General features: G+C 42.2%; 2 protein-coding genes across 2 annotated transcripts; both read right to left on the reverse strand.

The window, feature by feature from the left end:
* Window positions 1–18,414: 18,414 nt before the first annotated feature.
* Window positions 18,415–26,118, reverse strand: CAVIN4 (caveolae associated protein 4). Its single transcript, XM_040963331.1, has 2 exons — window positions 25,653–26,118; window positions 18,415–20,001 (listed from the first exon to the last, which is right to left on the reverse strand). Exons 1-2 carry the CDS (start codon window positions 26,058–26,060, stop codon window positions 19,321–19,323), a joined length of 1,089 nt encoding a protein of 362 aa, XP_040819265.1. The 5' UTR covers window positions 26,061–26,118; the 3' UTR covers window positions 18,415–19,320.
* A 446-nt stretch (window positions 26,119–26,564) lies between these two features.
* Window positions 26,565–111,491, reverse strand: LOC121172496 (tomoregulin-1). Its single transcript, XM_041004532.1, has 10 exons — window positions 110,862–111,491; window positions 87,055–87,164; window positions 77,463–77,592; window positions 73,354–73,380; window positions 70,877–70,973; window positions 56,329–56,477; window positions 54,343–54,408; window positions 42,122–42,245; window positions 32,366–32,524; window positions 26,565–27,668 (listed from the first exon to the last, which is right to left on the reverse strand). The coding sequence occupies exons 1-10, from the start codon at window positions 111,067–111,069 to the stop codon at window positions 27,584–27,586; spliced, it is 1,155 nt and encodes a 384-aa protein (XP_040860466.1). The 5' UTR covers window positions 111,070–111,491; the 3' UTR covers window positions 26,565–27,583.
* Between the last annotated feature and the right edge of the window lie 10,405 nt (window positions 111,492–121,896).

The raw sequence follows: 121,896 nt of genomic DNA on the forward strand, positions 1-121,896 counted from the left end.
CTGAAATTTTGTCCCAGTTGCGTCCAATCTGGCAACACTGTGGGCTCTTGTTTCAGTTTTCATGCTGTAAACAAATGTCTCTTCATATTGCATCTACTTCTACATTTGTCCACATGCTCTGTGACCCTTTGTTAGCCATTGCCAATATCTGGCAAATAAGCCAGAGGTGCAAGATCCCTTTCTCTCTCTCTCCCCTCCCTCTGACTCTGACTTTCAAAATCAATCTTTGAGAAATACATATACAAAACAATCCCAAACACAGTGCAGGGAGACACTCTGCTATTCTTAAATGGAAGGCTATGGTATGCCTTACAGAGGACACACTACTGGTGCACAATGAGGGGTAGTGCTGTTGGCCATGAGTTTAACATGAATAAATCAGTAGAGATATGAAATAAGCAGAAACACATAAGGTTCTACAGTGACTTGTTAGGGCTTGGTGGTCCTGTGCTCACTTAGTATTTGCAACAACTTTCTAGAGAACAACTATTGCAAATCACAAAGATGAATCAAGCTATAGGAACTTTCGATTTTTTTTTTTTAGTTGAAGAAATGAGGCCAGATTAGAGTCATCTCTGGTAGTCCTTCATTTATTCAGGCAATAAACATCCATTGTGTCCTTACTGAACATAAATGACATGCTTTGTTCCTACTATCTGGAAGTTTGTGGTTTAGCCAGAGAAATCGTAACGTATAACCTGGGTGGAAAAATAGACTTAATCAAATAACCACATTAATAGAGTAATAAGAGCAAACCTGGGTGTTTAGGGAGAAAAGAACTTGATTCTCCACCATGAAGCCTGGCATCTTAGACGGCAGCTGGGGGATGGTGAGGGTATCCATTGAGAACTAAGTATTTTCCACAAAGGAGGCTTGTCATTCTGTAGAAAGTGGGGCGAGATCATCACATCTGAAGCAGGGCAAAGAAAAGAAAAACGATCCCACTGTCCGAGAGACAGAGGAGGAACAAGCTAAGACACTACGAGCCAATCAGAGGCAAAAACCACTAATAATTAGATTATGTATCTAAAAAGGTAAATCACTGACCACAGCATTTCACCAAAAGGCCAAAAGTGGAGTAAGAATCAATATGGTTAGACCAAACTAGCATAACCTCCCTCAAGTATGTCTGCAGGACTGTTACAACAGATGCCTAGCCATCCACCTGCAGGTTTGACTTTGCACGAAGGCGAAAATGATGAGAAAGTCAGCATGGCCATAAGCAGGAGCATCACATCCCTTCTAAGTACTGACTACAGGAACACGGGGACTTCTCCTCTCAGACTCACCCTTAATCTTCTTTGCAGAGCTTTCCCTGGTTTTCATAAGGCCTACTGGAGTCCCCCTTCTACGTACATCATCTTGCTTTTCATTATTCCTTATCTTCACAAGGAACTTCAGTCAATCTGTACAATATGTATATTTTAACTAAAAATGTTAAGAGATATGTATTCTTCAGGATTACAAAGATTTGCTGGGGATCTCCCAACAAGTTCTGGAAAGGAAGGAGTGAACTTGCTATGAATGCCAGGGATTCCTCACAGCACCGGGTTGAAGACACTGAACATTTGGTTACGAATGGTCTCACCGTCACTCTTTGCTGTGTGCAGACGTCTACATCAATGGTAAAATCTGCATTTCAAAGGAGGAGATGAGAGAACTGGCATGTGGATTAAGCTCCTGCCTGCAACATGAGCATGCAATATGAGTGCATGCCTTATAGGTGCCAGTTCCTGCCCCAGGTGTCCCACTTCCAATCTAGCTTCCTGCTAATGTGCTTCTAATGCGAGGGGGGGGGCAGAAGATGACTCAGTTGAGCCCCTGCCACCCATAAGATAGAGCCACGGGAAATTCCCGGCTCAGCCTGGGTCTTGCTGCTACGTGGGGAGTGAACCAGAGGATAGAAGATGTCCCATCCTGTCTCTCGAGCTCTCCCTCTCTCTGTAACTCTGCTTTTCAAATTAACACAAAAATCTTTTACAAAAGGAAAAAGGAAAGGGAAATAACTGGAGCAGAAGAAGGGAAAACAAAGAAAACTTAACCAACTGTTGTAAAGATGTTCTTATGAAAGGAGAGAAATCTGAATGGAAATTAAGACCCCATTATTTTGAACTAACATTTGTGCATGTGTGTCTACGCACATACACACACACACACAACTTTAACACACAGAATAGCATGTGTATAATTTTCAAATTTGGCCTGTTTCAATTTACTGTGAGCCAATTAAAATCACTGCTTCCATTTTTCCATCTCTCAAATGAAGATGATTTGGTGGAAGTTTATTGAGTTCAGGTATATAGGGTATTTATAATTTTACTAGACATACCAAACATAAGGTCACTGTTAAAGAGTTGTTAAAATGTAGAAATTAACCGAAGAAATGACTGAGTGTCTGTCAGCACCCTTACAGGTTACATTAACTTGTCATTGTCTTTGAGCTATTCTACACCTGTGTAAATTACAGACAATTGGAAATAAATTATTTTTGTCCATAAAAATGCAAATTAATTGCATCTAGATGAATAAAACTGATTATTGCATCACAGATGGACCTATTTTGCATCTGTTTGGGAATTCACTCCGATGCTGTCTATAATGTGAGCCTCCAATGTGTGACTTTGAATTCCCCTTTGAAGGGATTGTAACATATTACTGCTTCCTCGATTAATGAGTTCAAAATACACACGTATTCAATCTCTATTTGTATGACAGTCATGATTTCATGTTTTAAAATATCCTTCAGCATTATAATTATAGTGCTTTTTCAATGTAAAAAAAAATGGATATGGTGAAAAATGTTATACCAAACACTCTTTTATGTGTGAAAACAACATATGTTCTTACACAAGCAAGTGAACGGAAAGCATAAAAAAACACACACGCGCTCATAATTAAAAGGACTCGAAGAGGTTGCCACACTGCAGCTTAAACTGACCTTAAGAACTAGGGAACAGCAACAAACTGAAGCTAAAACGTAAATCCTTAAATATAAATCATAAACATAGCTGGATTGTAAAATGCATAGTAAAAGAGTATTTTTTAAACACAGTATTTTTAACTAATTTAAGCACAATAAGACAGGGGAGAGCAATGTGGATAGACCTGACTAAGCTTTTACATCTTTGACACAATTGCTGATGCATTGCCCTTTCTGGTAGACAGAAAAATCTGATTCCATAATTACCTTGGAATCTAAAGAGTTTCTCTGAATGCCTAAAATCTTCCTGTAAAAAATGGAACCATTAAGAAGAGGGTAGCCGTCAGACCTGCTTTGTTCTCTGTCAATACTCAGAACTAAGAGACCTCCCTCCTGGGATCAGCAGCTGGCCAGAAACTGAGCTGCCGGCAGGCCATGGTCATCACATGTCTAGACAAAGGGGATCCAACAGTGCTCCACTAATCTCTCTGTGTGTGCTCAGAAACGATGAAGTTGGTTCTGATTTCCTTGTTTTATGGACATCAGTAAGAAACTGTGAGGGATCCCATTATCTTCCCTCAAAAGGTGTGGGAAGAGGAGGATCCAGGGGGTATTTTAACTGCAGGGGTCGAGCATTTGGTGTAGTGGTTAGGAGGCCGCTTCCCACAGCAGGGCAGCTGGGTTCAACTCTCAGCTCTACTTCCAGCTATGGCTTCCTGCCGATCAAGGCCAACCTGGGAGGTAGCAGGTGGTCCTCAAGAACTTGTGTCCCTGCCACCATGTGGGACACCTGAGCTGAATTCCACGGGGTCCCAGTTATGCTTGGGCTAGCCCTGGCTCTTGTGGTCATCTGGGGAATGAACGAGAAGATACCAGCATATTCGTTCTTTCTGTCTCTCTCTCCCTCCTCACGCCTTCCTTCCTCTTTCCTTTCTCTTTTGCAAATAAATACCGAAGTGTTTCAACTGTTTTAAATTCAAGATCAATTAACATGGCACCAACTCAGCAATATCTAAGCACTGATACGCATAAGCAAGCCACATCATTTATCTCAAGAATATTTCCAGAATGAAAAGTAAATTGCTATGGCACCTTTGATTGCTATCTTGACAAATGAAGTAATTAGTCTAACAGTCATGAGTCCTACTATGGGAAACCATAATAAGAAGCTGTAAAAAATTCACATCATATTGTGCCCATCTTTTCCACTTAAAAAAGGCATAACACATTTAAATATGTAATTCCTGATATAGATTGGATAATTCAGTCTTAGATTTCTAAGAAATCTCAAGAAATTTATGTTATTTTACCCAGTATTTTTGCTTCTCAAAGAAAAATTACATCTTTGCCCCCAAGAAGTTAAAACAAAATTCTACAGAGTAAGCCAGCTAAATTCTAACAAGATAGCACTGATCTAGACCAAAAGTTCCCAAAATTTCTCTCTTTTTAAGATTTAATTTATTTTCATTGGAAAGTTGATATACAGAGAGAAGGAGAGAAAGAGAAAGATTTCTCTGCTGCTGATTCACTTTCCAAGTGGCCTCAATGGCCGGAGCTCAGCCAATCCAAAGCCAGGAGCCAGGAGCCCCTTCCGGGTTTCCATGTGAGTGCAGAGTCCCAAAGCTTTGGGTCATCCTTGACTGCTTTCCCAGGCCACAAGCAGGGAGCTGGGAGGGAAGTGGGGCTGCTGGGATACAAACCAGCACCCATATAGGATCCCAGCACATGCAAGGTGAGGACAGTAGCTACTAGGCTACTGCGCTGGGCCTTCCAAAATTTCTCTTATGGTTCAGCTGGTAAAAACTTGCAGCTTTGCAGGTCATATGGTTTCTGTCACTACTACTCATAGCTGAATAAAAGACAGATGACACTCAAAAAAATGGTGCAGCTGTGTTTTGATGAAAACTACTCACACACAGTGAGCCAGACCGGGTGCCAGGAGCATGTTTTGGTAATCCCTGGCTCTAACAGTTCAAGCTTAGCCCAAGGTTAGGACACACGGGTCCCTGCATCAGAGTACTTGGCTTGGTTCCTTGCTCCAATTCTGATTCCAGCTTCCTGCCGGTACAGATTCTGGGAGGCAATGACTGATTCCTGCCACCCACGTGGGTCACGTGGACTGAGGTCCCAGCTCTTAGGCGCTGTCCTAGCCCCGTTCGTTTTTAGGAACTTGAGAATTGAACAACAGATGGGAGATCTCTTATCTGTCTGTCTACTTCTCAAGCGAGTAAATAATTTTTTAAAGAGATTTATCAACAGGTACAAGCACTTGATGTAGGCAGATGAAGTAGCTACATCTCATCCCATGTTAGAATGTCCGGTCCCAGTCGCAACTCCTCTGGGTTCCTACCAGCGTGCGCCCTGGGGGGTGACGACAGCTCACTCACATGGGGTCCTTACGTGGGGTTCTTTGGGTGGGCAACCAGATGCTGACAACTCAGCTCCAGCTGAGTCAACTGCCAGATGCAAAATGTGTCTGCCTCTCCGATAATCAAAATAAGTATCAAAAAAATAATCTCAAAAAATCAACATCTTAAAAGAAACACAAAGACTGGAAACATGAAATAAATCATCACCTCTGGTTCTGTCCCGCAGGGTGAATCAGAGCCCAGAATTCTTAGGTTTTCTGAAAAGTGCACTATTTCCTCACCCCAGCCCCGGGAAGGCAGGCAGAAGAGAAGCTCTTCTTTGTCTTGCTGGTTAATATTCCAGGCTGCTCCTTCCAATGAGTGCAGGAGTGCAGATGCGGAGGCCATTTGCAGAGACATCTGCAACACGTGACTCTCTCCCATCAAAGGGATCTTCTTCTGGCTCAAAGGCATTTTAACCTGAGGCACCATTTCTTCCTCTAAGGAAATCCAGTACCAGGGCATCTTCGCCTGCCATCTAGTGGCCAACTGGAATGCGGACAAGCAAATCCCTGGACTAAGGCAGCTGGAAGAAGCAGACAGGGCTACTTCCTAGGAGACGCTTCTAACAGGTGCAAGGCACCGGGGGCTGTACAAGCCACAGCCCCGTGTCCTGTCTGAAATCCTCGCAAGATGAGCTAACTATTACCGTGAAAACTTAAACAGACATAAGTAAAAGTACAACCGTGGAAAATGACCTGAAGGAGTCACGCCAAAGTTCTGAGTGAATAACAGGAATTCCACTCAGTCGGGGAAGGTGGAAGATTACTCTCGGAGGGCGAGAGGATTAAACTGAGGCCTGAGGAGTGCAGGGGGAAAAGTCGTAAAAATCATCCCCGGCACAGGAGCAGCAGCACCTGCCCGGGAAAACCCTGTGTGGAGGAAGAATGAGACCAGGGGGCAATCCGGGGTGAGGTGGGGCAGGGCCCCAGAAACCACAACAGTGGGAGCCTCCCTCTCCTGCTCAGACAGGCAGACTTTTCAAAAACAAAATGAGTCCAAGCAATGGGGAAGGAGGGAACCAGATGGCCATTTCCATAAAGTTCCCACCTCGGAATCCGTCAGGGTCCCACCAGAAGACAGAAACTTGACCAGAGAATGCTTCACATACATGGAAACGCAAGCAGAGCGGCTGGAAGGAACAGCCAGCACCGAAGGGAGGACTCTCCTACTGCAGATCTGAGCTCTCCTCGTGGGACAGAGAACTGCGGGCCACGGGACGGGGCAGAGAAGTGGCCAAGGGACTTTAGCTCTGAGGTCCCAGAGACAGCCAGGTGACCTTCAGGGGCACTGGGCTGTGAAGCTGCTCAAGCTAGGCAGAGACTACGAGGAGATTCTGGATAGTGGGTGCTGTTGCCCCTGGGTCCTGCAGGAGCTGGGCCCAGGATCCCGGAGCCCACGTGACGCTCAGAGAAGGTGGGCACTGGGGCAGGCAAGTCCTCTGCAGAAGCCTGCCAAGGACAGAAAACACCCCTGTCCTCTGGTGTCTCTCTAGCGCCCCCTACTGGGAAAGGCTAGTCACCTGCCCGCTGCCACAGGAGTTCAACGGGAGCTCAGCTGAGCAGACAACCTAGTGTGGAGGTGAAGCTGAGGCCCTCAGTGGGCAGTCAGCGGCACACTGGCCTCTGTGGAGAACTTTCTAGAAGAGGGAGGGTGGCTGAAAAGCCATCAGAATGATGAAAAAAGTGGAAATAACCTATAGATACTACAAAAATGTTTCAAGAAGTTCCCCCACAGTCTGCAGGACCTCAAACATGGTTCATGGTGCTGTGCTCCCTGGACATGAAAACAGAGCTGCTTGGGAGGGCAAGGCTAAGAGAGCCTTGAGACGTCTCTATGGAACTATTCCGCATTTCTCCAAAATGTGAACCTCACAAGTGGTAGAACATGAGCAGCACCCAAGAAGCCAGGGTCAAGGTAAGCAAATGTGTAAACAACTACAGAAACAAGAGGTTGAAAATGGCTCCCTCTGGCGGGTGGAATTGTGAATGGCAGGTTGTTTTGTTTTGAATCACAGAAGTGAAGGTAGAGAGTAGCTTAATAGGAGGTTTTCTAATAAGAGCACTGAAATGGAATTTGAATAACCCAAATTAAAACTTCTCTTGCAGCATCTGGCAGAGTGAGGTACCCAGGCTTAGCCTCCACCAATGGCTCTGCCATCCCATATGGGCAAAGGTTCATGACCCAGCTGCTCCAGTTCCCATTCAGCTCTCTGCTTATGGCCTGGGAAAGCAGTAGAAGATGGCCCAAAGCCTTGGGACCCTGCACCCATGTGGGAGACCCAGAAGAAGTTCCTGGCTCCCAGCTTTGGATCAGCTCAGCTCTGGCCCCTATAGCCACTTGCGGAGTAAACCAGCAAGTGGAACAAGTGTGTGTGTGTGTGTGTGTGTGTGTGTGTAAATGTGTTTTTAAAATTAATATGTCATATATACACACATAGATATATAAAGTCTGACTTTTAAATAAATTTTTAAATGAGCAATTAAATACATTCCAAATTCAAAAGAAGCCAACATATCCATGTTTACTGCTGACTTGATTTCATACTAAATACTCCATCAAAATAATGTTAGAACAAATGAATTCATTAAAGTTGAAGGATGTAAAATCAACTGTAGCTATGGAACGCACAAAATCCTTATATTCACCAAAAATAAAGTCATGAATCCATTATCTTGCCTATAAAGAGAATACAAATGCTACAAGAGCAGAAACAGGAGAGAAGTCGGGTGTGGATGTATGGGAAACCTGCTGAAAACCCAACCAAGGGTGTTGGTATGACGTCAAGCTGGACAAAGGGGCCCCTGGCAGGACCCCTGAGGGAACCTGCCCGCCTGCCCGGACAGGCCATGGACACTACTCCACCTGGGGAGCACGGAGCAACCCTGCTCCGGCGGCAGGCAAATTCTCAGGGCTAATTCTGCACGGAGCCTCTTCCGTGCCAGCCCCTGACCTCACCCCTGCAGCACCCACCTCTACCAGCGCAGTCTGCGCCCCAGGACGCCCCATCTCCAATCCTCCCACCTCCAAGAACTCTCTTCCAAGTGGACACACCACACCAGGTGCCCACCACCCACCCACCTGGCCCGGAGACAGCCCCCTCATTAATGCCCTTCCGTCATTGTTAGGATCCCTGGTTCCTAAATCCACTTCAGCGGGGGAGAAGCTGCTCTTGTCACTCCTGCAAGCTTTGATTGAGCAACCACGAATCACGTGACACTTCAAGGGCAGAATATTGGCACTTCCACTATAAAGATACCACGGGGCCAATTACAACTTCAAGGTTGATGTGAATATTCCATCCTTTGTATATAGCTATATTTTATTCCGATTTGTTGATTTATTTGAAACAGCTGGGATAGGGAGTTAGGGAGGGAAGAAAAAGAATCTGGTATCAGCTGGCTCACTCCTCAGATGGCCTCAATGGCCAGCACTGGGGCCAGGCTGAAGCCAGGAGCTGCTTCTAGGTTTCCCACATGGACACAGGGACCCAAGCACCTGGGCCATCTTCCACTGCCTTCCCAGCCCATCCCAGGGAGCTGGATAAGAAGTGGAACAGCCGGGACCCGATCCCAGCTCCCAGTGGGCAGCTTGTCACAGGAGGCAGCTTTCTTCGCTACGCCACAGCACTGCCCCCCCACTACAAAATAAGTAGTAAATCTATTCGTTAATAGCAGGATTGCAACAAGCTTTTGTTACTACTAATACAAATTCCTTAAGATCAAACTGCTGAGATTTATCGGACCAGAGTCAAAGACAGAATTCTGATTGAAGAAACGCCCCGCAGACCAGGGCGCCTGCGCAGTGCGCCTGCGCAGCACTCTTTCTGGAACACTGGCGCCCCCGGGCGTGCCTGGGACTGGGCGGGGCTCGAGCCTATCAATCAAAGCCGAGGCCCCGCCCCCGCCGCTTACGGAAAGGTCGTGAACCCTAGGCATGGCCACCTGCGGACGTGGCTGCTCACCTTCCTTCCAGGACCGGAAGTCCGCTGGCTCGGCCTCCCCGAGACTGCAGCCGTACCCTCCATCTTGCTTCTGTGGAATCTGGAGCCGACCGTCCCCTGTCCTGTCCGCCTTGCCCAGCCTCTGCAGGCGTTGCCCTGCCCTCCAAGTGCCTCGCGGCCTTGGCCTTCCTCCTTCCCTTCCCGGAGAGTGGTCCTGGCGTCCACTTGCTCCTGGTCTCGTCCTCCTCGCCCTCCAACCCGGCCGTTCCCTGGGCTCTGGGGGCTTCTCTGCCCTCCGCCAAAACTGCCTGGCCACAAGCTCTTGGGTGACCTCGTCCGTGAACATACGTGCCTGCACTCGCTGTGCTCACCTCAGCTCCTTGGGCTTGCCCTTCGTCGGCCGGGGCTCTCCTTCCATCCGCCATCCCAGGCCGCACAGGGCCGGTTCACTCGGCCTGTCCCTGGGGCACCAGTCTGCATCTCTAGCCCCCATCTCTCCTCTGGGCGTCAGTCTTGGCCATCCCACAGGCACCTCTGTGAGGTTCTCCCCAGGAAAGCTGCTTTAGTTCCTCTGCAGTCTCCTCTCCCAGGTCAAACCGGAAACTAGGGCACCGCCTCGGGTTCCTCTTCCTGGCCATCACGCCCAGCTGTGGGCTGGGTTCCTGGGACGCGGCTGCGTGGACGCGCTCAGGAGCAGCACCTGTGTGACCCTGAGTGGAAGTGAGGGAGAGCTTCCCAGCTGATGCGGCTTCAGGCGCCTGGTGAGCTCTGCTTCCCGGGAGGCTCAGACATACCGTCCCCAAACCTGTCCCGAGATGCCTTCAGGAAGGGTCCTGGCCTTAGGCGAGGTGGTCCCTCTTGCTGAGGGGCAGCTCCTGGAGAGGGACTGGCTGACGGCCCTGGATGCACATCACGTCCAGCCCCAACACCTCCGACTGTCACCAAGTGGTCTGCCTGCTTCTATGTCAAGCGACATCGCTCTATTTTCAGGCTAATCTGAGGCAGGGAGAGAGCTGAGCCTTGCAAACACGGTCCCAGCTCTCAAGATGTTCACACAGTCTGGTGAGTGAATAGTCACACCACTACGCAATTTCAAACTGCAGCTGGGCCTGCTGAGATACAACGAGGATTGTCCAGCTGAAGGCACTGTGGAAGCAGGGAAATCATCTCTAAAAGGGTACAACCCACCCAAGTTCTTTCATGCAGTAAACGGCAAAGTTGTGAAACTAGATGTCCAGTCATAAAGCAAAAAGCTCTTACCTGCTACATTCTCTCAAGGGAGGGTTCCCCCAGATCTTGAATTTCCTCAGAGCCGACTCCTGGCCAGATCTGGAAACACACCCACCCCCACCTGGTTGCTCCTAGTTGATCCCACCTGATGCCAGTTCTCTCCCACCTTAGGGGCTCATGATATTGATGCCTCCGAATGCACCAAATTGGCAGGTATATGCTAATGAACAGTAAGTGAGCCAAAGAACCACCAGGCAAATCCACCATCATCTTCAATGAAATCATCAGTTCTGTCATCCAGTCTGTGGGTTTCTACATTAACAGTCGCCCTTTTGGTTTTCAGGAGCACCTGTGTTCAGAACTGCGTTTATAAACAATTACAAAGATGTCCACTAGATGTCTGCCTTGAGCTGTGTGTCCTAAGAGATGGCAAAGAATCAAGCTATCGAAAATTGAGCCCAGGCTCCCTAATGAAAAACATTAGGGAGTTTGAATGATTTCCTTTGTCATATGAACTAAGCCAGGAACTACAGTGATTTGAGTTTTCCAATGAGTAGACATACAATAAATGAGAGCATGTCATTCCTTTGTTTCACACACCCCAATGATTCCTCTTTTTCAGTGGAAATAAAAGCCCATGTCCTATGACAGCCCATGGCTCCACACTTCTCCATCTTTATCCATTAGCCACACTGTCTCCTGAAAACACGACGCTTCACAGAAATGTTGTGTGGCTGGCTCACAGAGACCCGACTTGGGGCACCTTGTTAGCGGCCTTCTAGAGCAGCTTGTGAAAACAGCACTGGTTTGCACTGCCCTGCACTGCCACCCCCATCCTGACTCCCTCTCCTAACACTCATCTCCTCATGTTACATTACTCGTGTAGTCTCTGTTCATGTTAGCTGTGCCTTGCTCCTTGCTTCATTCCCAGGCCTAGAACAGTGTCAGATTTGTTAAGGGTGCTTAATAAATATGCAATAAACAAATGAGCTCAATTTAAAGACATTTGGAGAAAGCACTGAAGTCCAAAGAGGAGCTTTCTTGCTTCCATTCAGTAAATAGTTGTTAAACTAAGGATAATAGGAGACCTTATGTTTTCCAATTTATCAGTTAGAGACACAAAGCTCCCATCTACCTTCTCACCCCCTCCGATGCCTCCAACAGTTGGGACTGGACCAGTTAAAGGCAATATCTGGGAACTCAACCCAGGACGCTCACAAGTATGGCAACAATTTGAATCCTTGAGCCATCCCCACTCTCTCCTAGCATCTGTATTAGCAGGAAGCTGGAGTGCAGAGCTAGAGCCAGATATCAAATCCAGTTACTCCAGAGTGGGATATGGGCATCTCAACTGGTATCTTGCCATTAGGCTTGAAAACTTGCCCCCAGACCTTATCTTATTGATGAGAAACAGTCTCTTGGACTAAACTCATAGAACCTCAGAGAGAATGCATGCACAATATTATTAAAGGCATTTACAGAAACAGATTAGTGAATATGACAATCATGGCAGCACACAACTGGCAAACTGTGGAACAAAATAACTATGATGCATTCATTCATCGCCAGGGATTTCATTTGCCACCTTCCTTCCAAGTACAAGATTCCTAAATTCTTAAAATCTCTTAGGAGATGTCTCAGCAGCATAGGGACCTTTCTGTGTGGATAACCCATTTCTTCTTCCTGCACTTGAAACCAATTTTCTTTTGTTTTGCCCTCAGTCACAGGAGAGACCACTCAGCCCAGTTTACTCATGGTATACAATGTACAGTGTTCTCAGTTTGGACCCTAAACTCACACTAAGATACCCGTAATGTATGTTCCCTCACAGGTGCGGTCATTTGCACAGGAAAATTGGGAGATGCTAAAGCAGAGTGTCACTGCAAAATGACATCTTTTTTTTAATATGGGAGAAATGTAGTAAATCTTCAGTGATTTTACTCTATAACATAGAATTCCTTGAAATGCTGGCAATTCCTTTTTATGTAAGAAAGATGCAAAGGTTTCAAGGAGATGGAATTTTGGTTCATTTTTCACATGGATTTACCCATTTTTGTAGATATTTTCCCTCCTGTGAAAGAAAGCTTAATCCTATTTTTGGACAGTTGACAAGCATATGAATGTTTTCCTCTGAAATCTTTGCAATTGCTTTGAAGTGAAATCAAGCACATCCATGCATAATTCTGTTACTTTTTCTTATAGAAAATTACCAAATAGATGTGGCTACTTGAAAGGTACTAATACAATTAAATTGCTACACTCACTCATTGGATTTTTATTCTACAGCAACACATCTACATAACTATGGCTTGAGAATTTAAAGCTTATTTGGATAAAAGGCTTAATGAGAAAATGATAAATCCTATTGGCCCATGAGATTCTCAGGATAATTTGGCTGCTGTACAAGATTGTGCTGTGGGCAAGCCTCTGCTAGGAATCATACCCTGATGGACTCGGGGCAAGAAAGTGAGCCAAGCCCTGGGAGCTGTGGTACTCAAGGGAATCCTACATTTTAGCTTGGTATTTCTCCTATGTGAATTTTATCAGGAGGCTTGACAAGACAGTGTATCTCTTGGTAGAGAATTTGTGTCCTTTCAAAGCTTTCAGAGAAATCACTTAATTTAGAAGTTCTGCAACTGCCAAGATCTTTATCCAGTCCTTTCTTCAAAGTCAAACTGCCTCATTTTTATTATGAAAACCCACAATTTCATCTCTGTACTTTATCTCAAGATCCAGTACTCTCCTCTGGCCAGCTGGCCTACCTTCCCACTTAGTCCTTACTGAATATGCGGGCCACTCAACTCAGTGTCCCAAATGTGTTGAGAGCTAAGGAGTTGATTAGCATTTGTTAAGCTTGGCTCCTGCAGGAAATGGGCTTTGAGGCGAGTGGCACCTGGTCTGTTACTCATTAGCATCCGATTGTTCTGCTAGAGGCTTGGGAGATAAGTATATATGGCTGAATAAAGGGAGGCCAGAGAGACCTCTTCCACCACTACTGGTCTCCTGTCGGTGTCTGATTCCCTGACCCTCGCCATGTCCATGTTACTGGCTCTGCTGGCCGGAACACAAATGGACCTCACAAGCAGCTTCACCTGAGCTCACTGGGCTGGGTATAACCACACGTGCAAGGCTGAGGGCGCAAGCCAGCGCCTCCAGCTCAGGTGAGGTAAGTTCTCTGGATCCCGGGCCCCAGCGTCTTTGCCTCCTGCTGCTACCTGCGCCCTTAAGTGGAGGGCTACCTAGGCAGGAGGCCCTTTCTGCAGCGCTCCCTGAGTAGAGAGATAGGCAAAAAGGCTTCACTGGCAGCAGATAAAACAGACTGCTCCCCTCTAAACCATGCTCTCCCACAACACAGCATGCAGGTTCCCAAGGCAACAGGAGGCTCCATTTCTTGAGTCTGAATCACATTTGCCAATGGAATTTACCAGATGCCTGACATTTGAGGGGTTTATTGTACAATGTGCCCAGCAGTAGTAAACACGATACCTTAGCTTCCATTGTGCTGGCAACTCCTTCAGCCACAATCTTGAGGGGAAAAAATGGGCTACCATCAAAACCGTCTTGAACCCCTAACATATTTGTGATATCATGATTTAGCTCTAATGACAGACCTTACAGGACTGGATTTGAAGCCAAAGCACCCACAATGAGATGGAGGCTCTTGCTGCAAACATGGCAGCAGCCAGTGTGAACAGCTACATGAATTGAGCCCTTGGCCTTGGCCATCATGCAGATGACAGCAGCATTCATTGTGTCAGCTGGAACAAAGCACAGGTTTGGCTAGAATCCTCAGGTGCCAAACGGCAATAATTCAAGTGTGAAAAGCAAAACCCTATCAGCATTAAAAGCAGCTTTTCTTCAGAGCACACAATGGCCTTGGGCAAAGACAAAAATGGGAGAGAAGCTTGCAAGGCCGTTCTGTTTCTCAGGGACTCTACAGTCCTGGTGGAGAAGACAAGGTGCTTGCTAGAGCCAGGAAAGTATCCTTTCAAAGCACTCTTCTTTAAACGCAGGTGAGTGCCTCACTGGCTGGTAGAAGCACATTTCTGGCATGGGGGTGTCCAGAATCGAGGCATAGCTCCCTTGTTCCTCACAAGGCAAGGAGGGTTGTGTAGTCACCACCAAAGGCACATCTTCCACATGGGTTGTGCTTCCTGTCTGAAGGGCTGGCACAACCAAATCAGAAACCTTGCACCTGTTTGCTCCCCATCACCAACCACATCCAAACTTACCCCTCCATGGTTTATTTACTGCTTTTTGTGTTTGGTACTCTTCTCTCAAGGTGGGGTGATACAGCTCACAATAAGGTATCAGATATTCTGTAAAAGGAACTGAGAAGGGTGGGTGGCACCAAACACAAGGAAATGGTAAGGAAGTAAGTGGAAAATCATGCCTGGCATGACCAGTTTATGTTGCATATGTATATTGAAACACTGCACAAACATTACATGGTTAACCTCAAATTTGAAAAAAAAAATGCAAGGGTCCGACTAACTGGTGCCTGGCCTTTAGTCTGTTAACAAAGAATTCTTCCTCAAGCACACATCATTTATCGGCTCTCTCTGCATGGCTCTCTACAGTATTTGACATAAAACTCAAAGTGTCTTCATACCACCTCTCCAACAGCATCTTACCTTGGAGTCTGTTATTGAGCTGACTTGATTTGCCTTCAACTGCTACAATGATCAACACTTTCTTTCATAACTTCTCTTGAAAGCTATTGCCCAGATTACTGCTCATTCTTTATTGTATGTGGGAGTAAATGTGTATTCCTTCACTAGGGTAAATGTTTCTGAAATGTATCTCCGAATTCATAATACAGACATCACAGGGGAGGCTCTCCAAGGGTTGGAGATGAAGTAATAAGTACAAGAAAGACAGTTTAACCTAGAAGATAGGTACACAAAGAACCGCAATACAACCTAAGTGCTAGGACAGATACAGGAGCAAAATGTTATATAAACTTCCATCTCTAGAGTTCCGGTGTCCTAACACTAGTCACAGGGCTGGGTTTTTCCTTGGCTGTCTCACAGAACACTCTTTTGATATGGCTGGAAATCCAGTTCATCTTTAAGCCCTCTCTGCTTCACATGGACCATAGTACATGAAGTTGTTATGTACTGAGTATTTGCAGTCAATAATCATACCCTTCCTAGTAGAGAAATGAACAGGGAAAGCACAAACAAGGATACGGTAATCATCATTGAACTTGGAGGTCTTCTTCCAGAAAGAAAGATGGTATTCCGAGGAGCTGTTCAGCACTAGCAAAGGCATCAAGTGGCAGAGCAGCCTGGGGAGGGTTGTCCTGACAAGCACAGCTCAATTCAGGACACTGCCCAGTGTAAACTCAAAGCCCGAGGATGTCCTGTTGTCTCATCCTTTGGTCTCAGGGATCTCTGAATGCCCTAATAGTTTCAGTCTCAAAGAGCAATTATCATCGATCTCTTATACGTGACTTAAATACACTGGTGGATTCTGACCTGGGAGAAGAGTTATAAATCCTCAGACAGGACATTCCTCAGAGGGGATCACAACAACAACACACAAAATTCAGCATGAGGCCTTCTGCCTTCTCGAAAGACCCAAGACTAGCATGCTCAAATTCAAATAGTGTTGAATCTGTGACCATAATACTTATCAACACCTCTCCCCCTTTGTTTGGTATTGTGATGTGCAATTTTTAGAGGGGCTCAAGCAAAGCATAGAAGCTATAGAAAACATGTCCCACTGCAAAAAAAGAGAGAGAGAGAAAGGGGCCAATCGGTTTCATGTTGCTGATTTGTACAGTTAACAACAGTTCTATGGAATACTTTACATGAGATGACCCATCCTTTTACATGACAGAAGCACAATGACATTCAGACTTAGTTCTAAATCAAATCCTTTAATGCACAGGGAAGACACAAAATTAAGTCGAAATAATCTGTTTTTAATTTATGAACGCTTTCTCAAGGGAAAATACACACACACACACACACACCAGGCATACTCTGAGCAAGCTGAAATTTCATGCACATGATCGTTGCTCCACATTGCCGTTTCTCTAACAGATAAGCCAGAATCAGGCCATCGCCCACTCACAAAGAGAGGCACACAGACTGTGAGGTGTCAGACAGACTTGCACTTCCCTGCTCCACTCTGCTCTGCAGAAGTGCTAAGGATGGGCTCCAGGCCCTAGGCGGCTGTGGCTGCTGCACTGCGGTGCTTCCCAGGAAGAAAGGGGATAAGGCCTGCTGATGGTCTCATCCAGATAAAATATTTAAAATCTGGCATGTAAAACTTCGAACAAAATAATAAGCAATTTTTTCTGTGTTGTCTGAAATGCCAGAAACAAAGAAAATGCCTTACATTAAAAAGCACATGTGATTCCGCATCCCATTATCTTAATGCCATGTATACAGGGTAAAAAAAAGATGATAAATGTGGAGTTGAGAAATGCCCTAAATACTGAAAGAAATAACAAAAACAAAAACCCAAACAAACAAAAACCCAAACAAACAGAAACAAAACTGAGAGAAAAACCCTAGTACCAAGAAAGCAGTATAAGCCTACATGAACCTCCAGATATAAACTTTTTTCTGTATTTGGAGGTAGCACAGAGTCTACCAGAACAAAAAGCCAACTGTGTTCTCATTCCTGCCTCAGCAAAACTCCGATGCATTTATACAGCAAATGTTCAAGTTCAGTTTATACAATGGGTCAGTAAGCAAACTGACTTTATGGAGCTTCCTTGATATTTTGCAGGAAAATATTTTTAGCAAAATTAATAGTTATTTTACATCAGGCTGGAGAAGAGAAAAAGCTTCTAACTCTACATTCTCCCTAACATATAAGCACCTAATTCAAGAAGGATGAATGTATTAAACTTTGCACATTCTCATTTGCATGCATCAGTAAAAATATTTATAACTGAAACACTGGCATTAAACTTCAGAATAATGTCTTTAAGTTCAAAGGTATTATGGCTGCTAGTAAAATATGTGATTGAGTATTAAAGCTATTTCTAAACTGCAATAAAATATTTTAAGTTATTTTTTCTAAGGTTTATTCAATGTTGTATAACCTTCATTTTCAATGTAAAAAGATAATGAAATCAACAATTTATGACTTTATTATGTATGCACGCAGAGTAAAGAGGAAATGATAACCAACAAACTCTTAGGCCCTACTATCTAGTAACTGAGTCAAAGATGCTAAAATGTCTGAATCTATGAGTATATAGATACATTTTTTTATTTTTAAGTGTGACATGGCTATTCAAAATTTATCTGGAGGCCAGCCATGGCATAGTAGGCTAAGCTTCCATCTCAGCTCTGGCATCCCATATGGAAGCCAGTTTGTGTGCTAACTGCTCCACTTCCCATCCAGCTCCCTGCTCATGCCTGGGAAAGCAGCAGAGGATGGCTTGAGTCTTTGGGTCCCTATTCCCTAGAGGGAGCCCAGTCAGAAGTTCCTGGCTGCTCACTTCATATCTCAGCTCCAGCCATGCAGCCGTGTGGGTAGTGAAATAGTGGACGAGAGATTATTTCTCCATGTCTCCCCCTTCTGCCTCTAAATCTGCCTTTTAAATAAATCTTTAAAACTTATCAGAATGTGAGAAAATGAGATATCTGATTGTTATACAAACTCCTCAAATTAAATTGTTCAGAAGATCTAAACATGCTAGCCATATAGAACCAACAGGAACATGTCATTGCAACAACATCTATTTTCTGATTCCACTGATTTAAAGCTAACATATCAGTGGAATCTGACTTTGTCCCAACGTAGCACTGAAAAACTCCTCTGAAGGGTTCACTCTGGAAACAAACAACACTTGAGGTCATTTCTAAACCCACTGCATCAGGGTTGAGTTGGCAGAAGCCACCTGACAGCATGGCCAGCTTTATACCTGATGCTAGTCAAAGAAACATAGTTGTAATCTAGGACAGATCTCAATCAAATCAAAAGGTTCTTTCCAGGGAACATTTCAAGATCCGACAAAGACCATGACTTGGCTCCAATCTGATGAAAAGTTATCTAAATGTTTCTTTTTTTTCACTCCTGCTTCTGTGGGAAGGCTTCTGCAGACCTACTTTTGTTTCTGTCCAACCTCGGACCTCGGCGCTTGGTGCGGGGTTTTTCCAGCAAGGGAAATTATGTCAGACTTTTTTCTTTCTAACTTTTCTTTCTTTGCTTGCTTTCTTGTTCTCCAGGATGCATAATATTTCCTTTGATCTTCAGAGCAGGCTTCGGAAAGGGCAGAACAGGCTAACCCCCATTTTTATCGCTGAGAACAGCAGATGACTTGGCCAGTTGCCTTTACAAGAAGTAAAGCTATGATGCTATAGCCAACTGCTTAAGTCCCAAAACTTCAATTATTTTAATGCATAAGTATCAAAGGAGGGGTGTAAATGCTAATTTATTGATGCATCTGTTGATGTGAACATCTGGATGAAGTCCACACGTTATCTAGAAAGTTCACTTGCAAACAACAGCCACAGATTCGTCCCTCATTTGTTTCAGATGACCAAATACCTAATTAGCCTAAGCTAGGAAACTGGTTTTTGATGGGCAAAGGAAAGGAACTTAAAAATCCCAGCTGCCATTAGAAAGGTTGACATAAAGGGAAAAAAGCTGTTAGAATCATCTGTGCTCAGAGGGGAAGAATTCACAGGGAAATCGTAAGAAAACATACATAATAATTATACTACATTGAAGATTTTAATCCTAAGAAATGATATGCCTTCCTAAATGGCATATAAATGGAAATAACTACCCTATTCACAACCAAACTGCTGACTAGGGAGATTTATATCTGTCACAGATTTAATTCATCTTTACGATGACTTCTTTAAATCCAACAAAAGCGATTCGTCATCTTCTACTCTGACCTGAGGTTTAAAAGTAACTTTTAAAGGCTCAGGGGTTGCAGCCTCCCCTCCCTCGCTGGGAGGAAACGCAGTCCTGGCCGCCTCCTGCTCAGTTTCACTGAGCTCATCACTGTACAGCTCATGAATGGGGCTAAGAGGTTCGCTCCTGGCAAGGATGTCCACAGCCAGCTCAGGGCCATCTTCCCGACTGTCAGCCGCAATTCGGTCTTTAGCCTTTCTCAGGCTCCGCATCTTAAAAGCTTCCTTTGAGGGAGCTGCGTTGGAAATGGATTTTTTAAATCTCTCCCCTGACTGCCTTAACCTCTCTCCAGACTGTCTCAGCCTCTCCCCAGACTGCCTCAGCCTCTCTCTCCTCTCTGGCGTCACTATTCTGGTTCTAATTCTATTCACTTTCTTGTCAAGATTCTGTCGGGTCTTCTGCATGTTTTCCTTGGAAAATGCCTTCTTGATATTATCGATGTGCTCCTTGCCTGACTTTTTAAGCCTGGCAGATCTGCTTTCTTCAACAGAATATTCTTCATCCGAAGAGAGGTCTATCGGGGGATCAAAGATGTCCTCCTCCTCCTGATTCTCACTTAGGTTTGTGTCTTTAACGATAGACAAGGAGGTCGGACAACGAGTCTTCTCCTAAAGGACAGAGGAACAAAACACGTTAGCATTTCCTTTGCATTAGAGATGAACCCACGTTCATCCTACCTTGTAGGGAACACCCTGTATGTAGATCTCACCCAGGAGCTACTGATCATGACATGCTGGTGATTCTCAGGGGGTTCTCTCTCATTCTTTTCTCTTCTACAAATCCCAAGGTTCCCCTGAGCACCTCATCTATCCACTCTGTGCCTTCAGATCCAATTCTAAGCAAATTCACGCATATTTTACCTTCACCTCCTCCCACCAACCACCTCCTAAGAGGAAGACACAAATGACGGGCAGATATCTCAAATTTAGCAAGGTCTGTTCAGTACCTTCTTCAATCCGATTTCGTTCCCTGCCCCTCTCAATCCTTCCAGGAGCCACATAGCATAGAAACCTCAGCGTCATCAACCCACTTCCTCCTCTCCCTCTCATCCAAAATCCAACTGGTCCCCAATCCTGTTGGTGATACTGCTTCATAATTCATCTGTTCCCTCACAATTCTTGCCTTCTATCAATGTCTTAATCCAGATCCTCACTACCCTTGAACCTCATCAGTTCTACTCACTGATCCCTCTACCTCCAAAATATCAAGTAAGTATCCCCTGATAAGTATTTGTAAAGCACAGCTCTGACTCCATCCTTCATCCATCCTCCAGCTTCTGGGAGCTCAAAGGAAAAAGGCAAAATCCTTCAGTAGGCTTGGAAGCTTCTTTCTCCATTTGGGCTGCACTTACCTTCCCATTCCTCCAGCCTCGCAACCCATACTATGCTATCATCCCTTGATGCCTTTCTGTGTCTGAGTTCTGATACTTTAAAATGTCTCTCTACCTCATCAATTTTGTGAAGGTAATTGTCATTCTTCCACGATCAATTAAAATATCCCAATTTCCTCAAGACGCTTATTTTGTCTCTGACTGACAATGATCCCACTATTTATGACATGACAGTTTAAATAGAATCAGAACTCCACTCATTGATTTTTGACTCCTTGGAGTCTGCACAAGATGATGGCTTCCTTATTCTCGCTTTATGCACAATATCTATGTTTTCTACATAGTAGGTAGATTTCAATAAATGATTGTTGGATCAAATAACAGGTTCACATCCTCATTCAGCAAAGAGTTACTGAGCACCCACCATGTTCAGTGTTGCAGAAACTGAGAAACCTTCAAGAAAAAAAAAGGAGCATGAAAGAACTTATACTCTAGAAACTAACATGTAACATGTATAGCATACCAGAATGTGATAAGGGCAAAGGTGAAAATAAAGCAGGGAAGGGGGATACACAGCACCTAGGAAGGGCTCTAATCATAACTACATGGGTCAGAAAAGCCTCACAAATAGTAAGGAAACATCCGAGGAGCCTAGACCCAAACATATGGCGTGCAAAACAACAAAGGAAGACAGAGAAACAGCCAGGTAGGGCCATGTGGCTACAGCAGAGTGACCAAGAGGTAAGAAGAGGAGAGTGAGAATAAGAGAGACAGCAGGCAGCCTAGACCCTACACTCAATATGCAGTAATACGGACAGAAGCTGTTTTTCAAGTGAGACAGAAACCTTTTGGAGAAAAATGAATTACTCTCCTGAAAACAAGCTACAGAGGCAAGATAAAAGGCAGAGAGAACAGATGGACAGCACTGATAACAGGCAGATGAGGGATAGATTGGGATGCTGGCAGAAATAGGGTGAGAGAGGGTCTGATCCTGCAGTGTTTGCTGAGAGGTTTGGATGCAGGTGGTTGAGGGTGTCAGAGATGGTTCTTGAGCACAAGGTCTGAAAGGCAGAGTTGCAGTGACTGAGACAGGGAAGACGGCAGGAGGAAGAGACTGGAGGGAAAGGGTAGGACCACGAAGGCCATCTTTGAAATGACCGTTAATGCAAACAAGCAGGGATGAGGAACAGGCAGCTGAGTAGATGAGTCTGATATTTTGAAGACAGGTCTGAGCAAGGCACAGAAACTTAGAAGTCAATAATATAAAGATGAAATTAAGAGGCCTAAGACCAGATAAAAGAAATCAAACCAGGAAAACTGAATCGGCAATACTCTAGTACTCAAAACTCCTTGTGGCCAAAGTGTGTTTATTCAGAATATTTCAGATTTTGAAGACAGATCTATAACATTCCCTAAGGAATCTAGAAAAAAAATCTGTGATTAAAAAATACAAATATTCACATTAAGGGAAGATGTAAAGAGTAAAAACAGCCAAAGGCTAGTTCGGTGTGTTTCAGCATCAAAGGAGTTACAGTCAAACTGGGCTACTCTTATATTTTTATTTTTAGGAGTGTTTTTGTTGTTGTTGTTTTGTTTGTGTGTATGTGTGTGTGTGTGTTTTGGTACTATAGATCTTGGGTTCTGGACCAACTGACAGAAAGGGCGAGATGAAAAAGAAATTAAAAGATGGAATCTAGCCTGTGAAGACAGAAGGAAATGAAGAACAGAACTGCGGCCGGAGACACTAGCAAGGAAAACAGCTGCAGGAGGAAGGGGAAGGACGACGACCTGTGTAAAATGTGTCTAGAGAAGAAGGATGAGAATTGGGTTCTGAAACATGATAGAAAGCGGAGACCAACAGTGAGCCACGACTACAGCCATGCAAGGGAACCCAAGTCACTATTTAGATTGTTTCTAAAACCTAGCAAGCAAAACTTTAAACACCATGAGATTTTTTTTTTTTAAACTGAACCATGAGTTAAAACTTCTAAAAGGAACCATGTTCCACTCAATAGTCAGAGTAAATCTACTCACTCAAAAATATGACAAATATATAACAAACATTTAGGCATATTTTAAAACTTATCAGCCTGATAGTCAACAATCCACATTATTTCTTCGGATACTTATTTAAAATTAAAGTCTGGCGACAGGATCGGAGTGTCTAGGAGCCCAAAAAAGGCTGAAGTAGGCGTCTCATAACTCCCTGGTGAATCAGTTAGAAGTGGCAAAACTATTCCTCTCCCTTCCTGACACCTGCTGCGGGGAGTAGTTTCAGCAGTGCAGTGTGGGTTGGCATGGCTTGAGAAGGTATAATTAGAACAGGAAGAAGCCAAAGAGTAATTACTGCCTGGTAGGGGGAAAAAACCCTCACAGTCTCTCTGTGAAGACATCGCAGACTTCACACACACTTCAGCTACACAATGAAAAGTAAAGAGTCAACCTTGAAGGCTAACAGAACAGAGCTAGAGCTGGAAAGGTACTCGCTACATTGAGCTATCGGTTTCAACTCTTATGGGTCAGAGGTATTATGAGTTATTGGTGAACACACTGTCATAATCATTGAAGAGTAGAGTACTCAATTATAATTGATTTCAAAATATAAGTAGAAAGAACATTTTTTTTTGTAACAGAAGCGATGAAGTATGACTAGGGAAACTGAATATAGAGAGGTCTGGCCTCATCAGTAGGGGACGACCAAATATTTTATTTGGACAGGAATATGGTTAGTAAATAAAATTACAAGAAGATATGCTAAGATGCCTGGATTACATAATGAGAGGGGTCATCAAGATCAAAGTGTGTTCAAAGAAAAAACCAAAACTGTAGATTAAATAACAGGTGAGTTTCAGTGGCAACATCCAGGGCTTGATGACAGCTTACGCATACATAACTGTGAGAGATATAGTGTCATTAAATATAATAGCCAAAATATATAGCAAGGACTTTGAGGAAAAACTCAAGTAGAAACGAAATTCTTCGATTTGAAGCTAATTTTAGGGTTAACCATTTATAACATGAATTCAAAAATAACTATGTGAATATTATATGCATCATTTTAACATTTAGTAAGTCTCTGAATTCAAGTTCTATGACAATTTAGTTTGTTTTGCCTTTTTAAGTTTACAAAGATTGCTTTTTGGTAAACTGCTGCTTACTGAGAACAATTTAATTTCACAGGAAAGTGATTGCATTCTAACTTACAAGAGGAGAGATTTGACCTAAACTGGAACCCCAAGTTGCTTTAACTATATAGGGGGTTGAAGAAAAAAAAATAGTCATAGCTTACAGAGCATAAGCAGGTGAATACAGAAAAATTTTAATTTTACTAAAATAATAATATCAAAGGACAAACAGCATCAGCTAGGCTATCGTGCCAGGCCCAGACCTTGAAACTCTTGATTGGCTTGGTCCACTGCTTTGCACAAAGGTTGTAAGGAAAAGTGCTGGACGCCAAATGTTTCCTGGCCGGATGTACACAAGTGCAAGTTGAAATATACTCACCACTGCTTATGCCTTAGAAAGTGAACTGAAAATGGATACTATATTCTGCAAAACCAAATCCTCGTCTCTTAATACATAAAGAACTGCATACAAAGATTACATATTTAGTATTTGAAAGTAAAGCGATTGATTTTATTTTCAAGTTCTTTTTAAGGTTAGAGGGAATGACTTCCAGGAATCCACAGCAGCAGGTAAAGGATTTCCAACTGCATAGTCCTGCTTTTCTACCTTTGTAATAAGCAATTTCTCTCTCTTTCCTATTCTTTTTTCCGGAATAACCTATGTACGTTCATAAAAAGAGATGGGAAATCCCACTTTGCCTTTAGAATAATACTCCTGCAGTTAGAGTTGACTAACATGTAAGGAATGCTAGGAGTGAATTATTGGCCACATCCCTAATATCTTACAAATATCTGCCCACACCTCCCAACCGTGTTGCTGTTTCATTTTGTTTCTATTCTTCTAGGGCTTTTCCCCCCCCTAATGCGCATGAGCATTTGTTTTAAAAATACAATATGACAATACTATCCTTCGCACCAGTGAACATCTCTACACATATTCCTGACTTACATACCCAGACCAAATTTTTTGCCATGAGATTTTGCATTCAGAATGCTTACAGATCTGTAAAGTTCTTAATACACAGTATCAAAACCACACTCCAAAAGAGTGTACCAATGAATACTCTCATGAGCAGAATGCAACAGTATTGTTTTTTTCCTGCCCTTAAATTCTTAGTCCACATTTTAGTAACTGTCAATACTGAAATGGATAAAATTCAAATATTTTGTCTTTGTGAACTGCCTGGCAGTGACTTTCCTTTTTGGTTATTTTTCACTAGGAGAGGAAAATTCAGCTCTTTACTTTCAATTTGTAAATTTAAAAAATATATATGATGCATTTGCCACTGACATGTTCCTACTTCAAGAAACTCTGAGTGTCAAGTACAAATAATATAGGAACTTGGCTCAAAACCATAGCGGTCACAGCGTGGCTCTTAACTGTAAAGGCCTGGTCCCTTAACTGCCTGTTTTAGATAACAAAGATGTGTTTCAAATAAGAGGCTTCTTAGATTTCCTTGGGTTCTGACATTCTCAAAGTCTATCAGAGGACAACATGCTAAAATAAGGCCAATGGGGCTGAAAGAGCCTTATTAATATTGAGTTTCAGCAGCAAGAAATAGCCTAAGCCATGACACATAGCTCATATTACATAAAATGGTTGGGAAGCTCAGAATACCAAAATGAGATAGTGCAACAGTTAACACAGAAGTGTTTTTCATTCTGAGATCTCTGCTGATACAGAATTTCTTCGCATTAATGTGTACAACAGTTAAGAAGCAAGACTGGAAACTCCTGGTATGAGTTTGTTGACAAAGAATTCAAGACATTACGGTAATGAAGCTGAACACAAGCCCAAGCTCACCTGGAATATTACCACACGGAATCTGTTCTTCTTCATTATTTCTTCTTGTTTGGCTTCAACTTTTGTAACATGAACTTGTTGCCTCTCCACCCGGGCCTTCATGTCTTTAATGTGAGCACTGACTTTGCGGGTTTTCTCAAACAACTTGTTGATGATATAACCCGTATTGCTGTGTGACTGTGAAAACTTTAATAGGTCAATCTGGACAGACTTGATGGCATTTTCCATGTCCCTGTGTCTCTCCTCTATTCTCTTCTGGCTTGCCTGCACACTGTCCACGATGGAGGCTACTTTGTCCAGCACAGTCACGATGGTGAGCGCGGCATCTTGGTCTTCATCTTCTGAGACATCTGACAGACGGTTCTGGTGGATTTTATCAGTGTTTGAAGTAGATCCATTTTGTTCCATTTTGCTTATTTCTCAGCAAAAGATGTCCTACCACAATCGATTCTGGCACTGAGAGCAGAACGTCGGGCTGATCACAGCACCCGGGTTGTTTATAAAGGGCTGAAAACCCCACCCCTGGAGAATGGTCAAGTATTTATAACTACAAATGTCCATCTGTGACTGTTCTGCAACATGAGCCTTTGCAGAGCACTGGGCCTCGTCCCAAGCATGCTTGCTGACTGACTAAGGGACTCAAATAAGACTGTGTGGGTAGAAGAGGAAATCTTTCTCTAAAAGAAGTTCACTAAAACCACTTTGTAAATATTCAGTCTAATAGCCAAGTGACTAAAAAAGCCAACCCCAAATATTGGATGAAGCTTTTGCCTTAGTGTCAACTAGTATTCATAAGAGCACAGAGGAATCTGGAGCTGACATCTGTTTTTCTATTAATTTCACAAATGAAATGTACTGACACATCATTATCAAAGAATGTAGTTAAGAAAACACCAAAACAAAGCCATATAGTGAAAACATTATATTATAACATGCTTTTCCGAAATCAAATATTAAAATTAATATTTTAGACATATTACTTAAATTCTACATGCATTGTTTTGAATATACAAACTACAAGTTAAACAGCTGATTACATTCTACTCACACTTCAGATTTTAAACACCAACAATCTATTAATAGAGCTATTACTACAAGACAAATTTGGATAGAGGTCTTCAGTAACTGTTAAGCTCACTGTAAGAGCACCAATCATGAATAATCATTTTTGCATTTTATTCACAAACACTGATACAATTTGTTCATGTTAAACAAAGATTTTTTTAAAAATGAATGTGTATGAAAGTATTCCAACTGATGTAGTAAGCTTCACTCCCGTCTGCTTGCCAAACAGCCCATTTCCATATCTAAATCTACCATTCAATGATCAGTCCCATCATTACTACCAGATACTCTTTTAGATTATTAGAATTATTTTTTCAAAGAGCATAATCAAATTCCAGTCCATACATCTTATAAATATTTTACATCTAACACACACACAGCTCCTTAATTCATGCAATAGGCAGTGTCTAAAAAATCAGTTGCTAAATCTCAAAAACATTTAAATCTCTATTTAAACACAGTGTCCTCTAGATTTTTTTCTTTGTAAGAAAAGTAATCTGTAAACATCTTTACCTTTAGTTCATGCTTCGTCATTGGCTGTGGTCACTGTGGGAAAAGTGTATGACTTTATACCATTTGTGAAGTGGTCCATTTTTGCAAAAATATTACATTCCATGGGGGAGGAACAAGTCTTAGAATTACCATGTGGTACAAATTTGTGAAATCAATTTTCATATTTAAAAACATAAAACAAAGACTACTAAACAGTCCAAAACCTGTTATAGCAGAATATTCTAAATACAAGCCAACAGGACTACACTAAAAATGTCCAAAAATAAGGCCTCTGAAATAAATATATCCATTCTTTAAAAAAAGACATAATAAATGTATATCACATGGTCAGGGTACATATAAAAGTCATCAGTTTAAACCATCCTGGATGACGTATCTGAAGTAAAATGACCCAGGTTTTGCTTCTGCCGGCGTCCTCTATTGTTTTTGGGGCATTTTCTGTTGTGAGTAAAAGAAAGAAGGAAATAAAAAGATGTTTTATTACATGTAGGATATTTCAAATTTTTACAAAATAATAGCATCTTATACATAAAGTGGAGGATATTTCAAATTTTTACAAAATAATAGCATCTTATACATAAAGTGGCACAACAGAGGTGATTTGGTATAAGACAAGGTAAAGATGAATATAGAGGTGAGAGTTTGAGAGGATTGGTTAAAAATTCGGGCACATATACAAGCAAAACGTGCTTCCAGAGTCTGTGCCAGCAGTTCCTATGCCCCAGAGAATCTCTGTCCTTCCTTTGGCCTGGCAAACACCTTCCCACCCTGCACCCTGTCACAGCCAGTGACAGAAAGTCCAGGACACCTGTGATCACAGAAAGGCCCTTGGGCTTAGCAGCACCCTGATAGCCTTGAAACAACAGCTGAGAGACAAAGAGAGGAAGCAGAAAACCTCAGACAAGAACACATAAGCATGCTTACTGAGCTTACACAATGACTTCTAACAAGTCCTTCCACCATCTGCTGGGGTAAACCGCAGAACTCCAGATGGAACTACTATGCCAAAGAAAAGGGATTTTTCTTGACTCTGTGCTCATTCCTCCACTGGTTCTCAACAGTGAGATGAAATCTGTTCCTGATTGCCCTTGTGTCTCAGGCTGCAAACACCTAAGCTCCAATGATGCACACGGTGCTGTGCTACACAATGCACAACAGAGGGGTTAGGCAGAATCTGATCATTTCAAATTTCTACTCCGCTTATAAGTAGCTGTGCGAGCCTCCATTTTCCTATAGGTAAAATACTAAGTTGAGAGTGATCTCTGAAGTCTCTGCCAGCAAGGAATTTACAACCTAATGGAAAGATGTCTTGTAATAATGAAGATCCCTTACTATAGTATTCTTTTCATTCCATTAAAGCCTTGATGACACTTCCATTTGCAGTATGAAAATTTTATTGTGCTGATCCTCCTGAAAAGGATCTGAGTAAACAGAGCGAGAACCATCTATCTCCATTTCCCAGATGAGGAAACCTAGCTGAGAAATAAAGCAACCATCACGAACCATCACTAATTCACCAATATCCTGAAGAAGATTCAATCTCCTGGGTCATGGTTTTCTCATCTACAAAATAGTGGAGTTTGGCTGGGATGATGGTCAAGGGCCCTGTCAATCTGTCATTCTATGAGTCTAAAAACATGAAGGAAGCATCATCACCCTCATGCATATAAAAAAGAAAATGTGACTCATGGGGTCTTGATACACGGGTGAGTGGAAACACCATTTAGAGGAAAATTCCTCACATACAACAGCCGCCATGGGATCAGTGAACAGCTGCCCCATTATGAACTGTGTGGGAGAGGCACTCGTTAAACTGCAAAGGAAAAAAGTTTGAGTACATAATTAAAATGTTCTGAATCCACTGACAGCAAGACATTGTAGGAGAGGAAATACCACAACAAAAACAGGTCTCAAGAGAAAGCTATGATAAATTTAGAGAGGTTACCCTAAGCTATGCAGGCATAAGTCGTGACAACATGCCACAATTTAAAATACTTTGTGGGGCTGGGCATTTGACACACTGGTTAAGATGCTGCTTGGTTGGGATGTGACAGGTATCATGGCATAAGTGGTTAAGCTGCCACCTGGAACAATGACAACACTTATGGATGTTAGTTCAAGTCCCCGGCTGTCTCACTTTCTGATGCAGCTCCTTATTAAAACGCTTAGGAAAGCAGCAGAGGATGGCTGAGGTGCTTGGGTTTGTGCACCTGCCTGGGCTCCCTGTTTCGGGCTTACCCAGCCCTGACCATTGTGGCCATTTGGGAAATAAATCAGTAGATTCTTTCTCTGCATTTCTCCCTTTCTGTAATGCTGCCTTTTAAAAAAATAAAGGTGCTGCATGAGATGCTTGCATAGTAACTTCTTGTGCCTGTGTTCAAGTCCCAGCTCTGAGCTTCCTACTAGATTTCTGCTACTGCACAGCCTGGGAAGCAGCAGGGGATGGCTCAAGGGGTTGGCTCTATGCTACCCATATGGGTGACATGAACTGAATTCCTAGCACCTAGCTTTGGCCTGGCCCAGTACCACTTGTTGTGGGCATTTTAACTGAACAGATAGATCTCTTTGCTGCCTTTGTCTCTTTGCCTTATTTATTTTTTTTTTTAAGATTTATTTTTATTATTTTTTGATTGGAAAGGCGGATATACAGAGAGGAGAGACAGAGAGGAAGATCTTCCGTCCGATGATTCACTCCCCAAGTAAGCGCAGCGGGCCGATACTATGCCGGTCCGAAGCCAGGAGCCTCTTCCGGGTCTCCCACGCGGGTGCAGGTTCCCAAAGCTTTGGGCCGTCCTCGACTGCTTTCCCGGGCCACAAGCAGGGAGCAGGAAAGGAAGCGGGGCTGCCGGGATTAGAACCGGCGCCCATATGGGATCCCGGGCGTGCAAGGCGAGGACCTTAACCACTTGCGCCACCGCGCCGGGCCCTCTTTGCCTTATTTATAAGGTAAATATACAAGTGAAACATATTCTGATATCCAGGAGATTGTGAGGGGTACAAAGGAGTTTGGAGTACAAACTAGAGGCAATCAACTTAAATACCTGTCAGGTAATTTTACCTTAAAGCTTGAGAGTCACAGTTCACAGAGAACAGAAGCACAGAGTTGTGCAGAAAGCTCAATCAGGATTGGCAAAGTGGGTTAATCAGCACTGTGACCTGGGGCAAGGCAGTTCCTATCTCAGAGCTTCAGTGTCCTCACTTCTGTACAGGAAGGGGCTGAATTCAAGACCACTTCTACTCTAACATCCTTCGACTTCCTTAAATGACACACAACTAGGCCTGAAAAACTTGTCTCTTCTTTCTGTCTTTCATCTTATAAAGCATGCATCCATTTCTGTTTAACTGTAACAACATTTGACTATATGATCTCTACCCAACTGTACATTTTCCCTACCCCAATGGATTTTGCGTATGACTCTCAAAGTAATATTCTTTTAAAAAAAAAATTTTAAAACTGGGCCCAGTGCCTTGGCCTAGCAGCTGGGATCCTCACCTTGAACATGTGGGATCCCATATGGATGCCAGTTCTAATCCCAGAAGCCCTGCTTCCCTCATCCAGCGCCATGCAGGATGGCCCAAAGCCTTGGGGACCCTGCACCTACATGGGAGACCCGGAAGAGCTCCTGGCTCCAGGCTTCACATGGGCACAGCACCGGCCGTTGCTGTCACTTGGGAGTGAATCATCAGACAGAAGATCTTCCTCTCTGTCTCTCCTCCTCTATATATATACCTGACTTTGCAATAAAAATAAATCTTTAAAAAATAAATAAAAAGTAAAAAATTTTAAAAACAAATTTTAAAATTTGATTAATAACAAGACTCTCCCTTGCACAAAAATCCTAAGTTTTCACAATATCAAGTTTGAGCCCTGCTCCCAATGGCCATGTTTGGCCAGATGATTCAACATGGACTCTCCCCTTAATGAGGCAGCCAAAGCAATTATTTGAGAATCAAGACAACACTGAACCCAGATCAGGCATTCCACTTACAGGCGGGAGGACCCCAGGGAAATTATTTAAACTCTGGGCCTGTATTATTTGACCAGAGCCAGCTCTGCTACTAAATGATTTTTCTTCCTATCTTCTCTTTCTTGTTGGCATTATTTCTTTTATCATTTTTGCCCCTATTTTGATCTGCTGTCCAGTACTCGGTAGTCTTGCCTAACAGCAGATCATCTGTTCTATGGAATAAAGCACGATGACTTTAATGCCTGAATTTTATGAGAAATATATTGCTCAGAGGATATTTTTCATCATTCCTAGATTTATCACTTCAGCTCCAGATGGCAAAGGTCTGGCATCTACCCAGACCTTGGGATGGAAGAACGACAAACCCATCACAGCCCTCCAATATCCACAGCTGATATGCTCCATCACCCCTTTCACCCAAAATAATGCAGAGATGAAGTTTATGAGTATTGTGAACCAAAACTTTAAGGAGGCGGGAAGAGATATCAAAAAGAAAGGCTATGGGCCAAAGAGGTACAAAGACAATAAGGAACTCATTTTCCCTTACTTTTCAGAGGTCTGATTCAGTTTGACATATTTTTCTATTCAGGTTGGGGCAAAAAATACTATGGCAGTTGAATGTGTAGTAAATCTTTTAATATATGTTGAAGAGTTTTGCTTATGATTCATAATTTTTAAGTTTATTACTTATCAGTGTAATTCAGAAAACACAGTAATGTTAGTAGAATAATATAATAAAGTGCTTATCTTCACCATCTGATCTCTTCCTTTATTATATTTATTTTGGTGCAGACTATATTTTTAGGGCTTAAATGTCTTGGAGATCTACCAGAATTAAACATTTTGGCATGGCTATTTCTACAGATCATTACAGAGATTCCGCTACCACTATTGTCTATGAATGGATATTGTCAAAAATGGTACATAGCTCTAAAGGCCTAAATTCTTTTATGCTATTCACTATTGTCATTCTTCCTCTGCCTACAGTCCATACACACCTGTAACACTGGCAATGAGTTCTTGCCCACATTCTACAAAACCAAATTAAGGAGAAGTCAAAGCCCAGGTGTAGACCTCCGGCCACGGATCCCAGGTTTTGCCCAAGAGCCCAGCAGCCCTTCCCCACCTCCCAAAGCAAAGTCCATCACTTCTGTAGTCATTACCTACCTTGTTATACACATGACAATTGCTACTATAATGGCGATCTGCACAGCTCCAATAATTGCTGCGATGAGAACATGAGTGAGCTTTTGTCTACTTGGCACCACATAGAGGATGCTAAAGTCTGTCTTGTCACAGTGCTGTCCAGTGTAACCAGATTCACATCTGAAAAGTGGGGAGGAAAGTACTGTTAGGAGAATTATAAATGCTGACATTTCTAAGTTTTGAAATTAAATGACACAAAAGATTGAAATAAAACAGCAATATAAAGAAGGTACTTTCTTACCATCTGAAAAACAAGTTGTCATTTGTATACTTCCCTACAGTATTTTTGCTATGCGTATTTCAGTGCTTCTTTGTAACCTATGATGCATCACAATTTTATAGCAGCTAGATAGTCTTTATCACCATCATTTCAAAATACTAAAAAAAAGTCATCTAGTGACTATTTTATAGCTAATTTATTTGATTTCCATTCCAAGATACATCAAGTTTTCTTCAAGGCTACAAATCAGGTGTGGCAAACTTCTTGATGGATATGTATTTTTCTATACCGTCCCTTATCAACGGTTTTTGTGTTCTGCTGTTTAAAATATTAAACATAGAATTCTAGAAATAAGCAATTCATACGTTTTAATTGTATATTATTTAGAGTTGACATGATGAAATCTCATGCCTCCCCATTCTCTCTATCTGAGATATGACTCACTCCTTCGTCTAGTGTATCCATGTAATATACACTACATACCTGCCTGTTGATCCATCAGGAGCCAGCTCAGCATTCAGACTGACTGTTCTAGCACCATACTGCTCATGTTCAAGCAACATTTACTTACTTATGGTTACAAAGCACTAGAGTAAAAATGCTGGTGATTTTTTTTAATAGTATATTGTTGTAACTGCTGTGTTTCCTTAGCTATTGCTGCTGATCTCTTATTGTGCTTAATTTATAAATTATACTTTATCATAGGTGGGCATATATAGAAAAAAAAACACATGGCACATAGCATAGGCCCCTCACTGTCTGTAGTTTCAGGCATCCACAGGAGTCCAAGAAGAAATATTCCATGGATAAATGAGGAACAATAACATTTAATAACATTTAATGATTTTTCTTGGGCTACATATCTAGAAATTAAGATATTGAATAAACTGGTATAAAAATTTACAATTCTTGGGCCTGGCGTATTAGCCTAGTGGCTAAAGTCCTCACCATGAATGTCCAGGATCCCATATGAGTGCTGGTTCCAATGCCAGAGGACCCACTTCCCATCCAGCTTCCTACTTGTGGCCTAGGAAAGCAGTCAAAATGGCCCAAACCATTGGGAGCCTGCACACATGTGGGAGACTCAGAAGACTTCTGGCTTCAGATTGGCTCAGCTCCAGCCATTGCAGCCGCTTGGGGAGTGAATCATCGGACGGAAAATCCTCTCTGTCTCTCCTCCTCTCTATATATCAGACTTTGCAATAAAAATAAATAAACCTTTAAAAAAATTACAGTTCTCTAAACAGTGCTAAATTATATTCAAGACATTTTTCAGTGTACAAAATATGGGTATTTAAGATAGAGAGATGAAAACAAGTTTATGTTAATGACAGAAATGGAGTCATGCAGTCAAGTGGGTGTTAATCTTATAAATTAACTGAACTCCAATTAAAAGTAAATGAAAAGGTAACATCATCAACCAGTACTAATCTGACAGGGGGAAACATTTAAGATATTTAACAGAAAACTCACATTTTTTTTTTTAGCAGAGAGACATGGAATGTATAATTTAGCCACCTTTCAGTTCAAACTAATTAACAAAACATCAAAAATATACGGATCACGTGTGTGTTCATGAATGTCTTAAACCTTAGCTACAAGAAGGCCTTCAAATATCTTATAATAAAGCATATGTAACAATGATGTATTATTTGTTACATTACATAATGAAAGAGGGAAACGTGACTTTAGCAGTCAAATCCCTGGGGCTCCTAAGGCCCCGGCCAGGTTTCACACTGGGCTCTAAACTTTCCAAAAACTAGCAAAGCAGATACAGCTCATAGAACAGAACTAAGAGCCATACATAGAAGGCTAAATGATTTTTAACATGACTATTAAGAAACAAAACACCTGTTTCACGACAAACCAACATGCATCCCTATGTTCATAGCAGCACAATCAGTAATTGCAAAAACATGGAAGCAACCGAAATGCCCATCAGCAGAAGACTGGATAAGAAAGCTTTGGTTCATCTACTCCATGGAATACTACTCAGCTATTAAAAAAAACAAAATGCAGTTCTTTGTGGCTAAATGGGCCCAACTGGAAACTATAATGCTAAGGGAAATGAGCAAATCCCAAAAGGTTAGATACCACATGTTTGCCTTGATTTAACCTGTAATTTTTGTTTGGTTGTTTGTTATTTTTTGAACGTGTCATTGATACTGTCTCAGCCCAGATGTTTTGAAGAATTGAACTTGCATTATTTTTAACATATTGTTTACTCAATACTATGTCAATTAATTCCATAATGTTGTATATTGATGCTGAGGTTTTGTTGGGGCTTTTAACTGACCGGAACTTTACTCTGTTAGCTCTACCTTCAGACCAGAGAAGGTCTCCCCAAGAGGCCACTGAATTTATCTGGACAATAAGACGCTGGACTTTATGCTAGGTATATGCTTGCAATGAAGGAATCTCAACTGAACTTGAACTGTGGTTATGCAGCAAGGTGGAGGAATCCACCATGGGGGGAGGGGTATGGGAGGGGTGGGGGAATCCCCAGTACCTATAAAACTGTATCACATAATACAATGTTAATAACAATAAAAAAAAAGAGGAGAAAAAAAACAATTTTTTACTGACCTTTATTTATTTATTTATTATGGGGGTGGGGTAAGACTATTATTTTTTCCATATTGTTCTCTTCATGTTTAAAGGGGGTTATTAAGGGAGAAGGCCCACCCAATTTCCCACCCTCCCCAGGTCCCGGATGTAGGGTATGCTCTGAGGTTCTTGCTCAGGTGGTTTGATATTTCAACAGTTATGAATCGCTGCCAATCTTGCCACTCCAAGCACTATGAGGTCTTTGAAGAATCCACTGGTTGACATAGTCCATCATAGAGTCTCTGTTTGCCCCATATTTCGCTGCTAAGATATAGCTGAGAAGGTTGGTTGACCTATTAAGAAAACTTGATGTAGAAACAACCATCTCTTCAAGAAACACCACTGAGACAACAGAATATGTACACACAAAAGAAGGAAGCTTACCAAAAATTAGCTCAAAATGGATCACAGGTCTGAATAGATAAGCTAAAACCATAAAGCCCCCAGGAAGAAACTCAGGAGTGAATCACTGTGCCCTTAGATTAGGCAGTAATTTCTTATATATAGCATCCAAAGCAATGAGAAAAATGATTTGCATTAAAAATGAAGTCAAAATCGTATGTGCCTAGAGACACTATAAAGAAACAGTGCTGGCAATGCCATCCAGTCATAACATAGCACAAAGTATTTAGACGTGTTAACAATATAGATGGACCTTGAAAATAACATGCTAAGTGAAAGCAGCTAGACAAGGAAACACACACAGTTCAGGCTTCCATTTATGTGAAATGTCTAGAATAGAGATGGGAAAATCCATTAGTACCTGCCCAGGGGTTGGGGAAATTGGGTAGGAGAGATTTGGGTGGGAAAGGGTGTGGATCTTTTTCCTATGCTGATGAAAATGTTCTGTGACTGACTCTGCTGGTAGTTGTACAATTCTGTGAATATAAGGACACTTGAAAAGGCTGGTGGAAAAACCTAATTAAAAGACAAAAGTATGTTTTGTGGACCAGCATCCTGGTGCAGCCTATGCTACACTTGCTTTGCTGCCTTCCTGTGCTGGAGTGCCACTTCTGATTCAGCACCCCGTTAAAGCACTTGGAAAAACAGAGCAAGATGACCTAAGTGCTTGGGCCTGTGCCATTTACATGGGAGACCCAGATGGAATTCTAAGTGCTTGGCTTTTGCCTGGTCTTGCCATTGCTACTGTGCAGCCAAACCAGGAAGTGAAAGATCTCTTTCTATATTTCTGTCTCTGCCTTTCAAATAAATGAAATAATCTGGGACTGACACAATGGTTAACTGGCTGATTTTCCACCTCCAAGCACAGTATCCCATATCAGAACTCTTCATGTCTTGGCTGCTATACGTTCCATCCAGCTCCTCACTCACGGTCTGGAAAAGCAGTGGAGAATGGCATAAAGCCTTGGGACTATACACCCATGTAAGAGACCTGGGAAAAAATTACTGGATCCTGGCTTTGGACTGGCTCAGCTCCAGTCATTAGGCCCATTTGGGGAGTAACCCAATGAACAGAATATCTTTCTCTCTCTGTAAATCTGCCTTTCAAATAAAAATAATATTTTTTAAAGTAAGTGAAAAAATGTTTAAAAGATAAATTTATTTTGGTATAAAATCCATGTATAATTTTTTATAATATGCATTTCCATTAACTTTTTAAAGTTTCCTTGTATACTAAAGGATACTAAATTATAAAAATGCATTAATATGACTGACATAAAAAAAACAGGGAAAGGAAGTGGAGGAGAGGGATCAAGAAAACAACTGGAAGGGAAGGGAAGGGAAGGGAAGGGAGTTCGGGGGAAGAAAAAAATCTATATGATATATATACATAAACAAAACAAAAACCCTGCATAAAAGAAAACACCATTTCCAATAAACACAATTACTATTAAATTCAAAGGAATCTCATGTAAAGAAGGACTTTCTAAATCAGAAAACATCACCTGCAAAAACACAGCTGCAGTAAATTCAATAATAAAGCCATGTAGTATTTTAAAAACAACATCCTTCATGGTAAGTTAATGATCCAAAGTCAAAGCTCAGTAAAATCCAAGCAGCTCCACAGGGAGCTATAACCATGTCCTAGATATGCAGCACTCTGACAGTCTGGATTAATCCAAAGATTAGAATCAGAATATCAAAAAGAATTTTTAGGTCATTTATCGTGCAAGCTATCCTCCCTGAATTATTTTCTGCAAATGACTGTTGGTTATATTCTCCAAATATCTAGAGTTTTGCTTCTATGTTATTAAACCTTCTTCTGTTATCAACCAAAGACAGAACCAGGGGTTTACTTCTCTACTCTCAACTTCTTTCATCCCTCATGCCTTCTATAGGCAATGTCTTGGTTCTGCGGCCTCATGAGTTGATTTATTCACTCACTCATGCAGCATGTTTGAGTACCTGCCATGTGCCAACATGAGCATTTGGGATTTATCAATGAACAAAAGGAACAAAGATCCTGGGAGGAGGGGATCAATAAACAAAAAGTAAGCTACATGGGTATAGTGCAAGGTGATATTCAGTACAGAGGAGAGATCTGTACTATGAAAAATTATGAGTGATGTGTGTGGGCCAAGAAAACAGTAGAAAATGAGACTTTCCACTTCAAATACAGCAGTCAGAGGAAGTATTACTAAAAAGGTGATAAGTGAGTAAAGGTGTGAAGTAGGTGACAGAGTCTGCCACAAGGACAACTTGGAGGAACAAAGGAGGAGTTGGTGCAAGTCCCCTAAGAAGGAGAATTCATGTACAACAAGCCCAAGAACACAAGTTTAGCTGTAGTGGAGGGTAGGAGGCAAAAAAAAGGGGTGGGGGGAGGGTGCGGTAGGATGGAGAGGTGAAAAATTAAACCATGTAGAATTGCCTGGATTTCATGCAATGGAGTCACTGGAAACATGTGAGCAGAGGAAAAACGTGAATTTATCCTCATAAAGGTTTACTCCATCTGCACAGCTGGATATGGACGGTAAGGTTACCATGAAGGAGGCGACTGCAGTAACTCTAAAAAGGGGAAATGCTGCCCTGGGCTAGGAACAGTGCCAGTGTGAGAAGTAATCACATTCTGGAAACATTCTTAAATAAAAGCACTCATGTGATTTCCCGACTGACTGGATATGGGGTAGGAGACGGAGAAGTATGTTAGATACATCAGGGGTGTTTTATCAGAATAACCGAAAAGGTGGAAGTTGCAGGTTCAGCAGGGTTGTGGGAGGAGATCAAACTGTAAGAATCTGGGTGTCAGACATCCACAGTGAAAGAAAAAGAAGCAGATGGAACTGAGACCCACATTTAGGGAGGGAGGTCTGCGATTTATGTAAATCAGGAATCCTTAACATATGCCATGTAAAGGCCTAAGAAGAGCTGGAATCACCAGGAACAGGGTTAGGACTGAACCCTGAACCATCCACGAAGACCAGAATGCCTGGCATGGTAGAAAACTGAGAGGGTTATCTCAGCAGCCTAGAGAAGGCACAGCACACAAGAGGGAGTGATTAACTGTGTCGACAAATACCAATGATCATTTGAAAGTAATTAACACTGAGAGGGACCACTGAGTGGCGCAATCAGAATCATCTCCAGACTGTGCACAGCCCTTTGAGTTCTTCTGTAAACTAAACACACATGTCAGTAGCTGATAGGGTGGTAAGAAGTAGAGGGAGACTACCAAGATGGACAAAATTTAAATATAACTCATAAATATACCTATGAACTTACTAAATCCAGATGTGACTTGGAGAAAACAGGAGAGAACCAACAAGTGGGCAAAATAGTGAAAGCCTATGGAAATTCTTTCCACTTCAGTTTTGTGGATGAACTCGGAAAGAAGACCACCAGCCATGACTGAGGATGGGAGAGGAGGTACAATCAGAGAGAGAGATGAAGGTATAGGGTAGTCACCAAGAAGATAAGGAGAACAGATAGAGCAGTAGAGCATGAGACCTTGACCTTCAGGTCAAGTGAGTGAGACAGGTTAAGCTGGTGGTGCGCTTTCCAGCTGCAGCCACGCTCAGCTACCCGAGTACAGGTATATAGTAAGTGGGAAGCTGGTATGAACCAGGAGAGGGACAAATGCATTTGCAAGGGATTATCCACAATGAATGACCAAATAATTTGAGTACACAGGGTATGAAGATATCAAAGTAATGAAGAAAACTGACAAAATGAGAGAATCAACAAATGAAAGGTCTTCTAGAGTAAAAGGATTTCTAGGAAGACTCCAGATGATGGGATATGTCAGAAAAAAAGGAGAAATATACATCTTCAATCTACATCTCTCACAAGTTCTTAAATGAAAATTTGTTCAGCAGCCTCCTAAAGAGTGCCCCACAGGCAGCTCAACCATGTATATTAAACTGAATACTCTCACCCCTCTACCACCACCAACTGCTTCACACTTGCCAAGGTATTTCCTACTTAATTTTTCCCCGGCCAGAAACCAGAAACTCTCAACTTTTTAACCTGTCTACCCTTCACTAGTGCCAATGTTCTCATCTTCATCCAGGCAGTCACCAATGCTGGTGGATTCAATTACCTTTGTAATCCAACCATTTATCTCAACCCGACAGTGACTCCTTTACTGAATTCAGACATCACTTCTTACTAACTCTAATGTTCAGTCTTCTTATCTGTCTTCCACAATGCCATCCGAATGGCTTTCAGATCTGATTAGATCCACTGCTACTTAAAGTCCTTTTCATGGTTTCTTGTAGTCGTTCATCAGGCTAAGCTCCTGGAACAGCACAAATGCTCCCCCCACGACTTGTCTGCCTCCTCCATCAGCAATCCTCCCACCTTCTTTTCAGTTTGAGGTGCCTTTTTCTAAAGTCCCAAATCATCTAAAACACATATAGACATGACTGTATTTCTCATGTTCTATTTTATTTCAAGACTTATCATTTGTCAGCCTCTTGCAATAGACTACATACTTGCTGAAGCTGACATCCCTGTCATACTCATATTCTATACTCTAGTGTCAGAAAAATTTGGTTAAAAATAAGAAATAAATTAATAGATAGATAAACCAATTATGAGATATCATTAGAAGATTTTTACCTAGTCAAAGGTTGTCCACGCCTTCCTGTTTATTGCAGGTACATGACATGATAGCCCTACTTTTGCAGACACTGTAAATACTCAAGACAAAAGAAGAAACACAAACTGCTTTTCAGAAGTTGTAAATGTGTAGAAAAGTGAACTGTCAGCAATTACATCTCCGCTCTAGACAAGAGAGGGAAGTTTATCACTATCACGTCACTCAAAAATATTTGCTGAGTACCAAGGGTGATGTCCTGCAACAGGCACTGAGAAGACAGCAGTTAGCAAAGCCAAGAATCTCTATCATAATGAATTTACTGTCTGATAATAAATTGTTATTTACTAAATATACACAATGTGCCAGCCCTGAGCACTTTATGTATATCATCTCATTTAATTTTAACATCATGAGACAGGTGCTATTGTAATTTCGTGAAAGAGGAAAATGAGACCTTGATATTTTCAGTAACTCCTCAAGACTGTAACTAGTCAAGTCAGTGTATCCTTATACTGTCAACTAATAAAATAATAGAAAGTGATGCATAATCACAAATATTTAGGGGGGAAAAGGGTGGGGAAGTAGCTCCTTTAAAGACAAGGAGAATTTCCAATCAGAAAAAAGCAAAAGGTTTAACAAAGAACTGTTCGATCTTTGCTGTTTCACAAAGGCGACAAGAGATAAAGAAAGAGTCCAATGCTGGCAGCTAAAGAAGTAGGAGGACCCGAGGGCCCTGACGCCCAACAGTTTCTTTCTGATTTCTTAGGAAGCAGGGATTCGCTGGCTTCCAGGCTGACCAAACAAACAGCAAATAGAGTGTTTTTCTCCGTGTTTTCATGTTGTTGACTAAGAAAGGGAATGCAGGGCCCGGCGCGGTGGCGCAAGTGGTTAAAGGTCCTCGCCTTGCACGCCCGGGATCCCATATGGGCGCCGGTTCTAATCCCGGCAGCCCCGCTTCCCTTCCAGCTCCCTGCTTGTGGCCCGGGAAAGCAGTCGAGGACGGCCCAAGGCTTTGGGAACCTGCACCCGCGTGGGAGACCCGGAAGAGGCTCCTGGCTTCGGATCGGCGTAGTATCGACCCGTTGCGCTCACTTGGGGAGTGAATCATCGGATGGAAGATCTTCCTCTCTGTCTCTCCTCTCTGTATATCCGCCTTTCCAATAACAAAATAATAAAAATAAATCTTTAAAAAAAAAAAAAAGAAAGGGAATGCAAAGGGAAACTGGCCAAGCTGGAGGAGGTAGGATGGAGAATGACAGCAAGCGCCTCTTGTCTACGTGACCTGGCTAACACACCACCGGCGGCAGCGGAAGGGCTCCTCGCAGCAGCAAGGAACAATACAAACAGACACGTCCCAGGCAGCAAAAAGCACTCAGAACATTTGGTTGACTATTGAGCAATGAGAGACCCAGCTTTTCCCCAGCTCTATTTCCAATGTTGCTGACCTTGAGTAAGTTAGTTCACCTCTGTGGAATCATCTCTTAATACACACCTGGTGTTTCACCTCTAACTCCTTATTTTATAAATCTATTTTAGTACATGTTTTATTTGAGTTATACATGTTCTCTGTTCTAATAAACATTGTTTAGTCTCTCAACCGCCTTTCGATGGAACATCCGAAAAACAAGTGTTGCAAAAATTTGATTTTTATAATAAAAATATCAACATTTCAGCAAAAATGTTAAGCCTATAATTTCAAAATTCTAAGACATCTGTTTTTGTTTTGTATATTACTTGCCAATTTTTTTTTCCAAATGTCGCATTTATTTTTTAATCATCTACTGCAGACAGACACTACTTTCTGGTAACATTTAGTCTACATTCCAGTGTAAGACAGTGACCAGCAATGAAAAAAAAAAAATTCACCATTGAAATGGACACACAGACTTACCTACAAGAAGCCTTCTGAGTAGAATAAATGAATTCACATTTCCCATGGATGCAGAAACCATTCAAGTTTTCAGGGCAAGGCATGTGGTTCCCAAGATAAACATCTTCTCTCTGATCACTAGCATCTTAAAGAAAATAAAACAACTCACTAAATTATAAGAAACAAACTGAAAGTTAAAGATTGCTAAAAGTTCTGAGACAGTAAATAAATTTTCTCCTTGTCAACCACCTGTGGGGCGATCTGAAGAGTGAATGTATCAGCCAGGGGGTTGGATAAGATCCAAGATCACCTCTGATTCCCATCTTAACACAAAACAGCAGCTTTAATGTCACAACATTTAGAAATATTTGTAGGATGTGGCCACCATGTGCCACTGTTGTTTAAAAACAATATGCTTTAAAAAAAAAAAACTTAGCATCTCTGCTAAGTAAATAAATGTTAAGTTGGAAGAAAGTTCCTCTCTGTCACACAGAGATGGCATCTGCTAAGAATAGGCTTATAGAAAATAAGCTTTATCATTTACATTGCATTATGAAGTTTGGAACAAAGCAGAGGACAAGTTACGGGACTCAAAAATTTTAGGGAGAATGGTTCATTTTTTGAATGAAAATCATCAAGCATATACTTTTTCCCAATTGAAAGTAGCTTTGCTGTTCCTCTCTTTGAGGTTTCTCTTGGTACATGTTCATAGAAAAAAAAAAAAACGAGAAATTTTAAATCACCTGAGAGTCTCTATCCAAAGGAAAAAAACACTATAAATAAATATGTTGATGAACACCTGTTCAGACTCAGGTATACGGATCTGAACAGATCCGACTTGAAGCAAATGGAAGCATGGTGACTAATACCACTGACAGGAATGGAAAAGTGCTTCAGGAAGCAGAATGGGGCATGTAAGAAAGATGCCGGGTCTCAGTCTTCAAAATCAGTCACTTGTTCTCTCCCTATCCCTGCTCCCATCCAGGGCCATCCAGGCCTATCCACAGACACTCCCACGTGACGCATTTCCAGACTTCTTTCTTTGGCAGTCAGTCCTCAGCCCTGTGGACTGAATGTTTGCAGGCATGCACACTCATGGGAAAAATCCCCAGGGTTCCTGCCATTTCAACTCTACAACTCCAACCGACAGATTCTGTGCATGATAAGCTATGTGATCTTGAGTATTCCACCCTCTTAAACCTGAGATTTCATAACTGCACAATCAGGATCACAGACCTATACTTCATTTGGTTTCAAGAGGGTTCTGCAAGAAATGTGATACATGTCAATACCACCAAAGTAACTGCTATCCATGTAGTACATTCATCTTCCCTCTCCCCAATACAAATAAAACTGTTAATCAAATTTGAAGACTGGGACCTATGTTGTGGTGTAGTGGGTTAAACTGCTGCCTTCCACTGAAATCCCAAAAGGATGCCGGTGCGAGACCTGGATGTACCTGGGAAAGCAGCAAAAGATTAGCCAAGTGTTTGAGCCCATGCACCTTCATGCAAAAACAGGAAACAGATTCAGGCTCCTGCCTTCAGCGTGGCACAACCTGGCCATTATGGTCATTTGGGGAATGAAGCAGTGATGAATGATCTCTGTCTCTCATTCTCTCTGTGTAACTCTTCCTTTCAAATAGAAATTTGTTTATAAAAAAGACATTTATTTGAAAGCCAGAGTTATAGAGACACAAAGTGAGATACAGACATATATAGAGAGATCTTCCATTTATTAGTTCATTCCCCAAATGGCCACAACAGCTGGAGCTGGACCAATCCAAAGCCACAAGCCAGAAACTTCTCCTGGAACTCCTATGTGAGCGCAGGGGCCCACTTGAGCCATCTTCACTGCTTTCCCAGGCATGTAAGCAAGCAATTGGATTGAATTAGGAGTAGCAAGGACTCAAACCAGCAACTGCATGGGATGTTGGCACCAGGCAATTTTACCCACTATGCCACAGTACCAGTCCTAATAAAAATAAATAGGAAACAAAAGCTTTACAAATATTTGAGGATTGTTACCAGAAATAAATCAAGCAGAAATGAACTTAAATGAACATACACCGGGGACCATATATGCTAAAGCTATTTTGCTTTTTGTTTTCAAAGATATTAATATGAAACATAGAGTTAGAGAACCAATGGGAGAAGTAAAGATGGAGAGAGAAATTTTCCAACCACTGGCTCACTCCCCAAATGGCTACAACAGCAGGGAATGGGCCAGGCCAAAGCTAGGAGCCTGGAATTCCATTATAGTCTGCAACATAGTTTCCAGGGACCCAAGCACATGAGCCATCTTCCACTGCTTTCCAAGCACATTAGCAGGGAGCTGGATTGAAAGTGGAGCAATGGGGACTCAAACCAACACCTGCATGGGAATGCTGGTGTGGCAGGAAGCAGCTTAACACACTATACCAAAACACTGACTTCTATTTTGGTTCTCTAATTCATCCTGTACCATGAGATGGATTGTAAGCCTGAGAATATAGGTGTTTGCTGTTCATTTCTAACTCCTAACATCTAGAGCATAGTATGCACAATGGTAAGTGCACAGTACTGGAGTCAGACTGCCTTTGTAGCCCACACATGGTTACTCACTCGTTCACAGCCTTCAGTTTCCTCCCCTGGGAAACAGAGATAATAATGATGCCCATTTTTCACATGACTGTTTTGAGGGCTAGATGAGACAATGCAATTAGAGAACTAAATATATAAACTTAGAACAATGTCTAGCAGAAAATAAGCATGAAATAAGTCAGTGCTACCAAGTACTATTACCTGCTAAACAAGTACTTGTTAAATGAATAAATTTTAATCATCTTTATGCTGTACCATAAAAACTTTAGGGAAAGGCTTTTGGCCAAGAGGCTCCGATGCCACTGGCAATGCTCACAACCCCGATCAGAGTCCCAACTGGGATATTTTTCAGCTCTTACTCCTAATTTCCTGTAGGTACAAACCTTCCAGGCAGTGGTAATGACTCAGATGACTGAGTCCCTTGCACCCTTTGTAGGAGACCTTACAATGAGTTCCCAGCTCCAAGCTTTGGCCTGGTCCAGCCACTGCCAGGATTAGTGGGAAAAAACTCAAGGATGGGAGGTTTCTACCTTCAATCAACCCATAGTGAATTGAACTGCTTTTAGTAGCACTATCCTGTTTCTCAACAGAGGCGGAAAGTTAATTAACAGATCCTTTATTTAGAAATACTTGTGATCAAAGCAGAATTCCCAAAGAAATTAGCCTTGATAAGGAATGGTCTCACAGAAGCCAAGGAAGTAAAATCAAATGTACTTTTCATGGTATGACTTCAAACTAAAAATGCTAATCTATGTTCCCAGTCAAGCTATAAGTGACTCGAGGAAAGTAGTCATCTCCCACAGCACTGACTATCCTACCTCACAACACTTTTCAGAATGTAGGAATAGTAGGTTGAGCCTCCACATATGGTGTTAGTGTCCCATTGGGGCACCAATTCAAGTTCCAGCTGTTCCACTTCTGAGCCAACGCCCTACTAATGTGGTGAGGAGCGCAGCAGAGGCTAGCCCAAGTCCTTGGGCCTCTGCACCCATCTGGGAGACCCAGAGGAAACTCCAGACTCCTAGCTTCAGACTAGTCCAGCTCTGGTCATCACACAGCCACTTGGAAAACGAACCAGCAATGAAAGATCTTTGTCTGTAAATATGTCTATTAAATAAAGATAAGTCAATCTTTAAAAAATATGGGAGTATAGTCTGAAGGTATAATAAAATCACATAATTTGTATAACAACAGGACCAGATAGGTCTTGAAGTGAGGTAGTTTACTGCTATAAAAAAGTCCTATAGGGCCCGGCGCGGTGGCGCAAGTGGTTAAAGGTCCTCGCCTTGCACGCCCGGGATCCCATATGGGCGCCGGTTCTAATCCCAGCAGCCCCGCTTCCCTTCCAGCTCCCTGCCTGTGGCCTGGGAAAGCAGTCGAGGACGGCCCAAAGCTTTGGGACCCTGCACCTGCGTGGGAGACCCGGAAGAGGCTCCTGGCTTTGGATCGGCATAGTATCGACCCGTTGCGCTCACTTGGGGAGTGAACCATCGGACGGAAGATCTTCCTCTCTGTCTCTCCTCTCTGTATATCCGCCTTTCCAATGAGAAAATAATAAAAATAAATCTTTAAAAAAAAAAGTCCTATAAACAAGCAGGAGATCAGGCTAATAACACAGACCTGAGAGCTATGAGAGAATTCAGTTACATGAAAGCAGCATTCAAAAGTTAATTAAGAACAGGGTTCTAAGGCATTAATAAAGTATAACACCAACAAATATTTACTGAATTTATTAAGGAAGTTGCATATTAAACTGTAAACAAAGGGAAACTGCATAAAACACAGGCATGTCCGAGTAAGGCTTTGAAATGTATCGCTGTTACAGAGCCAAGATTTAGCATTCCGCTCAGTGCTGACACTGATTCTTTCTGTTATATTTACACAGGATCTCTGTGCATAGTCATATGCTCAACTAAGCTATCAAGGATATAAAGAAAAAAAAACTGTACAGCATCCTTGCCCTCAAGAAGCCAATAATCAACACAGGAATCAACATACACACGTGAAAAACTGAGCAACACAAGGGAAGGGATTCTACATGGCAGTTCATAAGTAAAAGTTCAAAGGTTTTATAACATTAAGCGTTACCTGGAGCTCAAATAAAAGAAAACTTAAACATAGGACTCACAAGTTGGATATGACTCAAGATGGGGATCAATGCATAAAGCTACTTAAAAGGAGCAAGAGTGGAAGGCAAAGGGAAAGCATAACACGCACAGCATCCTCAAGAACGTGGAAAGATCATCCCTGCAAGAGCAGTACATTCAGACTGGCAAAGGATGATCAAACCAGATTACAGAACAATCTGAAATCTAGGAACTCAAGGTTTTTAATCACATAGGTAAAGAAAGAAGACACTGAAGGTCTTCCAGCGGGAGATTAACCCAATGAACATCATATATTCTATAAAAACAGTGAGTGGCTGTCAAAGGTTAGAGGGTATGTGGAATGGGGAGTGACTGACAGTGGCAGTGGGTGTGAAGTTTCTTTTAGGGTTGATGAAAATGTCCTAAAATCAGATTTCATGTTGCATGTACGACTTTGTACATATGCCTAAAATCACTGAATCACACACCATAAATTGGTAAATGTAATGATAAGCAACATTTCAATAAAGCTGCGAGGATAATTAATTAGAGGGGCCCAGCATCATGGCACAGAGGGTTAAGCTGCTATCTTTAACTCTGATGGAGTAACTCTGATGGAATCCCAACCATTCCACTTCTGATCCAGCTAATGTGTCTGCAACAGTAGTGGTAAACAACCCAAGTGCATGGGCCCCTCCACCCACGTGGGAGACCTGGATAAAGTTCTAGGCTGCTGTCATCAAGCTGGCCCAGCCCCAAATGATTTCTCTCTCTCTCCTCCCCATGATCCTAACCTCCTTTTCGCTGTATAACTCTGCCTTTCAAATAGCTAAAGTAGTTTTTTTAAAAAAGATATTATCAGCATAAAAATAATAATTTGATATCAAAATGCAAGATTAAGAAGCAGGGGGACACTAAGACAGTGACAGAGTAAGTGGTGTGTAACCCAAACATGTGGCCATCAAATGTTAACCTGGAGGCCACCAGGAGAAATAGACACTAGATACACAGACACACTCAAATAAAGCTAGAAGATGCTTTGGAGAGTCAACGACCTTAGTCTTAGGGCCTGGCGTGATGGCACAATGGCTAAAGTCCTTGCCTTGAACACACTGTCCAGGATCCCATATGGGCGCTGGTTCACATGCCCACTTCCCATCCAGCTCCCTGCCTGTGGCCTGGGAACACAGTCAAGGACGGCCCAAAGCCTTGGGACCCTTCACCAGTGTGGGAGACCTGGAAGAAGCTCCTGGCTCCTGGCTTTGGATCAGATGATCTTTCTCTCTGTCTGTCCTCTCTGTAAATCTGACTTTCCAATACAAATAAAGAAATCTTTAAAAAAAAAAAAAAAGACACATAGACTTAACCCTGAGAGTCCTTTTTCTACTAGAACATTTCCAGAGATAAAGAATTCATCTTAATTCAATTTATTTCAATACAGTTAGTTTACTCTTTATGTTGAATGAATTCTTATGAACTTTGTGTAGATTTTCTCACATCCATTCGTCTGTTCCCCCAGTGTCTACCATCCTTTTATTCTCCATGCCCATCCTTATGTGAACAAGCTTAAGTTGTGACTATCTTTAAGAATTAAGTCCAGGAGCCAGTACTATGGCATAGTAAGCTAAGCCGCCACCTGCAACAGCAGCATCCCATATAGGTACTTGTTCAAGACCTAGCTGCTGCTTTTACACCTGGCTGCTCCACTTTGGTTCCAGCTCCTTGCTAGTGAGCCCCAGAAAGCAGCAGAAGATAGCCCTAGTGCTTGGGTCCCTACATTCACATGGGAAAGAAGCTCTTGGCTTTTCAGTCTGGCCCAGACAAGCTCATTGCAATCATCTGGAAAACAAAACAGGAGAGCTTTCTCTCTGCCTTTCTCTGTAACTCTTTTACATAAATAAATCTTAAAAAAAATTAAAGTAATAGGGGGACCAGCACTAAAGCCATCACTTTGCATGGGGTGGAATCCCATATGGGCACTGGTTCTAATCCGGGCCTCCCCGCTTCCCTTCTAGCTCCCTGCTTGTGGCCTGGGAAAGCAGTCAAGGATGACTCAAGGCCTTGGGATCCCACATCCATGTGGGAGACCCAGAGACAGCTCCTAGCTCCTGGCTCCTGGCTTCGGATCAGTTCAGCTCCATCCATTTAGGCCACTTAGGAGATGAATCAGCAGACAGAACATCTTTTTCTCTGTCTCTCCTCCTTATCTGTATAAACCTGATTTTCCAATGAAGATAAATCTTAAAAAAAATAAAAACAAATTTAAAAAAAGAATAGGGTACAGTACCAATCCCAGTCCATGTAAGTTTAGTAGGACAGAACTGTCCCCTTTCCGTGTGGGAGACTTGAATGGAGTTCCTGGCTCCTGGTTTGGGCCTGGCTCATTCCCCAGCCACTAATGCCTTCTAGAGAATGAATATACTTCCCCACCTCTCTCTTTCAAATAAACTTTAAAAAGTATTAGCAATTACAATAATAATTGTTATAGTAATAACAATTGGTATAATAACATGTATGCTGAGTTCAGTAATACTGTTTGATACTCAAAGTGACCTTAGGCAGTAGATACCACTGCCTCCATTTTTATAGATGTGATCAATGTGACTCAGAGAAATCATGCCTTGTAGCTTTTGCATGCAGACCAAGTCTGACTCCAGAGTGAAAGCTCTTACTCAATGATCACATCAAGCTACCCCTGCAGATGTGCATGAAATGAGCAAAATCACAATGCCCAAGCATCACTTCCTGGATCAAGGACAACACCCAAAAAGAGAGACGAAAGGGCTTTAAAGCTGTCACATAGCACAGCTTCTGAAAGAACGGCAGAGGTAGCCTCCACACAGTTAAGAACTAAGCACAAAACAATCCCCACTTAACAATGTCCTTGTGCAAGTGGTGACAGGCTCCAAGAGCAGCAACTGCACTACCGGTCTGAACAATGCTTGAGTGTATGTGTGACACAAAGTGTCCTTGGTTACCCAGTGGCTCCTGCCAGACACAGAAGCTTTCAGAGCATGCGCCAGCAGCCGCAGGGTTTTCAAATACAAAGGGTTGCATGGTTCTAAATGATGACGTGAGAAGAAAACCCAGTACCAGATGGCTTACCCACAAAGGGTTCTACAAATGTGCTATCTATAATGGTAACCACTGGTCACATAAACGACTAAATTTAAATAGGACTAGTCAGACTTCATTGTAATCAATTGAAATTCAAATACTCACATGTGACCAGTGGCTTCTAAGCAAGACAGGGCAGCTTTACAATCCTTATTCACGCTCATAGCTTCAATAATCCACATACAAGGACAGCCTGGCTCTCAAACTTACACTAACCAAAATCAGCAGAACCCTAACCCATCAATCCTTACCTTACCTCACCCTCGGACACTCCTTCCACCTCACTGCCAACAAGCTTAGTTCTATAAATAAAATCCACCACTCAAGTCATCTGAGCTTAAGCCTTAGTCATTTTTAATTCTCCACCTCTCATATCAAAGCAGATGTCTATTTGTTACGAACTGACCTAATTGACCTCCCTGGCTCCATTCCAACGTGTATAATAAGCACAGTGTTCTTTCCAGGTACCCCTCAGTCAATGGCTAACTTTGCGTCCTTGCTCTTTTAGAAGATACAAGAAGCAGGGTTTGACATATTTGTAAGTACTATCCACAAAGGACATCTACATTTCCTGGGAGAGGGCAGAGTTCCAGGTACTACACAATCTAACCCCAAGCTACCATTCAAGTCTTGTCTTCTACTTCACCATCCACGTCCCCTTCCCTCCACCAAACAATATACCTAATCACTCCCGCATCACATCTTTTGTGTTCATAACTCTGCTCAGGCTCTTTTTAAAAATTTTTTAGAATTTATTTATTTTATGATACAGTTTCATAGGTTCTCCTCTTCAAATCTGCTCCCCCCACTGATTTTTCCCAATATTATTACAATAGTACAGTCCTTCAATAACAGTCATAAGTTCACCATCCTGCTATTTAAGTGTATTGTGACATTGTAGGTATGTAGAATGGGCAGAATCTAGCATCCTACTGTCAAGATATATTTAAGAGTTTCATTGGGAGTCCCTCTTTGATTTGGAAATAGAGGTTAATGCTGTATGTATGTTCACAAATCGACAGCATAGTCTCTATTATACAGTTCCTCTTAATGACTCTATGCATGTTTACATATATATCTATTGATCTTATTTTTTGCATAAAAGTTGCCTTATATCAGAACATATGATATCTGTCCTTTTGTGATTGACTTATTTTACTGAGCATAATAGTTGGGACCTTTTGGTTGCAAATGGTAGAATTTCATTCTTTTGAATGACTGAGTAGTATTCCATGGAGTAAATGCACCACAGTTTCTTTACCCACTCTTCATGGGCATTTGGATGGCTTCCATGTCTTTGCTATTGTAAACTTTGCTGCTATAAATATTAGAATACAGGTCAATTTCTCATATAAAGAATTGATTTCCTTTGGACATATTCCCAGAAGTGAAATAGCTGGGTCATGCAGCAGATTTTCAGTTCTCTTAGCACTCTCCATGCTGATTTCCATGGTGGTTGTACTAGCTTACATTCCCACAAACAGTGAAGGAGGGTACTTTTCTCCCCACATCTATACCAGCAGGTGTTAGCAGAGGTCTGAATGTAGGCCAATCTCACCTGGAGTTAGGTGGAACCTCAATGTGGTTTTTATTTGTATTTCCCCGATAGCTAGGGAGCTGGTCAGACTCTTCTATCCTCCCTAAACATTATCTGAACTCTGGGTTCAAATCCTAACCATGCTTTAAGCTTCTCTCCATATCCACATCTTCCATGATATTTTTCAGATCCTCACTGTCCTCCAACAAAGAGGAATCTCATTCTAACAAATCACCAATACATTTTTATTGGTATGACATGCATGACAATAATAAACTTAGTCCATTTATGATTTAGATCAGAAAATTATATCCCTTTATTATTATATCAAAAACTCAAGACGCACATCATGCATTAGATAGCTCCCCACTCACAAATGGTGCCTGGTAAACCAACTAGTCTAAATTAATCACAAAATAAATTACATCCACTGATTAGGATAATTTCATTTAAGCTGCCAATCAATTTTTATGGGTAAAGAGAATTCAATATCTCATAAATGGCCTGAGCACCAATTATCAACATATAATTATATTAGTTCCTGAAATTTAATAAACAGCACACAAGTGTTTGGGGCATATGCAATTCCCTTAATTGTCTTAAGAATGAACATGGAAATAACTGAAAAATAGCCTGTCTAGTCAGATCCTGCCAGTACAGAGAATAAAACTGTGCCCATCTATGAAGATTCCTATGGGAACAAAGAAGGCTTCCTGTTTTAAATAAAGAACTTTGTAATAACAAAGGAAACTGACATGTCAGGGACTCTGATTATAATTAATTCAGATTTCATATAATTCAAATAAAGGAAGAAACCAATTAGCCAAATTGTCCTTCATGTCAGACACTCATCCAAAAAGAGGTACCTATTACTCATTAAAAAAAAATTTTTTTAAAACAGCATGGCTTTCTTTTATTTCATTTTATTGAAAAGGCAGAAAGAGAAACAGAGGGAAAATAGATGTTCCATCTGGTGGTTTATGCCTCAAATGCCTGCAATAGGCAGGACCATGCCAGGCCAAAACCAGGAGCCAGAGACTTAACTCAGGGCTTCCCACGCAGATGGCAGGGACCCAAGTATGTGAATCGTCGCTTGCTACCTCCCAGGTAGTCCATTAGCAGGAAGTCAGATCACAGGCATGGAAGCTAGGTCTCAAATTGAGCACCTTGACAGCAGATGCAGGCATCCACAGCAGCAACTTTAATGGCTATATCAAACACCCAACCCACATTTAATTATCTGTTTTACATTTTCTTTTGGAAATTGGCATAAAAAGTAGATCATGTATCTTTTTTAAAAATATTCATTGATATCAACACAAAATGGGTAGATGATACATTTGTGATAGAGCAATTATATGCAAGTCCTTATCGAACAGAACAAAGACCTAGATGTGCTTCAGTTAGCTAGACTTTGTCTTACTGAGCCTCAACATTCCCTCTGGTCGAGTACTCTTCTTCCCGGAGAAGCTACAAAAATCAAATACAACAATGTGTAGGGGGAACAAGTGTGAACCAGCAATTAACTCACTGGAACTTAAATACAGCCTATGCTCTGAATTTTACTAGAAATGAGATTTTGTGCAAATAAATCCCATAGCTTCTTTGATTCTTTTGACAAAGGACAGAGCATCTGCCTCCGTGCTAGACATTTTGCCCAGCATTATGTCTAGCATGTAAGTAGGACAGAGATGCTCTCTTCTGTCCCCACAAAATGATTAAATCAGAGGGGACACACATGGAGTAAAGTGCCCAGTAAGTGCCCAGACAGGGAAGTGTTAGAGGCACCCTATCTAGATGTAAGGGTCAAGGAACATTTCTTGAAACTAAATGACTTCTCAGTTGAGACCAAAAGGATGAGCAGGAGTTAGTGAGACAGAGGAAACACTGTTCAAACTAGGCAACAGAGGTTAAAGGCTAACAGTAGATTTTAGAAAAGAGATGCTTTTAAAAGCATATGAGGCCACCTCAGAGTTTTCACAGAAATAAAACTGAAAGATTAGAAGTATTTTAGCACCTAAAAATTTCAAAATCCACATACAGTTCTTCAAAATACATTTTCTGATTTTTAAACTATTTGACAGAGAGACAGAGCTCCCATGCATTGGTTTGCTACATGAAGTTTCCAAGAGCTGCGAGCTGAGAACTCAATCCAGCCCTCTCCGACATCGGTGGCAGTGACTCGAGCACTCGAGCTCCAAGGTTCAGCTCACAGAAGCTAGAGTTGGACTCAGCATACACTCCAGTATATGACAAACACAACTTAGTGTCTTTTTTTTTTCTTTTCAGATATATTTTATTTCATTTGAAAGGTGGAGTTAAGGGGAGGGGAGAGACAGAGTGTGAGAGAGATTTTCCATCCACTGGTTCACCCCCCAAATGGCCACAATGGCTAGAGCCAGGAGGAGTCAGGATTCAGAAGCTTCAACCAGGTCTTCTGTGTCAGTGCAGGGCCCCAAGGCCCACACTCATCTGCTGCTTTCCCAAGTGCCAGCAGCAGAAATGTAGCTTGAACTGAAGCATTTGGGACTTGAATAGTACCCACAGAAATGTTGGTACTGCAGATGGTGGCGTTACCCATTGTACCATAAAACCGCCTCCCTCCTCCTTCAGTGGTATTTTAATTGCTAAGCCAAACACCAGCCCTTCCATGACATTTTTGAAGGCACCTCTTATGAGCAGTGCTTCCACAGAATCTTTATTAACGTATGAGAACCTAAAATTACCTCAATACATTTTTTTTAACTAAAAAAAATATATGACAGCACTGTAAAAGGAAGCATCTTAGCTGTTTCAGTCATAATCAGCTGCATAGCATACATTACTACAGAGACCAAACCTAGAGAAGTTGTTAGAATGGAAACAGAAGAATGAAGTACAGTAAGGACTAGTTAGCCAAAAATCGAGAAAATTGAGTACCTTTCACATCTGGTCGATACTGCAGTCCATCATCTTTCTTTCCCAACAAACTAGTATCATCTGTCTCTATAAAAGAAAACAGTTCTCAAATTAAGACACAGACAATGTTAAAGTCACATAATGAAGCTCCCAATTATTCCACATGCTCCAGGTCTTTTATTTCCCTGTCCACCAAAGCCTCAATGCATCCTTGGTATGTAAGCTCTTTGCATGAATAACAGTTTAATTTCCCTAAGATTTCAGCTCAAAATCACCTCCTTCATAAGTTTTGTTTGTGCAAACAAGGATAACACATGCCCTGAGGAGAAAAGGTTGACCCCCTTCTCCAACAGTGGCCTCAAGATTGGCCTTTTCTCCTATGTTTGTTTGGAAACATCTGACTGAGAAACGCGAAATTACAGTTGTATTATTGAACATTCTCTATTTAAAAAAGGATCCTTCATTTGTGAATCACACCTGAGCCATAAGTGCCTTTCATCTTTGGCTTTAGTTTCTCAGCACAGTGAAAAGAGAGTAAGAGAAGGAAGAGTCAGGTGTATGCAAACTAAGATAAAACTTGAGAACCAACCACTTCAAAGGAGACTAAATCTGCATGAATTTCCATTAAAATTCTCACACTTGGAAAATTACTCTGAACTTAAAATTATAGTGAGTATGATTCAAACATGCACAAGCTCCTCAGAAAAGATATTTTTCCTCTCAGCTGTTCTTTACACCTAAGTTTCAATATCACACCACAAAACAAAACCAAGCCACACTTCTTCAACATCAAAGCTGGGCTGGGTATCTCCGTACAAGGAACACGGACACCCAGCTCCCACCTGGAAAGCCTCTGACAGGCTTCTCCAGGACTGTTTGGCAGTTCAAACCACAGGCACCTTTGTCAGCTGTCCAGTTACCAACATGTAATACCAAACTTGGCCTTACTATCTTTTTTCCCTGATCTCGGACAAAAAAAAAATCATCTATTCAAATTTTTCAAAAAAGGGAAGGAATGGGTGTGGGGACAGGTAGAAGTATTTAGCAGGAAAGTTATAAAGATTTAAAATTCCAATCCATGGGCCCGGAGCGGTGGCGCAGTGGTTAAGGTCCTCGCCTTGCACGCCCGGGATCCCATATGGGCGCCGGTTCTCGGCCCAAAGCTTTGGAACCCTGCACCTGCGTGGGAGACCCAGAAGAGGCTCCTGGCTTCGGATCAGCATAGTACTGGCCGTTGCGCTCACTTGGGGAGTGAATCATCGGACGGAAGATCTTCCTCTCTGTCTCTGCTCCTCTCTGTATATCTGCCTTTCCAATAAAAATAAATAAGTCTTTAAAAAAAAAAATTCCAATCCACGAGAATGTCCCTGGTCCTCCTGTGTCAAAGAACTGATCCATTATTCCAGTTAACCTTGAAACTGGCAAGGAGAGAAGACTGAGAGCTAACTTTAGTGACTTGATATTTCTAGTAACAAGGAAAAACAAAAACTTTCAGGGGATCATGGTTTCTTAACTATAAGAAAGAGCAAGAAGGTCAAACATGCTTCAGTTGAAGGCAGCATTTTTTTCAATTTATTCTGTAACTTCACACCAAAATCTATGATTATATATATTATGTATGGAAAAAACTACACAGAGGTAATGTAAAAATAGATCACTATGCTGTATTTTTAAAACAAAAATAAATTTAGAAATAGATGGGAACACAGTTTTATTATAATTTAAATAAGCTAAGGATTAAATATCTATAATCATTGAAAACTTGAGATCACCTTGGAATTCTACGTATAGTAGTTACTATCTATACTTGTAACTAAATTAATGATCAAAAAGCATGTTTTATGTCTTGAGATGATAAAAATAAATGAAAAATATATTCAAATTAGTAACAGAAGAAATTATGACATTCATGGTAGCAACAGAAAGTAAACATTCAGAGATTTGCCAAATGAGATCACAGAAACAAAGCATTTAAGATGCATCCTAGATGGACAGAATAGTTTTTACCTTTGCAATAGCCAAGATGCCTTATGTCAATTTGTTCTTGCTTTATACACGATGCCTCTCGAACAAAACAAGGATTGTTATATGAACTCCCATCAGAAGCACACACGGGATTAAGACTGTATCCACTGCAATCAATATTACATACACACCTGTTGGGAAAGACAACAATTACTGACATCTTTATAATACTGTGGCAGCAAAAATAAAAGCAACTATTCCTATTTTTCTGCTTTCTGTAACAGCAGACAATGCATTGTTTTTTGTTTTTTTATTGGAAAGGCGGATATACAGAGAGGAGAGACAAAGAAGATCTTCCATCCAATGATTCACTCCCCAAGTGAGCGCAACGGCCAATGCTATGCCAGTCCAAAGCCAGGAGGCTCTTCCGGGTCTCCCACACAGGTGCAGGGTCCCAAAGCTTTGGGCCGTCCTCAACTGCTTCCCTGGCCACAGGCAGGGAGCTGGAAGGGAAGCGGGGCTGCTGGGATTAGAACCGGCGCCCATATGGGATCCCGGGCGTGCAAGGCGAGGACCTTAACCACTGCGCCATTGCGCCAGGCCAGACAATGCATTGTTTTAAGTCACTGAAGAAAGCTTAACAAAAGTGAACATTAAATTAAAATTTTCTTTCAAATGAGGACTTGGAGATAATTTTAGTTAGATATTATTCCAGGGGTTTCTCTAGAATTTTTTTTATCTAGATAAAATAATCAGGATCTGTTCAAACATCAACAGCATTAATGAAAAAGCAGAATTATGGGTCAAAGGTCATGAGTTTAAATTATAGTTCTATTAAATTACCAGATTCACTAATCCATATTTTTCTTCTAAATCAAAAACAGGTAATAACAACAACAACAACATACCTCAGCAAGTGGTTGGGAAAACAAAAATATTGTGAATGCTAAATATGTGGAATAGAAATGTTAAATGTATTCTCAAGCTACAAATCCTACTTTCAAGAGTATAGCAAAGGCCAAGAAAGCATAAGGCATGGTCGTGGCATTTCCCTAAGAAATAGTAAAATCTGAGAATGGGAAAATAAAAACAATTCAGAAAAAGACTCCCCTGTTTCCAGCCCCAAAACTCTCACCAAGAACAGCAGAAAATACTAGATAAATCACCCTCTTACATGTGTTTATAACCAGTAAGATAGCCAAGAATACTCGGGACAAAGCCAAATGAAACAGGAACTAAGGACAATTGAGCTCTCTTCGGCCTCTAATATTCACCTGAAAGGCATATACCAACCCAGGTAGATTCAAATATTAAACCTATGCCTTTGCAGGTCTCTAGGAACAGGGGACCACAACACCAAGCCCTCTACAGTGTTAAGGCAGGAGAGCCCAGTGGAGGGGAACCACAAAAAGCCACAGCCGTCAACATGAAGGTAAATAGGAATGAGTGGCCACCTTCCAAAGGGACAGTCTTAAAAAAGAAAATGGCTGCTCTGAGCTATGGAAGGAAAAAAATCACCTCCTGTGAGAATTTAAAGTCACAAGCCAACCCTCACATAGGTGATTACAAGCTAAAATACTACTTGGTTGTTCAGTTAATCATCAAGGCTGAGATTCATTTTAACAGGTTAAGAACTAGAAGGGGCCCAAGACAACTGATAGAAGAAAACACAACCTTTTCCAAAGAAACTCATCTTTCTCTCAGACCTCAATGATTTCTACAGATACGGCTCTGAGCAACTTGCTCACTCTTCTCTCTCAAATACACACACAGAAGAATCACACAGAATTTTCATGAATGTACACCATGACTATCAGCAGAAAAAAATAATTCAACAGACAGATTTCATAGCAGATTAGACTAAAGGAGATGCAGTGAAGTGGAGGAGTGGAGAGGTTGCATAAGCCATAGCCTCAAGAGAAAAGGACTGGATTATGAGACAAGAAAAACAGGATCAGAAATTATAATTAAAATTGGAATGATATTCCAAAGGGTTAAGAGGATGAAGCAGGCCAATATTCTCCAAAACTTCCCTTGGAATTTTCCAAAACTTAAAAACCCACAAAACTTTGAAGAAGCCCAAATGGTATTTGAAGAACGACCACCACCCCCCACCATAGGCCCCCTGCCGCCATCACCATCAATAGACTTTTGCAACAAAAAGGAGAATATTTTAAGTAAGCAGAAAGAAGACCAAGGTCACTGTTATTGTTTAGATGTCATTTGTCCCCTCAAAGGTTCGAGTGCTGGGAGCCTGCTTCCCAAGGTGGTAGTCTTAGGAGGGGTGACAGAACCTTTAAGAGGGGTCTCATTGAGAGGTCCTTGGGTCCCTGGAGGCACAAACCTGAGAAGAGAGGGGCTCTCCAGGAGTGTTTCTCTCCCAGGCAATCTGCTTTTGAAGCTTGAACCTGCCCATCCCACCTAAAATTTCTGCCACATATTAGGCTGGGATCCTGGGCAGGAGGTGGGGCACAGAGGGTACTGATGGCCTGTGGTGTCACCACAAAGTGTCTCCCACACAAAACAATCTTCAATCTCAGGGACCAGAACTTGGGGGTGTGTGTTCTGGCATCAGAGCACACAGTGCTTGCTGTGCCACCTGCCTCCTATGCAGAGGAGAGGATGAGGGCTAGATGTGCACAAATGATGAGTCAGCCTGCTCCTGTGAACAAATCAAGGCCTTCAGATGATGCTTCAAAAAAGACAAAAATATAATGGGGCCTTTGCTTTTGCAGACGTGTTTTTTCTACCTCTTCTCTCAATCCTCTCTGGAAACCATTAAAGGTGGAAGATCTCCATTTAGGCTGCCTCTAATATAATGATAGCAGACACTGATGTGGCCTACGGACCTAAGTATAGAAAGAAGCCTAACTCTTGATTTGTGCAGCCTGTGAGGTGATTGATGGATTCTGTCATCTCCACTCTGATGGAGGAGTGTTCACAATAAAGGGCAATAATATCAGGCTTTGGACTCAAGCTGGATGATTTTTCAATCTGCACAGGGGCAGCCTGGCATCGCCCAATGTCTAGGAAACAACAGAGCACAACCTTGCTTTTCTAGGGAGCGCTCTATCAGCAATTTGTCTCTTTCCAATTTTGTGCATGCTGATTTATGAACTTGCCTGCTGTAGAGGGCAATGACTTCTTGGAGTGGCAACAATAATACACACGACGTAGCACTAGCTGGGATTTTTCTGGCTAGTAAGATGGACCCATCAGATGATATAGGGAGAGATTTTCAAGCCCAGGACCTGCAAGTCCCATACCCCTAACTAGAGGGAAGTAGCTACAGAAGACAAAAAGAACCTACGTCCTTCAGTAACTCTTACGAATAAGGGTCAGAAATCTGAGCTGGGAATGAAATGGGACAGACAGGTAGCTGGCTTAGAGTCCCAGACTGGTAGCTATACATCCCCCGCCCTATGTAATACAGCCTAACTACCTGTCAATCAAATGACTCTTTCCCCAGGATGTATTTATTATCCCTCACCCGGGACTTGGAGGTGTATCATGTAACTACCCCCTTTTCCAGGCTCTTAAGAAGCCAGGCAGCAGGAAGGGGTGCCATCTCTCTTCCTGAAGACACAAGATGAAAGTAAAAAAAATCCCTCTCCCACATTTCCCCTCCCTGCCCATTCTATACCTGAACATGGCCTACCTTATAAAGAAACTTAACCCAAAAAATCAACAAAGCAAAAGCTGATGAAAAACTGTAATGACATATCTTTCTCAGTAACTTAGATAACCAAAGCAGATAAAGAGTAAAGCTGAAATCTTCATAGACAAAATTACTTGATGCCGAGACTTGCTTTAAAAACCTCCCAGAAAAAGTAAGGAGAAAGGATGAAACAAAGTTGGACTTTTTGAAGAGGAATGATGAGTACATGGGAGGCTTTGACTTTAAACTTTTCTCTTTCCCTTCTGTTTGAAGAGTTCCTTAATCCTTGATGAGTTAAAGATATAAATGTGAATGGCACAACTCTAGCAATTTAGAAGATCAAACAAAAAAACTGAATAAATTAAACTTTGAAATCAACAGTGTCCCATAAAAGGATTAAGAGAAGCTATGAACAAAAGGATAATTACAACTCATATAATCAATATAAAGAATAAGCACCCAGATATAAAACTGAGTTTATATATTTATATATATACATACACACATAAAATAAGTATATTATATTATATATCATATATATATATATGAAATAAGGGGCCGGCTAATAAGCACAGTAGGCTAACCCCTTACTGGGACGCCCATGTATCATCTTGAAATGCCTGAGGTTGAGACCCACCTTTCTTTCTGATCCCATTTCCTACTAAAGTGCCTGGGAGGCAGATGATGCATGAAGTATCTTTGTTCCTAACACCCGTGTGAGAGACCCAGAAGGAATTCCAGCTTCCAGGCATTGGCCTCACCCACCTACAGGCTAAAGCCCCTGCACACATTTCTGCAATAAGCCAACAGAACTTTCTTTCTGTCTGAATCTCTGTCTTTTAAATAAAAACTGAAAATAAACAAGATTTTTAAAAATATTCAAAATCAGCCAAAAGCTCAAACATATATTACACCAAGGGATTTATATCGTGATATCGCGAAGCTGTAAAGAACAGAAGACAGTGGTTTACACAAAACGCAGTGTGACACGTAGATGAGAGAAAAATGCAGCTGCAGACGGAAAAGAGGGACCCTGCAATGCTGAGAAAATTCTATTTCTTCGCATGGGAGGCAAGATTCACAAATGCTCATCTTATTTTTGAGCATTAAACCAAACATGCAAGTTTTTATACACTTTACAAAATATATGCTATAATTCATAATTTTAAAATCAAGCCACCACCCAAAAAACCCTCAAAATTCATAAGATTATTCACTAACACACGTTAAATATAATGTACTAAGAAAATTTAATTACTGGAAAACAAAAACCAGAGAGTGAGTTGGGAAGGGAACTAAGCTGAGAAGATGAGTTCAGATAAGAGCTTGGTTAAGAGAAGGGGACACAGATGAAAAGGGGCAAGAACATTCTATTGTGCGTGGGTGAAAACAAGGACACACATCTTTAGTCATGGTACCTCTGCATCTCAACAAACAACCCAGAGTGCCGTCACTGAAAAGCACTTGAGAAAGATGCCGATTTACATTCTTCTGGGCAACACAAGGCTCCCCTTGGTGCTATTTGTGACTTTGTTGTCTCATAGCTCTTGCCAGAGCTACTGTAATAAAGGACTACTTGATACCACCCCACCGTAGTACAATTCATGAAGAATAGGTTCTCCGGATTGAGCCCCATATCTGCATTCAGTAACTCTGATCACATTCCACCCACTGACTCTGATCCCTAGACCTGTGAATCTACATGTAATAAACCCAAACTATCATTCAGAATTTTTCTTTAAACATGCAAGCACAATCCTCATATTGCATGTCATTTTTTTTTTTGGTTGATCAGGAGATCTCCCAAGTTTTTCAACAACTGCCTCATTGTTGTAGTGCCCAAATTTGCCTCACCTTCCTGATCAGCCCTGTTTTGATATCGCATAATATGTGATGCAAAAAACAAAACAGACTGCAATACTGTGAAACTATTAAAATAATAACATTGAGCTTAAACTTACAGTCAGGACTGCATTAATGTTTCCAGTAGCAACCTTATAGTTTAAGTTCATGCTGAGATTCTTGCACTCCACGGTAAGACCACAGAACCTGCACTTCTCTTCATGGTTAGAGTTCTGAGTCCACTCATTCAGTTAGGAGGAAGTGGAAGAAGCCTAAGGACCTAAGTCCAGCAGGTTCTAAAGTGGGAGCAGAAAATGAGACTGGCACAGACTCCAAGATTTTCACCTTAACTTTTGGGCACCCAGCAGGTATCAGAGAGCTGACTGCTGTTAGAAGAGCTACAACACTGAAGGAAAATCCCAGGAGGATGGCAATGTACAAGAGGCAGAGGGCAATTTGTGCATCATCAAACAGGTTAACAGTTGATACCTCCTGTACTGACAGCCATCATTACCAAAGTGCCTCATCCTGTATCCTCCTTCTGCCCAAAAGACCCAGTTTAAACCTGGCCTGGAGACTTATCTGTACGTGGCTCTCTCTGACCAAAGATGATGAAGTACCTGCTCTCTTTCCCACATCCTGTGACCTGAATTCAGCACACTCAATTAGTTGATATACTCCCGAGAGCTGCAGAGAGGCAATATCAGTATTAACAGAGAAGATCATTTCTGTCTGTCATTTACACATTACACACCTGTCTGATACTTCCCAACTCCATGACTCTGAGACTCAATGCCATGGCCATTGGATTTTTGAAAAGGGAACCCTGCAAGCTCTTCAGACAGTGCATCATCTTCTGCAAGCCTTCATTCAATAGTGCCACAACAATGCTTTTTTTTCCCCTCCAAGGCTAAGTTCACATTTGGCATTAAAAATACAGCAATATTCTGCTTGATACCATAGCTGTTAGCCATTAGATATGTAGACGATTTCTAATTAGTATCCCTTAAATTATACATATGCATTTCGCTTGTTTTTACTTTGTCTTGCTGATTTCTGTATGGGCTCAGTTTTGCGTAAGGTTGGGTATTTCAAGGTAGGTACCAGTGTAGGTCTTTTGTGAATGAGTAGCAGTCAACACTAGGGCTTTAATATTCACTTAAAGCTGCTTAAAGGACTTTTTTTTTTATTTGAGAGACAAAGAGAGATCTTCCCTCTGCTACTTTACTCCCCAAATGGGTCTCTCACATGGACGGCAGGGACCCAAGTACTTGAATCATTCTAATGCTACTCCTCAGGGTGTGCATTAGCAGGAAGCTGAATCAGAAATTAAGTCTTCAAGACACTTGAATCAGACAGTCCGACAGATGATGTGGGTGTCTCAAGTGGTAACTTAAATAAACACTGTGCCATGTACCAACTCCTGTGTATGTTTTATGCAATGTAAATTTTATCATAAAAACTTTAAATAAGGTACAGAACTGTGTGTGTATAGCACGCTGTCAATCGTTTTCAAAGAGAAAAAAGAAGGAACACCTGTATGTATTTGCTTGCATAAAATACCACTGAGAGACTGAACAAGAAACAGATCACAGGGATTGCCTCTAGAGAAGACAATCGAGTGGCTGGGAACAGTGGTGGGAGGGAGACTTTTCACTGTGCAGCCTTCTAAAGCTTTTGAATTCCAAACACTGTGAATTTCAAAAGCATGAATGCATATAGAAATAAATGAATAAATAAAATGACTTATGTGATTTACCTTTGTGATTGTAGCAAATCACAACTCCACATCTTTAACACTGCTGAGAGAATCAAGGAAAATTTGTACAAAACTCTTCAAGATAATATATCAAACATTGTGCACTTCTGAAAGGTATTATTATTGTTATTATTACTGAAAAACATCCATCCGTTCACTTTCTTATTCTACTTAGAAACTGCCATTTCTTCTCAACACAGTAAGTTTATTTAGAAGTTAGAAAAAATGCTAGCTTAAACTAAATTCATGCAAACTTACTCAAACTTAAGAAATACCTAATCAAACCCAATACTAGTATTACACACACATATTAAATCATAACAATCCTCTAAACCATTCTAACTGAATCTGAAGCCCTAGTGTTGACTGCCACTTATTCACAAAAGACTGAGCCTGGTACCTAGCTTAAAATACCCAACCTTAAGGAAAACCCAGCCCATACAGACACCAGCAAGCCAAAGTTCCTGGCCTCAGATTTTTTTAAGACTGCGGTAGAACACAGAGTCCAATCACCTAACTCACACGAGTTGTGGAAGAGAATAAGGTAGGCTTCCAAGAAGAGGTGGTGACGTCTGACCTAGATCAAGCTTTATCTAGGGCTCCAAGGAGGAGACGGAATTAAACAAGCAGATAGACAGGGATGGGATTCCAGAAAGAGGAAGGAACAGAGAGAGAGTGAACAAGAAAGTGTCAGAGTAATAATACATTTGAAAAGCTGCAAGAAGTTGCAGGAATACTGGAGTTTTGTGCTTTAAAAGCAAACCTCTTGCAGCAGGGATTTAGCCTAGTGATAACCATGCCCATATTCTGTGTTCTAGGCCACCCTCCAGAAGACCCGGATGGAATTCCAAGCTCCCAGGCTTTCACCTGTACACAGATTTGACCACTTAGGCATTTGGGGAGTGAAGCACCAGGTAGGAGAATTCTCATTCTCGCTCTCTTTCTTTATCTCTCTATCTCAAAACAAAACAAAACAAGAAAACATGGAAAAAGAAACCTTCACTGTCAACTGTCAAACATGATCCTTGCTGACAAAGGAATCTGCCTTTGGGTCTGCCCGATGCAGAGGGATGAGCTGCACTCAGGAAGCCTGTACCTGGATTAGAAGGCCATTTAAGTCCCAAATGCTCTGCTTCTGATCCAGCTTTTTGCTAGAGAATCCTGGAAGGCCAATGATTGCTCAAGGGGTTGGGCTGCTACTACCCACATGGGAGGCACGGGTGGAGTTCCAGGCTTCTGGCTTCAGCCTGGCCCAGCTCTGGCTGTTGCAAGTGAGCCAGTGGATGCAAAATCTCTTTCCCTTCCCGGCCTCTCAATCTCTCTTGGACACCCTTGTCTTTTTCTTTTTTTTTTTTTTTAAAAAAAAGATCTTTCCATAATGTTGTATAATGATCTGTTTATTTTTATTGGAAAGTCAGATACACAGAGAGGAGGAGAGACAGAGTGAGAAAGCTCTTCCGTCCGTCCAACGATTCACTCCCCAAGTGACCACAACGGCCGATGCTATGCCGATCCGAAGCCAGGAGCCAGGAACTTCTTCTAGGTCTCCCACACCGGTGCAAGGACCCAAGGCTTTGGGCTGTCCTCGACTGCTTTCCCAGGCCACAAGCAGGGAGCTGGATGGGAAGTGGAGCTGCCGTAATTAAAACCGGCGCCCATATGGGATCCCAGCATGTTCAAGGCGAGGACTTTAGCCGCTAGGCCACGCCGCCAGGCCCAGTCACCCCTGTGTTTTAAGTAGCTAAAAATTAAGCATCTTTAAAAAATGATAAAAGGAGACTGCTACTGCTAACACCTAGATTATACTTTAGATAGAACAATGATTAATTTTTGTTTGTTCCTTGTTTTCAAAAGAAAATAACTGGGAGTTGGCACTGTGATGTATCAGCTAATAACACTGCAGTGCTAGCATCCCAAAGTATGACGTCCACTCCTGAGCTGCACAATGGCTAGGGTGGGACACTGAAACCCCCTTTAACATGGAACCTTAACTGTCCACCTCCAGGTGCAGGTGTGAGGTAAGCAGTAATGAATGCAACCATCAGAACCCAGGTACAGCACAAGAAACCAATGCAGACACACAGCAGGCTTCAGGAAGTAAGGAGCAAAAGCCTCCCGAAGCACAAATAAGGTAAAATCAATGAACAAAAACAACCACTGAGCAGGCAAGAGAGAGAAGATACACACAATACATAAAATAAATGCACCTCAATCAGCAGAAGAACCCATATACTTAATATGTAGAACTTATCCTTGCATTAGATATAGTTCCCCCCCAAGTGTAATAAATCCTATTCCAGGAAAGCAAATTACAAGCTGGGAGGCATCTACAGTCAGACTCATTGACAAGGCATGTTGGTACATACAGCAGCTAAAAACCTGATAAGGGAGAAGAAAAAAGTATTCGTATTTTTCTTAGTGATTTATTTTTCTTTATTTGAAAGGTACAATTACAGAAAGACAAAGAAACCATCTGCTGGTTAATTTCCCAGATGGCCAAAATTGTTGCAGCTGGGCATTGCTGAAGCCAGGAGATTAGAATTCTATCCAGGTCTCCCACACGGCTGGCAAGGGTCCAAGAACTTGAGCCATCTTTGCTGCATTCCCAGGTGCATTAGCAGTTAGCTGGATTGGAAGCAGGGCAGCTGGGACTTGCTTGCCCTAGCATTCTGATGTGGGATACTGGCATTGTAGGCAGCAGCTTAACTTGCACCACTTGGCCAGTCTTAAAAAATTATAGTTTGTACAGATTTATTAATTTACTTGAAAAAAGAATTACAGACAGAGAAAAGAAAGAGAAAGAAAGGTCTTCCACCCAGTGGGTCTCTCCCTAAATGACTGCAACAGCCAGAGCTGGACCAATTCAAAGAAAGAAGCCAAAAGCTTCCTCCAGGTCTCCACAGCAGGTGTAGGGGATCCAAGCACTTGAGCCACCTTCCACTAGGTTCTCAGGCGCATTCTCGGGGAGCTGGACTGGAAGCAAAACAACCAGGACTCAAACAAGGGCTCAAACGGAATGTCAGGTAGCAGCTTCACCTAGTACCCCACAACACTGCCCCACCCCCCCAAAAAATCATTTTTAAAAATCAAATATAAGAACACAAAGCAGAATGGAATGTTAAGTGCACTGGTGAAGAAAACCACTCACATCAGTGATTTGAACGAACACCATGTTTGTATCTCATGATGCCCAAGACCTGTGCAAAAGATCTCTGCTTAGGAAGCATGTGGTCCCTTTCTTAGTTCCCTGTTCCCTGTGGGGTCTGGATAAACCTTCCTATCCCACCTATCAGACAGAAATCACAAGAACTGGGGCAGAGGGAAAGTATCTAAACAAGCTCTGAAAATCCTGACAGTTTATGATACCTAGCATTGAGATGGTACTAAAAACACATTATTTATATATATATATATATAGAGAGAGAGAGAGAGAGAGAGAGAGAGAGAGAGAGAGAATGAAGCATGTAATATATCTTAGTCCATTTCATTTTACATGGCTATGTAAAAAAAATAACCACTTCTCTACAAACAGAAAATTAACTTACATAGTACCAATTTATGCCCTCCTCAAAAATGTCACATCTTTAAATAATGTAACTCTTAGTAAGAGAAACAGATTTACAGAAAGATTTCAGCTGCTCTTTGGAAACCACATCAGTTATAAAGCATTTCTCCTGACAGGAAAGACATTTCCAAATGAGCAAAGATAAAATATTTCTAAATGAATACTCATACTTGAAAATACAGCAAGAAATATATATGCAACTATTACAGTTACAGTCTGGAGGGCTACTTTCAGCGCTCCAGGTCATAATCGCCGGCGGATTATGAAGTCAACTTAGTGGGTCACTACCAAAAACATTTTTTAAAGGAGGATGTAAAATATGAGTTTATTACATAACAGGTACCAGTGCTGTGCGTGTATGAACACGAGCACTGGGTGAGTAATTGGGTGTCTCTCGGGGAATGTAGTCATAAAGGTCAGAAAATCTCTGGGAAGAAAACCCACTGAAGCAGCCAGTTGGTTTCTAGACGCCAACTAAGGACTAACGGAAAGACTTTAAAAGCAGATGGTGATCACAGTGACCGGGAAATAAATTAAGGAAGTAAAGAAACCAGCTGTGACCACTCTGAAAAAGAAACTAATAAAGTGATTTCTCAAAGCAATCATCATGCAGTAGCAATACTTTTAGTGGGAAAAGAATAATATCAGTAGAATACTTTAAGTGGGAAAAAATTAACAACACCCCTTTTAATAATGTAAAAAAAATTATTTACAGAGGCAGGTGGTAAGAAAAGCAATGTAATGGGACTTGGGAGAATTGACATCAAACATTCTAGACAAGAAAACAGATAGTAACAGCCCATTTTTAACACACTGTTCCTGATGGATTTTACAGAACTTTGGCCATGAGCTAAGTACTTGGTTTATAACTGAGAGCTTTCATTTTCAGGAACAGCTTATCTTTTCATATGAAATTTATACAGTACCTTAGTAGTGAATTTTTATATAACAATCAGGGTTTTGTTGCTGGCCTATTTCTGATGTCTGAGCTTTCATACCCAAAAGGTCTAGGTGACCAGGTAAAAACTCCTCTTTGACAAGTACACTGTTGTCTAAGTGCAAATGGTATACAGCAAGTGCCTCATGGGCATAAACTTATATTGGTACCATGGCTCATTTAAAAGTCAAAAATAAGCAAACAATAACAGTGAGATAGGTTTATACTGCGAAAACAGCTCCAATCAACAATAAGCATTGTATAGGCCAAAAGAAAAGATATTCTCAAAATTTCCTTTTGTCCCTGTCCACACGGGGATCCATAGTGTAACAGACCCTCCCCTGTCCTGTAACCACTTCCTTACACTTGGAGCACACAACTGGAAGAGGGTTGCACTCTCTCAGATACACTGACACACTATTCATTTAGTATACATCATAGAGATTCTCTAATTAAAAATAAGCTACATATTATTTGACGAGCAGAGCATTCAAATAACGATGTCGTATTTGAGAATCACCTCTGGGATTATATGGAATCTTTCTCACTTCTAAGCAAAACACCTGTACCTCTTCCCATTTAAGCATGGAAAATAATAGCAAAAAAATATGTAAAATATATCCAAAGAGACATACCATCACAAGGAATAAAAACAGGCCCAACTAATCAAGCACTGACAGCTTTTTGACTCTGAACACTCTTACAAAACTATCCCAAGGAAAATTCTTTCTGCCTTTCAAATAAATGAAATTAATTTTAAAATTGTAAGAACTAAATTGTCTACACACATGCACATATACATGCATACATGGTCTCTCATCAGGCCACATCATAGTACAAGATGAGAGGAAGAGGTGGCGTGATATATCCATTCCGTGTCCTTTCTGTAAGTTCGCATGGCCTAGAATCCTCTCTTATTGTAAAGAATGGCCAATATCTACTTTGGAAAACATGTTCTCCAAATCAAACCACTCTGACTAAAGCAGGTGGACACAGGAAAATGCAAATGATGATATGCAGAAAGAGAATAAATTCAGCTGTTGCAGCAATTTTTACTGAACCTGATTGTCTTTTGACAATGTTATCTACCTCGGAAAAAACACAACACATAAACTATCAGGTACTTGAGTCTGCCACTTATTATCCAAAAGGTGATTTTATGACATGATTCTAAAAATGAAGTAATTTTAATTTGTAAACGTCACTTGGGGCATTAATTTGGATTAGGTTATATTGTTATTTACTTAAAAAAAAAAAGGCCCCAATGTGCCTTTACAGGCTGAATAACATAGGAACTGGGAAATGAATACAAAAATCTTAATGAGTAAGGAAGAGTACAATTCTCTATATGATAAATGTGTTAAATATGTGTTAAGACCAACAGAAGACATGGAGAAAATCCATTTATGTTATCACGTCCTAAAGTCAGCAATAAAGCTTTACACAAAACAGCAGCACCACAGAAAAATAATAAAGGATAAGACCAGGAACAGAGTGTATCAGTAAAAGAAAAAGGCAATCATAACCGTGCTGATAAATGTCTCTGTTGTGACTATTATATCAAAGAACACCACTTCTCACAGACAGTGAATGGGAAATTGGACAGACACTGCTGAAAACTCAAAACTCACCTTAAAAGGCTGAACATGAGAGGAAAAAAACGTTATCGGCCTCTACAGGTAAAACTGCTATAAATGCTTTTAAATAATTACTGAATTTCATAGGCATAAAGACAAAGACCTCTACAGCATAGAGGTCCTAACTGTTGATCTAAACACAGCTATCTAGAAACAATTTTAAATTACACATTTGCTGACTGCATCCAAACAAATATTTCTGGGTTTTTTTTAATATGAAATATATTCTGAAACATTTTTAAGTATAGCTGCAAGAAGAAAAAAAAAACTGTTGGATCTAGCATTGTGGCGTAACAAGTAAAGCCACTGCCTGCAATCCTGGCATTCCCAATGGCCTAGGAAAAGCAACGGAAGATGATGCAAGGGCTTGAGCTCCTGCTACCCAACTGGTAAACCCGAAGAAGCTCCAGTCTTCTGTCTGGTCTAGCCCCAGGCGCTGCGGCCAGCTAAGGAGGTGAACCAGCAGATAGAAGAGTTCGCTTTCTCTCCTCCTCCTCTCTCTCTCACACTTTTAAACAAATAAACAAATCTAAAAAATAATAAGCTAGAGCAGACACTGTGGCACAGAGGTTTCCACCCACAGCACCAGCATTCTGACTGTTCCACTTCTGATCCAGTTCCCCGATGATGTCCTAAGAAAGCCATAGGGGATCAGCCAAGGCCTTGAACCTCTGCACCTGTGTGGGAGACCTGGAAAAAGCTCCTGGCTCCCAGCTTCAGATTGGTCCAGCTCCAGCTGTTGATGACACCTGCAGAGTGAACCAGTGGATGGAAGATCTTTCTCTGTCTCTCCTCTCTAACTCTACCTTTCAAATTAAAATAAAACAAACCCTTAAAAAATAATGAAATAAAATAAGCAGTTTAGTACAGAATCAAAGTACAACTGTAAAATAAATCAAAATAAAAGCATAGGCTAATATAATTAATGCCTGGTATAAAAACAGAAAATTATCAAGGAGAAAAATGTACAGGTAAAACAAACAAATTATATAAATGAAATCGCATTCTAAAACAGTAACATTTATTTAAATGCCACAGTCATATCAACCGAAGAAAATTCAATGTACTTACGCACAAAAAAATACAGAAAGCTCACCCTAAATGTACCAGACTCAGGCAAACGATAGTTTTCTATAAGCTTGTCAATGATGAACCTCTGCACAAGTTTATACCTCCCCTTCCATCCACTCACCCAACATTTTCTGCATCTTCATCACATTCGGCTTTGTATTTGCAGGGTCCGCACTTCGAGTGTTTTCTGTGAGCTTCTGCCCCAGACCCTTCCTCTTCTGTTAGGAAAGACAAGAGAAATTTGCAACTGAGAATGGGGATTCTGTATCGATCAGCTTCATGTTTTCAGTAAGTACCATCAACTTTCTGGGGAAAATATGCCAAGCTTCTGAGAACAGTCACTTCAACAATCTATTAATGCCAGAACCCAAAGATGCTGCCAATACTGAATACAGCATATTCTTTAAGGAAAAATAATTGTTGCTAGTAAAAATAATGCAATGAACTAAGAACCTTGGAACAGGATGGAATTTTAAACAATTATTTTAAAAATTAATTCTGGGGCCCGGCGCGATAACATAGAGGTTAAGGTCTTCGCTATGAATGCGCTAGGATCCCATATGAGCGCTGGTTCTAGTCCTGGCAGCTCCACTTCCCATCCAGCTCCCTGCTTGTGGCCTGGGAAAGCAGTCGAGGATGGCCCAGGGTTTTCGGGCCCTGCACCTGTGTGGGAGACCTGGAAGAGGCTTCTGGCTTCAGATTGGCTCAGCTCCAACGACTGCGGCCGCTTGGGAAGTGAATCATCAGACAGAAATCTTCCTCTCTGTCTCTCCTCCTCTCAGTATATCTGCCTTTCCAGTAAAAATAAATAAATCTTTTAAAAAACATATAAAAATTAATTCTGCCCATAAGAAATATAACACTGAGTAAGAGAGAGGAAGGAACAGATTTAATCCTATGAGTTCCATCTTACTGGAACAAGACTGAATAATGCCTGTTGGTAAAAGCTTTTTGACTATCACCTTTCCTCACATGGTTGCATAGCTGCCTTTCTAATGACATCAAAACAAATTCCAGAGTTAATTTATAAAATTTATAAATTTTATAAATTTATAAAAAGGGGGCCTCTTACAAAGGATTTACCCCCTCTTTTCTACTTGACCACTTAACATAATCCGAAATACCCAAATGCAGAAGAGTATGGGTTTCCCATGACCTATGAATCAAAAGCAGTATACCTCACAGGTCCCCAACTTGCACTCCATATCTAGATCTGTGGGTATCAGCTAGACTGGACCTTACTCTAAGAAACTCAACCTGGGCAGGGAGATCATTTCTGGGGCCAATTTAAGCAATTTGTTTACTCAAGGAATTTCCCAATGCTGTCTGGTAAAGACAACTTATTCACGGGGTGCCAATCAGTGAAGAAGGCAATAGGAACGAAATGCACAGCTCTACCACACCTTCGGGGTAATCTATTCTCCAGTCCGCCATTGTTCTAACTCACGAATTCTCCCAAACAGATGCCAGGGATCCTAACACTAATCGTGAATAATTGTGGCACCAAAAAAAGCCAGCATTTACAGATGAGCTGAACAAACAACTACGCCTTTCTAATTCATGCTCCCAAATAAAACTGTCAATTTACATCCTGAGGGCAAGACTACTAGATTACCAAAGCAAATCACACCAGTCAACTCTTACAGATTCCTAAATGCATATGTGACCAATGGGGCTAAGCCCCAACGTCCCTTACATTCCTCTCTAGCTAAGACCCAGAATTTACGATTTGAGGCTTCATTCATGATTACAAACTTCTGCTCAAACATATCCATTTAAAACTAGATTCTTTGATGATTTTCTTTTTAGCTGACATGGTCATCCTTAAACAACTTCTTTGTGAAAATTCTACTCTCCAGCTGACCTTCAAAGGTGCTTCCAACTCTAAAGTTTTAAAATTATAAATGCTAGAAGGAGGGTACAGGAGGCTGAGGGTACAGTTTTCCGTGGTGGTGACGGGAACGTAATTCTAACTTGCTTTTGCACAAACATTGTTTTAACAGAATGAGTGTTCTTGGCCACAGTGGTCCTACATCATGTATCCTTTCAGTATCTCAAACATCAGATAATCACTAAGAATCATAACTTCATTAGGTCATGAAATAGATTAGTCATTCTCAACTCTGATCATCTACACTTTGCCATAAGCTAATACCAGATTAAATTTTTTAACTATCAAAAATAACTCACAGATTTATAGAGCAAAAAAATTTTTTTTAATAAAGCAGGAAAGATTTAAAGAATTATGGAGTTCTTCAACCTTGAAATTTTCACACAATGAAAACCTTGCAAGGAAGGGATGGGGAGAGTTACAAACACTCTAGTTCAAATTAAAATCAGTTTGGAGACTGGCCTAAGGAGAAGTCATCTGGTGTAGCCTCAGTTAAGTAGGCGCTACATTTTCCCCTTACTTTGAGAATAAACCTTTAGTGAAAGATGTCTAAAAACAAAGAACACCTAAAACAGACAAGCTAGGGATGACGGCCACGCAGTGATGAATCTGCCACTCTGTGAATATACATAACTTAATGATTGTACACAATCTCAAAATTGTTTTTAAAAAAAGTGGGAAAAAGACCTTTAATATTTAAAACTTACCTCCTTCTCCAGATCCTGAGCCATTATCTGAGAAGAAAAACAACAAATATGAATATTTCCCCTGAAAAAACTTCACCTTCTCAAATAGTAAAATTCATATGAAAAACAAAGCTGTAATATGCATCATCATTATAGATTTTTTTCTTCATAACTTTAATATCTACTGACTTATTCATATAAACTATTTCATTATAGCTTTCTTGAAATTTATATTACTTAGATTCATAATCGCCTATAACTCAAACAGCTTTATAGTCTAGTCAAGAAATATCCGGGAAGCTTGTGGAGTAAAGACCAATAAATATTATAAATGGCTAAGTAAAAAGAATTTATTTTAACTCCCTCATTTAAAAGGTAAAAGAAATTTTAATTTTATTCAAGAGTTAGAGGAATAATGATTAAGCTGCTTTCATTACAAAGTCAGAAAAGGAGCTTTGAGTCTTACCTTAAAATCTTCTTTATAAAATCTGATAAAGATCAAAGACCAAAAGGTAAGAAAGCCCCAAGGTTTTGGTAGGAAAAGAACCTTAGATTTGAGTTTTTCATATTACTAATGAAATTAACTTCCCAGAAGAAACCAAAATCAGAAGGAATTCTCAAAAAGAAGTTGGCCTAAAATGTAATTAATGTAAAACATTTATTTTACAATTCTAAAAGAATCATAGCACAAAATATGTTAAACAGACAGTGATGCTACAATATCATCAGGACAGAGCAGGTAGGAAAATAAGACAGGCACACAGGCCAGGGGAAGAACTTGACACATCATCCAGCTCTTCCCGCATCTGGAGCACCTACTCCAGTTCTTCAAGTTCTCCAGTGTAGAGCTCTACACACAATTACGCCGCTCCTTTCCCGTCAGACTCCTTCACAGTTTCAGTAGAAACAGGAACTACTAATAAAAAGATATACATATTGCATGTAGCAGCAACTGCAAACTCTTCATAGACTTTTATGAGAACCCTAAAATCATATGCAATTTTGATTAACCATAAAATGACATTTCACTGACAATAGGAAAAACCAGTGTGACGTGGCGGGGAAAGGCAGCAAGCAAAGCACTCAATACACACCAAATTTTTCTTAGGAAAACATTCCTTCCTTCTATCCCACATATACTGAGTACATATTATGTGCCAGGCACCATGGTAAACACTAGTATAAAATACTAAATAAGATGCATTCCTAAGGCAAACACACTCCAACCTTTCCTTCAACCCATATCCAATTTTAACATGAATAGCTCACATTTCCTTTTGCATATGTGATTCTGAAGAAAATTAAATACTATAACTACTCTGATAATGGGGTAGATTTTTTCCAAAATATTTTATTTTGTAGGTCATACTCACACTTTCCCCAGTTCATAAAACCCTATCCTGAACTCTGATGTGCTTCCCTTGGCAGAACAAGCTGCATTCCTATTGAGAAATCGCTGATCTGATTAGAGGCAGACAAGTGAAATACAGTATATGTTCACACACAAGGCATGAAAAAAGTCTCCTAATGTCACAAAAAAGATATTTCAAAGGATAAAAGCCTGAAAACCCAATCTTAAAGCATAAAAGGGCAGTTCACAAGTAAGCAAAAGACAGTATTTCCAACTCACAGAATTGGATGTATATTGAGATCAAATGGCACCAAAACCTTGGCCCATTCAGCAAACAACAAAATCAATAAAGCACTCCACTGCTTAGGTCATTCAAACTTTAACAACCCCAGGAGATGATATCTACTTTATGATCATGGAAAAACTGGGGCTCAGAGAAATAAATAAGAATTGGGATTCCTTCAAAGTCGGACCTTCTAACTCTAGTGCAATGCTCTTTCCAACCTACCAACCAGCATTGCGGCATGAGCAGGTAGAGTTGCCGCAGCCTGCAACACAGCAATCCTATGTGGGCACTGGTTGTGTCCTGTCTACTTGAAAATCCTGCTTCCTGCTCATCAGCCTGGGAAGGCAGCAGAGGCTGGTACAAGTCCTTTAGCCCCTACACCCACATGTAAGACCCAGAAGAAGCTTGTGGATTTTGCAGCCATTTGGGGAGTTTATCAGCAAATGAAAGACTTTTTTTTTCTCTCTCTCTAACTTTGCCTCTCAAACTCTTTAAAAATTCACTAGTAAAGCACTTGGTTCCTTAAGCAAGCACATGCTCTTCATGAATGATGCATAAATTAATCTGGGATTGGAAAGAACCCCTTCTCTTTAGTTTCTATACCAAGTATGTGAAATATAACATAGAGAAGTATGTAAGAACCACACCACATGGTAGTCTAATAGTCTTAAGAACATATAAGCGTCTAATTTTTAATGTGCAGTAAATATTCATCCTTGCCCCAAAAGAGGTCTGTCTTGGTCCTCAGCTTCAGGAAGATGATCTAAGTCATGCCCAGCAGCAGTGTTTTCATTAGGGGAAGAATGTTGACCACAAAAGGATTTAGAATAGAGACAGCCACATATCGTTGCCTCAGGGTAGGCTTACAACACTAGAGAGACCAATCATACAATCAGAGTTGGGATTTTAAGTCATATGATATTGGCAGAACCAGGATTAGAAATAAATACACGGACATTTATTCGGTATGGGATCAAGCATGGTGACACTTGCGTTAAGTAACCACTCAGGATGCCTGCATTCCATTGTCAGGTTTAGGTTTGCATTCTGGCTACTTCACTTCCAAACCACCCGCCTGCTAATTCATCCTGAGAGGCAGCAGATGATGGCTTTCAAGGACGGAAAACCTGATTTCTACTAAGAGCCATTTGGATGTTATTAACATCATCCACAGGCTACACACAATTATCAATCTAATTATCATCAGTTTGCCCTAGGCTTACTGAATTTTGAGTCCTGCCTGAGGTTGCCTTGGTAGGTACAGACCAAATAATTCTGCAAGCCTTATACTGCCTGTGGGCTGAATGTTCTCCATCTCTGATTAATGGCATGGGCCTCTGCTACCACAAGTGGGACCGGGATGGAGTTTTCAAGATCTTGGCTTCAACCTAGCCATCCCTGGCTATTGTGAGAATTTGCGGGGGGGCGGGGAATAAACCAAAGATGGAAGATTATCTCTTTCCCTGTTTTCTGTCTATCTCTCTCCTTCTCTGATATTATGCCAAGCAGATGAAAATAAACATCTTTAAAAGAGATACTTATGCAATTGAATCCCAATAAAAACTCAGATCTCAAAGGCTCAGGTGAGCTTTCCTAGTGAGCAGTAATCCAGATGTACTGTTCACACACCATGACCAGGAGGAGGTAATCCCATCCGTGACTGGTGATGATGCATGGATATCTGGAGATCATCACAAACTCCATGACTAGGTGGCTCCTAGAATCCACTGTATTCATCTCTCCAGCTGGCTGTCTCTAACATGTATGCTTTCCCATAATGAACCATAACCTGGATACCTTGTGGCAGACCACCTAACCCTGAGAGGCGGTCTGGAGATACCTCCTGAACTCAAGTGCCAGCAGTAAGGGCAGCCTTGGGCACCATTCCCTCTAACTTGAGAGTTGGTTCTGTAGTCTTCAGCTCTAGTAAGAGGGAGAACTTTTAGCACCACAAAATTCAAATATAGGGAAAGAAAGGAAATGGAAATCAAGCAGGAATAGCCTCCACTAATCCCCATTCAGTAATTTTATCTGCATCCCTACCCTCCGAATGCAAATCACAAAACTTACCAACTAACAGCAAAGCTTCCAAAAATCAATCATTATCAATTCAAGAACTTAAGGGAAGAAAATGCAAGCAGCTGGGGTGGAGGTGAGGCAAGCAGGCAAGCAGTAGCAGGTAGCAGGGAGAACAGAAGAGCTTGGGAAGAAACACAACCTAAAATGCTACCAAAGACTTTCTGCAGATATTCTTGACCACATTCCTCTCCACACCGCAACAGTTCATAATGCATCGCCTGTCATTTCCTACCCCAGATCTTATCCTGCCTAATGTTTAAACCCAAGGTTAGAAAGACAACAGTAAACAACAGTGAAAGACTCTAAGTCCTCCACATAATCATCACCAACCCAAGCAGCAGTTCAGGCCACATGTCCCACTCCTAACTGGAAAGCTCCTTTCAGAAAAACGTTTGTCTGGAATATCATACATACCGGAGTAGCACGGTCCTCTGGCCACTACTGTTATCTCTTTCTGGTGCTTACAAGCAGCTCTTCTAAGAAAACACTCATTTTGGTAAGTGTCCCCATTTGATCCACACACAGGAATATAATTTGTATGGCACTGTAAAAGGAAAAATAAATAAATGAATAAAGAAATAAATTGGAAAAAAAGAAATTTCACATCTAGGCATGAATATTCACTTTATTTCACATTCATGAATAAAATAACAGTATTAAGACACAGTTCCACTACTGCATAGCTTGTTCTTTCATTTGGTTTAAAAAAGGGAATTATTCTACTTCTTCACACCTTGTTTTCACAGGCGTAACAGAAATAACACCAACTATCCATTAACAATAAGAATGAAAGTCCCTGCTTAATTTTCTCACTAAAATAACCCATTGACATAAAAGGAAATTCCTGATACGGTTTTCTTTTTTAAAAAAAGATTTATTTATTTTTATTGGAAAGGCAGATATACAGAGAAAAGGAGAGACAGGAACACTTTCCGTCTACTGGGTCACTCCCCAAGCGGCTGCAAAGGCCAGAGCTGAGCTGATTTGAAGCCAGGAGCTAGGAGCTTCTTCCAGGTCTTCCAAGCTGGTACAGGGTCCCAAGACTTGGGGCCATCCTCTACTGCTTTCCAAGGCCACAGACAGGGAGCAGGATGGGAAGTGGTACAGCCAGGACATGAACTTGCACCCATATGGGATCCCGGTACACACAAGGTGAGAACTTTGGCTGCAAGGCTATCATGCCAGGTCCCCTGGTTAGGTTTGTAAAGACTGTTACTTAGGTACTGTCACTGTCATGAAAATTCATTCATTCAATACCTCTAAGATAAACACTATTGAAAATACAAATAAATGTAAGTTCTATTTCAGAGACTGTGAATCTGGTAAGAGTCCTAAATATAATAAAAGCCAATACTGCAAAAACTATATCATATACCAATCAATACCATAGGCAGTAAGTACATTACCTATTATCTATTATTACAATCTACAGTATAGGAATAAACATAGTGTCTATCACCCAGCATTGTAAACTGGAGTATTTAAGAAAAGCCTGATGGGAGTATGAATCAGGATGTGAACAATATGTAAAATACATGAAGAAGAAACAGGCAATACAGATTTCAGAACTGATACATTTAAAACTCTTTAAAGTTTCTACTGGTAAAAAATATATCACAAATGACTCAAGGTTTAAAATCCAGGGAACATGTTACAACAAAAGGAAAAAAACTATATTTATAGCTCAATTTAGAAAAAGGTCTAAAATAAATTCCAAGAAATCCATTCATATCACTTGCCTTCATGTTTGGTAATTTCCATGCTCATGATTTCCCATTTTTCTTTAATGGTCAGGCTTACTTGATGAAGCACTTATAAATGACATGCTACCACAGGCAAGGCACTAGTAAAAACAGCTCATTTGCTTTATATCATCAACACAAACCTACACTAATTTTATTAAAGAAGCTTTTCCATATTCCTCCAGTTTTTCAGGGATCACAAAGTCCTTTATTTTCACCCCCCAAACATACACAGTAACTTCTATGATGTCTGCATCAGTCAACTAGCAAAAGAGACCCTATATCCCAGCATGTCAAATGCTAAGTTTATCAACTTTCCAACCCAAATCTCTTCCCTGAGCAAATGTTTAATAATTTCCTAGTGTTATTCTCTCAGGAAACTCACATTAAGGTGGGGGTTGTGGAACTGCAGGTCAAGACACCTCTGGAAACCCACCCTTCCCACAGCGCAGCGCCTGGCTGCAGTCCTACCTACTCTCCACCTTCCAACTAACACTGCCCGGGAGGGAGCAGATGAGGGCTTAAATAACTGCATTCTTATCACTCACATGGGAGACCAAGAGGAACTGCCAGGCTTCTGACTTTGGCCTTGCGTAGCCTTGGCTGCCGTGGGCCTTTGGAGAATGAACCAGCAGAGGGAAGCAGATGGGAAATCTACCCACCTATCTGTGGCCCCTGCTGTCACTCTGCATTTCAAGTAAATAACTCAAAAAGGAGAGGAGTCAATACCACCGCCAGAAGTACATTCCCTTTCAGAGGCAATTTTTGTTGTCATAATGATAGAATGATGTTACCAAAACTCAACCAATGAATTTCAAGGTCACTGCCTCTATTACGGAAAAAGCACAGTTCAACCTACACAGATGTACACAATTCCTGAATCTCTACACAATGGACCCAGCACAATGGCTCAAGTGGCTAATCCCCTACCTCCAAGCACTTGCATCCCATATGGCCATCAGTTCATGTCCCTGCTGTTCTACTTCCCATCCAACTCCCTGCTTAAGGCCTGGGAAAGCAATGGAGGATGGTCCAAAGCCTTCAGGCTCTGTACCTGTGTGGGAGACCCAGAAGAATCTCTTGGCTCCTGACTTTGGATAAGCTCAACTCTGGCCCTGTGGTCATGTGGGAAATGAACCAGCAGATGGAAGATTTTTCTCTCTCTCTCTCTCCTTTTGTACATCAATTGCATTTCTAATAAAAAGAAATAAACTTTTTTTAAAAAACCTAACATTTGCAAATAACTCTAGTCTATTATAAGTTGTCCTAATATCAGCTACCATGCCTCTACATTTTTGTTTTCATGTGCTTCTGGCATTCAATTCCTTTTGTTTTAATTCAAACCTTCATTTTAAGTACATATAAACATTGTATCACTATGTTTTTAATAAAATCATGCCCAAGCATTTACACTCCAAAATATTTATTATAAATTATTTCACTTTCTGCTTTACACTGCAATTACACATTGTGTTAATCTCTTTAATTATATGTTTGTATAGACTGTATATACCCTTATATTTAAGGGTAGTAAAAGAAATCACCTATAAACTACTGGTTCTTAAAAAGGAGCATTAAGTGAGCAGGTAATATAATCCAGTAGGTAAGATTTCTGTGTCCAAATAAGAGCGACAGGGTTGGATTCATGGCTCCAGCCTCTCGTAAGTGAAAACCCTAACAAGCATCAGTGACAGTACCTGGATTCACGCCGCCCATGCAGGAAATCTGAAATGAGTTCACATCCCAGCCCAGCTATAAGAGTACAAGAGGAGTAAGTACAGGATACAGATAACTGCTTTCTCTCTCTCTCTCTCTCTCTCTCTCTCTCTCTCTCTTTCTCTCTCTCTCACCTCTCAGTTTTGAAAGAGAACACTACGTCTGATGAGGCTAACAATAGGCACTAGACTATAACTTCCCATGTCGCATGTCCTATCTAAAATATCTCACAATCATGACAGGCACAGGGCTTAACATCTAGAACCAACAGGCCTGGGCCCACCACCGCTGGCATTAGGTGGCAGCAGCACAATTTTCTGCATCTGCCCAATGGTACTTGCAATAACACCCACCTAACAACGTTGTCACGACGACTAAATAAGAGAAATCTGCGGTGGGCATCTACATCTGGCCATGATATATTTTTCAATGAACATTAGCTGTTTTTGCTGTTGCTACTATCACTTTTGGGTCTTCAGGATTTAGCCAAAATCACAGCTAATAAAGAGCCACAATTCCTTCCCAATGATATATTTAAAGCGCTGCACCTTTAAATCACACAAGAAAGCCTCAGCCTATGCCATCTGGTACCAAGGAACACTGCACTTCTGTGCCTGAACTACAACCTCACAAGCACATAGGAAGGAATGAGTCTGAGAGGGCAAAGTCCTGCTTTTTCTTGGTCATTATGTTTCCAGGGAATTCTCTTCAAAACCCTTAGATACTACTGGTTAAATTAAGGGGTTTAAGACAATCTTAACATAATGCAATTTTGACCCTGACATTGGTGTTGAAACCTAACTCTAACCTAAGGACCACTTCTTCTGTACAGCCACCCTTGTAAGGGGAAATAACTCTCATACAGCTTTTCTTTAATCAGAAGAACCTAAAGATACTTCCAGGTATTTAAGCCATTTGGAAAGATGCAGTAGTGTATAATTCTGCAGCCACATCAATTCACACACTTACCGTGTACTTGTGTGTGGGGAACTAGGCTGAACACAATATATAACAACAATGAAGGTGTGGTGGCTACCATCAGGTGTCAGCTCGATTCTTGAGTACCCACATTCCTGGATGAACCATCAATTCTGTGTGTGTGTGTGTGTGTGTGTGTGTGTGTGTGTGTGTGCAGCTTCTGAGACGAGACTTTGATTCAGCCACCCAAGGAAAGCATATTACCCTCTCCAAAGCCTAACAGCACAGCCCAATCCACTGATGACCTCAATATGAGGTGGTGGATCCTCATCCCTGGGTGGGTACTGGGACATTGTAGAAAGTCATGACTGGTTTTCCCCTTTGTCTCGCCCCTTCCCCCAATTTCCTAAACCTCGATCCTTCCATCCCTGATCAACCATATAACCATTATAAAATATAAAATTTTTTAAAAAAAGGAAACACAAATTGCACCCCTATGGGATGCCAGTGCCACAGGTGGATGCTTAGGCTACTACACTAGGATGATGGCCCCTTGACTCTTATTTAAAATTCCATTATTGGGCCTGAAGCCCAATCATTCAATTGCTTAATCATCCTACTTCAAGTGCCAGGATTCCATATGGGCGCAAGTTCGAGTCCTGGTTGCTCTACTTCCCATCCAGTTCTCTGCTGTGGCCTTGGAAAGTAGTCAAGGACTGCCCAAAGCCTTGGGACCCTGCACCCACATGGGAGACCCAGAGGAAGCTCCTGGCTCCTGGCTTTGGACAGACTCAGCTCTGGCCACTGTGACCATTTACACCAGTGAAACAGCAGATGAAAGATCTTCCTTTCTCTCTCCATCTCTGCCTTCCAATAAAAACAAAGAAATCTTTAAAAAATTAATAACAAAAAATAATTTTAAAGGAGAAAAAAAACAAACCTAGGGGACACATGTCTTTGACCTACAGACCCAGATGCCACTGAGAACACCAGCATGCCATGCTAGAGTTCTTGGACTTCTGTCTCCATCGGTTCACAATTCCAGCTTCCTGCTAATACAGAGTCAGGAAGCACCAGGTGATGGTGTCACCAGGTGATGGCGTGGGTACCTGATACCAATGTGGGAGATCCAGTCGAGCTTCAGCGTGGCTCAATCCTGGCTGCTACAGACATTTGAAAAATGAACTAGTGAATGGAGGATCTATCTGCATCTATCTCCTCTCTTTCTTTCACTCTCTTTCAAGTAAACAACAGTAAATTAAAAAAAAATTTTTTTTTTAAAGAAACAAGGATCAGGGTTTGCACTTTGGTGCAGCAGCTTGTGCCTCAGACTGTGACACCAACATCCTGTATGGCCACCCAACTGCTCCACTTGCAATCCAGCTCTTGCTGAAGCACATGGGAAGGCAGCGGATGGTGCCATGTCTCTGGGCCCCCAACACCAACATGGGAGGCCAGAAAGAAGCTCTGGCTCCTAGCTTCAGGGTGGCCCAGCCCAGTCATTGGGACCAACTGGAGAGTTAACCAATGGAAAACAGTTCTCTTTGTCTCTCCTCTCTTTCTCCCTGTCATTCTACCATTTGAATAAATACATCTTTAAAGAAAGAAAAAGAAACCAGAAATACAGAACTCTTTAAAATACAGAATTCTTTTTTTTTTTGTAATCTATGTAACTTAAAATAAAACAATCTCTAAGGTAAGCACTATTAATAGAATATATACTTAAGAAGGGAATTAAAACACATGTGTTTGTAACTGCACAGAACGTTTCTAGCAGAAAATATATGAGGTAACAGATGTTGCCTCTGAGAAAAGCCATTTGTAGTCTGGACTGAAAGGAAGACAGCTTTCTGTTGCAAATATATCTTCCTGTACAGTTCAAGTTGTTTACTGAAGGCATATCTCTTCTTAAAAACACATTAGAACAGTAGGCTCTCATGAGGCTTGATGAATTAATGGACACGGAATGCTCGGCACAGTGAGCAATAGAAAAGTACTCAAACATGATACTGAATATAGTGTGTACATACATATATGCCTTTACATATCAACATAACCAAGAAAGGACTCAAAAAAATAAGCAGAAATATGAGCAATGGTCAATAAATATTTTCAACCAGACAAATAATCAAGAGCAGATAAAAACATCTCTGCTTTTCAAATTTACAAAATTTAGAAAGATTGACAAAATATTTTATAGAGATGCAGAGTCCGGTAAACACAGGGCTGTTGGTGAGAATGTCAATTTGCCCGATTATTCCCTATGCAATACTGAAGACAGTTGGAAGGCCGGCTCATTCTGGGTGGCTAAGTCACCTATTAAAAAAAAAAGGAAGGAAAGAAGGAAGGAAGGAAGGAAGGAAAGAAGGGAGGGAGGGAGGGAGGGAGGGAGGAAGGAAGAAAACTCGCCATTCTTCTGGGCTGACAAATAAGAGGATTGGACATAGAGTAAACCACCAGGAAGGGAGAGGGAAATCTCAGAAAGAAAGCATCACCCAGGAGTCCCGGGTTGCAAATGTAAACAAAGCTAACTTCAAGCTGACCCGCGAACCATACATGAGGCAGACTCTGAGTAGTCCCACTAAGGCGAAAAGAAAGAAACTGCTGGTCGTATGGCTGCCACCATAGTAAAGACAGAATCTACAATCTGAGATTAGTCAACTGAAGTATATAAAAATAACTATTCCCTTCAAAGGAATAAAACAGAATGCAGATACTGTAAAACACATCATTCACAACATTGCATGAATCAAAATTATTCTGCCCTACAGAAATGTAAAAACACAAACAAAGAATAGGGAGAATTCTTGACACCCGTATGCCATGACACTGGTAAAGGTTTTAAACCATCAACAATATCTGTGCTCAAAAAAAAAATTATTGTTATGACTGAACAATAAAAAAAACAGGAAAACTCAGCCAACAGACAAATTACAAATTCTAAAAACAGGGCACAGTGCAGTACCCTAGCAGCTAAGGTCCTCACCTTGCACGCCCGGGATCCCATATGGCTGCAGGTTCTAACCCTGGCAGCCCTGCTTCCCATCCAGCTCCCTGCCTGTGGCCCGGGAAAGCAGTCAAGGACGACCCAAAGCCTTGGGACCCTGTACCCACATGGGAGACCCAGAGCTCCTGGCTTCAGAGCAGCGCAGCTCCAACCACTGCGGCTGCTTGAGGAGTGAATCATCAGGTGGAAGATCTTCCTCTGTCTCTGCTCCTCGCTGTATATCTGCCTTTCCAATAAAAATAAATAAATCTTTTTAAGAAATTATAGAAACAAAAAAATCTGAGATTAGAAACTTTCCAGTCAAGAACAGAAGAAATAACAGAAGTTTAGTGAACTCAAAAGATAGATCAGTAGAAATTCACCACTAGGAAGAACAGAAAGAAAACGAACATACCCTGAGGGACCCGAGGCCTTCACCAGCCTAACATTGAAGTCCCAGAAGTCAGAAGCAATCATTATTACAATGTGCACTAGAAAAAACGACCAAACCGTTCCTAATCTTAATGAACAACCGTCATAGATGTCAGAAACTCAACCAACTCTGAGCAAAATAAATGAAAACAAAAATATACCGAAGCACTTAACACTGCTGTAAAAAAAAAAAAGTAAGGACAAAATGTCGAAATCAGAGTAAAACAACCCATTACAACCAGCGGCAAACCAGTTTAAAGTCCCAACTGACTTTTCACCTCATTCTGCCCAAAACTAACTTCCACGCTGCACACAGCCCTGTTGGGAGACACTCAGCGCAGCACGGGCACAGCCAGCGCCTGTCAGAAGCCAGCTGCAAGCCACCAACAAGCTCGGCGAAAGATGGCTACTGCGAACAGGATCAGCAGAAAGCCCCCAAAGCATTAAATCCCTCTTCAATGATAAAGAAACTGACTGGCTAAACAATAGTATACCCACCTACCTGCTCTGCTCTCTAAACTCTTCAAAAAATATACATAATGACTGGTTTTCAAAGAGATTTATAGGCAAGCTCTCCTTCCAATTTTGGCTCTAATTATAGTATCATAAAAAGATTTAAAAAAACAGGCTATCTCTTTTCAGATGCAACACAAACACAGATAAAATTACTAAGCTTACATAGAAATCTGCCTAGAGCTGTACGGTCACCTATGTTTTTGTTGCTGATTTTTGAACCCTTTCTTCTCCTCAAAATCTAAAATAGTGGGTAGGTTCAGCACAGGATCATGAGTGAAGGGCCCAGCGCGGTAGCCTAGCAGCTAAAGTCCCCCCACCCTGCACATGCTGGAATCCTATATCGGCATGCAGGCTCATGTCCCAGCGGCCCCACTTCCCAACCAGCTCCCTGCTTGTGGCCTGGGAAAGCAGTCAAGGATTACCCAAAGCCTTGGGACCCTGCACCTGTGTGGGAGACCTGGAAGGGGTTCCTGGTTCCTGGCTTCAGATCAGGACAGCACTGGCCGTTGCAGTCACTTGGGGAGTGAATCATCAGACGGAAGATCTTCCTCTCTGTCTCTCCTCTTCTCTGTATATCTGACTTTCTGATAAAAGTTTTAAAAAAAAATTTTAAAGAGATAGAAAAAAAAAGATTGTGAGTGAGAGAAGTTCTAGTTCCTTTCTTGGTTCTCATCTCAAATCCTGACTCAGGAATCAACTTATAGGAAACATAATAAAAACCTCATTATAATTTGATCACAGAAAAAAAAAATTAAAGCACGGGATGGAAGCACACACTTCCTTCCCAACTTTTTTAGCTTATGGACTCACCAAGAAGCAAGAAGACTGACACTCTCAGTCTGAAACTCCATCTCTTGGTCCCCGACTAACAATGGCTGCTACCCTTAGGCTTCAAGTCAGCCATGTACTTTTGTGAAGAAAGTAGCATAGGGAGGGGACAGGGTGCCAACTTGCACCCAGAACAAACTGATTAAGAGAAATAAACTTGCAGAGGTGGCCAACTGTCAGCAAGCAGATGACAGCAGCCTGGTCCTTCAGCAGGCCAAGGACTTTAGTAGCTTAGGGAGTTTGGGGAGTTTGGAGGGGAGGGTAGAGCTGAGAAAGCTTTTCAGACTCAGTGGACCTTCCCCTCACCAGGCCAGGGAGTTGGACAGGAATGCAGGGCGTGGGATGGGGCACAGTTCAAGGCAGGGGTTGGACTGGCTAAGCAAACATAGGGCAAGAGCCTCTGGGGAGAGTAGATCTGTTTACAGTCTGGGAGCCCTAACAGGTGAGAGATGAAAATGATTGAGGCTTACCTGCTCCATCAACCCTGGCCTGATGACATGAGGCGGAAGGGAAACTGGCAGACCAGCCCAAGAAAAGGGGAAATGACACCAACATTTTACAGGAGGGCTCTACTCCAACCAGTACTGTATTTCGTTTGTCACAATTATTATCATTTAACATTTCTATACAACATTAATATTTTTCTCAAGTATTTTTAAATGTACTATTTCCAATTTATCCTAACTCCAGGAAAGAAACAACGAAAGGACTCCATCTGACAAAAAAAAAAAAAAAAGGAATTGGTGGGCTGCAAATTCAACTTCCTTTAAAAGATTTGAGGTATTTAAAGCTGTGTAATTTGAAGAATTCAGAAATTAGATGCATAAGAAATTTTTACAGAAAAAAAAAATAGGTTTTGTTTCCTCACCTGAAACTGGCATGCACATTTCAAACCATCTCCATCTTCCTTACACACTCCTCCATATTTACACGAGGATTCATCACAGGCTCTGACATCAGACTCCCTCACATTTAGTTCTGCAAAAGAGAAAAAAATCATTCCAAATACGTATATGGCCTTTTACTCAGTGAGTGTGTACATATGTGTGAGACAGAAAAATCCTTAAAATATGAGCATCCCATTCTCAAGCACAATAATTAGACATTGCACAAAAACTAAGTTCCATAGGACACAAAATGCTCTGTATTTCCCCAAAGAGAATCCGACGTAATAAGAAGCCTGAAATAACCCTCACCACAACACAACTCAAAACCTTGGATCTAACATAATTCCCAAAGGTGAACACACATGGAATGTCTCTATTTTAGCCTGTCAAGATCTTAAGAGAATTTTCTAGCTGTTCTCTTAACTTTAGGTTATTTTTCTGAGTAACTTTCTTTGAAGGGTAGCAAAAATAACTATGAAGAAATCAGAATTTCGGAGGCACTAAGAATAAATTTTACGTGACTATCCATTAAACATATATTTTAATTGCAAAATAATTATAATATGAACTTGAGTCTCGGTCAACAGATGCATGTGGAACATTTACACATACAGAATTAAACTCAACATCTTACTAGACTTGAAACATTTACGACTGATTTACCCTACCACCTCAGTCTAGCTAATTAATACCAGCATTTACTTTCTTCCTGCTGTTAGACTGCCAGCCTTGCTTTGGAAGCCATCACTTTGGGCTTTCTCAGGAACCGAATAAATTGTTTAAAGGTAAGTAAAGCTTCCAGTCATGTGAAATGGGGTGAAAATCACAGCAAAGCAATTTTTACAATACCTAGCTGGGAAGGAAAACTTGACAACAAATGCACTTTGCAAACAACAAGCAAATGACTGTGTTTAAAAAAGAGGAAGAAGATTCCAGTGACGCACAGGACATGGAGTGTGGGAGCAGAGAGCCTGCATTCACAGCAGCAGCGTGGTGCTGGGAAGAGCTTGGGATCTCCTACACCCCCCAGATCACAGGATTGTGACAGATCTCGGGGAGCACACCTCGTCAGCAACCCCCATCCCCAGTTTCTTTCTAAATTACAAAGCACACAAGACCCAGAAGACTGAATCAAGAAGGTTCTAGTGACATCTATCCTAAGGCATTTCACCGTCCTCTCGGGCCCATGTGTTCTCCTGGTTTTGTGGTGGTGGCCTGAGCTGGCAGTCAAAGTACCTGAAAACCCCAAGAGTTATTCACCAGCTGTGTTTATTGAGTAACGGCTCTGAACTCAACACTGCACTAAAGCAAGCGTACCTCTGTGTAACTACAGGTTACACAATGCTTCCTTTTCTCAAACAGATCTCAGGTACAAATAGCTGGATTATTCTAAAGTTGAAAAAAACCTTTACACAAAAATAGAAGCAGGCATTGTGGCGCAGTATTTGAAGCTGGCACATGGGACGTTCCCATCCCATCTCAGAGTGCTACTGCTTCAAGTCCCAGCTGCTCTGCTTCCAGTCCTGCTTCCTGCTAATCCACCTGGGAGAGAGCAGATGATGGTCCTCGCACCTGGGTCCCTTCCACCCACGACAGACCTGAACAGAGGAGTCCAAGTCTCCTGGTTTCAACCCAGCTCAGCACCAGCTGTTGCAGACATTTAGGGAGTCAACCTGCACTCAGAAGATCTTTCCTTTCTGTCTTTCAGGTAAACAATTAAAATCTTAACAAAAAAAGGGGGGTGGGGGGGCCTTAGGGGACAGCTGTTTTAGCACAGGCACTTGCAATGCAGGCATCCTGCCTAAGAGTGCTAGGGTTCAAGTTCTGGATTCTGTGCTTCCAACCCAGATTCCTGCTGACACAGCTGATGATGCCCTGGCACCTAGTGGGAAACTGTGCTAAGAGTTCCTGGCTCCTGGCTTCTTCCAGGACCTGACTGCTAACGCCAACTGCAGAGAGAACCAGTAGATGGAAGGTTTCATTCTTTCTTGCACACTCGCGTTTTCTCTCTCCCCACTACCCCTTCAAATAAACAAATCTCTCTCTCTCTCTCTCCCCATACAGATGTATATATATGAGAAAAACAGAGACTTGACATGAGCAAACTAACACAGCTGCTTCATTACTCTGTTCACAAACTATTTCAGGTATAGAAGTCCATCTTTCTAATTCCTTGTAACCCTGGATATGCCCTGATGTTCCTGGTGTTTCTTTATTCCCAATTTTTGCTCACCCTTCAATTTACCCCCTTGACCATTTGCTTTGACTTAAGGCTCAATCCTAGGAGTATAGGTTTTTTTCGGTTAGATTTTGCATATTTTTGTCCTATTTACACTTCTGCTAGAAACTCAAGCCAAGGTCCAGTTTCATACCCTGCAAGCATGCATCTTCAGACTCAAGGAAAGTAACATTAATAAAAAATTTCTCTAAAGAGACAGCTATCCATAGTATCTTTGCTCAACTACAGGCCTCATCAGCTTAAGGGCCACAGAAGACAGACTTGCATATTGGTTCATGACATTTAGAGCATTTCTCTTCCTGATTTTCTTGGCACGCTTATTAAAGTTCATACCGGATTCTATTACAATCCATAATACAATAAAATAAGTAAACATTTTATTTTGTCTGTGGGTCAACATTGTGCTCTGAATAGCAATTAACAAACTGGAAAGGAAGGGAGGGAAGAGAATTGAGTAATTTAATACAGCAGGATAGAAGTAATGGGCTCCAGTGTTCCACAGCGCAGTGGGGTGACTACAGCTCAGAACGACATGAAGAACTTGAGGAGAGGATCCGGTAAGCTCCAAACACGAAGGAAAGATGAGGAGGTGAGGATGCTGACTGATTTGTTAAGTTTATACCGTGTCCAGCACTGACATGTTGGATGTCATGTGCACCATGAAAGCATACAAATATGACACACTCATTAAAAAAAAGTCTAGACACAGTAAAATTCAGATCCTGATCAGAGTCTGAGTTATACTTGCTACTTTGGCTTGAGATTCTTTTGAGTCGTAAGATGTCTCGACTATTGTATTTTTTTTTATTGGAAAGGCGGATATACAGAGAGGAGAGACAGAGAGGAAGATCTTCCGTCCGATGATTCACTCCCCAAGTGAGCACAACAGCCGATGCTATGCCGATCCGAAGCCAGGAGCCTCTTCCGGGTCTCCCACGCGGGTGCAGGTTCCCAAAGCTTTGGGCCGTCCTCGACTGCTTTCCCAGGCCATAGGCAGGGAGCTGGAAGGGAAGCGGGGCTGCCAGGATTAGAACCGGCACCCATATGGGAACCCCGGGCGTGCAAGGCGAGGACCTTAACCACTGCGCCATCACGCAGGGCCCAGACTATTGTATTTTATACTACAGTGCAGGGGACGTTAGAACTTAAACCATTCCTGCCACTAGGACTCCCACGTTTGGTGTCCACGTTGTCTAGATAGCTCTATGCAGGAGGGACTATGCCATTTTTTAGGAGAAAAAAATCATACTCATCAAAGTGAGGCAGAAAAGCTTGGTCCGATACATATACGAGGCATGACCTCAAGCACAACACAACATCTGCTCAATGAATTGGCCCCCAGCTCACCTCCCAAGAATTCACCATGAAGAGACAGAAGGGCTATGACAAGACACTGAATTGGAAGGCTTTCAAGAAAAAAAAAACTCTGTATGCCGACAAGATTCAGAAAGGACTCCACTTTGATGCTCTCATGACAAGATGTAAGAGAAGGGGATGAAACGGCCTGGGCACCTTCCCAGCCCCTCCGCAGCAGCAGGATACCTGGCAAGGAAGCCTAAGATCAGGCAAGGAGCTACACCTTTGATATACGCTGAGAGGGACCAAGGCACACCTGCAGCAAACAGCACAGGAAGAAAGGAACAAGAACCACATGAGAGTAGATGGAATATATTAGTGAGCCCACGAGAAACACTCTTTGACTCCTAGAATGAACTTGGGAGGGAGGCATGTATGCGGGAGCTAGAAGTTCTATAATAATGGGTAAAGGATAAAAGTCATGAAATTCTGATTTCTCTGGCTGTTAGTCATATTTTATTTTATGCCTAGCTTGCTAAATACCTTTATGCGCTAATGTGTTAAATGTGATTATTTGGTTGATTATAACAGACTTATTCACCACCTACTAGGCACCTATTATGACACTAAGAATTCAGGACAAGAAAAAAATACCTTACACGGAGTTTAGGATTTTGCATATAGAACAATCAGTGGTGAATGCAACATACAGTTTATGATTGATTACTCTAGGAATTTCAATAAATAATGAAATTAAAAATGAATGTGAAAGAATAGGCTTATAGCCTAGCAGATACCTGGATTCGATTCTCAGTTCTGGCTCCTGACTCCAACATCCTGTCAATGCGGACCCCTGGGGACAGCAGGGATGACTCAACACACACGTGGAGGACTTGGACCATGTTCCCAGATCACATCTTCAATTTCAGCCCACACCCAGCGAAGGGAAGCATCCGAAGCGCAACCCAGCAACAGCAGTTCTATGTGTGTGTATGTCTTACCTGTCCACCTGTCCACCTCACCTCCTCTCTTAAAACAAGAGGAAATGAACACAACAGTTTTGTCTTAAAAAAGAGCAGGAGGCATTGTGGCACAGTCAGGTTAAGCCACCACTTGGGATGCCTACAAACAAGTAAGTAAAGAAATCTTTTTAAAATTAAGATGAAAAGCAATGGGTTTGAAACATAGGTTGCAATGTTAAGAGGAAAACTTGTATGGACATTGAAAAATTAATAAAGCTTTATTCTAATATTAAAATCAGTTTTGGGGCATTATAAAGAATTTGGAAGACACTTAAAAGAATGTTTTAGGGCCTGGCAATGAGAGCATAGTGGTTAAAGTCCTCGCCTTGCACACCCACGATCCCATATGGGCACCCGGTGGCCCTGCTTCCCATCCAACTCCCTGCTTGTGGTCTGGGAAAGCAGTCAAGGATGGCCCAAAGACTTGGGACCCTGCACCCGTGTGGGAGACGCAGAAGAGCTCCTGGCTCCTGGTTTCGGATTGGCTCAGCTCCAACCATTGCAGTCACTTGGGGAGTGAACCACTGGACGGAAGATGTTCCTCTGTCTCTCCTCCTCTCTGTATATCCGCCTTCCAATAAAAATAAATAAATCTTTTCTTAAAAAAGAATGTTTTTAAATTTTTATTCATTTGAAGGGCAGAGACACAGAGTTAGAAATACAGGAATTCTCATCCACTGATTCGCAGCCCAATTGGCTAAAACAGCATGACCGAGTCAGGTCCCAAAGCTGGAAGTCAGAAAGTTAGTCCAGGGCTTCCGTGTGGGTAGGAAGCGAATATGTACACATATCAGCAAGCAGTACTCTGAACAAAAAATACTTTGCTCTGGTTATGTATCTGCCCATCACACAGGTGTTTAAAAGTAAAATACGTCTCAAATGTTATTAAAATTACAAAGCTGGCACTCACGGTTACCTAACCAACCAAAATTCCTAACTTTTGGCACCACTAAGTAGGTTATGGCTGACACTCAAGCCCCAACAGCCACCCCGTGGATAGGACTTCACTCCCACCCTTGCATTACACAGACGGTAACTCTGGAGATCTCATGAGCGAACTGCAGGCTTCTCAACCTGGACACTGCTCCTGGTTTCAGCTCAGTCTAACACCCTCTATTAGAAGCATATGAGGAGTGAACCAGCAAATAGAAGATGTCTCTCACTGCCACTTTGCCTTTCAAATAAGTAAGTCTTTTTAATATAACATAGAAACATGCTTATGAATATTAAAACGAAATAGCCAAACATAAGGTGGATGTAAAGCCAGTGCCTACAACATCAGCATCGCAAATGGGCACCAGATCATTTCCCAGCTGCTCCATTTCTGATCCAGATTCCCACTAATGCCCTGAGGGAAACAGTGAAAGATGACCCATGTGTTTGGATCCCTGCCATCCACATGGATAAACTCCCTGGTTCCTGGCTTTAGCCAGGCCCACCGCTGGTCACTGTAGCCACCGAGGGAGTGATGCAGCAAAGCAAAGGTCTCTGTCTCTCCTTCTCTGTCTCCATGTAACTCTTCCAAATGAAGAAAGCTTAAAAAATAAATAAATAAAACAGAAAAATCCAACCAGGAACACGGCAGTACAAATTTCATTCCATCAGTTGAAAAATGGGTGACCGTTTTCTCTTTTTTGCTTCTATATTATTAAATATGAGAAGGGTCCAGCTCAGTGTGAGTTCACAGGCAACCCAAGCAGACTTGTTAGGCATGGTCAGAGTCACATGCTAGTTGTTTACCTTTCAGAATTCCATTTCGCCTTGATATTATAATAATTAGACAGGCGAGTATTCAAAAGTAGCAGTGCCTAGGACAGAATACAACAAGTATTCATTTTCTTTCCCTATATAAGAACTCAACTCCCCATCTGGAGGACACTATTAATGATAGCAATCGCTAAAACTGTATCTCAACGTCAAACATCAGAACAGTGAATGTTGACTCCAAGTTCCAGTAAATCAGAACAATCACAAATTAAGTTCTCTTCAGTTTGTTTACTGAATAAACTATATTTCATTACTTAACTTCTACCATAAAAATAGAAGAAGGCACTGTGGCATAGTGGGTAAAAAGCTATTTCCTGCAATGCTGGTATTCCATGTGGACACAGTTTTAATTCTAGCTCCTCCACTGCCAATCCAGCTCCCTGGTAATGTGTCCAGGAAGGAAGTAGAGCAAGCCTCAACTCTTTAGGCCCTGTATCCCCTAGCCTCCTGGCCATTTGGAAGTGAAACAGTGGATGGAACACCTCTTCTCTCTCTCTCTCTCTCTCTATGTAACCACCATTCAAATCAATAAAGTTAAGAGAAAAATATATGGGAGAATAAAACATCACCTGATATTCTGAAACAAAACTGAAAGCAGTTTATTAATATTAACAGCAAAGATGACTAAACTTCTCTACGCTATATTTAACAAGAAAAATTTCACATATGCCACAAAAATCATCTGACTCCAATGATATTTTTCATTCCTTCCTGCATTTTCCTGCCAAACTATCCTTTGTTAAATAACACTTTGAACCTGTCAATCCTCCACCCCCACTCCTGCGATCTTTCCCAGTTGTCTATTTGAGCTCTAAATGGCTGTGTCAGGCACTTCAGGCAAGGTGAGAGCGAGCACAGCTCCTGCAGGATCAAACGTAAGAACAGACCTGGATCCGGAACCGAGGATGAAGAGGTGCCAGAGCTATCCAGAGACCCCTCACTGGGATATGCTCTTGCTCACACCTATTTCTGAATCCTGCAGTTTTGACACCAGCCTGCCAAACCTATGTGTTCCCCTCTCACAGATCCATAAACGGTATCTATCAGGGTATTCTGGAAAGTAATGAACACAGTGAGTTTGGGGGCACCCCACATTGGAGAGCCCGGGGTGTAGTCACGGCTGTGCTGCTGGTTCCAGTCTCCCGCTAGGTGGTGGCTGAAGTACAGTCCTGCCACCCAGGAGGGAGACCTGCATTGGGATCTGGCTCTCTCCATCTGGCTCAGTCACATCTATCGCAGGCCTCTGCAGTACAGACCAGTAGATGAAAGACTTCTGCCTCTCTGTATCTCCCTTCCAAAAAAATAAAATAAAAATCAAATACTGGTGAAAAACTTGTACAAATTTATTGACATGAAACATTGAGTATTTTTCTAAAAGATGGGCTTCTAAAACTCACAAACTTTTTAATGCCTATAAACAAACAAAAAAACCTAGAAAAAACATGGACCATAGGTTTCTCTTGGTAGATTCTGAACTTCCTTCATCATTCTACAAAACTGAGTTTTGCAATGAACTTGCATTACTTTAAATCAAAACAATTACAAGCAGTATCACATCAGACCCTTCAAAATAGGGCCCTATTTGATACAGTCCTTGCCTTGCATGCACCGAGATCCCATAAGGGCACCAGTTCATGTCCTGGCTACTCCACTCCCCATCCAACTCCATGCTTGTGGCCTGGGAAAGCAGTGGAGGATGGCCCAAAGCCTTGGGACCCTGCACCTGCATGGGAGACCCAGAAGAAGCTCCTGGTTCCTGGCTTTGGATAGGCTCAGCTCCAGCTGTTGAGGCCACTTGGAGTGTGAACCTGTGGACAGAAGATCTTTCTGTCTCTCCTCTTCTTTCCAATTCAAAAAAAAATTATTAAAAAAAAAAACTTCAAAATACCAGGCTGACAGAAAGAAGCCAGCTCACAAACGTATGGTTCTGTTTAGATAAAATGTGCAGAAGATGTAAGTCCAGAGACTGAGTGCCTCTATATAGCTGCCAAGGGACAAGAACAGGGGGAAGCAAGATGGATGATGAAAATGTTCTGTAATTAGGAGTGAAGATTGTACATTATGACGAATGTGCAAAAACCACTGAATTGCACAATTTAATTTTTATTTTTTACTTTATTTATTTGAAAGGAAGGGACAAAGAGACAGCCAAGCAGAGACAGATCTTCCAACTGCTAGCTCACTTCCCAAATGCTAGCAACAGCTGAGTTGGGCCAGGCTGATTCGAACAGCTAAGAACTCTATCCAAATCACCCAGGGGTTCAATTACTTGAGCCATCACTGTGGCATTCCAAGGTCTGCCTTGGCAGGAAACTGGATCCAAAGCAGAGCTGGGGTTTTAGCCCAGGCACTCTGACACAGGATGCTACCCATCTCAAGCATTGTCTTACACACTGCACCAAACACCTGCTCCTAAAGTGTGTATTTTCAACTGGCAAATTTTGCATGAATTATATCAATAAATGATAAAAAAAACAATCATGTTACTCATATTTTAAAAGATATAACCTGGCACTAGAGCACCTTGGCCAGTATCCTAGTCCTAGCACTGGGTGATTTTATAATCATGCCTCCATCTCATTTGTAAAATGGGAGACAGTAACAGTACTCATATCACAATAATGATGGAGGAGTAAACAAAGATATGAAAAACATTCAGAGCAGTGTGAGACAGGTGCTATTAAGTACTAGCCACTAAGATGTAGACATTAACAATCAAATCTACTGTCAGTGTTCATTTTGGTACAAACTCTCGAGATGTGACCATATTCAATGAAATTTTACTTTATCCTTTCATTCAATAGTCTATTTCTACAAAATTAGAAAATTTTAAAAAATATAAAAATATATGTAGGAGATTTGTTAACATCACTATTTTTAAAGCAGTAAGGAGGGGTATCATCTTGGAAAATAGTAAAACTATTGATAAAATAGCATGCAAATGGAAGAAACACACATATGAATATGGAAAGAGGACCAAAACACACAGTGAGATAATAAAAAAAAAGCAGGTTATGATCCCATTTACACTTTGAAATACATTCATGCTTACACACTAAATTTATATTTATCCGAAACAATAAGCGAAATGAAAAATAGAGCCCAAGAAATAACCCATAAAAGCAAAAATTTACCAAACCTGCAAATTATACTACAGATATTAGCTATTTTAAAAGAGAATTTTTAAGAAGACTTCACAGAATGCTGGTATTAGTTCCAGAACTGAAGTTCCAAGTAATTGACTTAAGTAAACTACAAGATCTTAGCCAAGCAGTAAATCTGAAAAACCTCAGGTTTCTGGTGTGAAAAATACATATAATAATTACTCACAGAACTGCAAAGACTGAGGTGCTTACAAAAGAACTCCAGAGATGATATCTCTCCAATTTGGCTCAAGTCTCAAAAAAAAAAAAGGAACTAAAACAATACAATCATAACCTCAAACTCTTGCAAACTATTGTAAAGTAGTGAAGAATTTTTGGAAAAAGTAAGCTACTTTTGGAACCCGCGCTGTGGTGTGGTGAGTTCCTGCCTGCAGCGCAGCCATCCCACATGGGTTCTAGCTACTCCACTTCCAATTCGGCTCCTTGCTAAAACACCTGGGAAAGCAGTGGAGGATGGCCCAGGCGCTTGGACCCCTGCACCCACCCTGGGAAACCGGTTTCTTCCTTCAACCTGGCCCACCCCAGCCAGAGTGGCCATCCGACGAGTGAATTAGCAGATAGAAGACCTTTTTCTGTCTCTCTGTAACTACCTTTCAAATAAAAATAAATCTTTTAAAAATAAATAAACTAGCTTTAATTTAATGGGAATCAGAAAATGTTTATGGTATAAACTTGAATAAGTAAACCAGGGAGGTGTGGGGAGGCAGGGACAGGGCTGTGGTGTCATAGATTAAGCTACTCCTTGGGACAACAGTGTGCCCTACCACAGGCTAATTCAAGTCCCAGTCGTTCGGCTTCCTACACAGCTCCCTACGAGGTTCCTGCAAAGGCACTGGAAGATGGTCCAAGAACGTGGACCCCTGCCACTACACGGGAAACCTGGGTGGCATTCTGGGCCTAAGGCTCCACCTGGATCAGCCCCAGCTGTTACAGCCATTTGGGGAGTGAACTAGAGGACAGACAATCTATTTTCTCTCTGTATCACTCTGCCTTTCAAATTAGCATATAAATCTTTAAAATAGGGGGAAAAAAAGCCATGTGTGATTATCTCATGGAGTTAGAGATCAAAGAAAAATGGGGAGGAAAAAAAAAAGATGTAAAAAAACCAAAGGCAAACACAACTAGACAACTTAAAAGATATGCGCTTAAAGAACAGGGGGGAAAATATGAAAAGTAAAGACTAAAAGCTGACCGTGACTGGAGAATCTAAATATATCAATCAGGCTACAACCAACAGAATAGAGCAATATCAGCAGTTTAGTTTTACTTGCAAAACAGTATTAGATGAACACTGACAAGGCAAAATAGGTTGAATATTAAAATCCCAGAAGTAGATATGAACCACTAACAGTGACTCCAATATTAGCAGAAAATTCCAGCACAAACAGTAATATAAAAACAAAAATTCAAAAACTGATAAACAACAACCTCATCATAAACATCATAGGCAGTAGTCTAGTGCCTAATGTCCTCGCTTTGCACCTGCTGGGATCACATACGGTCACCAGTTCTAATCCCGGCAGCTCCACTTCCCATCCAGCTCCCTGCTTGTGGCCTGGGAAAGCAGTGGTGGACCGCCCAGAGCCTTGGGACCCTGCACCCATGTGGGAGAGCCACAAGAGGCCCCAGGCTCTTGGTTTCACATCAGCTCAGCTCCATTTGGGGAGTGAATCAACAAAGATCTTCCTGTCTCTCCTCTGCTTGCATATCTGACTTTCCAATAAAACTAAAATCTTTTTTTTAAAAAAAGTGACAGCAGTCACCACAAATTAGCTATTTTTTTCCATATTGCTCACATCTTCTACATAAATCACAAATTGCTTTTATAACAGGGAAAAAAAAGCATCAGGTTTTTTTTTTCCTTTTTCTTTAACCATAGAAAAGAAACTAAGAATATTTGCACAAAAAATGAGAGAAATGGAACTGTGATTGAAAAAAAAAAGTCTTCCTATTTTCAAGACAGAAGAATATGTTAAGGACTTTAGAACTTTAACTGACTTTTGAAAAAATGATGAGACAACCAAGCCAAGGAAAATACATGACATTTTTTAAAAAGACATGGGTTTGAGCAGTGACAAAGGATTGGCAGTAAATCAAGTCACCTAATAAACCACGAAAATATCGAGAGAAGTCTAAGACTTAAAAACAGGATTTCAAAGTGCAGAAGTACGTCAGCTCCTCAAGACTAATTTCTCCCATGAGAAAAGCTAATTATTGAACTAACAATAGGAATAATGAACATACTTCTTTGAAAACAACCTCTCTCACAATGTAAAAAAAAGGGGGGGGGTGGGGAATGAGAGAATAAAATGAGTCAAACTTATCTTTCGGCCCAGCTGGAATTTAAATGTCATTAAAGAAACCACATATAGAGGGAAAGGGACAGATAAGTACTAACTTAAATGAAGATGGCTGGTCATCATTTTTTAAAAAATGACAAGCATTGGTGAGGGCGTGGGAAATAGATGGGCGATTTCTCAAAAGTTTAAACGCAGAATTACCATGAGATTCAGCAATTCAACTCCCAGTTACATATCTGTGAGAATTCAACATAGATGTAGACGTCTACACAAAAGTTTGTGCCTAGATGTGGCGGTAACATTATTCATCATTGCCAAAAGGGAAAACAACTCAATGTCTGTCAACAGGTGAGTGGGAAAGGAACGAATGAACACAATGTGATATTATCCAGAGGATGGAATATTATACAATCATTAAAATCAATGCAATTCTGATATATTCCACAATATACATCAGCTTTTTAAAAACTGCACTAAGTAAAAGGAGAAAATTAACAAAATTTTATATTGTATAACTCCAATTATACAAAATATTCAAAACAAGCAAATCTATAATAAAGATAGTAGATGAATGGCTGCTTGGGCTGAGAGAGTAGGGGTGCAGATCAGGGGATGACTGTTAAGGAATATGAAGTCTCTTTCGGAGCTGAAAATCTAAAATTGTGGTGATTATACTAAAAACATTGGCTTATACAGATTTTTTTTAAAAGATGATAGCAGTAGTGCAGATAAAGCACAAGAATGTATCAATTGGGAAACAAATTTCAACACCTGGGAACTAAAAGGCAGGGTGGCCATTTGGCCTTGAAGATGCCAGTAAGGACACCTACACCCCACAGCAGGGCACCTAGGTCTGACACCCAACCGCACATCAGGGTATCCAGGTCTTATGCCCAACCCCACATCAGGGTACCCAGGTCTTATGCCCAGCCCCACATCAGGGTACCCAGGTCTTATGCCCAGCCCCACAACAGGGTATCCAGGTTTGATACCCAGCCCCAGCTCCCAACTCCAATTTGCTGCTTATGTAGCCCCTAAGAAGTTAGGTAATAGTTTAAGTAACTGGGTTCCTACTTCTCAGGTGGAAGACCCAAATTGAGTTTCAGGCTCAGAGTTTCAGGTCTGGCCAGTCCTGGCTACTGTAAACACTTGGGAAGTAAACTAAATAGAAGCGGGGAAAAAAGCCAACTAAGTAGAAAGGGGGAAAAATAAGCTTTTTAAAAAGCTTAAAAGACAAAATAAACTCAGGAAAGAATGGTTACTTTTATGACTTCAAGAGAAATCTTTAAATTACCCTATACATAGGCTAAAAAAAAAAAACACAAAAGATTAACAGAATTATATTCAATTTATATGCCCTAAAATGAGCAATAATATATATATATAACAAATCTATTAAAAGTAAACCTGTATCAGTTACATATTTTTAAGAGACTCTGTCTCAGGTTTGTGCACAAACAGCGAGGAGAATTCCAGCCGCATGCTGACAGCAGCTCTGGGGTCATGTCAGTCCTTCCATCTTGCTTTGGCAGACAAAGGCTGTTATTCCAGAGTCCTTAGCCTTCGTGGCAGCCCAGGTGCCTCGGAAAGGAGCCTGGTTCAAAACTGAGACTGCAAGTGCAGGTGCCGACTGGATCTCAAGCCATGGGCTTGGTTTAGGCCTGGGCCTTGGGCTTGGTTTGTTGCACAGTGTTGGCCTTAACCTTGGTCTTTGGCTGGGACAGTTTAAAAACTCATGCAATGCAGGCACAAGCATACTTCCCAGACTTGGCATGGGCAACGCAGGCAAATCAACCAGGCTTGTGGCTGACCCCCTTTTGGGTTCCAGGGTTAACAAAAGCCTTGGTAGCTTCGACGCGTACACTCACAGCCTTCGTGGCTCTGTCCTGCACCTTCTTCAGGCCTTCTTACTGTACTTCTGGGTAAAATGCGTGCTCCTCCAGAAGCTGGCACCCACACCCTGAAGACGGGGATTTCTCTGTGCTATTTCTGTGCTATTTTTCAGAACTGGTTGTGTGTGGTGTGGGACTCACACTTGCCCATGTCTGCTCCATAATCTAAGACTCTCAAAGTGAGTTACCTAGTGGCAAAATCCTCACTTTGCACGCACCAGGATCCCATACGGGCACCGGTTCCTGTGCTGGCTGCTCCATTTCCCATTCAGCTTCCTGCTTGTGGCCTGGAAAAGCAGTAGAGGACGGCCCAAAGCCTTGGGACCCTCTCCTACCTCAGGAGAGAGCCAGTTTAGCATACTCAGGGAAAGAGACAGACCCAGAGTACTTACAGAAAGACTATGATAAGGCAAATGTGGTCAACTCTAACAACTAGAGAGTCCATGTGCACCACTGTGATTATTCCTTAAGCCTGAAATTATTTTAATTTTTTTAAATTTTAAGTAAAATTAATAGTTTAAAAATAATACACAGCCTGAGGAGCGTAGACAATAACCTTTCCAGAATACAAGAAAATTTCAAAAAACATTCTCCAACCATAATGCAAAATCATGAAACAAACCATACATAATGGAACTAAATTATGTGATATACAACAAGAAGACTTTGAACATAAATGTTTATGGTGTACAGGAAAAGAACGTGTTTCCTCCTAAAAATAATCATAAAGGAAAAAAAGGAAAGCTAAAAAAGAAAAGTACTAAAACTAAGAGAAAATTAAGAAAATAAAAGGGAAAAATCGGTGTATCATGGGAAGCATTCATTAGAGAAACTCAAGGAAAATGGTGTAATGACAAGAGAAAGCAAGATAGAACTTTCCCACATAAACAGTTCAAGATGGATTTAAGAGAAAGATGTACAAAGAAAAGAAGAGAATGCAGTGGAAATTTCAAGAACTGGGTTTCAGACTGAGAAGACTAGACACTGTAGAAAGAAGGCTCTACCATCATTTCACTGATGTAACAGGAATGGGGAAGAAATATACACTCATTTGACCCTCCTTCCCCTCCAAATCGGGCGCTCCATCCACAATCAAAAGAAGCAACATAATTCACCCCAGCTCTAATAGTGGAAGATGGAGGCCAAGGCGAACGAAGAGACTAGCTAGGCAGAGACCAGCCGAGGGAAGAGTCCCGCCTCAGCAGAAATGAGAGCCCAGTATCACTAGAACCTCCAACTTCAGGAGAGAAGGTAGAAATCCAGATCTTTAGGTGAAACCTCCACATTTTTTTAAAATAGTTAATAGATAATATAACTTTAAAAAGAAAATATTTTATTTATTTGAAGGGAAGAGTACAGAGACAGAGCTAGAGAGATCGTCAGTCCAGCTACTGGGTCTGAAAGGAGTGACTCGAACAGTGACCCCAAGACTGACCCCACCTTGAGTGCCTTGAATAAGTGTTTACCCTTGAATAAGTCCCCTAGGTCTAGGTCCCCTCAAATACCTGGTTACCTGGCACTACCGTAAATCTCCTGGATATCAACCCCCTTAAGGCACACTTGCCTAATTCAGCTTAGTGACCTTCAGGGTTAATCTGTGCACTGCACCAGTCCCCTGAGGCATTTATCCCTGGTGTCCACCTACAGCTGCATCTGCCAGTCCCTGACCTGGCACTCCCCAGACCCACCTCGAGGTTATAAAGATGCCTCTTCTCTTTGTTCTCCTTCTTCCTCCTGCTATCTCTCTCTTTTCTTCTAGTCCTCTGCTCTGCACTTTGTCTCTCTTTTCCTCATGCTGTCAGTCTCTCTCACTACTTTGCTCTTCTCTACTCTGTGCTCTGCTCTTTCTCCTTGCCCCACACAACCTCCCTCACAGAAATAACGGCCTCTCATGTGGCTCACTCACTGTGTCCAGTAGCTGCACCAGATCAAAACCAGGAGCCAGAAGCTTCTTCCAAGTCTTCCATGTGGGTACAGCGGCCCATCTTCCACTGCTTTTCCAGGTGAATAAGCAGGAAGCTGGACCAAAAGTGGAACAGCTGGGGCTTGAATCAAGGCCCATACAGAATGCTGGCATTGCAAGTGGTAGCTTAACCCATTAAACCACAAAGTAACTTTTTAAAACACTACACATGCCAAAGAAGGACTTGAATTCTGTTTCCACTGCTATTTTCCATCAGACTGTCAGCCTCTCTCCTACCACATTATCTTCTCCAACTCCAGACTTTGCTTTCTAAAGCAACGTCGCACAAACCCTTAGCCTTTAGAGCAAATGCTCTAAAACCCTCATTAACATGGCAGCAACACATCTCTCCTCCTGACCTAACCCCCAGAACTACGCTTTCCCAAAATACTCCAATTTCTCACCTTAGTCTAGCAGACCCTTCTCATGATTTCCATGTCCTTTCCAAAGCTGTATCATTAATCCATTCCACAAACAAGTATGTAATGGGCGCCCAATTTTATGTTAGACACCTCTCAAGACACTATGATATAGCAGCATAACAGACAGAAAAAAACCTTCATGGAGCAACATAAAGGACACAGAAAATAAAATGTTTAAGAAGGAAATCAGGTGGGAAAAACAAACGAAGAATGGTGAAGATGGGGAAAGGGATAAGGAGGCAGAGACACAGGGCTACAATTCTAAACCATCATTTTGAAGGTGACATTATAGCAAAGACCTAAAGGAGCAGAGGTGACAAAGAACTGTGTGTGACAAGAAGGTTTCCAGCAAACAGAAGATCAATACCAAAGGCCTCAGGCAAAAGTGTGTCGGGTTATTCTCCTCTTCCCTAAAACCGATTCCAGTGGTACTTGTTATTCATTCCCTTAACCTACACTATACCTGAATCTTCCTTGGGGCACTCTGTACAGTGGAAACCCTTCTTTTGAGCATTTTCAAGAAGTTAACATTGATTGATTACTCAAAAAAAAAAAATCAGGTGGGGCCAGGTATTTATCCCAGCAGCTACAGCCCATGTGGGCTGCCTATCCTAGTTCCACTCCTAATGTCCACTTCCCGTTAATGCCCATCCAGGGAAAAAGTAGAGAATAGCTCAGGTAGTCAGGTCCCCATCACCCACCTGGGACACCTGAATGGAGCTCTTGGCTCCTGGCTTTAACCTGGTCCAAACCCACTCACTGCAGGCACCTGAAGGGGTGAATCAGCACATGGGGGCCCTTGGCCTCTCTCTCTATAAACAAATTCCAAATTTTAAGAGGGAATTATTTTTTAGTGACACATTTGCATTTTAACATATGATATACAAGTATACATGCATTTGCCAAAGATCTCTTCTGTGAATACAAGTCTGCTAAATGCAATCCCCACATTCTTGGATAAACCACAAGGGTAATTTATTAACTATGAAGTTCATTTTCCTTTCAAGTAGAACAGGAACTTAGAATTCTTCCAAAATCTTACAGGATTTCCCTCACTCTGTTTTCAGCTGTCTTGACCACAATTTCATTCAGAAGGGATTCTTTCAACTTGTAAGATTTATTTATTTGAAAGGCAGAGTAATAGAGAGAGACAAACACAGAGACAGGAATCTGCTGGCGTGCTCCCCAAATTGCTCCAAGGGTTAGAGCTGGGCCAAAGAACTCCACCTGTGTCCCCCAAATGGGTGACAAGGACCCAAGTGTTTGAGTCATCCTCCAGTGTTTTCTCAGGTGCATTAGCAGGGAACTGGATGAGAAACACAACAGGCAAGACTCATACGGAATGCTGGCCTCCCAGGTGGAGACTTAACCCACTGCTACACAGTGCTGGCCCATCTTTCAGCCTTTAACAACCAACGCCCCAAAGCATTTCATGAAAACAACTCTTTCCACATTCACAGTTCATTAATTTGAGTAATGCCTATTAAATTACACTGCCAAGTACCACTGGTACACTCACAAGTTTGAAAAGAAACACAACTGACCCTTTCTTAATAGACAGAAATCAAACAATGTGTAAATCTACCAGTGCTAATCTATCAGTATGAACATCTATGTGCCTGCTGCAGAAATTGTTAATGGCCCCTGTGCAATGGCTCAATGGCTGAATCTTCACCTTGCAAGCATCAGGATCCCATATGGATGCCAGTTTGCATCCTGGCTGATCCACTTCCCATCAAGCTCCCTGGTTGTGGCCTGGGAAAACAATGGAGGATAGCCCAAAGCCTTTGGGATCCTGCACCCATGCAGAAGACCTGGAGGAGGCTCCTGGCTGCTGGATTTGGATCAGCTCAGCTCTGACCATTGTGGCCATTTAGGGAGTGCAGATGGAGGACTTTACTCTCTGACTCTCCTCCTTTCCATAAATCATCTGCCTTTCCAAGAAAAATAAATAAATCTTCTTTAAAAAAGAAGAAGAAATTGGTTAGTGTAGTTTACTAAAGGGAATGGTAGAGTCAATACGTCAAAATCAAAGAATCTGAACAAACATTTCTCCCAACAAGAAGTACACTGGGGTCAACATTGTGTCTCAGCAGCTTAAGCGGACATATGCAACACCAGCATCCCATACGAGTGCTGGTTCAAGTCCTGGATACTCTACTTCCAGGTGTTACCTGCTACTGAACCAGGCAGGAAAAGCAGCAGAAGAAGACCCCAAGGCTTGGGACCCCGCCATCCACATGGAAGACCTAGATGAAATTCTAGGCTCCTGGCTTTGGCCCATTTCGCTGTGGCCATCTGGGGAGTGAACCAGCAGATGGAAGATTTCGATCTCTGTAACTCTACCTTCCAAATAAATAAATAAATCTTTTAAAAAAGTACTTGAAAATATATTTAGTATTAGTTAGGAAAAGCCAAAACCGCATTAGTACACAACTTCACAATCACTATAACATGTATAATCAATCAAAAAGGCAGGCAGAGGAACAGCATTTGTCCTTAAGCAATAAAGACACCTGCATCCCATAGCAAAGTACCTCAGTTCAATTTCCAGCCCAGCTCCTGATCCTAGCCTTCTGCCAATGCAGACCCTGGTAAGCAGTGGGGATGGCTTAAGTGACTGGGCTCCTCCCAGCTGTAGCTCCCATTTTCAGCCTTGACCTGGCTTCTACCTCCAGACACTGTGAGCCTTGGCGGAGTGAAACAACAGGTAAGGAGAGCACTTTTTTTGCTCTTGCTATCTCTCTCTCCCCTTCCAGCCTCCAAATAAATAAATAAATAATAGACGTTTAAAAATTAAAGACACAACAACAAGTGCTGCAGGTGAAGAATCTGCATCTCTTTCTTAAACAACACTACAGGAAATATAAAATGATACCGCCACTTTAGAAAACAGTTTGTCACTTCCTCAAAATGCTAAACATAGTTACCATGTGACCTGGCATTTCCATTCTTGGATATACAGATGCTCCTGGACTAACACTGGTCTCGCATCCAATAAACCCAAGAGAAGCAGCAAACACTGACATCTCCTACAAATCACTCGCTGAATATCACAGCTTGGCAACGCAGCGCACTGGAAGGAGGGGTGCCTCCCCTCCTGGTCTTGGGACTGAGAGCTGTGGCTTGTTGCTGTTGTGCAACATGAGAAAGTATTGTATCAAATATCACTAGCCTGGGAAAAGAATCAAAATTCAAAATCCAATGTACCACCCCTACTGAACATGTATCACTTTCACACCATTATAAAGTCAACAATTTCATAAGGGAAGCTGTCATAAATTGAGGACCACCTATATACCCCAGAGAATGAAAAACAAACATCTTCACAATCACTAGTAGATAAAAGATACCGCACCTGGCTCACAACAGCCAGAGTGAAAACCCCAAATACCCACCAGTGGAGGAACAGATATATAACATGTGGTCTGTTTATACAAGGGAATATTACTGGGCCACAAAAAGGAATTTCAACAGGGATGAACACCAAAAACAGTAAGCTGGGTGAAGGAAGCTGGACACAAAGACCACACCTGGTGAGTTCTTATGCATTCATCTCCAGAACAGACAACTCCACAGAGACAGACAATAGCTCAGGAGTAGGCAGGAGCTGAACATGGAATGACTGCTAATAGGTACAGGTTCTTTCTGATCTAATGAAAATGTTCTGAAATGAGATAATGGAGATGGTCGTACGACTTTGTGGATATATTAAAAGGCACTGAACTGTACAGCTGCATAAATTTTCCAATGCTGGGGGTGGGGAGAAGAGCAAGTCTAGATCTGTGACACAGAAATGTCCACCGTATTGTCTGTAAGAGGCTAACCAATGCTCGGAGACAAAGCCCTTCACAGCAGAGATGGCCTCTCCTGCATTTCCCTAAACATCCAGGTAATGCTAGGTTACACTAAGAAACTACTGAATAAAGGTTTGCTTAAAAAATATATATTCACACGCTGCACATCAGGGATGAAGAGAAAAGTGTGCTGGCCAGCTCGCTTTTTGTCCTATGGAATCCTGAATTGCCATCTCTCTTTTTCACTCCCCAAGAGACTGCAACGGTCAGGGCTAAGCCGATCCAAAGCCAGGAGCCAGGAACTTCCTCTGGGTCTCCCACACGGGTGAAGACCGAAGGCTTTGGGCCATCCTTGACTGCTTTCCCAGGCCACAAGCAGGGAGCTGGATGAGAAGTGGAGCTGTTTGGATTAGAACCAGCACCCATATGGGATCCTGGTGTGCGCAAGGTGAGGACTTTGGCTGCTAGGCCACCGCACCAGGCCCTGCCATCTCTCTTGATCTCATCTTCATTCTTTCCATTTATACATTCTTCATAGGACCCACTTCTAGCTTATGTGACAGTTTCAAAACAGTTCAAATTCTCCACTGAGGTCTGTGAGGAAACACCATTCACTGGCCTCTCAACATGTTTTCCTGCCTCTTCAACCACACTCCTAAGACAGAAACGGCACAGGTTGAACTTTTGTTGTCCTCACATCCCCAAACACCAAAAGACTATCATCATCATATTCATGTGGCAATTGGTGGGGAGTGGGATGTCGGGGGGATGTTCCGTCTAAGTTGATCTGGTCTCCCAAGTTCAAAGTCCATTTTTCCTCACAAACATCATTTATTTTCAAACTGTGAATAACTGGAGAACTTCTCAGTTAAGCTTAAAAAGAATAAATAAAAAGACATGAAGACAAAGGCTCATAAAACAACAATAACTCTAACAAGCGGGGGGGGGGGGGAGAAACTGGGGCAAAAAAAAAACAACAAAAAGGGCTTGTTCAGAACAAGAAGGGGTAAAACAAAGGGCCCAGTGCTTAGGGGAGATGATGTTATAGCAAGAGATGACAAGAACAAGGCAGATTCATCCAGCTCCTTATTCGCCACTGCAGAGCCTGTCCTTCAGTGCAGGAATAGTGCTACCTTAAAATAAGAGGACAGGACAGTGCACAACAGTAACACAACAAGAGAATTCAAACTGGCTTCGTGATCCAAAGTAAACTCTCCATGATACTGGAAAAACTTCACATCTGACTTTAAAAACTACTGCTGATGAACCAAGCGATCAGGGCAAAGAGCCAGAAAGCCAGAAATAAAGAACACACACAGAATTTTCCAAACAGAATACAGGGAAATCAAAAACTTTTTTTTTTAATCTATGAGCAAGCCATCCACATACCAGCTGAAAATTCCACAAGGACCCAATAAATTTTTACAGTAAATTAATACATTAATGCAGTAAAAAAGAGGAAAGCCAGCAAGAGTTGCACATCAAGAAAGGCTACACAACAGCTTTTGGATCAGATTACTAACCGGGAAAAACGGGGAACGGCACAGACAGACACTCCTGATCCTCACTAGATGGACTGACAGATCTTTAAAATGATGGGCTAGTGAACAAAAGGAGAGAACAGTGAAGAGCAGAAGCTTGAAAAATCTGTTAAACTCCATATCTCTTCACCACAATCAGGCTCGTTCATAGCAAGATCAACATCTGGTTGACTAACACACCAACATCACCCAACTTGGGGAGTCTCCAGTAAAATATCACAAAGCTCCATCCTTTTCTGCTGTCTAAACAACTACCATTAATTTAATAGAGCCACAAACCTGATATTCCCATTTGCAAGTGTTACAAAGCTATGAGTGACCCAACACACACAGCCGGACAAATTCAGGCTCCAGAAAAGTCACAGTGGACGGACAGGATAGTCCTAATCCAACAGTGAAAAACAAACAGGGGTCAGCACCCTCTTTCAGATTAAACCTCACACATAGGAGGGAACTTCAAAAAAGTTGGTAGACTCATGAATTACAACATGGGTTTTTTTTTATGCAAAAAGTATCTGAAATTCCTGCACATTGCCAAGGAAGTTTTTGCATTTCAATCCTCCATTTCCTTTGTGAAAATGTGTACAATGCACCACACATAACAACACCCATCAGCACACTGTATATTTCACTAAGAACAAATCAGCTTAGCAAGAACGCACAATCACAGCATGTTGGTAGCTAAAATGTTTTGATGATGTGATCTCTCACAGGTTGGTTAAACAATATTTGCTACAGAAAATACAAATGGTTTTCAGTCTTAAAGATTACATATTAAAGCATTATCTCATATTAATGGAAAAGCTTTCAATGGACATGCCATTGTTAACTATATTCAAAACCCCTCTCACATAAAACATACCATGTTAAAACTTTAAAATGTTAGGCTTTCAATCCCGGAGGGTCAAAGGTTCCACCCAGGTGCCAGTGCCCAGGCCACCCTCCCACTCCTTCCAGAGTCTCCACAAACAATGCCCCTTTAAGAGCTCAAAGGCAGAAAAAGGCTGTCCCCCAGGCGGGCGGGCTGAGGCCAGAGGCTCCATCTCAACCCTCCCATTCTCCTCCCCACTCACCCTCAAGACAAGTGGAGGTCTGCAACTGACTGACAAGAGGGCAAGTTAGCAAGACAGAGGTCACCAGCATCTGTCCAGCCAGTGCCAGGAGGACCCACCCGCCCGCCCCAGTGGGTACCTCTCTGAACCCCAAGGCCAGAATCCTGGGGCTCCCCTGGGACCCTTTCAGGCAGGAGGAAACTTTACAGCTGGGTACCCGACCCCCTCCCCCGCCCCCCAGTACCATCCACCCCAGCAAGCTCTTTGTTTCCAACCGCAGTGGGGGGCGGGGACGGGGCAGCCAGAGGGGAGAGGTCACTCCCTTGCTCCCTTTGCTGCCAATCTCCAGGTCCTGCCACACACACACACACACACACACACACACACACACACCACAATTTAGCTCCTCCAGAACCAGTTTTCTCTGCAGTTCAGGCTTGCACCTTGACACACAGCGGCTTTCCCTGAGACCTAATTCCCTCGTTTTATGCCCAAACACTATCCCTTCCTCTACCAAATGGGGTTCATTCTGGGATACCATCCTCCCTCCTCCTCCTTGGATACCCCAGGCTTCAGTCACACATAACACACAAAAAGATCCTGGCATATTTCACCTGCCCGTATCCACTGACCCCAGGTCACTCCAGGCTCCCCACATCCCACCTCGGAACCCAAGGGATACACCCGTGCGCGTGCGCGCGCGTGTACACACACACACACACACACACACACACACACACACACACACACACACACACACTCTCATCTCTCTCTCTCTCTCTACCCGTGGTCCTCAGGGCCACCCGTTCCATTTACCCACCCAACCACTCGGAGACCCCCCGACGTCCTACGGAAGAACCTCCCTCAGTACACGGCCACGCTCTGACCATCAACCCGAGCTCCTCAGCCCCTCATCACCATCTCCCACCCACAGCACTCCCCACAAACACACGGAGATCCCCGTCCTCACACCCCGCCCCCCGACCCCACCACCACCACCGAGCCCTAACACAAACAGGCGCTCCCGCCAGCGCACCCCACTGGGAGCCGGGGCCGGCAGCTCCGCCTCACCGGCTCCCGGCCTCACCTCCTCAGTAACGCGCGGGGCCAGCCACTCGACACACGCGGACGCACGCACGGCCGCTCCCCGTCCCCAACGCCGCTTGCCAAGCCCCGCGCGGCCCGCTCGCGCCCTGCCCTCCGCCTTCGCTCACCCTCGGGCCCCACTCCCCGGGACTCCCATGCCGGGAGCTTTCCCAGCCGCTCCGCCCGAGCCCGGACTCGGGCAGCGGCGGAGGGAGGAGCCCCAGGGGCGGGCTCCGGCCGGTCTTACCTGAGCAGTTGATGCTCTTGCCTTTGCCGCCGGGACAGTCCCCGCCGCTGCCGCCGCCACCGCCGCCGCTGCTACCCGGGGGCTGGTTGGACGCGCGGCTCCCGGGCAGAGAGAAGGCGAAGAGCAGCAGCACCGACGTGTAGCAGCAGAAGGCGAGTGGGGGCGCGGCAGGCAGCCGGAGCGGCGCCTCAGCGGTCGCGGCGCCCATGACTGGCGCCCCTGGACGGCGGGAAGTGCAGGGAGCCGCAGGCCCGGGGCATCCAGCCACGCGCCGAGAGCCCCGCCGCTCCCCGGGCGCCTCCGAGCAGCCGCGCCGCTGCTCCCGTCAGGAAGAACCCTTCAGCATCCCCCGCCCCACCCGCAGCACCAGCCAGGCCCCCCGGCTCGCCGCGCTCGGGACGAAGTCGGTGGGGTCCGGGCGCGTGCGACGTTCGCGGGAGCGCGAGGGGTGCGCGCGAGGGTGCGAGCCCGCGTGGGGGAGATCGGGGCGAGGGGAGCGAGGGGAGCGAGCGAGCACGCGCGCGCGGTGGGCGGGGGTCGCGGGGCGGGGACAGGCCCAGCCCCTCGTTCGCCTCCTCGCCTTTCCCTTTGTGTCCGCGGTCGTCTCCGCCGCCGCCGCGTCACAAAGACCCCGGCCCGCCTGGCGAGGGGGCGCGTGACGGAGCCGCGGGCGGGCGGGAGGGCTGCCCGCGACCCCGCCCCGCGCACACCCCGGGCGCCCGCGCCCACAGCCCCGTCCCCGCCCGCCGCCCGCGCCGCCTCCGGGGGAGCTATTGTTCCTGCGGCGGGGCGGGAGCGCGGGCCGGGGGTCGCGGCCGCCCCTCGCTCCCGCAGCCCCGGACCGCGCGGCGCCGAGGACGCTCCGGGTGCGTTCTGGCCACAGACGTTTTTTGCCGCCCTTTGTCAGCCAGGTTGATCTGTTTTCCTCCGCTCAGCAGCCGGACTGGGGAAAGAGGAGCAGGTGGTCTAGGTGAGCTATCCGTTTTCTAGGTGAACAAACTGAGCCGCGGAAGCAGTAGAGGTGACACTTGCCCAAGGTCACGTACGGGAAAACAAAACAAAACAAAAAAGACGGGCTGGACCACGGTTGGAACTAGAGTTCTATCAGTCCATCTGTGCCGGATCCTTTTGGGATGAATGACTGTATTGCCAGGACCTCGCCCCCTGTTCCCCGGGGTACTCCACACACGTAAACCGAATTTTGAAATACTGTTTTTTGTTTGTTTGTTTTTAACAGTCTATATTGTATTGCCCTCTCTAATAAAAGCTGAGATGCAGAAAGGGTTGCTTTTTGCCGATTCTTTTTTACTGCCATCCATGGAGTTTTCCTCTTAACCTCCATTCGATAAATGAGGACATTGGGATCCCTGAGAAGAAAAATGAGCTGACTCTCAGACATCCCCCAGCACAGGCTAGAAGATCATCGTCTTCTACCGATTTCGCTTTTATTACTGCCTGCCACCTCAGAAGGAATTTTAACATTGCATTGAAAAACTGACCAATTTGACTCATCAAATTAAGACATGTATGATAGGCTACCACCAGCAAAGCCAAAACTGGGAGGGGGGTAGTCTTCGATGCATATATGAGGCAATAATATAAAGAGATAATATATGTCAGGAAGAAGTTGCCCAGAATAATGGAAAGCTGACAGGGCTTAATTCACAAGTACAATAAATGCTCAGACAGACTTAAACCCGTTAGCAATAAAACTAAGATAAAACATAAAATTTTTCCTCTCTTTGGATGATCAATAAGAATTAAAAGGAGTGACCAAACCTGGCACTATGCATCTATGCATTTTAGGAGGTGACTGGATTAGGTGTCAAGATCTTGAAATATATTGGCTCTTTAGCAGTTCCACTTACTGGAATTTATTTTAAAGAAATAATTGGACAAGCATACAAAGATGTATGGAGAGAGAGGAGAGATTTGTCACAGCCTTCTTTTAATAAGGCAGAGCCTACATGCCTATCAGTGGGAACTAGTTAAAGGATGACAGGTACCGTGGAGTATCATGCCTCTTTGACAGTGATGACAGGTCACTGACTTGGCAAAAAGCAGGGCACTGATGAGTATATGTCGCTGTCCCGCAGCGATGGACTTGGTGCACGGAGCAGATAATAACACACGTGGACCCTGACTGACGGTCCAAGCCGAAGTTTATTAGGGGCACCAGACTTTATACACTGAGAGTCCATACTGTTTCCCTACTCTCGATTGGAATTCCTTTTGTTTTGTATATTCCACCAGGTGTTCTCATTTACATGAAAGGTAGCCATTTGGTTATTGTCATGCAAATACTGTCCAATAAACTGCAAACCTGTGCTTGCTGACCTTCCAGGGTCACAATGTCCTCCTACAAGTATATATATGAGAGAATCCCATTTTTGTAAAATCCACATGTATATACAACCATAGGAAAAAAAAAACATGCAGTAATATATCATCTCTGGAAAGGTGGGTTCCTAAGTTAATAGGTATTTGTCCTTTGTATTTTTCAGTACAGTCTACATTTTCAGTGAAACCTTTTAACTTAAAAATTTTTTAATTATCTTTATTGGAAAGGCAGACACACAGAGAGGAGGAGAGACAAAGAGGAAGATCTTCCGTCCATTGATTCACTCCAGAGGCAGCCACAATGGCCAGAGATGAGCAGATCTGAAGCCAAGAGCCAGGAGCCTCCTCCAGGTCTCCCATGCTGGTGCAGAGGTTCCAAGGCTTTGGGTGGTCTTCTGAGTCTCCCACGCAGGTACAGGGTCCCAAGGCTATGTTCCGTCCTCCACTGCTTTCCCAGGCCACAAGCAGAGAGTTGGATGAGAAGCAGGGCCGCAGGGACACAAACCTGCACCTATGTGGGGTCCCAGCACGTGTAAGGCAAGGACTTTTGCCACTATGCTACCATGCCGGGGCCTTAACTTAAAATTTTTTAAAGCTAGTTCCTTTCAAGTTAGACTTTCTGCATGCTTCTCATCTAAATAAATTTGCATATTTCCAATGTTGAGATTTGCTTTAAACTGTTAGCAGTGGCATGCGGTTGTTAACTATAACTAAACTACTCACTTTGCTTGATCAGGTGTGATCCCCTCCTCGGCAGCTCCTTCCAGGCCGCTTTCTCAGTAGTGTTTCTGCTAAGCTTGACCCCGCTCATGTTTTTCACCTGATCTTCTTCTCTAGGTAACTCAGGTGCACATCCAAGCTTGGAAATCGGTGACTTGATCAGTCAGCCATCACCAGGACATCTCAGCACACTCATCATTTGTTAGGAGTTGGATCATCTAGGACAGACTTGGCAGTATGGCTCTGCTTCGAGCTGCAGGTGCAGCTCAACTTGACTTCTATGTATAGGTTAAGCTCTGTTCCACTCCACCAGTAGATATCTTGCAACCCTGAGTGAAGGGGCAGCAGTTACCCAGGAGGAAGTCTTCTCACAGCTGTGATGCACAGGGGCACGCTGTACAAAAGGGAAAATGCCTAACAATAGCCACAGGCTAAAGCCAGTGCGATAGCTGACCCACCAACAGTGAACAGGTAGTGAAAGCTGTTCTTACACAGGTTAAATTTATCTTATGATTATTTCTTCTTCAGATTTATTTTATTATTATTGGAAAGTCAGATATACAGAGAGGAGGAGAGACAGAGAAGATCTTCTGTCCACTGATTCACTCCCCAAGTGGCTGCAACATCCGGAGCTGTTTCAATCCGAAGCCAGGAGCCAGGAACTTCTGGGTCTCCCACGTGGGTGCAGGGTCCCAAGGTTTTGTTCTGTCCTCCACTGCTTTCTCGGGGCACAAGCAGGGAGCTGGGTGGGAAGTGAGGCCATATGGGATCCCAGTGTGTGGAAAATGAAGACTTTAGCCACTAGGCTGCCACACGGGACCTCTATCATTTTTTCATCTTATTGGAAAGCAGAGAGATACTTCCATCTGCTGGTTACTGTCCACGTGCTTGCAATAGCAAAGGCTGGAGGAAGCAAGTGTCAGGAGCACAGAATTCCATTTAGGTCTCCCACTTGGTTGGCAGTGACCCAAGCAAATCATCTGCTGCCTTCCAGAAAACACCAGCAGGAAGCTGGGTCAGACGCAGAAGAAGCAGAAGAAGACATGACCCAACACTGCAATACACAAGACAGGTGTCTCAGGCAGTGACCCAGGCGCAGCGCCACAATGCCCGCCTCAGGAACAGATGTTTTGAACATCAATCTATCTTGAGATTCTATACTTGAACATTACCAGTTGCGCTCTATCAGAATGTTTTCAGTTCTAAATAACAGATATACCAAAATAAGTTGCAGAGGGACCATCTCTCTCTTCCCACGGACACCAGCCTCTCTCTCTGCCCATGGAGAACCGAATAGAAGGCAGAAACATTTTCTTCTTTCCCACCTTTCCTCTCCTGACCTACTCCACCCTAAACATGCCCCAAGTGTATCTGTAATTTCACCTTTTAAATAAACTTTAAAAGAAAAGAGAGAATGAATGCCAAACCAAATTAAACAAAAATGGATTACCTGGCTCAGGTTTAAAAAAACTATAGAAGCCAGAAGTGGGGCTCTCTCCTGAGAGTTGATTACTGTTCACACCTGGAAAATAGCGCTGTCCATCCTGTAAGAAAGTTTTAGGAGCCTTTGCTGCATGCCAGGCCCTCCAGTCACCTCCAAGGGCAAGAGATAATCTTGCCCCCGCTGTGCAGAATAGTGGGGAACCATCTAACACCAACGATTACAGCTCAGTGTGACAAATACTAAATACAAGTGGAACAAGGGTTGGGAGATTTAAGTAGCAAATTCCCAGCTCTGCCAAAATCATGGCTACCCCAGGTCTCCTTGCTGGAGAGTCTTGCTGCATAATGAAGTCCTGATAACACAGTAATGAGACACTTTGGGACAGACAAATTGGTCCTCCTAAGGAGCAGGTCACGGTGCTTGGACCAAAACTGGGGAGATGAAATGATGGATGGGTCAGCCCTGGCACAAGGATTGGCCACTCTTCCAATTTAAGAAGCTGGACACCACTTCCTAAAGAGAGAGGGAGTGTTTTAAATAATAGTGAATGGATAAAGACATTCATTTAATCAGCACATTTGTACAAAAGGTCTACTCCTTGTGGAACATAGTAGTGAATTACAATAGCCTAGGTCCCTGCCCTTATGAAGTTCACAGTCAAATAATATTTATCAGTTATACAAATAAAAGCAAAGTTGCAACATTGTTACCAAATGCTGTGAAGAAGGGCAGAAAGGTTGCCCTGAAGGGATTGATGCTTATAATAAGACCAGAAGGAGAGTAGAATTAGCCAGGTGAAGGAGGAGTGTGCCCTGCAGAGGAACTGTCCTGGGAAAACAGCCTGTGAGGGAGACGGTCCCAATACCAGCCAACGTTGTAAGGATCTGCAAGAATAAACTCATTGGGAACTTCATTCATGGACTGTACCAACACTCACTGAGCACCTACTTTGATGGACGCATTGCTCTCGATGGAGGGAAATATCCCCAAGCAAAACAAAGTCCCCAGTGCTCACAGAGCTTACAGTCTAGGTAGAGGGCTCCAATAGTAATAATGGTTTGGGGCAGACATGTGGCACAGCAGTGAAATCACCAGTTGGAACACTTGTATTCCTTATAGGGAGCACCTTATTGAAACTGCAGCCACCAGAGTGCACACTTAAGTCACCTAGAGCATCTGCAAGGGTGTCAGGAGATGTCCTCAGGGCTTCTCAAGACAGCAGAGATGCAGGGATTGCTGTAATTACATTGGCCGGGGACTCGTAGAAAACATTGTTATTTTTAAGATTTAATTATCTTTATTGGTAAGTCAGATTTACATGGAGGAAAGGTTTTCCACCCACTGATTCACTCCCCAGGTGGCCACAACAGCCAGGGCTGAGCAGATCCAAAGCCAGGAGCTTCTTCCAGGTCTCCCACACAGGTGCAGGGTCCCAAGGATTTGGGCCATCCTCAATTGCTTTCTCAAGCCAAGAGCAGGGAGCTGGATGGGTAGTGGAGCAGCTGAGATTAGAACAAGCGCCCACGTGGGATCCCAATGCATACAAGGTGAGGACTTTAGCCACTAGACTACTGCACCAGGCCCAGCATTGTTGTTATTATTACATATGTTCCTTTGTGGTTCGAATGATGTAGATAGGGCAGAAAACAATGAAGCAAAGGTTACTGCCATCTGCACAAAGCACTGTGAGATTCCAGAAACCCCCAACTCTTCCTGGAGGAGAACAGTCTGTGCCGACTGTAATCCCAGCATTTTGAAAGGCTTCCCACCCAAACAGTCCCTGTGAGTAGGTGGAGAGACTGAGGAGGCATCTCTGGGTTTTTCCTGCAGGTTTTCTTGTCATTCAGCTATTCAACTCTACACTGAGTACAGAATTAACATTGGCCTTGATCTTTCAGCAGGTAGAAATTTTCAGCTGCAATCCAAAAATTTCTCCAAGGGTTTTCACTGAGAAATGATTATGCCACAGTAATAGCTTCTCTGACAAAAACTATCATATATAAGTAATAGGAGGAGGCATAAAATAGTTGTTAGAATAGTTTTAAAGAGTATAGGGTCTGGCACTCTAGGTTGGCATCAACTCTGCCATTTACTAGGCCTATGACCCTAATAGAAACTGCTCCATTCCACGGTTCCAGAAGCTATAGCAAGGAGGGAAATATGCTGTGTACTCCATGTGGTTGTTAAAAAGATAAAATGGACTCATACATAAGTTCTTTAAAAGCATTCTTAATATATCACAGATATATAGTAGCCGGCTAGAAGTGGCATATTGAGCATTTGATAAGCATTATTGTTAGTGGCAGTTGTCATGATCTGCATTTACATACTAGGCTAAGAGCGCCACATGGAATGTTTAATGAGATACTACCAAATGGCTTACAGAAAAGGTGCCATAATTATATTCATCCTGCAGTGGGGGAAAAATGAGGTTTCAGAGGTTATGTAATTGATGCAAAGTTACACAACAGGAGCCAGGGCTGAGACCCAGTGTAGCCGTGAGTGTGAATTAAAAACTACAAGGTTAAAGACAACAGTCAAAACAGCTCATCTGGGCTGGTGGCTTATGGAAAGACCTTCAGGAAGGCAGCCCAGTGATTGGCTGAGTCAGAGTTGGGACAAATATCCATGTGGGTCAAAGGCAATGATGACAGTTCACTGCTAAGACTCTGGGAACTGAGGCTTATCTACCCAGGGAAGAATCATCAGAGAGAAAGCAAAGAGCTGGAATCATAAACAAATTAGAGTGAATCAAAGGGAACTATTCTGTTTTACCACTGTATGTATGTGTTTAAATATGTCAGCTTGTCTCTGTATGTATGTATTGAGCATATGTCATTTGTCTGTGTGTGCACATATGTAATAAGTGCATCAGCTTATTTCTGTACATATGCATAAGTGCCAGGCATATGTCATTTTACTCACTATGTAAAGAACGAGAATATGACTGGCCCAGTGCCATGGCCTAGCAGCTAAAGCCCTCGCCCTGAACATGCCGGGATCCCATATGGGCGCTGGTTCTAATCCTGGCAGCTCCACTTCCCATCCAGCTCCCTGCCTGTGGCCTGGGAAAGCAGTTGAGGATGGCCTGGAGCCTTGGAAATCTGCACCCGCAGGGAGACCCACAAGAGCTCCTGATTTGGGATCGGCATAGCATCAGCTGTTGTGGTCACTTGGGGAGTGAATCAGCGCATGAAGGATCTTCTTCTCTGTCTCTCCTCCTCTCTGTATATCTGACTTTGCAATAAAAATAAAATCTTAAAAAAAAAATGAGAACATGTCATGTAGCCTGTGTGAGCATGTATATGCCTACATATTTGATTGTGACAGCCAGATCCGATGTTTTCAAATGCACATTTGCATGTACTCATGCATACATTACTTCATATGCTAACTCATCTGTATACATACACTTGAACTAAAACTAAATCAACTTTTTAAAAAATTCTTTTCCCTTAGCTCTCAGATCTAAATTACTCCCTAAAGTCTAATGGTCTGAGGGCTTGGCTTCAAAGTCAAACATTTGGACTCGGCACTCAGCTTGTACTTTTAATTAAGAGAATTGTAAAGGTGAAACAGCAAGCCATGTTCTGAAGTTGTTTCTCTCATCATGAAACACAGTGTTAAAACATAAGGCAACTTTGGCAGTGGTGACTTTAGCAACAGTGAGAGCAGGGATGAGGGCAGGGCATGGAGCACGATGACAAAGGCGTCACTCATTCATCCAGCAGTGTTGAGCGAGTGCCCTATATGTGCCAGGCATCCGTATCAGGCAATGAATAATCAGACACGAACAGACAGACATGATTCCTATCTTACAGTCTAACAGGAAAGTCAAATGTTTTAACAATTAATTACAATTGTAAAGAGTTTTTCAAAAGACTGTGGAAGCATCAGATGCCTAAACTTTTAAGGAAAGCTACCCAAAGGAAGTGATATTTAAGCTGAGACTAGAAGACTAGCGAGTTAGGAAAAGGCAAAGAGTTTGGGGCTAGCACCATAGCATATCAGGCTAAGCCTCTGCCTATGGCGTGCCATATGGGCACTAGTTCATGTCCGATTGCTCCATGTCCAATTCAGCTCTCTGATAATGTGCCGGGAAAGCAGCAGAAGATGGTCCAAGTGCTTGGGCGCCTAATCCCACATGGGAGACCCAATGTAGCTCCTGGTTCCTGGCTTCTGAATGGCCTAGCTCCAGGAGCTCTTGGAACCATTTGAGTAATCAGCAGATGAAAGATTTCTCTCTCTTTCTGCCCCTCCCTCCTTCTCACCCTTCCTCTTTCTCTGCAACTTTTTGAAATTAAAAAAAAATTTTTTTTAAAGAGAAAAGAGCAATTTTCTATGAAGAAAGTTCAGCGTGTAAAAATAATGAATATGACAAGTTCAAGAAACAATGAAAAACAAATACTTCATGATCCCACAGAATAAAGGATGGCTACCAGAGGCGGTGGTGGCTGAGGGAAAATGTTGATCAAAGGATACATAATTACAAGTAGAAGAAATATATTTGAGAGGTCTGTTGCACAGCAGAGTGACTCTCTTCAACAATAACATTATATTCACATTCTTGAAAAATACAGAGTGGACCGTAAGTGTTCTCAACCACAAAAATGATAACTATATGAGATAATGTGTTCATTAATTTGCTAGATTTAGACAAGCCACCGTGTATATATATGCTTCAAAAAATGTCATGTTGTACAAGATAAAAACCACAAAATTTTATCTGCCATTTGTAAACAAGAAGCAGACAGAAAGGCAGCTCTTGGTAAGATCCAGGAAGCCAATAACAAAGAGTCAAGTTGGAGACTATGGGAAGCAAGGGACAGATCACATGAGCTGCTCTGTCTGTCTGTGTCTGTCTCTAAAAAAATTAAATTTCAAATAAAATGTAAAAAGATCACTTGGTTAAATGAATAAACTCTAAATTATGTTAATAGCATCTCAATGAAGCCATTAAAAATAATTGCTTCAGCTGCAGTGTGCAGAATGGATGGGAGAGGGAAATGCATGCAGCAAAACCACAGGGGGACTACTGCAGAATCCAAGTGAGTGGTGATGGCAGCTTGGCCTAGGGAAGGGGAACAAGTATGTAAATTGGTGACTGACTACATGCGGGAGGTGATGGGGAGAAATGTCAAGCAACGGGGATCCACAGGTTCAGTGGTATTTACTGAAATAGCCAATGCTGGGGGGAGGGGGAGCGCACTTGGAGAGACTGTAATGAGTGCAGTTCTAGGCACACTGAGTCTGAGGGGTCAATGAGGCATTGGCATGGAAGCATCCAGCAACAGCTGGATTTATGAATCTGGTGTTCCTAAGAAAGATTTACACTGGTAATATAAACATAGGAGGCATTGGAGGATAAAATTAATTGAAGTCATAGAAGTGAGTATGATGACAATGGGACGCTATTAAATAGAAGAGGGCTTAAGATGAGGTTGAAGAATTCCAACGGAAGGAGCTGTCATCAAAATGAAAAGGGGGACTCAGTGTGGTAGCCTGGCGGCTAAAGTTTTCCCTTTGCATGCACCAGGATCCCAAATGGGCACCAGTTCTAATCCCGGCAGCCCCCCTTCCCAACCAGCTCCCTGCTTGTGGCCTGGAAAAAAACAGTCAAGGATGGCCTAAAGCCTTGGGACCCCACACCTGCATGGGAGACCCAGAAGTATCTCCTGGCTCCTGGCTTCAGATCGGCTCAGCCCTGGCCATTGTGGCCACTTGGGGAATGATTCAAAGGATGGAAGATCTTCCTCTCTGTCTCTCCTCCTCTCTGTATATCTGACTTTCCAATTTAAAAAATAGAATAAATCTTTTAAAAAATATATAATTTCACACATTGGATCCTTGTCAAGATGACTTCAATATTTGACAGGCTCATCTTAACAAGTTCTTCTTCAGCCAATAGGCACCTCTGTTTCTTCTTTGCCCTTCACAGCTGAGTTCTCTAAATTGTCTGCCTTCAATTTTACTTCATATTCATGTCTTAACAAACTCAGGAGTTTGCCCCTACTACTCCACCCATGGTTCCTGCTAATATCACTGACAGCTTTTGGTAGCTGTATGGTTCGTCATTGTGACACTAATGTTGGAAGGTTTTTTCCTATTTTTTTAAAAGATTACTGCTGCTTCCCAGGGTGCACAGCAACAAGAACCTAGAATCGTGAGAGAAGCTAAAACTTGAACACAGATACTACAATGGGGGATCGCGGGAGTCCCAAGCAGCATCTTAACCCCTGGGCCAAATGCCTATCTAATTGCATAAGACTCTTGAGAAGAAGACAAGAGGGAATGGAATTCAAAGCACAGAAGGAAAGATGAACTTTTGATATGATGTTTTCTATTAAGAAGGAAGACAGGAAGCATTGGGCTAATGCAAGTGGTTGATATGGCACGAGGATGCTGGAGAAATTCTTGGATTGTGGTGTTTGTTTCTACAGAGGAAGGATTGGTAGGGTGAGGTGGTGGTGACTTGGAATGGCTGTATTGAAAGGCAGTGGAAGGCAGCTTTAGCCCCATTATAATCTTCAT

The sequence above is a fragment of the Ochotona curzoniae genome, unplaced genomic scaffold (assembly GCF_017591425.1).
Source record: "Ochotona curzoniae isolate NIBS_2020 unplaced genomic scaffold, NIBS_Ocur_1.0 scaffold_3208, whole genome shotgun sequence".
Classification (NCBI taxonomy): domain Eukaryota; kingdom Metazoa; phylum Chordata; class Mammalia; order Lagomorpha; family Ochotonidae; genus Ochotona; species Ochotona curzoniae.

What these genes read in the sequence shown, in the direction of transcription:
- LOC121172496 (XM_041004532.1), bottom strand. Translation starts at nt 111,069, where the DNA reads ATGGGCGCCGCGACCGCTGAGGCGCCGCTCCGGCTGCCTGCCGCGCCC. An exon ending in CAAGAGCATCAACTGCTCAG is followed by an intron (nt 87,165 to 110,861) that starts GTAAGACCGGCC and finishes TCTCTTTTGCAG; the next exon opens with AACTAAATGTGAGGGAGTCT. An exon ending in CAGAGGACCGTGCTACTCCG is followed by an intron (nt 73,381 to 77,462) that starts GTATGTATGATA and finishes TTTTCTTCTCAG; the next exon opens with ATAATGGCTCAGGATCTGGA.
- CAVIN4 (XM_040963331.1), bottom strand. Translation starts at nt 26,060, where the DNA reads ATGGAACAAAATGGATCTACTTCAAACACTGATAAAATCCACCAGAAC. An exon ending in TCCGTGTGGTAATATTCCAG is followed by an intron (nt 20,002 to 25,652) that starts GTGAGCTTGGGC and finishes TCTGTCCTTTAG; the next exon opens with GAGAAGACTCGTTGTCCGAC.